Source organism: Dicentrarchus labrax, unplaced genomic scaffold (genome assembly GCF_905237075.1).
Source record: "Dicentrarchus labrax unplaced genomic scaffold, dlabrax2021, whole genome shotgun sequence".
NCBI lineage: Eukaryota > Metazoa > Chordata > Actinopteri > Moronidae > Dicentrarchus > Dicentrarchus labrax.
This window is the reverse complement of record NW_026136707.1, coordinates 16,076,150-16,191,841: the sequence shown is the minus strand read 5'-3', so window position 1 is coordinate 16,191,841 and position 115,692 is coordinate 16,076,150. Positions and strand designations below refer to the sequence as shown.

The 115,692-nt window shown below is 39.7% G+C and overlaps 5 protein-coding genes across 31 annotated transcripts in view; 2 read left to right on the top strand and 3 right to left on the bottom strand.

Annotated features, from left to right (window-relative positions):
- Positions 1 to 8,525: 8,525 nt before the first annotated feature.
- Positions 8,526 to 38,849, bottom strand: mtbp (MDM2 binding protein). Of its 2 annotated transcripts, none has more exons than XM_051407856.1 (23): positions 38,653 to 38,849; positions 38,197 to 38,280; positions 38,011 to 38,084; positions 36,925 to 37,058; positions 36,519 to 36,577; positions 35,435 to 35,579; positions 34,757 to 34,871; positions 30,670 to 30,786; positions 24,554 to 24,648; positions 24,165 to 24,231; positions 23,788 to 23,905; positions 23,128 to 23,307; positions 20,408 to 20,518; positions 17,814 to 17,978; positions 15,929 to 16,022; positions 15,687 to 15,845; positions 15,082 to 15,177; positions 14,630 to 14,893; positions 14,301 to 14,464; positions 13,151 to 13,263; positions 10,330 to 10,443; positions 9,251 to 9,316; positions 8,526 to 9,164 (listed from the first exon to the last, which is right to left on the bottom strand). In XM_051407856.1, exons 1-23 carry the CDS (start codon positions 38,717 to 38,719, stop codon positions 9,126 to 9,128), a joined length of 2,640 nt encoding a protein of 879 aa, XP_051263816.1. In that variant the 5' UTR covers positions 38,720 to 38,849; the 3' UTR covers positions 8,526 to 9,125. The 2 variants fall into 2 exon arrangements, with proteins under 2 accessions (XP_051263816.1, XP_051263815.1); XM_051407855.1 differs by having other exon boundaries at positions 20,408 to 20,521; positions 38,653 to 38,848.
- Positions 38,850 to 39,560: 711 nt separating this feature from the next.
- LOC127367750 (zinc finger protein ZFAT) lies at positions 39,561 to 51,594 on the bottom strand. 5 transcript variants are annotated; one of them, XM_051407854.1, is made up of 24 exons: positions 51,415 to 51,594; positions 50,005 to 50,168; positions 49,571 to 49,738; positions 48,882 to 49,010; positions 48,618 to 48,728; positions 48,361 to 48,480; positions 48,172 to 48,245; positions 47,627 to 47,712; positions 47,380 to 47,457; positions 46,895 to 47,043; positions 46,375 to 46,466; positions 45,937 to 46,085; positions 44,871 to 45,834; positions 44,574 to 44,700; positions 44,234 to 44,466; positions 44,039 to 44,120; positions 43,531 to 43,650; positions 42,350 to 42,523; positions 42,053 to 42,141; positions 41,547 to 41,685; positions 41,202 to 41,308; positions 40,303 to 40,390; positions 40,077 to 40,174; positions 39,561 to 39,998 (listed from the first exon to the last, which is right to left on the bottom strand). In XM_051407854.1, exons 3-24 carry the CDS (start codon positions 49,686 to 49,688, stop codon positions 39,798 to 39,800), a joined length of 3,528 nt encoding a protein of 1,175 aa, XP_051263814.1. In that variant the 5' UTR covers positions 49,689 to 49,738; positions 50,005 to 50,168; positions 51,415 to 51,594; the 3' UTR covers positions 39,561 to 39,797. The 5 variants fall into 5 exon arrangements, with proteins under 5 accessions (XP_051263814.1, XP_051263809.1, XP_051263810.1 ...); XM_051407849.1 differs by having other exon boundaries at positions 50,010 to 50,168; XM_051407850.1 differs by having other exon boundaries at positions 44,886 to 45,834; positions 50,010 to 50,168.
- Positions 51,595 to 58,965: 7,371 nt separating this feature from the next.
- On the bottom strand, positions 58,966 to 68,384 carry LOC127367764 (protein tyrosine phosphatase type IVA 3). 3 transcript variants are annotated; one of them, XM_051407890.1, is made up of 7 exons: positions 68,010 to 68,384; positions 64,309 to 64,809; positions 62,495 to 62,625; positions 62,262 to 62,354; positions 62,031 to 62,161; positions 61,649 to 61,723; positions 58,966 to 60,879 (listed from the first exon to the last, which is right to left on the bottom strand). In XM_051407890.1, the coding sequence occupies exons 3-7, from the start codon at positions 62,612 to 62,614 to the stop codon at positions 60,762 to 60,764; spliced, it is 537 nt and encodes a 178-aa protein (XP_051263850.1). In that variant the 5' UTR covers positions 62,615 to 62,625; positions 64,309 to 64,809; positions 68,010 to 68,384; the 3' UTR covers positions 58,966 to 60,761. The 3 variants fall into 3 exon arrangements, with proteins under 3 accessions (XP_051263850.1, XP_051263851.1, XP_051263852.1); XM_051407891.1 differs by lacking the exon at positions 68,010 to 68,384 and adding an exon at positions 67,503 to 67,650; XM_051407892.1 differs by lacking the exon at positions 68,010 to 68,384 and adding an exon at positions 67,087 to 67,107.
- Positions 68,385 to 78,313: 9,929 nt separating this feature from the next.
- Positions 78,314 to 82,382, top strand: LOC127367763 (protein NDRG1-like). Its single transcript, XM_051407888.1, has 12 exons — positions 78,314 to 78,563; positions 78,675 to 78,780; positions 78,992 to 79,112; positions 79,234 to 79,296; positions 79,397 to 79,457; positions 79,744 to 79,830; positions 80,111 to 80,167; positions 80,290 to 80,456; positions 80,839 to 80,938; positions 81,069 to 81,104; positions 81,207 to 81,258; positions 81,534 to 82,382. The coding sequence occupies exons 1-12, from the start codon at positions 78,513 to 78,515 to the stop codon at positions 81,764 to 81,766; spliced, it is 1,134 nt and encodes a 377-aa protein (XP_051263848.1). The 5' UTR covers positions 78,314 to 78,512; the 3' UTR covers positions 81,767 to 82,382.
- A 6,907-nt stretch (positions 82,383 to 89,289) lies between these two features.
- The window catches only part of LOC127367758 (focal adhesion kinase 1), a 58,920-nt gene continuing 32,517 nt past the window's right edge, over positions 89,290 to 115,692 (top strand). For 5 of the 20 annotated variants that reach the window (XM_051407870.1, XM_051407867.1, XM_051407868.1 and 2 more), the window contains exons 1-12: positions 102,068 to 102,809; positions 108,274 to 108,560; positions 108,668 to 108,834; positions 111,198 to 111,285; positions 111,585 to 111,664; positions 111,834 to 111,896; positions 112,006 to 112,060; positions 112,448 to 112,588; positions 113,103 to 113,180; positions 113,871 to 113,978; positions 114,676 to 114,793; positions 115,191 to 115,221. In XM_051407870.1, the coding sequence (XP_051263830.1) occupies positions 102,737 to 102,809; positions 108,274 to 108,560; positions 108,668 to 108,834; positions 111,198 to 111,285; positions 111,585 to 111,664; positions 111,834 to 111,896; positions 112,006 to 112,060; positions 112,448 to 112,588; positions 113,103 to 113,180; positions 113,871 to 113,978; positions 114,676 to 114,793; positions 115,191 to 115,221 (1,289 nt within the window). In that variant the 5' untranslated portion in view covers positions 102,068 to 102,736. Of the gene's footprint in view, positions 89,495 to 91,179; positions 91,303 to 97,680; positions 97,708 to 102,066; positions 102,810 to 108,273; positions 108,561 to 108,667; positions 108,835 to 111,197; positions 111,286 to 111,584; positions 111,665 to 111,833; positions 111,897 to 112,005; positions 112,061 to 112,447; positions 112,589 to 113,102; positions 113,181 to 113,870; positions 113,979 to 114,675; positions 114,794 to 115,190; positions 115,222 to 115,692 lie in introns of those variants that run through there. The other 15 variants (XM_051407876.1, XM_051407866.1, XM_051407871.1 and 12 more) reach the window with 8 other exon arrangements.

The window sequence follows — 115,692 nt, the reverse complement described above, 5'->3', positions numbered from 1 at the left end:
CCCCTAACACAAACTTGATTCCCCCTTGATGTAGTGTGTTATAGGAATAGTTCAACATTTTGGGAAATAAGCTTACATATCCCTTTCTGATGAAGTGTTAGATGCAAAGATTTCATACTTGTCCCTTAAATATGGAGAGAAAGCAAGTTTGGCTCTGTGTGTCGCAGCAGCAGCAGCCCGGCAACCAGCAGAGACTCCAGAGTGTTACTGCTGCCAGCCAAGAAATAGTCTGGCATCTAACTCCCGTAACAAATGGCAAATTGTCGCTTTTACACTTTCTGTCTTTGTACAGATTAAACGAACAAGACATAACATGTTAATCTATCAGTGAGCTTTAGAGGCGCTGATGGGAAGAGTTTGTTACCTTTGGACGGAGCCAGGCTAGCCGTTTCCCTGTTTCCAGTCTTGGTGCTGAACTAAGCTAACTGCTGGGGGTTACCATTTAACAGACACATATCAGTATTAATCTTTTCATCTTTCTCTAAGCAAATAAGTGTATTTCTCAAAATGTTTATTTAACCGTCCAACTTGACCCTACTGCTGACTTGTACTGACATTCTGCATTAAATGTAGGACATTTCTTTTAATTATTTGTATGACTGACATAGTGTTGACATGACACTTTACATTTTAATTAGCCAACTGTTTTCTCAGATCACAATATATTCTGTAAACTCAGCTTGGCATGTTCACTAAATAGGCTATTTTTATCTTAAAAAATGCCCTCTTCACAGTTTAGTGCTCTTAGGTTTATTCTTATTCAGGCTATGTTATACTAGTAAGACTAATATTAGTATGTGTATAAACAAATGTACTGAGGCATTTCAGATAAGTGTGAGCTGCCATTTAACTCTCCGTTTCTCAGGCTACTTTCCTATTATTTCACTTAGCTTATGTCAACTCAAGAGGTAGTTGCTTTCATTCATACACGTAAGAGAGTTAAGAGAATGGAACTTAATTTTACTGCAGAGGAGGAAGATGCCAAGAAGACGGAGGTTAGTCATTTGTAACAAGGGGATTTTTACAGAGATGAGGGGAAAAAAAGATCAGTACTTTTACTATTTTAACACGTCAGCAGGGTACTTTGCTGACAGCATATTTTTCTTTCGTGCTTTACTATGTTTAATTACCAGTCACATGCAGGAAACAGGTTGGACCGCAGTGTGTCTTAAGTCTTTGCCCCCTTTTCTTGGCAGTGCTCTTTTTAAAATGTTATACATATTTCTGTCAAAATGGGGTTTTCGTCAAACCTGCTGCACGAAGTGCAATCTGCAACAAACTCACTTAGGTGTTTACCAGGAGCTAAATAGATTATAGTATTTTTAAAAGTAGTAAAAATAACTAGGCCTTTGTCACCATGTGAGGCAGCCTTTCAAGATGTATGTATATCTGTTACTGTATATCTCCTTTGTTTAATCTGTACTGTGTGTATGAATATTAAACTACTTTTAAGCTAATTACCAAGAAAGTCCAACTGGACCTCATGTCTGGGAACCCTACGTCTGCAAGCCAATCAGAAGAGAGTAGGTCCCCATACATGAGATGCTTCACTTCCTTCCTAATGAAGGATTTAGCTGGCTGATATGGAATGCTGGGTTGGGACACTGAGACTGGACTTGGATTCATAAAACTTTACTGAAGAGTTCAGGCATCTGGTACATTGGCACAATGCAGGAGTGTGGGGACCGGGGAGCAAGTGTGTGTGTGTGTGTGTGTGTGTGTGTGTGTGGTCTAAAACAGATGATGATGAAGAAATACTACTGCATTAATCCCTTTGGGAAAATTTGGTTCAAGGAGAGTACTGTAAAACTAATTTCTAAAACATACAAGCACAAATTATTAATAAGGGAGTAAAGATACCTTTACATAATGGCTTTAAAATGCCACTTTCTGCTAGTTGTAAGAGTAACCAGTGTGGCTATTGATCATGCTGCGTGTCAAATGTGGTAGTTGATAACTGAGACACAACTGGTCTCTGATGTGTTAAGTGAGACTGGGTGAGAACATTCACAATGAATCTGTAAAACAACAGTGCACTATGTAGGTGCAGCAAGGTAAAGAAACTGGGTCACCTCCTCACTCTGTCCCTATTATTATCTGTTAATAGACAAGAAGAGGATAACCCTCTCTGCAACGCACAGACAGGGCGACACAGTGTCTAACACCATTTACAGGACAGATGGCGGCATGCTTGTGAGGTGATGTCGCTGCTGTGACCCTCCCACTTAACAAGCGCTGTACTTCAAGCTCTGTTACGCTCAAAAACAACCACCCGCACATATCCTATACACATATGTTGCCTCAAATCATGAAACTATGTACTCCCACTGACTATACCCAACCTACCCTTTCACTGTCTTTGACAGTGAGGAAGAGACCCTTGTGCCCCCCCCTTTTTTCTCCTTTTTTCTCTCCCCCCCGGAAAAAAAAAAAACCACCCCCGGGAACCTAAAAAAAAAAAGAAAGGGGGGGAGAGGGGAGGGGGGGGGGGCAGGGAGGGAGGAAAAAAAAAAAAAATAATAAAAAAAAAAAAAAACAACAACAAAAAAAAAAAAAAAAACCCCCCCCCCCCCCCCCCCAAAAAAAAAAAACACACACACACACACACACACACACACACACACACACACACACACACACACACACACTGGTAGAGTGTTCTTTGTGTTCTCCTCTGTCCTGTGAACATCCTGTGAAGCACAGGGATAGATTAATGTGTAAAAAATTTGCATGTGTTCTTTGCTTTGTTGCACATGTGAATGGATCCCACGGGTACAGCATGCTGTCATGCAAATAGTACCAGTGGGAGTTTGAAAAGGTGACATTCTGTTTAGTTTAAAGCCACTAGAATTTTAATTTTGTGTGGCCCCCGTGGACAAAAGTGGTAGTTTTTCCACCACCTTGTGACGTACAGGTCTTGATATGGCTAGTGCATGTGTTTGTTTTGGAAGCAAATGAAAGAAAGACACAACTTATTTTTCAAAGGACCAGTGTGTAGGATTTAGTGGCATCTAGCAGTAAAGCTGCAGATTGCAACTGCCTGAACACCACTCGTGTCTGTATTTGGTGTCTGTGTTTGGTTTGTCATTCTGGGCTACTGTAGAAACATGGTGGTTCAACATGGCAGACGGCGACCTGTGGCGTCTGGAGGTAAAAACTACTCATTCTAAGGTATAAAAACATAACGAACGATTCCTACATTCAGGCGATGATACAATAATAAAAACATACCTATGAATATTATATTCCATTTCTGCCATTAGATCCTCCTCAGTGTTACACACTGGACCTTTAAGACTATTTTTGTTTTTGACACAGCTGTTTTCAGGATGATAACTGTAATATGATGATTGGAGGATGAGATTTGGTTGCTTGGTAATAGTAATTATCGAGAAAGCAAAAGTTATCAACATTCCCCAGTAATAAGTAGCGTTGTAGCTTAAAACAGTGTAAGTAATGTCCACTGCAACATATAGCTCCTTTAAGGACTGTACACTGCCATTTACATGATAGGCTAAGGTGCATGCTAACAGCCGTAGGCATAGACACAATACCTGTCTAGGATGAAGAGGGCCAATTCAGGATTGGTTTTGAATCCTTTCAAATCCCACAATCTGTTGAATGACCAATCAAGGTTGACTTTTGTTTTTGCCTGTGCTCAATCACTGTCACTTTTAACTTTTTTTTGGTCAAATTGTTTCTTTTTCTTTTTGCTGATCCCGCCCCAGTATCCACCATAACTACAAAATATGACATCAAAAATAAAGAGAAAAAAGAAGAGAAAGAAAACTTTTTAAAAATCTCCTCTTGCTTCCTTCTATCGAGTACTCACTGCAAAACTCTGCCTGGGAAAATGTGAACATAGGCACTGTCTGTGTGCCGTACATCGTTCATCTGATGTGGACCCAGTGACAGGCATTAAGAATAACTGTATAGAAATAGCCAATGTTCTTTCTGATGGTCTTGTTTGCTTAATATGTCATATAACTGGTTAAAAACTACTTAGTAGTAACTTTTTGGAACATCATTTCATAACAAGATTATTTGATCAGAAGAGCAGGATTTTAAATAGACCTGTGTACTTGTAAGAGGATGCCTTCCTACTAGCAGGGACCAGGAGCATGCCTGGGGTTCATTTAAAATCCAGGTCATTCTCACATGTGAACTACTAAAATTTGTATAACATATGAAAAGTGGGAGGGAGGGAGGGAGGGAGGAAGAGATGACAAAAGACAAAACACCTCAGAGAGAGATGACACCTGATCTGACACAGAGAGAGAGCACATACACATGCAAGAGAAACGGGATGACAAGATTACAAAGCAAATCATTACACTCTTACTGTGACAATGACAGGATGCGCTGCAGTAATATGCTTCAAAAGGAGCTTTGGGTGATTTAACAGATGTAAATGGGGAAACCCAGAAGAAAGAGGCTTTATTATTTATGCAGAAGAAGATAATTATTACATTAAAGCTGCACTAATCAAAATCTTTATATTAACAATAGATCAAATGACTGTGTAAAATGCAGTGTTTGTAGTGATAAATGCACAGAGAATAATCTCCAATTCGGCAGTTCCCCTTTAGCTCTGCAGAGGGTTTCGGCATCACTCGGCTCATTGTTTTGGATTTGCAGCAATTGCAACTTCTATGTTTTGGATCCCCCTCAAAGCTCTCTTCAGTGTATTTTATAACTACAGCATTTTTGGTAACACGCATTACCTGTCTCAAACATACCAAAATTCCTCTCATAATGCCCTAAAACACTTCTTATACTGCAATTAGTAGAACTAACTAAATGAACTAACAATTACTAACTAACTTACACTTGCCTAAAACAACTGATCAAAGTTACTATAACTACAAAACACATTTTTGGAAATCCACTTGGTCACTTTCTTGCAGGGAGATTGATAGAGATCAATACCATTCTCATATCTCTCAGTCGAATATGAACACCCTCTGTCTGAGGTTAAGAGAAGGTAGTCATTTTTTACACTTAAACAAGCAAGATAATGTGTTGATAACTGAGGTCTGATGTGTCTACAGGCAGATTTTTGGACAAAGCGAGGCTTAAATTTAAATAAATAAAAAGGACCAGTGTTTAGGATTTAGTGGCATCCAGTGGTGAAGTTGCAGATTGCAACCATCTGAATACAGCTCAGCCATCCAAGGGTGTAGGAGATACTACGCTGGCCCCAAAGTCATGTCTGGTCACGGGCAGGCTGGTCCAGTATCATCTCTCAGAAGAAAGTTTTGGCACAGATGGTGTCTGGCTGTGCAGGCGGCAATCATGATTGTAATTTCAACTTAATGGCTCCTCGTTTTCATCAAGTCTTATAAAACGTTTGTTGATGGGTATTTTTGCATCACTGTTTTTGTCACCAAAATGAGCACTGTCACACACCGTTGCCCCCGTACAAAATCAGCCTCCTACCCATACTGACACACACACACACACTCGTGCACAGTTGCTCACTGTGGCTTCCTATAGTCTGTTCAGCACTAATTACTGTTCTATAAAATGTACAAACGCAGCAGTCTGTGGCAGCTCCTTTCTCTAGGGACTTGAGTTTCTTTTAACTTCCAGCTCATAACAGTTCAGTAAAGGTATAGGCTGGAGTATCAATCATCGCTCTCAAAGTGTTTCTTATACGTGAAACCAAACGTTAACATGGCTGCCTCAAGACTACAGCAGGTCCTTCTGATTATAATGTAGGAAGCGTCCGTGCCTGTCCAAGTCTCCTATTGCAACACTCTGAGCACTGATTGTTGCAAATTATACTCCATCAAACCACACATAAATATACAAGTTATATAAGTTGCAAGGAGGTAGCTACCATTGAGGACACCAAGGTCCTGTTACATTTCAGACAATTTGTAGGGTTTAATGACTGGATAATTGGAAATGGATTAATTTGTGATTCATGTTTTTGGTATATGCAGTGACCAACAAGAAAGGTTCCCTGGAAATTCTGGATTTTTTTAAAAGTAAAAATGAAGATAACACATGACCATGTTTGGAAAATATTAAATAAATCCCTGCTTTTAGCAAAACATTCCACAATCAGTGAATTTAAGGCATTGGCAGGTTTTAGAAAATGTTGAATCTCTTGTGCTAACACAAACCAGACTTCACTATACTTACGCCTAGGAAGGAATTTAAAGCTTTTGTTGGTTTGTGGTTGCACTGAAAGATGGATGGGTTCCCTGCAAGGCTTACACAACAAGCTAACTCCATACTGTACGAATTAGCTCTGATCTGAAGAAATACACTTAAACGCTGAATTAGGCTTTTACACCTGTTGTCATGAAGACAGATGTTCTGCTTTCCTCCCCACACACACAGATTAAATTGTTTCCCCTGGCAAACTGGCAACAAGGTGGTAAGTGGGCTGAAAATACTTCACACCTTGAGTTTTTCTAATAAAACTGTTATATTACATATTTTTCTCTCTTTCTACTTTAATTGTATAAATCTATTTCTCCCATCTTTCTTCTTCACTTTCATTTTCTCATCCCCCCCATTAGTCAGAAGACAAACCTCAAGTCCCTGGAGCAAGAACCTCCCACGGACATTAATAACATAACAACAAGCAGCAGCGACAACAGATGGCCAACTCATCTCATTGTTGCCGTGTTCATTTAATGGGCCCACAGAACATGTCTGTAAATCATTTAGGGTCTTGGGATTAAAACCAAGAAACAATATATACTACAACAACATAATACATCCTGTAATACTTGGTTGGGGATTTGTTCAAGAAATCCTTGAGCTCCAGTTTTGTGTTTTGTCATCATAAATGAGTAACAAAAATTTTTTTTGGTCTTATTTCTAGGAGACTAATGCTACATTGCCCTTATCACTTTATACCAAGGACTTGTGATAAGTGGTAACATTTGGTGCCTTCTCCTCTGCACAGCCACAAAGTATTCACCTTTTCTGGTTATTTTCTTCCAAGGATTTTGTGTGTGACGCAGATGCATGAGGCATAATGTAAACTGTATTATCTCTTCTGTTGGTCCCCTGTGACACAACCAGCACATGCGGATAATACACTTTCATTATCTGCACTCATCCTGACATTCAGTGGTGCTCCCACACACTGATGGATACACTCTCAGTCCATTCCCACAAAAACTTGCACACTATAAATGTCAGGTTGTGCATCTTAATTGCCCTTTAATGCCTACAAACAGTATTGCTGCTATGAAAAACACAGACACACTACATTTGGATTGCTAATGTTGATTTTCAGTTATCAGCTGACTAGACGGTAGCAGTAATGTTCAACATACTGTCACTTTTACTATATTTTTATATTTAGTTACATCACTTTAGTAGACTAACTGGTCAGTAGACTTTTACTGACATATGACAGCCACATGAAAGTGAGTATCTACTGTACATGTACAAGCCATTTCCCAATCTTTTCCAAGATGTTTCTTGAAAAATGTAATTTGAAAAAAACAGAAAGAGTGTCTGTCTGTCTGTCTCTCTCTCTCTCACCCCAACTGGTTGAGACAGACGACCACCCATCTAGAGCCGAAGGATCTGTCCTAGGTTTCTGCCTTTTAACAGGCAGTTTTTCCTTGCCCTTGTCGCCAAGTGCTTGCTCATGGTGGTACTGTTGGGTCTCTGTAAATAATGTTATAAGGAGTTCGGTCTAGACCTGCTCTATTTGAAAAGTGTCCTGAGATAACTTCTGTTATGAATTGGCGCTATACAAATAAAATTGAATTGAATTGAATTGTTCAATTGGTAAACTTGCATTTATGTATTTCAGATAAATTGCTGAATAACCGGACAGTCTTTCAGTCAGTGAATACTGTTCACATTAATTAATTAAATTAATTAAGAAATTACAGATCTGTAACATAGTGTTACATTAGACCACAAAGTACCAAAACACAAGTTATTGCTGCTCATTGAACAGTCCACCAGCTATCCTCACGTGTTTGGCTAAGCTGAAATTTGCTTCTCACGCATAGTAATATAGTGTAGTGGAGTTATCTTATTCATCCAGGTAATGTAATGCCAAGTCAGAATGAAATTACCCACTTCTGTGAAACTGAAGCTTTTTGTTAGGTTCAACTTCACACAAAAAAGTAGATTTTATGTTGTCTTGGCATGAGAGAGAATGTTTTTGCCAGAAACCTGTAGCCAACTCCACTTGGAAAGGACAACATGGTGCCAGTAGTGAAACGACTGGCTGCGAGTGTTGTATCTCATTCACAGGGATTCATAAGTCTTAGCAGCTCCTGATCAGTCTGTACTGACAACAAATGTGACAAATCTGACTGTCGGTGATAATCAGCGCTGCATAATGTGCTGCACTGCTCGTGGCTTTGTTGTCACTGTCTGAATAACATCGAGACAGGGCTGTTAGCCGTCAGCACTGATAATGTAATACATATTTCTTGAGACCACACACCCTGCTCACATACTCTCATTTTTTCTAAACACACACACACTTTCCCCTGGCCCAGGTGTTAATCAGGAAGGCACACAGTGCACAGAAGAAGATTCAAAAACACTTTATTGTGTTACAAGCAGTAAAATGTGAAACACAAAGATAAAATATGTATGTTCATAAGGCCATTAAATTCTTATAATATTCAACTTATTCTTAAACAGAATGAACAAGTGATAGGATTTAAAATCACGTTTGAAATCAGCTACAAAGAAAAGACAACTGCAATCTGAAGCCAACGTCAAAGCCCTTGTGGCCTCTCAGTGACTGCAGCCAGAGCAGAGGGAACTATGTCGATTTTGTCTCAGTTTCTTCCGTTGTTCTGTTTCAGGGCTCTGGAGCAGTGTGAGTATATCAGAATAAACACAAACTAAAAAAAAACCAAACATGATACATCTGAAAAAATGATATGTCGCTTTATGAACGCCTTAGTGAAAGAAACGATAAAATTAAATAAAGGATTACTTTCATTAAAACAGGCTCAATGTAACAATTTAAAACTAATCTTTTAGGCTTAAAAGGCAAACACTCCTATAAATGGAAGTGTGACAACATCCAGCTTAAAAAAAGGTAGATGCCTCTTTTACTGAGGGAAAAAAATCATAAATAAAAAGAAGACTTTTTTTCCACTTATTCTTCAAGACCATCTTTACTTCTTTGATGTCTTCTCCAACACCCAGGCAATCACCTACAATAACAAAAAATAATCTTTAGCAGGTTCAGGTTTGGGAGAACTAAACTAAGTGGAGAATCACTGGTGTTTGCTGGCGTTACCTGTTTGACATTGCTGCCGGCTGCCTTCTTCATCTCGTCATGGAGACCCCGAGATGTCTTCAGATCCTGGGATCACGCAAACAGAAGAGGAGGATCACTCACACTGACACTATATAAAAAGGTATACTCACGTGGGCTTTACATCATAAAACCAAACAGCTGAACACATTGTCACATTGAAGAGAGGATTTAGGTAGAACAGAGTAAGATGGTGTAGTCAAGCAGCAGATTAAGCATTACCAGAAAACAGTGGTGGAAAGCAACCAAGAACATTAATCAAGTACTGCACGCAAGTATAAGTTTGAGATACTTTATTTACTTTATTCTGCTACTTGATCCTTCTTCACTATGGAAGAATAAAAAAAACTGCTCTGTTTTCCTGAATCAACGACTTCTCATAATCCTATAACCGTCTCTAGCATGTTCCAGTGGACCCATAGGACTCTCAACCCTCTAACCCTGACCCAATGGCCCTAACACTGGGTCTCCAGCCATGACACAGGCTCTAGCGAGCTGCAGCGGGCCCATGAATGGAGAACCAGAGGCAGGTAGGGAGGGAGGTCGGGGTGGTTCGTGCCCATGGCCGACTCCATGTTCTAGGCTGTCCAGCTGGAGGCCGGTTCTAGGATTTGGGTTAGGGTCAGGGAAGCTGAAAGGTGTCCCCGGGCATGGAGAGCGGAGAGGCATCTCGTTAATTCAGAAAAACAGAGCCAAATTGGTTTTATTATATTGTTTTTCAGAGTACTTTTACATTGTTGTACTGCTACTTTTACTTAACTAAAGGACGTGAGTACTTCTTTCACCGCTGCTGGCAAGTTAGGCCGTTTTTCCTCAATGTTTATATTTCATCAAACAAAAACACCTGATTACAATTTACAAGGCGAGATATTGGCAAAAACTGCATAACAGACAAATGGTCTTTTCAAATTGTTCCTATTATTGTGCTAATTTGTTGCAACTATTAACAAAACACAACATATGGTCAAAAATTGCAGTACAAGGCCTGGATGCATAGAAGCATAGAAAATAAATAAAGAGAGGACAGTGCTGACTGTGTGCGGGCAGAGAAAAAGACTAACCTTGAGATAGAATTTTGAGATATCAAACAGCCTTTTGCTGCAGGCCTCAGAGCACTCATGCTCGGCAGTGATCCCGTGCTGTTTGAGTGTTTTAGCTACTACATCCAGCAGCATCTGAGGACACAAAAGACACACAAACAATTCCATGTTAGCACAATTGTGAAAACCTTAAATATAGTTTTGTTTACTCCCCAAGCACCTGACACTAACGTGGTTCAGAGAGACTAATTTTAGCACGGCTCTCTTTTTAAAAAGGAAGGGATGTCAAAGTGTCTTGACTTTGGGGGACGTCCTCGCACAGAACAGCACGCCTCTACGTTTGCAGTGTGAACTTGCAATGTACAAACATACAAATATTTTACTGGTAGCGTCGACGGGGACAAGACATTCCTGAAATAAATAGATCTGCCTTTAATCTTGTCACAGCAACTGTGCTGAAGAAACACCATAAATTATTTTGAGGAATCATCTGTGCCACTCAGTCTCATGAGGAGTAGAAAGGCAGCTTTTAATCTCTGTCCCGAATAAACTGCTATCATTATTTCTGAATAGGACCAACTGTTCTTTCTTATACTTGGGTTTGGATGATAAGCCTGTTTGCATAGTAATCACAAATCAGAACAAGTCAAGGTCGGCATGCAGATTGTGAGCTGTACGTGGGACAGAGGGAAACGGCGTGTAGGTGTGGGAGTAGGTGTGTGTGCATGTATCCACGTATGTTTCTGTCATTGTGCACACTGTACCAATACGCCAAGGAGAGAGCGAATAGTGTGCGTGTGTGTCTGTAGAGGCAGGCAGCGGGCGATCTGATAATGGTATATAGTTGTTAAAGTGATTCTGCCATGACATTGTCATGCAGCCCACACGTTCACAGCGATCACATGCAAAACGTAAAAACATTTATCTCTGCTGGAACTGTCGCACAACTCTCATCTGTAATAGAAAGACTGCAAATGTGTTTTGTTGTGTGTCTGTCTGCCACTGTTAAAGTCATTGCTAAACAGGTGAATATTACAGGAACTGGCACCGGCCATTCTCCTCTACGGGTTTTGATAACATTTCACTCACCAAAGTAGCTGAGATCTTGTTTAGCCGTCGCAAAATCACTAAAAATGTGCTTAAAGTATGTCATAATGAGTGTGCCAGTACAACAGTTTTACTATATTACTGTGGTGAAATAATTTAAACTACTGCCATTATAGTTGTTTTCAGATGGCACTGGGAACACAACACAATGCTCTTGCCTTCATTAGCAGTTTTATTTTGTTAGTCACAAGGGTTTGCCTTTTTACCCATCAAACAGGGGCAGAGTGACCACAGCAGGCCAGCAAACCAGGCTCCTTATCCGTTTAGCTCTAGATACTGAGGCAATGCTAACATTAGTTTGGTGACCTACTGGAGCACTGATGGGTTCAGAAACGGAACAATCAGCAAGGACTCAGCCCTCACATGTTGGGCGCAAGCTCCACAGAAATGTAACGTGAAGTGGGTGGGCGCATGCATTTTACATGAATAACAAAGAGGAAACCTGCTGCGTCAAGAACATGCACTTTATGTTCTTTCTCTGGTTGTTTATGCTGTGTAAGTGTATCTAATGTGGAGTCCAACAGATTTGCAGTATATCACTCAATTTACAGTTTATTAGGTATGAAATCCAAGGCAAACTGTGTGAGTTTCTTTCACTATATTCCAGCTCTAATTGTGGTTTTTGAGGAAAGATGATGATGATGATGATAATATATTTACAATGATGAAAAAGCATGGCAATGACCTATTACCATTCCTAATCATAACAGACAGAAGGGCCAGAGCTATTAAAATAAAACCAAAGTTGTAATAAGCCATAGTTTTCCTATGATTCCTACTGATACTGTGTGTTCTTCATTCTTCTTGTGAACTTGTGTGAAACGAGCTTGACCTTGACAGATGAGCACTTGCCTCCAACGTTTATTTTTTATTATTTAGTTAGAGCGGAGCAGAAGTAAACAAGCGCTGTGCTTACAAACACCTTGCTGAGATGAGAGAAAATGCTGTTTTAAGGTCCGAAGAGGCAGCCGGTAGGATGCTGAACTTTAAAATAATTTGAGAGACTGTTTCCTTGGCAAAGATCACTGCTGCCACCAGTTTGGGTTAGCACTAGCTTTATGCCACGCGGCAAATTTAAGTGTTTAGTGTGGGGAATGGTGATAGAAAGTGATTGCTTATACTTTTGGTCACAAACATGGTGAAATAATAAATGATAAAACTATGAATGGTAGTTAATTGCGTAAGCTTTTACCTACACTGTTATGAGGGTTGTTTAAAAGGACTACATAATTCAACATCAATTTAAATAAATAAATGCTTCATGTTAAAATACAACAACATACAAACATTACCTGATGTTTAGCCGAGAGTTATGATACCAGTGATAGCTTTATTTATAATTAATTCACAAATGTGTATATTTTTCTGTTGCTTATTTGCAATAATTTTGAATAGCATTTATGCATATATATTTTTATTTTTCTGTTTTCTTTTTCTATTCAAAAGGTTTTTCACCATGATTAAATAAACTAATGGAACTATTTAACTGAACTATCAAAATAAAAGGAGAAAAAAGCTGTTTGGTCCTTGAGTGGAATCCATTTAAAAACTTTTGGGTAGGTGCATCAATCTCTTTCAAGAGGGGAAGCTGCACGTATTCTTGAAGCATAACTTGACGATAACAATTACATAAGGTTTTCATCCCTTCCAAAATAAGACACACACACACACACACACACACACACAGACACACACAGACACACACAGACACACACAGACACACACAAATACTCACCCTGTTGTGTTTCTGTGAGCGTGACTCTTTGGCTGTTTTGTCCTCTGTTTGTTCATGATGTGTCTTCTGCTGTTGAGGTTTAGGTTTGTCAGCAGAGGGAAGAGTCACCAAACCTGGGTAGTAATATGGAGAAAGGAACAATAAGACATTGCCACCATGGCAGAACAAATCCTTAGCATGTCCGAATAGAATGAGAATTAAAAGAAGTTTAAAAAAAACAAAAACATGGTCTTTTACTTAGGCTCTCCTGTAAATAGTCACTAGAGCCAGAATTCATTTATTTGTTACATTTCAAATGGTATTGAAGGGCGGTAAAATTGTGACATTTTCCAAAAGAGATACTGAAAATATACGGAAATAAGGAGAACATAATTTGCAAATCCTTTCTAATATGAGATGATCTGTAAGTGATAACTGGATAGCATAATTGGTAGCTTTTTGATGCTATAATCTCATTTCAGAAGAATACATTTATTTAATATTAAAATAGAAAGTATACTATAAAAATACAGTTTATTATTATATTTGATGATTTTAATTGGTTATGGATATAAATGTTGAGGAAAAGTTTGCGGATCAATTGTGTTCGTAGCGTCTCGTCAGGCCTTCTTGTTCTCACTACATACACAAAGGTTAAGTCATGAATTCATGGACACAGAAAGACTGGTCCTGTGCCCTTGTTGTCAAATTGAGTTCTTCTATTTAGTCTATCTTACTTACTTAGTGTATACTCGCCTGAAAATAAGAATTGAAAGGACAAACCAAACACTGGTGCTAGTTAGTTGGTTGGTTACAATCGGCAACTTCAGTGCTAGATGCCACTAAATCCTACACAATGGTCCTTTAAGGAAAAGGATTTTAAAAATTTTTTTATTTCATTCTGCACAATTCCACATCAACACTACTTTATGTCTATACGACTGTTGGTTATGCATATTTGCTGCTCTGTGTGTAATTTGATTTAGTTTTACTAGTAGCACACCTATGATGAGTTTGGCCCCAAACAATTAATCTGATAAATGTACTAAACTTTCTAAGAAATGGTGTGCACATTTGCCTGTTCTAGCACCTGTGCGCTTAACTAGAACAAACTGAGAGTGACGTTTCTATCAGGATCACCAGTCCCCATTTAAGAGTGTTTTTATTGTACCTGAGGATGTCCGTCTTGCTGCTGAAGAAGAAGCAGGACTATTGGACGAGGAGGTGGATTGGGATCTGCTCGGCTGTTGTCGTAGAGACCTAATGGCAGGGTGTGTCCCACTGCTGCCACTGCTCTGAGAACAGAGGGAGTCACTGCTCTCTGACTTCACCAGCCTGGATGATTCAGACAAACACACAAACATGATAAACATTACTAACACTTAACCACTTGACCTTCCACATACCCCACCTACAACCCCAACATCCACCCATCAATGTATCCATCCATTCATATACTTTCTTGTTGCTGACCGGGAGCAACGCACACCATCATCATACCTCTTGCGAGGATGACCTCCAATGACGTCTGTGTCCCACGGCCTGCGCTTGAGCCTTGCTACATCAGCGTTCTGCAGAGTCTCCCCGTCAGGCACACTTCCTGATTCTGACATTACTGCAGGAGAGGGGGCGGGGCTGAGGGCGAAGGGGAGAGCACAGGGCTCCTTCGAGCAGGTGGTTTGGGTCTCGTAGCGAATCAGACGGGACTGGAGTTTTACAAAGGCCTGGTCCCGGTCCAAAGACCGTAAATTGTCCAGGCAGAACCTTGATGAACAAATAAAACAGATTAAAAATTAAAAACTGTAATAAAAATAAATAAAGAATGAATTAACTGATGTGTCTGGTTACTGCCAGAGCTTTTACTGAGCATAATACATTTTCAACAGCTGCCTGCACTGTATTATAGCAGCTACTGTAGCTGAATAGATGCTGTATACTTTATAGAAACTTACTCTATGCCATGGTAATGTGAGGCTGATGCTTTGTTGAAGGGCATCTGGCTGACTCTCCTGGGAGAGAGGTCTGGTGACAACTGAAACACATTATTACTGAATAGAAAGAGAACGAGACGAACGAGAGAGGAGGGGTGGGGGAAAGAGAGTGACAAAGAGAGGGAGGAGAAACAAGTAAACAGTTTGTCAAAGAAAATATATCTGTCTCTTCATTAAACCACAAACACAAATTTCACTAATTAAAACACACACACAGTTTGGCCTGACAGAATTATTAGAGCTAACTGATGACTGCTCTGCTCCAGAATAACATTTAGTTCAATCCAACTCCATATTTTTTTCTAGAAAGGTTGTAAGCTCTCTGTAGCAGGCTAATGATCATAATCAAATCCACATTATGGCCTCATTAACTGTCCTTCAGAATAATCCTACACCAACACAGATACCGTTGACATACGTGTATGTGTATGCCCTGTGTGAAGGCCTAGTTACAGTATATGCACACATAAGGTTCAGTAAGTGCTCACTTTGGCCAACAAGTGATATCTAAAGTTTCATATTAAAGTAAGACTCAGCATGGAGCGAGAAAACATGACTGAACCTACCCTCTATTGATAGCCAGTGGTTGTAGCTCCCCAACAGGCAGGCCATCAGATGTGAAGTATTTTAGAAGTTCTTTGGCATCCAATAAAGCAGTGGAGCCTTTTTGACTGTCTTTAGGACCCAGGAGACTGTCACTGGAGCCTGCACCTAACAGACCAAATCTAAAGACACACATAATTACATTAATCAAGTACAGTATATTAAGAACTCAAAGTTTTCATGTGTCTATTTAAATCTCATTTACCTCCTCTTCTGTCGCCTCCTCTGCAGGTTCTCTAAGTTGTGGAGGACGCTCCTCTCGGGCCAGTCAGATTGCAGGTTGGAAACGGTCTGAAAACCTACAACAACAACAACAAGGCTTAGCTGGTCAGAGTTGTCGTTCCCTCTGATTAAAGGAAAGCTTTGTCAGGAGTCATCCGCAAGGTGGCATTATATTACAGAACAGTGGAGAAACTGCCCGGTACGTGGCGTAGGTATAGGCACAATATACCGTATGATGGATTGCAAGAGTTATCACTACATTCACTTGAGCCATGTCAACACACTGAACTCTTGGCAGACAAAACATCCCCACTGGACAGAAAGATTGTATGTTAGATCAAGAAGGACAAAAATGTGACTAAGCTATATACAGCAGGTTCCCCAATGATATGAGGGTGTTTCATGCACAGCAATGGCCTGAGGTTGTTAAGTGTGTTATACGAAGAGACCGCCAGCGGTTTGACAGCCCACACAGAGTCATTTACACCTTCAGGCGATGCAAATACAAAAATGCAAAAGACATTCCTAATGGACTGCAGGAGTAGTTTATTGCTGTAAACGACATTCCATATTCCAGAGCAGAGAGTGGGCAAGGGCAACGGGAAAAAATAACTTGATTAGCACTTTAGAATGTATGTTTTTACATGTTTACACCGATCATCACCTCTGCTTTTGAAGCTTACTGGCTCAGTTCTTCTGTAATTCAAGCATATGCTTTATGTGAGGTCCTGGAGAGCTAAACACATGTAAATGGTGTAGAACATGAAATCGGGAGGATACACACAAAGGCATTATGTCATTATGGTTTTAGATTAGTGCTACTTTTGATGATAGTGGTGTTGGTCTATTCCAGTCTATACATTAGAATTAGACAATAAACATTATGACAGACAATGTTGTGCAGACACTGTCACAACATTAAATAATGTCACGGCATATGTGACAGGAAAACTGCTCAACATGCAGGTCTATTAGCCCCACGGCTACATTTTTTTTAAAACCAGCGCCATCCTCACTATGCACATTGAGCTCTAGCTGCAGGCTGGGACTTGTTTTATTGCTTGCGATTTATTTGCGCGTTATTAGCTGGCATCATTTCCTAAAACTGTCATCCTGTGAATGTGCGTGAAGTGAATACTCATTCACTGCTGTGTAACAATTCACAGGCAAACTGTGTGTTGGTAAATGGATGAACAGACGTCAGTGTTCTTGTGAGATTTTTGTTGTACTATTCATTCTGGGTATATCTTTAGATTTGCTGAATAATCTAAGACAAATTAACATGATAATTTGATTACAATGAGCATTACATATGCATAACTATTATTAGGTCCCCAGTATCATATACTCAGGGATCTTGGGATCTGGAAATTCTGATGACAACAATGTTTCCCACTTGGGGTACATCCCAAGTCTCTTATTTGACATTTCCTTGCTCCACGGTCGAACTAGAAGCTGTTCTGGTCCACCATCTTGCAGTTCATCCCAAAGAGGTTATTTTTTGCTCCAAGGAGCTATGAGCGAGGATACATGAGAGCAGCCTTCATGGAAGTCCGACAAACCCCCTTTATTGGATATCAGTTATTGGATTGGACTCGACACCGCTCAATATCATCATATTTCATACTACAGTCAGAGACAGTAGGAGAGTCTCTGTCAGTTTATCTTCATTTCATTTTAATTCCTGAGTCGGGTTTGATATGAGTTACTTAATTTAAATTTTCCCTGAAACATTTAGCCTAATAATATAACAATTTCCAATGCTCAAAAGGCACCAAAAGCAATGACTCATTCCCACTGTGTATGTATCTACTGTAGCTTTCAACAGATGTGAAAATACTGTTGTCTTGTTTTTTGTCTGTTCTTACCTGAGTTATTGGCGGCCATGCTCTCCTTCTCGCCTATCAGACAGGTAGCAGTAGAGGGCAGAGTGGAGTCAATCATCTTCAGGTATTGCTCCCTGGCCAGATTTAGAATGACCTTCAGGTCATTGACAGGTATTGAAGTTGAAGCTGATGCTTCTTCTTTCTGTCCTGGACACACAAACAGAAACAGAGGTTAGTTTTCATTTTGGGAACATTTCAAATTTTGTTTTTGGCTTAGTTGGTAAAGCTGGTGGATGATTTGGCTTCTTATTCCTTTATTAGTTTTATTTTAAAGCAACACCAGGTAATTAGTAGTCCCAAATAACTGCAATGCATATGGCTGGGCAATAAACCAACCAAAACACCCTGAAACTCTCACAGAGTAATTTGATTAATTTTATTCTATTTATTGTTGGTATAATAACACTAACTCACTCACTACTCTACACCTGACTGCTTAAGTTTAAATTTGCTGCTTCTTGTGTTTAGAGAAAATTTCTCACTAGTGACTACTACAAACTCAAAAATTCTATGTGAGGAAACAGGGAGAATCTCTTGCAATAAATTAGGGCAGACGTGGGTCTTCTCTAGTGTAGCTACAGTGGGTGACCCAGCTTTAAAGAAGCAGTTCACATAAAAATCTTATGCAGGCTTAGCTTTTTCAGTGGAACAGCAAACGCTCTTAAACTCTCCAGACATTTTGAAGAGATGAAGAAGGGGTAAAGAGGGGCAAGTGAAATGATAAAAGGATATTTTTATAGTATTGGTTTATTAAGACACAAAAGTCCATGATTGTGCTTAAATGTATTTGATGTATCTGTCAAACTGCACTGCTTTGTGAATTTTACTTGATATGCAAAATTCTTGAGAAATGTTAACATTTGTCAAAAATAATGACATGGGTGTGATGGGATAATTAAAACAAGTTTCACATTGCATTAGAAATGGTTGAGAGTTAGATATCCAGTGAAATTGAAAATGAGAAAAATTATAAATGAAGTCGTTGGCACGCGCATGCATCGGCTTGCATACTTATCACACGGACTGATTACAACCTATAAGACAACAGATAGACCCGTAGTGCACGCACACACACATTTCACATAATCAAAACTTCCAACAGTAGTTCTAACTTTCGCAACTTATAAGGACATGCCTTTTCCCACTTTAATGCCAAGTCAGAATATATTGCGTTGAATTTCATTAAGACCTGCGGTCTGTCAGGACTCTTCATTCTGCTCACGGCCTTTTCAAAGAACAGCCCTATTGCTTTTCCTCAAGTCTTTTGAATTTCACTCCACTTCCTTTAATCTGGCTCCACTCCACTGGTGTTTCACTATCTTTGCCTGCCAAGGGGACATTATGCGTGTCTGTAAAATAATGATATTTCAACAGAGTCTTCCTATGCACTAGTCTGCGCTGAGGGCTGGAGAGAGCCGAGAGTTCAAACTGACGACAGTTCAGGAAGCTCCGAGTGGCCCAGACAGTTGATACGTCTCTCGTGTCCATTTGGCTTTGTCTCCGGTATGAATACATATGTTGAAGACTGACATATGATCTCAATTGAATTTAGATTAGTCAACACCGGGGACTTTTTCTTCTGGCAGTTGAATGAATAAAGTGGACACTGATGGTTTGGCTTTACTGGTTTTGAAGAAAGTATTTTTTAATTACTACATTATCACATACAAATAATGTTTTACATTATAAAGGTTGTAAAAGCTGCAACTAAAGACCATTTCCAATATTGATTAATCTGATTAACTGATTGTTTTTGTCTATAAAATGTGGGAAAATAGGGAAAAATGCTCATTGCAATATATTCAAATGTATCCGGTCAAAAAGACAAAACCAAAGAATATTCAATTATAATAATAAACTATCAAAATAGTTTGGGTTTTTTTGCAGATTGACTGAACAGTTGAATACTAATCCTTCCAGCCCTAATTTGTTAAAGTATTTTAGTTTTTATTACATGTTTTTGAAGAGATGCAAACAAATGAAGCAAATGATATGATGTGTTCTCCCATTCATGACATTGCAAATGATACAGTGTGTGATTTAATATCAGGCCAGAGTGGTAGTGTCAGTGTGGATAACATGAAGATGATGAGATGGTGAAAAGGACTAATTCAAGATGGGTATGAGACAGCAGCCATCTTAAGGGTCAGACAAGGGTTAGCAACATGAGGCCAACACATCCTTGGCATGAGTGCAGGGTCAACTATGTTTATGTGTGCATGTTCCTTTCTAGAAGTCAACATGAAATCATCATCAAATCCCTTCTCTCCTCTACGTCTCTGTGAGAGATGGCTTATTAATCCTGCTTTGGGGAATAACATTTTGATTGACATATATTAGTGAGCTCAATGTGCTGTTCTGAGGGCTCGCCCTGGATTTCATGCATTAGCATACAAGCAATTAGTAAAAGCACAATGGTAGCACTAAACCACAGCAGAAATGGTGCTGAAATCTGTTTGAATACAACAGTGTGCAATCATTTTATACAGACATCTATATAATGCTCAACACTTACTTTTTGTATAAAGTCTGAGATGTGTTTTCCATTTGCGGAGCTCTTTATATGTAATACTTACTGAGGTATTCTTTAAGTAACAGTATCTGGACCTGGGTCACCTTCCTCTCTCTCTTCAGCAAGCTGTCTCCTTGGAGACAGGGCAGGGAGTAGAGGATGTTGCCTACAGCGCCTCCTGGTCAAAGGAGTGAATGAAAAAAAAAGAGAGCCTGATTAGATCATTTGCAAACATCAATTGTGTTTTGCTTGGAGTGGAACTCATAGAACATTTGGATATTCCTCTGGTGGGATCAGGGCTACTTAAACGATTTTACACAAAAAAGTTAATTAAAAAACTAATGATCTGGGGACTGTCTTTCCTTAGACCCTCCCTGCCTGTTGAGTGGCATTATGAGGGTTGAAGAGTCCAGTGTTTTTGGAACTTGACCTATAATAACAGAAATGTCAGAATTCCTCTGCAGCTTTTAAAAGTTTTAAAATGTTTATTTTTGGATTCATTGCTTTAACATGGTCAACAAAACTGAAGAATCTATGACCTTCTCAACTTTTCCTCCTACAAATACTGTTATCTAAAATGTATTCCATGGATTAGAATACCGTTTCCCACACTGGGGGTCAGAATGCCTCTAAGGGGTCAAAAGATAAACCTCAGGGGTCATAAGATGATTGACAGGACAGGAAAAATAGACAAAATAATTTAATTTTTATGACTTTTCTCACCTCTTTGCTTGTAACTTGTAAAGAAATTGATACTTTTACCTGTTCAAGTTACCAAAAAATTTGAGAGAGAGGAAAAAATATAATTTTGGGGTGGATTTACTCACAACTCTCTGACATTATGCAACACATTACAAGAGGTGACAAGTCAGCAATGCATCATATGATAAAATAATTGTAAACCACTCAATTAGTATACAATAACAAAAAGATAAACCTGAGATCGCTGCTCCAATATTTTGCAGTAAACAAATGCTTGATGACTGAAATGTGTGATCCCTTTGCTAGGAAGAGAGACTAGAGACCCACAAAGAAGCCTTATGTTAGTACAAGACACAAAGGTGTACGGAGTATTTCGTTGTTTTGTTCAGGTGCAATAACCCTCAGGTGTGCATTTTAAGCCTTTTTTATGAAAACTGTGCTGTGCTCATGCTGTGTCATTGCAGCGGTTAGGGCACCTTTTACAGTCCTGCTCTGCATTTAATAGTATTTCCTAAATGTCTGCAGAAGGTTGCATAAAATGTTAACAACAGCAGTAACTCTCAGGAGGAAACACCACAGGTCTCTTGAATGTCATATAAAGCCCAAGAACAATGAAGGACTTTTATCAGGAAAGGAGCTTTAGGTTCAGGGAACAAAAAAATACAACAGTGTAAGATTCACATGTATGTCCTAGTCTAGTCAGCCCTAACCAGCCAGTTCGTATCTCATCTGCCTATACATTCACTCCATTCCTCCTTATCACCTTTCCTGCTTCCTTCCCTCTTTGCCAATACATCTGTCCCTTCAGTAGCCTTTCTCACTCCCTTCTTCTTTTATTGTTTTTATTTCTGTGACAAAATGTGAGGAAATCTTTAACAGAATATCCACAACTTCCCAGTGCTGTAAGTGAGGAGGGGGGAAGTGAGGAGAAACGATGAAGGAGGAGGCAGCAAAACAGAGACACGCAGCCCCGTTTTTGTAATACAGGTTAGCCTGATGAAGGATGACAACCCCTCAAATTCTGTCAATGAAACCAGAAGGGCTTCTACTTTAATCAAGCTGAGAAGCCGCTTTAAGAAATATGGGGCACTTGAAGGGCTTCTCTTTACAATATGGCAGAAAATAAATTAGTGTTCTTTAAACTTGATAACAAGTTTTCGAATTTGCTCTTCCCGAGGGGGCACTGAGGGAGAGACAGGAGGCAAAGGTACTGTATTAGGTGAAACGGTCAGGTGTTATTGTAGTAATTGTTTTTTCTTTTTTTTAGTTTGGACCACTGATTTGGCCCGCTCACCAACATGGTCAGCAGCTGGAGCTGTAGCAGTGGCTGTGACAGACAGCACATGGAGGCATTTAAGGCAGTTTAAAACCCTTAGCATCAAAATTTTAACTTTTTGAGTTTGACAACTCAGTTAAATTTCAAAACACTTTCAGAGGATATCATTATCAATTCAATTAAATTCCTTTGTTTTTTTGACATGAGTGTAACAAAGACAATATTGCCAAAGCAATAAGTAAAAAAAGAAGAAAAATTAAGAAGAAAAAAATCATAAAATCAAGTAAATATCAGAAAACAAAAACCTTTCCCCCCTGTGTGTGTGTGTGTGTGCATGCATGTATGTTTGACAGAGATTGTGGAGGTGTGTGTTAAAGTTGTTAGTTGATGTATGTGCTTGTGTGTTGATGTTCTTCTTGGTGTGTGTGATATACTAGCAAAAATCGGCATTGCAAATAAACGTCTATAAATCACTTAAATTAAGTAGAAAAAAAATATGCTCTTTAAAACTCCAGAACTTGCCTGAACATCACCACGGTTTAAGTTTTTTAAGTTTTCATCAGTATCAAAGCAATCCCGTGATAGTTAGAGTACATCCATGGATACCCATTGCAAACAGTAACTACTAATAGCTAATTCTACTAATGTTTAATGAAGCAAGATGCTGCAATTCAGGGGTTTAAACAAATTAAGTCACACACACACACACACACACACACACACACACACACACACACACACACACACACACACACACACACACACACACACACACACACCTCTAAAAACATGACAACATAATATACCTGATGATGACAGAGACTTCTCTCTCAGCAACCCAGAGACGGTTGCCATGGCAGCTGCTCCATTGATTTGACTGTCTGAGTGCAACATCCTGACCCTGCATGCTCCACACCCAACGTCCTCTGAGCCCTGGACCAACAGGAAGTAATGAGCACTCTCACCTTTCACCTCTACATCAGGCACTACAGGGTACAGACAGAGAGAGAGAGAGAGATTACATCTGTAGTTAATCCACAACGCAAGAGAAATATAAATAAAACTTGTCTTATTTTAATATCTGCTGCACTCAAAGTATTGTTTTTTATTGCACTTTTTTTTTTTTTGCTGCTGCAATAAAAAATTATATTTGCATTTTAGATTATTTTCAAATTAGATTATTTCTACTTCTTATATCAAACATAAAAACCATTGGTCAAGTCCATTGTATATCTAATCCCTGCTGTTCTATCTTGTCTCTTTAATATTTTTTCAGATTCTTGCTCTGGTGTTTTCCAAATTGATTCAGTCTTACTTCTGAGTCTGCTTCCCTAGTGGAGGGCTTTATTATCTTTATCAGTGTAGTCCTAGTCACCAATTTATTTCCCAACAGGAGGTGCTACAGCTCCTCTCTGTAACAGTCATCCATTTAATGAGTTAATGAAAAGTACTTGAACAAGTTTTACCGGAGAAGGACTTTGGTCTCCTGGTTATAGACTCTCTCCAGCGCTGGGAGCTGAGTTGGCTGGCTGCAGGCTGGGTGATGGGGGTGATTATACAGGAGAGGCTGAACAATGCTCCAACCTTCAGACAGAAAACAGTGGATACAAATAAACATACAGTGCAAACAACAACCCCTTAGCCCCATGAATCACACAAAAGCTGAATCTTATATGTATCTTCTACTGTACGTCCTATTCACATTTGACTGGAGACTAAAGTAGTTAATGAATTTCCTCCTCAAGCAAAAATCGAAGTAAATTAACTTACTTATGTACCTTCTTTCTATGGCAGACCTATTCCAATATTTGTACATATAAGAGCACAACTTAGGTGCCAATACCTTTCCACGCAGTGATCTCAGCTGGTCCAACAGAAGTTTAGCTTTCATTGATTTCATAGACAGGTTTCTGTTTGTTGGTGGTGAAGGAACAATGAAATGTTGAGGAGTAGATTTTTTTTCGAGACAGGAAAATTCTCAGGGGGCTGCAGTAAAAACAGTAGAAGCTGCATTATATATCCTGTATTTAATCAACTAATCTCAACCATATTAAAAACTAATGGATGGAGCAATTTGCATCTAGATAATACATGTTTTCAATATACTGAAGTTACAAAATACAGTCTAGCTGTTTGAGACAAGTGGGTCCATTTCAGTGTAGATGAAGGCAGACAGACATGATGTTACTTTGGTTCCCCAGAAACAAACACACTCTTTATAAATGAGGATACAGTTCAAACTGGGTTCCAGACATCAGAAACTTGGGCAGGCCTGATAGATCAACCAGTTGAACCAAATCTAAAACTGGTGCGTAGTAATGGAAGACCTGCAAACACAGAACAGAGGGTGGAGGAGAGATAGAAAAAAATATGAATGAATGAAATAAGGAGAGAAACAAAAGAAGTAGAAAAAAAACAACAACAGAGTTGTCAACGTCATTATAAAAATCAGATAAGTTGATCATGGGGAGTTTTCATTATTGGGACAATTGTCAATCAAAATTTTCTGATTTATTTTAAATTGTCATTGGGGAATAGGATCATTCCAGTCATTTCAAAATCCTAAGCCTCTCACTATGGCTGAAGGCTCAGTTTGCCCATTGTATCCCCCACAAAAACAGTTAAACTAGATGGATTCCAAACTAAAGAACAGGGAAATGCTGAGCCTATCTGTGATGCACTAAAAATATTTGTTCCTGAGAAAAATGTAAGGTAAAGTCATTCCACTATGTTTTTTCCCAGGATAATTGTTACATGAAATCTCATATTGTCCCATGCCTAGAGAGCAGCATCTAGAAAAAGTGGTCCATCAGTCTGAAGGTTAAGATGCAACTGAAGTGTCCTTGAGCAAGATACCCAACCCTAATGTTACATAACTGAGCCTGAAATGTGATCTTCCTTGGTCCTAAATCTGGATCTGAACTTCCAATGGCAAGTAGTACGTTAAACAGAAAAAACTTGAACCAGGAATAGTTTGGCAGATTTTCTTCCATTAATGACAATCGAAATTGCTGATTAACTTTCTGTTAAAACACTTCAACACAAACCACCTAAACACACAGAATATCTCTTGTTTTCTGTCAGAAACCAATCAGGTACTTAACACACTGTAGCTCACATAAAAAAAAAAGGCTTCCACTTCAACAGTCTGCAGTTGTCCTACTTCTCTAATGAGCTCATTATGTTGTGAGAAAATCAATAATATATTAATCATTTGTCACATGTAAAAACAGGTCATTTGCATATACGGACAATTACAAGAATACCAAGGAAAGCCGGAAATCTCAATCTCATAATTTATTGATCTGGAGCGAAGATTGTGCCGACCTATTTCTGATAGACTCTTATAGATTAAGAGTAGATGAAGATTTTAATGATCCCTGATTAAACTCCCAGTTTCACTAGCAAGTTGGGAAAGTTTCTACCTCCACTGTCCAAACGAATGAAGAGACTGATTAATGTGGTGACCCAAACAGATCATTAAGACCTCCAATATTTAACTGTCCTCATTACTTGAAATGGGTTTAAAATTGCATGTGCCTGTGATTAAAATATTTTTTTAATGTTTAAACGTGACTCTGGGTGATTCATTTGTCAACATGTGCTGGAAATACTGCAAAACTGACTTTCTCCTGATTGCTGTAGTATGTTTTGTTCTTCCTTTGCAAGAGAAATACATATTGTCCTTATTAATTTCTTGTCTATAAATTGCTGTAATCTTGTCCCAAGGCTGTAAATAGCTGTGCAGTTCTGAACAGTAAGACCTGTTCATTAGCAGTTCATTGTTGTGTTACATTGTATAACAGTCATCCAGATATAACTTGCTGCTGTGAAGGCACTTCAATGATCAACACTCGCTCTGTTTTCACAAATGCAACAGCAATCTTACATTTATATTTCTATACTTAGATACACGTCAATAACATTGTTACGCTGTAATGTCAGTCATCACGTCATTAGAATTACTTACACATTCAATGTTTATTTGTAAAAAGGCAGAGGTAAGGGTGAAACATAATGTCTTTTGTGTTGCCTCAACACATTAGGCATCAACAAGTAGGTGTTGAGAGGTTGCTGAGAGAAATAGGAGGATGTTTCCAGCGGTGACAGACTGATGCATGACTTTAACTGCAGGTTTAAGTGCTTAGGAGAGGGGGGAAGTGTTTGAAGGCAGATTTTGTGGCCAGAATACCCAAAAGAAAGTGCAATGTGAAGCTGTTTCCCTTCCTTGACAAACAGGGTTGAGGCGCTTTTTAAAAAGGACACTCCAAGAGACTAAATGTCAACATTTAAATATGCTGTAGGGCAGCTGGATCTGTGCAGGAAGGAGAACATTTACTATTAATAAAAAAGTTTTTTCTGCCCACAGCAAAATTAAGTTAAGTTAAATAGGTGACTGTGACTTGAGTCAAAGGATTTTCCTCCATATCGTATGCTTTGAAAATGCGTACAATAGATGTACAAATAGCTTTTTAGGAGAATTTTGGAAAATTGCTGTCTATTTTTCCCTTTCACTTCTTCAATTGCCCTTTAAAGAAACAGCCTTATAACTGGTAGCATCATTGTACAATAAAGACCTGTACTCCTAAAAAGGAATTACCCAGTCTGTCAGTACATCTGGTTGTATTAGACCATTGTGGGTCTAATTGCTGAAAATCAATAAGTTGCTGTGTGTGTGTGTGTGTAACTGTGTTATGGCAATACTGCCTTATCACTGCATCAATGGGATAAAGTACCATGATATGACAAGTATTAGCATGCACTACATTAGCTATAAAGACAGAATATAATCACAATATTTTGCCTATAAACTTCATTGGACTTCCTCAAAATGTACTATATTATGATTCACATTGATATCACAACATAAAACTAAATATACCATGGTTGAACATTTTATCCTTGAAGTTGACAATGTTATCACAAGTATGCGATATAAGCTCACCTATACTTATTACTTGCCTGCAGATTATTTCTAATGTGCAGTAGATCTCACACCGAACACACACAGTTCAGTGTGCATGTGTGTGTGTGTGTGTGTGTGTGTGTGTGTGTGTGTTAGTAATTACACAACAGTTACTCCTGACAGTGAGGAGGCCTAATAGTTTTTGTCTGAAAACAGTTTAGATTGTGTGTATGTGTCTGTGAGTGCAAGTCATTTTGCAGTCAGTTATCACAGCAGTGTGGAGATGTGATAGTTTTGTTGTCCTCAGAGTTTTGTTTTTTTGAATTGTGTGCCAAGACAATCACTGCCATCTGCTTCTCTGTACAGACACACACACACACACACGCACACAGACACACACACAGACAGTCTCACACTCAGATGTAAATGAGTATGAGTAGCATTCCAAAATACACACACCTTAACTATGGTGCTCTGCTGTGTTAACTGAATAATGAGCACACACACAACAACACAAACACATATTATCTGCTGCCAGACACAAACTCACAAAAGAAAACACTACTTAAAATGAACACAATACACATATTAAACAATATAAAACAGACACTGTATCACTACTCTCACCTGAAGAGATTATTTTCAGTATTTCTTTAATGTGCAGACATGACAGAGACATGCTTTCAACGTTGTCTTTAATGTTAATGTTATTGATGCCAATTATGGCTCTCTATGCATGTGTATGTGTGCTATAGATCCTACATCAGGCCCCAACTTCCTGGGCACAGCTCTTGTGCAGTTCCATTGTTATAGATATTCATCTACATAATAAAACTCATTACAGAACTGTACTATACCAACTGTTACAAAAGACCTAGTCTCATATGGAGTACTATTTATATAGATGCACAGTTTTTTGTCTTTTAGACATGTGAAGACTTCAAACTGGGACTGTTATTCATTCTTTTCTTAGACTAAATGATTCATTAAATTAATCAAGAAAACAATTTGCAATTTTATTATAAAATGAACTGATACATTAGTTGCATGGTTAAGATTGAAATCTGTTTAAAAAGACATAACTGGGTGGTCTTTATTAAGACCAACATATTTGAATGACTCTTGTAGTAACAAGCCACACTATTTAAGAGTTCTGAAATCAGCGGGTTAAATTGAAATTAAGTTCTAAAACAATTTTATTATAAACACAGACTGAAATTTGTCCTAAAATGTATATAAACTCTGGGCAATGATGGATGGACAAAAGATGAGCACAAAACTATGAAGTAACAACAGATTTCCCTCAATGAAACCCTTGGGCATTGGCCCTTAGTAATTAGATGATAAATCTATATTTGAATACTGATTTCTGGCTGCGAGGTCATCACAGGTTCAAGAGGTCAGCACTCATTTGCCAGATAAAATACATTTGATTTATCTGGCTGATGGTCCTTCTGACTAATGGGTCCTTAATGTCATTAAAGGGCAACCAGGAAGTGACCTTTTAGAATTCAACTCTTTCTAGCCACCAGAAGTCATGTACTGTGTGTAGGGCTGTGCAATATGACAATATATATTGTGTGACAGTGGAAAAATGTTGTTTTTATATTTTGCTCTATCGTTTTTCTGGTTGTGTCACAAATGACTCTCTTCTGGAGTTCTTCTGCTCAGCTTAATTTCTCTCCTCCCCATACATACACCAACAACTCAGCACCGCTCTGCACACACACCAGCTTGCCCCACCTCTTTCTGTTTCACTTTCTGTGTCTCTCCAGCAGTATGTTTAATAAAGTCACTAAAAAACACAACTTGCGTTTAAGTTGATTTCACAACAGCAGGTGAGCCTCCTGTGGAGGAGGCTTGTTGTTAATGAGCCTGTAGAAATGATCCAAAAGTAAAACCAACATGGTACCAAATGCCATACAAGGTCCATGCTTGTAAAATATTCACCATCCCCACGTACCAGATAACACTTTTCTCTCTCTCTCTCTGTGTTTCTCTGCAAAATACTTCAATTGGTCGATGGACGTTAAAATACCTGGGCACACACGTAAAGTCCTATTTGCGAGTCAATGAGAAATTAATATTGAATATTTTCTTACATACTTAATTGAAAATTTGCACAAAGGTTTTAAGTAAAAGGAGAAAAATAGTCAAATATAAGCAAGTACCTTTTATTTATCGAGTAAATCATTCAAAAAGTAACAAGAAATAGGCCTTTTTAATGTGGTCATTTTATATAAATTAAAATGTATTCATCGAATTTACAGAAAATCTGTTATATTGTTACATATATTGTTATCTGGATATGAAATGACCTATATCAGTATACGAGATTTTGGTCATATCACACACCCCTAACTGTGTGTTCATTCAACTCTTTAGGAAGGAGGTACTATGTGTGTTAAACAGGAGTTAAAGGAACAGATCTCCCCTAAATAAAAAATTCAGTCATTATCTACTCAACATAGTGTCAATCAAAAGCTCCCCTAAAGTTTGGAGGAACATGGACGTACAGACATAATTTCATCATAGTCTTTTTTCAAGCTGCTAAAATGTAAAAACATACATTTCTCTAAACAAGGTTTCCCACAGCGCTCTGGCAGAAGACTCTGCTTGCTACTGTGGGGCAACTGCTGGCATGTTGGAGAACAAATCTTTGTCAGAGACGAAAGAAAAAAAGAAAAGCCTTTGAAAACAAAATGCAATTGTCTGGAGATAAAAAACCAATAAATGTAGCTGGTGTAGGTGTTTAGTTAAATGAGACGTATCTATGACATAGCCTGGTCCCAGACCTCTGAATCACTGCCAGTCTTCAGTTTGTGTAGTGATTCAAACAGGTCTGTTGTTGTGCCCGCTGGTTGCTGTTGGACATTCAACCAATTAAAGCTTTGTATGAGGGAGAAAGAGTGTGGACAGCTTCTTCCTACATACTATAGATCCCTAATAAGCTACACGCATGAAAAAGTGTGGATGAGATGGAAGCAGCTATAAGGGTTGCTGTAAGTGAACGTACAAAAATAATAACCATATTTCTATGATCTTTGTGAAAAACGATAAAATAATAAAAAGGTACCCTGTGGAGTTTTCTTGAAAACAAACGTTTACATTTAATGTCTCTAAACAAGCACTTCTGTGTTGACTATAAATGATGTTGGTGAGACATATACGTCACTCGCTACTGAGCACACACTGAACTCAGTGCTTTTTTTCTTTAAGCATGTAGTCTGCAATGAAAAACAAATAACATTTCAATGGCTGAATGAATAGGGGAAAGGGGAACAAAATGCCAATTTAGTTTCATTATCAAACTAGACTTCCCACACTTGAGCTGTAGAAGATTATCACATTCTCATTTCAATGTGAAAGGTTAACAAGACAAATTAAGATTGGAAGATTGGAAATTAAAGATGCGAGAGGTAGTGAAGAACTCAGGACTCACCTCAGACTGTAGTTTGTGGTCTGTAGTCACGTAGGGAGCGCGCAAAAGACTGGACCCTGTCTTCTGTTGCACTGGACAGCGCAGAGAAAAGCCATCGAAACGGAGCTCCGACACATACTGAGGCAAACACACACACACACATACACACAGGAGAGAAGAGGTCACATAGTAGAAAGTGATTTTATTCTTTTGATTTAAGATCCAGTGTGTAATATTTAGGAGGCTCTATTGGCAGACATTGAATATAATATTCATGGGTATATTTTCATTAGTGTAAAATCCCCTTAATGAATCGTTATGTTTTTTTTATCCTAGAATGGGCTGCCTTTATCTACAGACGTCGTCTTCCAGCTCCAAACACTGGCTCTTAATAGGGGCGTTTGTGTTTTTCGCAGCCACGGTAGTTTTTCCTTTGCACTTGGAAGAGGAGGTTGAAGCAGGGGAGTTGCAATGTCACTAAAACCTACACACTGGGCCTTTAAATTACACATAATCTCTCGAAATCAGGACAACTGTAGTTGGAAATTAGATGTACTATACAGGACAGAGATACACATACTGTTTGTCCTCACAGATTGCTATGATGTATCAGTATATCATGCAGTGTTTGCTCTCAAACTTAGTCACAGAAATAGTCATAGCTTGCTTTGTCACATGGCTTTATAGTTAATGGTACACGCGCATATGCTCACACATATTAGTTGTTATGCTATGTATAACACGGCTGTAAAGTGGTGGCGGTTGTTCTCAGACAGACTTTTGTTCCTTTGGGAATTCTCCTTTGTTCCACCGCTCTCCAACTGTGAAGCTTTTACTGACTGACTGCCGGAGCCCACTCACTTCTGAAGGCAGCAACTTAGAAAAGGTCAGTTTATTGAAGGAGAAGCTGCATGCTTGCCTCAGCATACTCAGAGCTCAGTAGACAGAGCAGAGCAGAGATGACTGGAGAAAATATTTGTCAAGCATGACATAGTTGAACAGTTGATTGGGATAATTTCAGATTATAGAGTGACTGATACTAGATCTTTGAAGTGGATACTAATATAAATGTTTGAGAGTTTTGAAAATAAGATTGTATTTGTTTAACACACAACAATTCATATTCTCAGGTGATTATACAGTAATGAAAACATAACTATGAATATTATATACAAAACTTAAAAAAAACATTCTGCACTTTCAAATCATTAATTCATTTTTTCATTATTTCTAAATCAACAATGGATCAAAGGATTATGTATAATGTGAAAGGAGGTTGCTCGTAGTGATGAACCCACAGAAAATTAGCATCTTTCAGCTCAAGGATTATTTTTAATGCCTTTTACTTAAAATGTTTGTTACACCGCTCACAAATGACAAAAAAAAACATAAATGAATGCAGCTTTAAACTTATTTCACAGAAACACATGTATTAAAACACACAAACAACTTTCAACCAAGAAGAAAAACGCTTTGGTACATGTTAAATAGCTGTCATAGAGTTTGGATATAGTTATAATGGAAAGTAATGTTAACAGCACACGTAGAGAGTCAGAAATGTTCAACCTAAGCTAGATCACACTGAAAACTGTACGTGGACTACTACAGAATTACATAAGGTGTTGTTAGCCTCTTTTTCTCCTCTAGAAAATATAAAATGTCAGCAACATAATGAAATGTTGCTTCAACTTATCAATGCTGTTAGGTGACTATTTCTTATCTCCAATTTTCCATGTTCCAATGTTTTTACTTCAGTAGAAGGAATGCATGCTAGATCAGAACATTTGCAATCTCTAAAGTCTTAAATCTTTTAAAACATTTTTGGTTACATTAAAGATTAGAAGCAAAAAACAAGGCTGTGTAGTTCTTACAATACGCCCTAATTTCTTTGAAAAACACATTATTTAATATAAGATGTATTTTTGAGCCATTTCAAGATACCTCAGTTGTATATTTTCAGACACAAGCTGAAAATGTCAACTGAAAATCTCAGCCAGATAAAAAAAAAACACCAAAAGTATGAGACATAAAGGGAAACTCTGCAGAAAAACAGATTGCTGACTCTCCCCAGAGGAACGTGGAAGAATAGCACAAAATTGGCAAATTCTGTCCAGAGACAGAAAACTACTGCACCTGCCAGAGTTTCCGCTTAATATGAAAGAAGTACAAGTGGGCATGAGGTAATCTCCAGAGTAGCAACAAAAAATGCTGTCAACTCACCTCAGCCTATTCACTTCGACAGTAAAAGGCAGTGTGTGAAGCTACTTGGAAATAGTAGTACAGTACACTACATGCTCAAAGGACAATATCTTATTGTTTACCATCTTGATAGAAACAATGGGAATTAGCATGCTGACATAATAGCCTCCACACTTCTGGGAAGACTGCTTACAAGTTTTTGGAGCCTGGCTGCGGGGAATAATTCCCCTCAAGGCATACCAGTTCATGCCAAAGTTGTTAAAGGTTAAGGTCAGGGTTCGCAGGCCAGTCCAATTCTTCCTCAACAAACTTGTTTTTAACCTACTTTATCAGATGTTTATTTTTATCTTGACCGAATGCCCGTGTTTGTTAACGTTCCTCTCCAGGCAAAAATGACTGGAGAGTTTGTGCAGAGTTTTGTTTTCACATTCATCAGCTTAAATCTATGTAGGCGTGATGTGGAAACTTGAAGCCTGCAGTGCACATACAATGAGAATGGACTTTTAGGTGAAGTAGAAAACATCTTGTGTCTGACACGTTTGCACATTGATAGATTTTGGATATTTGAACAATGTGAAAAACCCATTCATCAGACAGAAAATTATATTTTATTTTTATATGTCTGAACTCATGTCTGGATAGGATCTTTTAAAATGGTCTTACCCTCTCCCCCACCCTTCCAACATACAGAATGTAGATAAAGGTGTTTGCCTGGTAATTCATAAGAAGTAAAGGACCTTGCACCTGCACCTCAATAACACCAGCGCTGTCCTTCAAACAGAAACGGCTTAGAGGCGTTTTCTTTGTCCTTTTCCGAAGCCCACGCCAATAATCAATTGCAGCCGACTCCTCAGGGATCGAGGTCGAGTCAGAGCGGGGCTCGGCTCGGGTTGGCTCTGCCAGGGCAATGCCAGCAAGGCAGAGCTATTTCCCATGACCCCTCAGTGACTTCCAGTAATACCTCTAGATTCATTCAGCAGCAGAGAAAGACGTATCCCCCATGGAGTAAAAAAAATCACTCAATTTAAAATATGTGAAAATGTCCCTTATAGCCTTGTGTGCACTGCATGAGAAATTCCATATGAAAGGGATAAAGAAAGAAAAATTGGGGCATGAATCAGGTCTCTGAACCATGATTAGCCCCGGTACAGAAGGTTCTTAAGGAAACACTGTTTTCTGTGCTGTCTCTCACTGGGGCCAGCTAGCTGTGCGCTCCAGACTACAGAGAACAGTGCTCACAGTAAAAAGCTCTGGGCAAGCAAGCAGGTAAGTTCAAAAAGACACAGCTTTTTCTCATGCCCTCTACAGTACTTATCCAGAATACACACAGACCCGATAAGACTTTCTCTCAACAGCCAGTACTCACACAGATCAATCATACCTCACACACATCAATGGCATCTACACTTCTTTGAGTGTGTACAGATTGATAAAAGTCTTTGCATATGACTTACAGATAAATCTCTACTTTCTTCTTTTTGGTGCACAAAAGGGCCGTCACCCACATCCCGTACACATTTGTCTAAATATCTTAACCTTCTTGTTATTGACAAACAGCTTTGTCATACTGCAGAGGCATGCACATATGGCACACACTCACAGACACACAACCTTCTTCGAAATCCTTACTCTTCCTCACGCTAATAAGTCGAGCTATTCGGCCCCCCAGAGTCCTGTGTCGCCAACACCCTCTCCTCTGTGTTTGTAACCATTACACAGCCTTTTTCAACAAAACCTAATACTGCTGAGCTGTTCTCCTGCTGTACTTTTTATAGGTTCAAGTTAGTTAATGTTTTCCCCTTCCTCTATCTCTCTACACTTAATAAAGACAAACTAAAATAAATCATGTAAAAAGAACTTTATTTGAATGTTTCCTCCCCACACTCACTCCAATTTCTGAGGTCCTTACCTTCTTCTCTCTGATAACCAGGCCGCCTCTCCACACTTCTTTATGGTCGATACAGTTGTCTAGGTCAGTAGGCTCCACCAGACAGGCACTCAGGTAGGACGCTGCTTTCTGCCACCTGGGCAGGGGGAAAAAATGGATCACTCAATGACCAGCACAGGGGAACTTTTATTCCTGATTCCTGTAAATTAGGAATAAAAAGTCCTGATTCATATTAAATATCTTATTTAGGTATGTACATCAGCAATATATTACTGATTATTTAATGGAGTTATTTTCCTCTTAACTAAAAGGAGTGCTTCTGTAGAAATGTTGCTCAGACTATTCATCCATCACTTTAAGCCAACACCTGCTCATACTTACTCTTCTAACTCCCCCTAGTGGAGCATTTTAAAAACAAATTCACACAGCGGTGCTGCATGTCCTGGATTTTGAACCATCTTTGCAATATATCATCAGCCTTTCATGTTTGGCATATCACAGTTAACAAATAATACTGTGTGTGTGTGTGTGTGTGTGTATTGGCATATGTACATTGTGACAGAAAACCAAGTAAATGTACAGGTACCATTAACACAGTTCTCGTGTTGGTGTGTATGCATATTAGATTTGTTTCATAATCATTTCCTTTGTGCAACTCATTACCTAGATGTAAAGCATGTGTATTTTTTGTCTCCTCACCCAGTTGTGTGCTGTGTGACGACAGTGATCTTAGCAGCATGCCAGCAGGACAAGTGTTTGAGGGCTCCCAGGAGAGGGAGCAGGTCTTTAATAGGAGGGGACTGTTCCGCAGAGCCCAACACCAGAACATCCAACAAGGCTTTACCTGATGGGGAGAAATGGGACAAACCATAGAGGAATTCATTAGACACTGTCTTTCCTCTTCTTCTTTTTTTAACATGCATATCTCTGTAGGATTTCATGAGGGTCAATGAACTGTGCTGGTTTCTCCCCTGACACCATCTTTTTAACAAGTAGGCAGAATTGCTTGTTTGCAAATTCTAAATATCGAGATCTGTGGAAGAAAAGTTGGAAGCCAGTGGTGACTCCAGCTCCTTAGGGCAGCAAACGATGGAGTGTGACTGTTCCTGAACTCCTGTGGTGGTGGTGGTGCGCTACGAAATGCTCTTTACGAAAGTGAAATATCACTTCAGGAGGGAGACTTGCTAAGTAGTAGTTAGAGCAGAAGTATCCCTCCCAGTGGTGAGTGCATATTTATGAAGTACAGTAGGCCACCTTTTATACAAGGCTGCTGCAGGCAGATTTTCAAAACCTAATTGCTTGAAATTGGACTGGATCCTTGTCACACAGCTGAGGAGTTTGGCTTCAGTAAAGAGGTTTAAAACTCTTGTTACTGGAAGATACTAGCGAATACAAAACTTTTCCTTCAGATATTGTTTAGTGCAGTATACTAACTTCTTGCTCTGTTGCCCTATCACACAACTAGATGATTGTTGTTTTCCTCGTTAAAGCAAAACGGTGGAAACCAGCGAGCTGTGCTGTAACAGATAATCATAACACCCTAAATGATCTCACAAGTAGTGTGTGGAAGCATTTTGGATTAAATACTACAGATAGAATAAATGTTTGAATCTGAATACATTTCATGTTAGTTCTACTTTATTCTAACTAGATATTTTGAAAAACTGGCAGCCCTACTGAGCAAACAGTTAACACCTTTACAAACGAAAACTACAAAATGACAAGACGACTGACTTTATACTGAATATAAAGAAAGTGAGCACTATGTGTTGGCCGACTGTACCTGGAGGTGGCAGCTTGTCTGACAGTAGATGCAGTCCTTCTGCAGCTTCCTCTAAAAGCCTGTTCAATAAAGACATTCAGATTAGTTAAACCAGACTTGGAGGACCATACTGTAACACTTGAGATACATAAATAACTATTTCTTAATGTAATCTTTGTAACCATTTTTTTTCCCTTTCTACCTGTTCATTAGCAAATTATCTCCTGGTTCGACTGTCTAAATAATGTAAGATAAAATATAGAATTGTTTCCTTAAATTAACTCATTAGAGATGTAAATTCAGTACAATCAACGTCAAGTTTAATATGTTCAAATAATATCAACTCACATACTCATATACACATATCAGGAACATTCAAAAACATTCATACTTATTTTAAGAGCATAAAACATCATCTGTCGCTCACTCTGTCAGTGCTGGCTGGTCACCATCCTGATTACTCAAAGAACTGAGACATGACTCCACAGCAGTGGACTTCTCCTCCTCACTGTCTGTTTTCTGATGGCACGTCCCAAGCTCTTCCCAGTCTGAGCTGCAAAACTACAAAACAGGAAATATAGATTTAAGTAGAAAATGACCTAATTCCAGTCCTTTTTCTTTATCACTGTATAAACAGTTAAAATGGTTAAAAACCCTAAAACCATTGCTCCTTAAATGTAATATCCCCTTCTTAGTTGGAGTGGATTAAATAGGAAAAAACAGAACAATAGTGCAGTAGGTTTTATATCATGGTGACACCCTGTATTGATACTTGATTTGTCACTGTTTGAGGACAAAGATTAATAAACAATACTGCTTTTGAGTGTTAAAATTAAAGTACTGAAGATACTAACCCAACACCAGGGACATGCACAGACATTTTTGGGTGTAGGAGCTCAAATAATAAATAAAAAAAGGGGGTCACTCACCAACCTATAATCCTCTATTCCTCTATCCCCCCCCCCATGTTGCCACACCACCATTCATAATGACACTATGGAGCAGCCAATTGAATAACAACAATAATAATAATACAATTAGCATCGGCTAAGCAGGCAATTGTTGAGTCTGGGGCAAAAGGGCAGGTGGTCAATCTGTGCACATGCCAGCCCAACACCACAGCAGCAGCAACGAAAGCAACGGTAACAGAATGTATGTACACAGCATTTTATCTCTTTCTATAAACTTGATAGGGTGAGTAAAAGGCCAGCACTTCTCCACATTCACCTTCTGTTCTACCTTTCCAGAAGCCACTTTAGGATTGTATCCTACCAAAAAGGTTGTGTTGCGGTTGGTTACCCTACCATATTCTAAAAGTCTTGCAGTGAGGAGATTCATAAGGTTTATCTACATATAATCCTCAACTTTTCATGACATGAGTTCTCCAAATGATCAGGTACAGGTACCAAACATTGAAGCTTGAACAGCATTTTCTGATCTATGGACAGAGGCATATAACATAACATAAACCATATCTATGGCTAAACTGTCTTAACTCGTCCAAATGTCTCACCTGCGTTACTCCTTGGCACGCCTGAAGAGCAAAGTACCACCTCTGAACTGATGGGCTGCCACTGAGAGAGCAAGCTGGGAAAACATGCAGAGGGAAAGAGGTGAGGAAAATAGTGAAATAATGACTGCTTGTATTTTATTAGGGTAAAGATACGCCCATAGTGGCAAAGCTGTAAACTGTATGTACCTGGAAACACAGAGATCCCTCTCACTGATTCCTGAGTTGAGATGTCCACAAGTCTGTCATGTATCTGCTTCACTGGCTCCAAACCTGTGAACAATAACAGCAGCTGTCATATAAATAGCTCCTCCTGTGTTAGCATGGATTAGCTCATCATCAGATTAGATACTGAACTATCAGGGGAAAGCACAGTATACTGCTTTAAACGTTTAACAAATCAAACACCGTGTTTTAATGTTACTGTAACTTCGGTTAGTTAACTAAATTGTTTTACGAGCCGACTATATGTGACTTTAAACAAACTTATCTGAACAAAGGTTAACAATGTAACTAAATGTTGCTGCTACATAAGACAAACCTTACAGATAAAGAGATATATAGCGTCAACCTATACGTGAATGTGAATAATATAGCTTTTTAAACTACTAGCTAATGTTAGCAGAATAAATAGCCACAACTTACATTTATAATCCTCCGCCAGGTTGTCATCAGTTTGACAAAAGGATATAACCAACACGTACCGGTCCATGTTGTGTAAACATCAATAAACTCACGGTTATTGTTTGTTTGGAGTTAAATATCGGTCAACTGTTTCAACAACAATCTTTCGCGCACTGTCAAATTTCCCACCAGTTCATCTTCTTCTGTATTCTGTATAATGAGTCGGCTGCAGACCTCAAAGCCCGCCACCGCCACCGCCACCTGCTGGACTGAGACTGAACTACCACATAGATCTGATACTGCTGCTCAAATATCAGTCTGCCTCTGATTGCAATTGCACGGTGATACAAACATCAAAATCAATGCCTTTATATAATTTTATTGACTCTACGTCAGGATGTGTCTCTATTTTCCCTCCCATACAATACACAACTGAATCATGTTTTATCTACCATAGGGGAATCCAAGAGGGCACTTTTGCATTTTATATATTGCTGGATGTTTATCAGTCTACCCTGAGAAGACTTCTTCTTCTCTTTTCCAGACTTTTGCAGTGTCTATAAAGTGTATGTTCATATTGTATCAACTATGTTGTGTGCCATACAGCACATTGTGATGTCTGTTTCCAAGCTACAGACAAACCACCATATTGAGATCTCAGTGCAAGGTTGCCCCCTGAAGAGCCATGTCTTTTCCTCGTTAATTTTGATAAAAATGTTCACCACTTTCTACTAAAGAACTAAATTTACTTGCAGAAAAATCTTCTGAGATACTTTGGTGTTGCATTATCACATTATATTGTCACATATGTCAAAAGTAGTCATAATGTATCATTTGAAAACTGTATGAAACTTTGGATAACAAAAAAGTTGGAGTTTCATGACAAAACATACTGAGCAAGAACTGAACTCAAATCAATAACTTTGAGATTAATTTTTTAGAAAATTCCAGCACTTCATTGCATCAAGCAGTGCAGGACAGGGGTTTTATTTAAATATACTTTGTAAGTACAAAAATCACATAATCACACAACCAAATATTGCACTCTGTTCTCATAATTACTACATGACTGAAAAAATAAACGTGATTAAGGAAATTCTTCATGATCAAAGAGAAACATTCACTAACTCCTGTTTTTTGTCCTATGTTGAAATGATTACTGATTACTAGTTGATTTCTACAGTGTGTTCCTGGACGTAGACGATATAGTGGTGAGTGTTTTCTCCCTGAGTGAGGACTGTCAGAGCTTCCAGGCCGTGTGCATCCTCAACCACCATCACCTGGTCACCAGTTAGACCCCCCTCTGCGTCCACCACCATCAGCTGGTTGCTGCAGTTACCGACTTCCTGCTCATCAGCCACCTGCAGCTTCAGCCACAAATTCAACGTCAATATTTTGTTGCAACCACTCATGATTTCCTGAATAAGTGACGTGATGTTGATTACCTGTTGTACGACGGTAACCGTGCCTGGAGCCATGGCGACCATGGAGGTGACAGCGTCATGAGTCTCTGAACTGAATTCAGTGATCTGCTGGATATTAACTGAACACAAAAGACATACCTTTATTGTAATGTGTTTCGTAGTACACATGCTACAGCATACAAATAGCAAACATAAGTTGGAATGGCCATGAGCAGCAATTCCCCCAATTATCTGTCGCTGTTGTTACCGTTGTCCTGCAGGGCTGTTACAGGTGCTTCTGTCAGCTGCTCCACATCCTCCACAGGAACATATTGGGCCTCTACTGCCTCCCCCACCTGGATATTTATACATAATTCAGATATTTTATTGTCCTAAAAATACTGGTTTTGAAAAATAAAAATGATTGATACTTTTAATTGATATTTTTTTCAGTTTTTAAGTTCCTAAATCAGAAATATATGTTTTAATGAAAAGAGACTGGGACAGAAACATGACAAATAATAATTTATAGCCATGCTCTGTGTGCTTTGAGCTTAATTCTAATGTTTGCATGCTGACACGCTCACTACGATAATGCACATTCACACACTGAAGGTGCAGCATCAGCAGCAATTTGGGGTTCAGTGTCTTGCTCAAGGACACTTGAACCCCCAAACTTCTGATAAGTGGACACTCTACCTCCTGAGCCACAGCCACCTTTAAGCATGCCATCATTTGCTAATTAGCACTAAACAGAAAGTACAGCTGAGGCTGATGGGAATGTCCTTAGTTTTGGTCATAAATAAAGTCAAGATCCGGACAAAATGAAATTGCAGGGTGTCACCGAAGTGATACAATTCCTCCTCTCGGGACCATGAATATCTTTACCAAATTTTGTGCCAATCCATCTACCAAATGAAATATTTCATGGAATAAGTGAAAACTTTGACGCGATGGTGGTGCTACAGGGGAAAGTCAGGGGATCACCAAAGTCATCTTAATTTATCCTCTGGGGACAAAGAAATATCTCTACACAATTTCATGGCAATCCATCCAGTACTCTGACAGACCGACACTGCTGTCCCTACAGCCAGATTGTTAGCATGGCTAAAAATAACCCCCAATGTTTCTCACTGTATCTAGTCTGTGTATGTGTATACGGTTTACCTCCCAGGTGCCTTCCACCACTTTCAGGCTGTGTTTGCTCTTCAGGTGGCGGTTCAGCTCCCACTTGGTCCCATAAACAAACTCACACTCAGGACACTTCATACCACCTAAACACAGACACACACAAAAGCTGTCAGGTTATCCTGTACACACCTTTTGTTCTGTACAAACTCCACATGTCTAATTTTGACAGTAACTTCAATAAAACATGTGATTAATGGGAGTCACTTTATACAAACTGAGCACTGTATGTATCATACTGCTATTACAGAAATGTCAAGTACAGTAACTTAAAAGAACATGACAGGTCTGGACGTGGCAGTACGAGAGCAGCAGAGAACAGACCTTGCAGTTTCAGAGCATCAGGGTTAGGCAGGCCATGTCCGGCATTCTGATATTTCTGATCTGGGTGTTTCATGTTGTAGTGTCGCTTCAGTGGACCAGCAATGTTACAGGAGTAGTGGCAGTGGGCACAGCGAAATGGCTACAAAGATAAACAAACACACACATACAAGTCAATGCAAATTGAATCTTTGTAAGACAAGACTGCATTTGAAACATTGATTGATTTTTCTAGAAAACCTGTCAATCATTTTATCACAAAATTGACAACGATAATGGTTGTCTTTATGGTTTTGGTCGAGAAAGGGGTAATACAAAAGCAAATGGGAGTGATAGTTGTCTAGATGTTAATATCCGGAACAATGCACACAGTAAGCCATCCATCATGCATAGACAATATGGAAAAATAAAATACTACAGAGTAAAATAATTACAGAATAACTTTTAATATTCCCAAACATTTATTAGGCAATTTCTTCCTCAAACGGAGGCTTTGTGTGTATTCTGACCTTAAACTCAGCGTGTTGCTCCATGTGTCTGAGCAAGGAAGGTTTAGACACCGAGGTAAAGGCACACTCGGAACACTGAAAACGTTTTCCTGAACAAACACAATATAACAGGTCTTTATCATGGCATTGCACATTTCTCTCAGCACTCTTGTGACATATAGTACGTAATATGATACAATGTCATAATATGGAGAGCAATAAATATACAAATAATGTAAATAACCAGCAAATTAGTCACAACACTGGCATTAAAAGAAACATAATCAGTGACAGAGCAGAAGAGCAGAGTGTACGAACCTTCATTGGTGTGGCTCAGTCTGTGGCTTTTCAGCGTAACCTTAGATTTGAACTTTTTACCACACAGATCGCAGAGGTGACGTCTCTCTGTGTTGTGTCGGTTCATATGAGTCTTCAGGTTACTCCTGCTGCGGCCAGCATAGTCACACACACTGCAGACGTATGGCTTCAAACCTGCACACATGGACACGCAAACACATGCAAACACACACTTAAAAAGATCACCAGCAACAGCTGAAAAAAGTTAGAGTAAGAGATATAAAAGTGCGAAGAAATAAGATGGTATTTGATGAGAAGTTGCTCATTTGTCACCTCAGTATCATGCACTCTGTTGAATGCAGGTACTTGAGGTAGTATTGCCCAAAATAAGAAAACAAACCTATTGATAATTAAACATTTAGTTTAGAATTTATCTTTAGTATAATGAAATTATAACAAAAATGCAGTAAAATAACTATAATTAAGAAGGTTTTGAGTCCACTACCTTGTGAGTGATATGTACCTACGTGGGCTTTTTAGTTGTATGGGTGCAACCAGCAGTGAACTGGACTGAAAATATTAAGTGACAAGGTGGACAAGTAGTAGAAAGCACCAAGTAAACAGCCAGATAAACCTGCTGGAAAATACAGTAAGTCCAATGCAATGCAATGGATTGCAGGGTGTTTTGGTAAACTGGCTGCATTCACGGAGACCTTCATCAACACCTGTACTGGATTCATGTCTGCCAGCTACCTCAGCCTCAGGACAGATGTAACTTCAAGATAAACAGCTTATCAAGGTAAGCAAATGCTAATGCAGGGACCGAGGAAGGGGAGTAGAACTAGCAATCCATTTCCTCAAAAAAAAAAAACATCTGCCAATCTTCATTGCCAGATTTTACATTTTTTTCATCTTTGAGACGATGCCAGCAGCACAAACACTGATGATTTTGTTTGTTTGAGTTCTCATCATTTCTCAAGTAACTTGACCAACTGGCCAATTTCCTACAGTGTGTTTTCAGTCTATTCCATCTTCCTGGAGGGCAGCCAGGAGGAGGAGAGACAGATGGAAGCTCAGATCACACAGTAATCAAGCAGTAAAACACTGTGAATGGACACTGACGGGCCCAGATGTGTTTCCACACACTCAAGTGTTGTGCGTACGTGTTTGTCTGTGTTAAAGATATATCAGGAATTTCACACCTTGGTGGGCCCAGATGTGCCGCTGAAAGTCACTGCTGTTCTTAAGGAAGTAGGAGTCGCAGTAGGGGCACTTCTCTGCACGCTGCACCATCAGTCCTTTACCATGCTGAGGTAGTGCGTCTGTCCAGCACATACATGCAAATACACAAAATGAAATTGCAACCTTGTAAATTTACAAGAAGAAAACCATAAGAATGCTTTCAAAACAAAAACAATTGAATCTTTAGTCCAACATTTATAAATAAAAAGTTGCCTGGACATAATATAATATACATATATAATATACAACATTGCCTTCTACAGTATATGATCACAATGAGACGCCTAAAATCATAAATAGAGGAGGTCATACTGTAAAATTAGGTACTACTGAGCAAAGGTTTCAGCCCAGAGTGAGATGCTCACACTGATTTAAAGGACCGGTTTGTATTTGTGTTTAGAGAGCAAACATGAACAGGTTGTGTGTGTGTTTTGTCTGTGTGTGTAGATATATGTGTGTGTTCTTTACCAGGGTGGGATGTTTTGATGTGGTGTTTCAGTCTGTGCTCTGGATAGCTGTGCTGGCAGACAGGACAAGTCACACTCTTCCCCTGCAAACAACAGCAAGACACAGACATAAAGACATCTGACAGACCTCACCAAGAGAAATCAAGAGTCAGTGTTTTGAAGGAGTTACTGTTCCAGTAGACTGAAGGCTGGTTACCTGTTCTTGATGCGTCCTCAAATGGGCTTGAAGCTTGTATTTGTCTGGTGTTGTGTATTTACAGTCAGTATTCGAACAAGACAGCAGCAAGCCGCTGTGCTTCTGGATCTGGTGCCGCTTTAAAGAGCTTTTGGTGATGGACGAGTAGCTACACTTTGAACAGTAATGCGAGTGCTCCTTGGTGTGTGTGCGTACGTGGACGTTATAGTGGACTTTGTACCAGAACAGTTTACCTGTGCAGCAGAAAAAAAAAAATTTAACACTTAAGCCAGATAGAGGAAAAGGCTAAGTAATAAATAATAATATGTACTATAAAGTCAGGGGGGTTTCATCATCTTACCACAGTATTGACATTCCAGGTCTCCATAAATTTTCCTGAGCCGTTGGAAAGACTCCATATTAAATCGAGTCTTCGGAAGAGATGACAACACCTGCTGGAATGCACTCTGATGGAAAACCTCCGACACCTATCAGCAGAAAAACGAAGAACAAGTCAGTTACTTAGTCACAGTCTTTATTAAATGCAGTCATTGCTTATCAGCTTCCTTTCTATATATAAATTAACTGCCAAACTTATCAATTATGAAAATAATTGTTAGTTGCAGCACTAGCTGACATTATTGTCCTTCTCTAGTACCTGTAATAAATTTACCCTCTCTGAAGGTGGAGTTTGTCCATCTTCCCCTGGAGGTGCTGATGACAAATTTGTGTGTACACTTAAATCACACAAGTTCGTATTTCCCGATGGCAAAGATGTGCGTGTGTTTTTGTTCTCATCAGCCAGGTGTGTGTTTTGTTGCGTCCCGTCAACCAGGACAGGGGGTTGAATGCTCTGTAGTGATATAACAGTCTGTGTATTGTCTTCAGCTGCAGGGGTGCATGAGTCCAGTGTGTTGTCCTGTGACTTTTCCCGAGTTGTAACTTCATCCCGTCTGTCAGTGGGAGTTGTGGTCTCCACAGAAATCGCTTGATGGAGCTCTGCTTGGGAACCTTGCTTTGCACCTCCATTTTCTAATTCTCCTTCTTTCCCTCCCTCTCCTACTATCACTTGCACTTCTTCACCCTGTGATGTAGCTCGTTCTCCCTCCCTCTCTTGCTCCCTATTTTCATTCGCTGCTACTTCCAGCTGCTCCCCTTCCCCTCCTACACCATTTCTTCCACCCTCCTCTCTCGTCCTCTCATTTTCACCCTCCTGCTCTATCCTGCGCGCTTCCTTCATCCTTTCCTCCATATCTTCCCCCTCCTCATCCCCCCACATGCCTCCTCCAGGCTGCACCAGGTAGTAGCTGTTGTTGATACAGTCAGTGAAGCCCTGCTCCTGGTCCAGCTCAGCGTGAGACTCTTTCAGGTGACTCTTCAGTCTCTGAGAGCTGACAAACTTCCCGTCACACACGCAGCACACGTATAGGAAGAGGTGCTTCCTGATGTGAGCAGCGAGGGCAGCCATCTTGGTTGTAGCATGGTCACAGAGGAGACAGGCGAAGGGGCGCTGGGGTCCGTGGACCAACAGGTGGCGCTCCCGCTCGAGGAGGTTTTTAAAGCGTCGGTTGCAGGTGGGACAGTGGTAGAGGAGCTGCCTGAGGCCCTGACGAGTCTTTAACCTGGGCGAGATAAGCAGATCGGAAGAGCAGGTGTGTTGGATGGTTGTTAGAGTTAAACAGGTAAATAGTAAAGTAAAATAATGTAGAAAATGTGGTTCAAACCTGAGTTGTTGGTAAGTCTGGTGGACAGCAGGGTCTTTCAGGTTGTGTCGTTTCTCCATGTGTTTCAGCAAGTTCTTCACATCTGAGTATTTTTTCTCACAGAAGCTGCAGTGCTGCTTCACCTTTAAATGGACTCGCTCTATGTGGACCTACGTGACCAGAAACACAGAATTACACAGTTACTGTTAAATTGATCCAATCTATCTGGATGTGAAAACCTGAATCCAAACTCCCTCTCAAGGTGGACCATATACAGCTACAACCCAAACACAGAATCACTTGCATTAAAATACATCCATTGACCGTCACAATGAGAGTTATCTGAAAGGCCTGTGGACTGCTGTATTGCTTTATGAAGATCAGTCATAACATAAATGAAAAAAACAACCTGACACTGATAAAAGCAGTTCAATAACAGTAATAAATAAATAAGAACACCTTGAGGTGTCCTGGGCTGAGGCAGTTGAAAGGACAGTGCTGACAGCTGAACTTCTCTCCTGTGTGCTTCCTCAGGTGAACGTTTAGGTTGGCTTTGAAGGAAAAGTCAAGGAGGTAAGTAGGTTAGTAAGATCATATTAGTCATTAGCAGTAATTGCAAAAAGGTACTTAATAGTATATTTAAAGTAGCAGTTAAGACAAAAGATCTTTTCAGCCCCCTACCACCCATGAACCTAAAGCAACACATTGAAACTGCACAAAGTTTTACAAATAAAAACTCCCATCAAACTACCATCAGAGTAATTTGAAACATGTTGTAATTACATAATAAAATCCTACAAATAGGAGTATGTGGTAGTTAAGAAGCATACCATAAAGCATAAACTGGAAATCTTTATACCCATTTCCTTCTCCCCGTGTGTCCTGTCAGCACCTTAAACCTTATATCCTACTAATTGTAACTTTAACAATTTGATTCAGTCTCACAGTTTCTCATGTGTGACGTTGAGCCTGGGTTTACCTTTGATCGATGATGCGTATTCACAGTGTGGACACTGGAACGGTTTCTCCTGGGTGTGTGTTCTTAGGTGGGCGACCAGTGAGTGTCTGAATTTAAAGATCTTATTACAGAACTCACAGGCAAAGATCTTCAACTGGCTCTGAAGTAAACTGGGAGACAGACAGAGACAATATTACATTTACCAGTGGACCAATATCATTGCAGTTGCTATTGTGGCAGTGATGACTGTTGTTAAAGTTGCTAATATAATATGAACTACAAACTTTGACTTGCTCTAGGGTGCTCACATAACAACATTACCAATAAGCCAATAAACAAAATCATTTCTGAGTCCTCAAAAAACAAAGCCAAACATCTCTTTTAGAACCAGATTAGAACCAGATTTATTTACAGGAGCATTCAGCTATACTTTACCTCCAAAGCTATGACTGCTATAAAATAAAATCAATGCTAATACAGTTAATAAAACAATATTCATACAGTACTTGGTAGCATCTTGCTTTATAGAATATTCTTGGAAGCCTCTGTTGGCTGCTGCTGTTGTTGTGGAGATCAGGTCAGAACTAGGGGTAGAAAGCAAAGAGAGCAGACTGCTGAAAGCACAAACTAGCAGGTCCTTTACAACATTTTTTATGCATGCATTGTCAGATTTTCTATATCAAGCTTTCTGACAATTCGTTAATATGACCATCAATTGTTTTAATTTCTAAGAATCATAGGAGATGATATTACCTTGGCTCCTGATCCATCTTAGGGTTACCTTCGCAGGCTGTGGCGTCACTTGCAAGGTCTTTTGACTGACTCTGGAAGACTGCAGACTGCAAAAGAAATTTGGTTGAAATGCCAAAATCTTATAACAATGTATATTTAAAAAATAAATGTTTTTTATCTTGGTTTTGAGTTGATGAGTAAATAATACAGTGGTCTGTGGGACCATGGCACAGCCGGCTGTTGACAGTTCTAATAAAGATTAACCCTAACCCTTTGGTAGAAAGTAGTTTTTATATAAACCACTCACAAAAAGGTCTTTGAACTAGTGTTAACAGTGTTTATGAGAAAGAGATGTTGCTGATAAATGTAATTTTACACTTTTGTAAGCGTCGCAAATAAAATTATATACACCATTATTATATTGGGTCGGAGGAATATATCTAAAAAATATGGCAAAAGCTGTCTGCTAGACTGGATGCTAGTAGAGGAAAGTGGTCAAATATATCTGCATATATAACATTTCGGTGAATCTGCCTTTTAATGTTCCTGTTTATTCTTCTGCTTACCTGAAGTTGAGTTTGGATGGCTGCAGACTCTGTTTCTGCTGAATTGTCTTCTACTGGAACAATTTTAGAAACACCTGTTGAATTAAAGGTAACACAGCTTACTTATAAATATGTTTTCTACAGCAAGCAAGTCAGTTGTTAGCCTAAATGTAAAAACTAGCACAAAAACAAGCTCCCTTTAAGACTAACCTGGAAGTGTTTTATCTTCTGTCAGAACAACACTGATGACAGACTTTTTGTTTCCTGTGGCTAGTCCTTCTTTGGAGATGCGGCTTCGGTTGGTTCTCTGGGTTCTTGAGCTGCCAACGTCTACGAGTAGAGAACAAGAAAAAGTTATAAAACTAAACTTAAAGCCTACTTCAAAAAATCCAGGAATGCTCTGATGCTGTAGAGTAACACTGATGAGAATTCATTTGAAGAAACCATGTCCTGATGTTTAAACTTACCCTTTTCTCTCGCAAACCCTGGTCTTGTGGAGTTTTGCTGCTTCTGATTTGGATCTGTTCCCTCAGAATCCAAACTCCCCGAACCCTCAACTCCTGCTCCATCAGAATCACGTGATTAAATATACACCTTAAAATAAATTATATTCTATGTGTAGTTAACAGAAAGGTATCTATAATTATGATTAGGATAATTCCCAACATGCTCCCTCAGGTCACCACAACTTTGAATGCCTCTTTGGTTTTTTGGTTCGTTTCACTCCTCACCATTCTCCTCTTCGTCCTCCTCCTGTTCCTCTTGTCTTAGGCAGATGTGTTTGAGGATCTGTCGTCTGTTTCTGAACGTGCGATGACAGTCTCGACATTCCAGCCCCAACATCTCATCATGGCTTTCTCCTGGAAGAAGGAAACAAAAAAGAGTCAGACTGCAGAATGAAGGAAACACTATTTGTATAGAATATTAAACAATAATCACTAAGAAAAACTAATTTACTTTTTAAAAAATAACACTCTAAGCTTAAAGGTTCAGTGTGTAGGATTTAGTGGCATCTAGTGATGCAGTTGCAGATCGCAACTCCCTTGCTCCACCCCTCCCTTCCAAGCGCAAAAGAGAGACTATGGTGGCCGCAGAATGTGAACACCCCTAACTACAGCAAGTGTTTGGTTGGTACATTCCGGGCTACTGTAGAAATATGGCAGTTCAACATGTTGCCTCCATGGAAGGCAACCCACAGTGTCTGTAGATGTAAAAGGCTAATTTTCAGGCAACAAAACCGAACAATTCCTACATTCAAGTAATTATACATTACTGATTACATAGTTATGCATATTATTTTCTAGTTCTGGCAATCAATTCTCCTAAATGTTACACACTGGACTTTTAAATGTCTACATAGCAATTCAGGAACCGTTAAGAAAAATTATATTAATAATTTTTGGTGTCATTGGTAAGCTACCTTCTATTGTGCTACATTGTGTATCTCCCTCCTCCATATTCCCTTCTTCTTCTCTTTGAACATTATCCTTCGGAGAATGGGCGGAGCCAGCCTTGCCCTCTGTCAAATTGGTGCGCATCTTCTTCGTAGAGCCTTTCGGACGGCCTCGTTTTCGCTTCACCGGGCTCTCTGTGGGCCAACACGACAGCAGAACAGATAAGAACACTGAGGGTTTTTCTATATTTTTATTTAGTGAATAAATACCCCTAAGAGATCAAAATCAACAATATAAGCGTATCCTGCAAACAATTCTTTTTCAGCCAAAACTTGAAATTCTGTAGCTTTTGCCTTGTGAACCCAAAATACAATGAAAAACCGATTGAAAAAAGCATTTTAATCATCTTGTAAACAATGAAATCCCAATGCCAATACATTCCCAAATGAGACAAGCTAACCTGACCTGCCAGTGTCTCCACAGGCTCTCCTACAAGGGGCTGCAGTGCAATGATGATGTCATCAGGAGGATCCTGCTGGGGGTGCAGCTGGGAGCAATGGGCCAGCAGCTGAGAGCGACTGGGAGAGAAGAGGTTGCACAGCCGACACATAAACACAGAACCGGCTGGAGAAACGGGGAGAAGAACGGTGGCAGGTCAGGAGGCAGAGAGAGGGAAACAAACAGAGTCATTTAAAAGAAAGATTGAGAGAGGTAAATGTCTTTTGCCTGCTTCAACACCCTATTTCCTCATCCTGACAGCCCAACCCTTCATCCATCTGCAGCATCATTATGGAAACCGGTCTTTATTTAGCATGACAGGACTTATTTAACCTAAGGTGCCAAACAGACAAACAATGAAATCTGCTTCAATAGTGTCACGACAATACAATCTTAGTGAAGTGTGAAGAAAGTGGCTGCAAACAAAGGAAGACAATGACAATTTTGCTGAAAGTGTTACCTACAACATATTGGATTATGTCATTTTCAGTCAATTTTGAAAATCATTTTTGTCCTTTTTCTTTGTAAACGCACCAGTAATTAAAAGTAGGGGGGGTACGGTCAATGGAAGTGAAGGACTGTGCAACATTTTGCTGCTTGTATGCTGTTAAATGATGATGGAAGGTGACATACAGTATGTTTGCTGGGTTATTGATAATAAAAGATTCCCTAAAACTCTCAAGTTTCAACCAGTAATTTGGTTTCTATTGTTTCACAATCCACCTAGAACAGAAGAAGGCCCATTACATTACAGTCATCACAGTTCAGGCTCATTAAAATATAATAGTAGCCTAATAGTATTATTCACCACTGCTCCTATTAGCCAGCAGTCTTGTTCACACCCATTCTCTTGATAGATAACACAGAAAGGCATTTAACAGTGAAGCTGGTTGGATACTTTATCAAAACCTTTTGTGGATGTAATTTATATGGATGACTGATTAATAACACAGGATACAATTTCAGTCCATCCACATTTATCTTATGGGGAAGAGCCAATGAAAATATGAGCTGCTCTTCATTTTGAGTGATTGTTGGTGCATTTCCTTTTTAGAGGAAGCTAATAATCTGTCTTTGTGCACATTATTTGATGCCATTATTCATCACTGAGCCAAGTCGAGCCAAGTCAAGCCTACAGACACAACCTACAAACGGTACTTGTTCCTTTATTGCAAAACAAAAAGTCTGTCTACAGCGTGGATACCGTTTTTAAAAACTCACTGAAAGTCAGTGCTGGCACACGTTTTCAACTAACCTAAACACGTTTGTTTTGTTTGTTTGTTTGTTTGTTTTGATTTGGCCCAAACTCAAACTAACTAAACATGAAGACCCGACAAACATATTCGAGTTGAAGCTAGCCAAAAATTCTTACCTGCTTTTTGTCCGTCCATGTCATCCATATAAACAACAAAAGAATACTAATTTATCGATGGGTTTGAGGCGTCATATCACTAAATATAATCCCTGAAATTTGGATTTAGAGATTAGTTTTACAGTACATACGCAGAACTTTCTGTCGAATCTGCCACACAAGTCTGTCCAACCAGCGGAAGTGGACAGGAACCAGTGATGCTCTAGCGGGCAGAGTAGCGCCCCCTGTGGCTGGAGGACTGTATTGCGGCTGATAAGGGAACTACAGCTTACTTCTTTCAGTTTTTCTCAAGGAAACACATTTTGGTCAAGGATTTGTTTCACTTACATCTTTAATTTGTTGTTCATTGTGTCAACAGGCCTCAGCACTGTTAATGTAGACTTTAAGTCGCCTACAAAGTTGAGTGAATATAAGAAATGCGGTGTGTCTCATGGAGTAATACTTGTTCTGATGTAACAGTTACGCTGTGGTGCAACAAATACAGGCTTTGTGAAACACATTTTTTTATTTAAAATGTAAAAATATCATAAAAAATGACTGTTGACAGGAGAACAGCTACATTTTGCTACAGAATGATTTCTGTTACTAAATCAACATTTATTTGACTGATTTGGAACATATAATACTTTAATAAAAATAGAGGTAGTCTAAAGAATAAACCAGACAGAGGTTTATGTTGAAGATTTCAGACAGAATAGTTCCTACTATAATTTACCTTGAGTGCCATCAAAACATTCCTTGTACAAACAAATTTGAGATAGCTTGAGTTTGAGTTTTTTTTCCTGTTTTCAGGCTAACTAATCACATTTCTTTCACATTTGCAAAAAGCTGAGATTGTTTAGGTGGGAAAGTATCCTTCATATCATCTGTTCATACCATATGCTTTCTGATTGAAGGAGTTGGTGTTATATGCCACAGTGAATTATTTATCAGCAAGCTCATATACTGTTACGCCCCTGTCTAGGGGGAAGGAGCGCCACATAAATGTGTGAAGACAAATGAACCAATAATCCTACCCCGATTCCCAAACGAACAACTAACACAGTGTTAACAATCAAGTGATGTGATTTATTTACAAACAGGTGGAACAAAGTGCAACAAAGACTAAACAACAAACTTCAGGGTGAACCAAGGCCAAAACAACAAACAAAACAGGACTAACTTCCTTAAACAAAAATCCTTACTAATCCCTATGCAATATAAATAAAATACAGTTACTAAACCTAACTCCCTATCCTAATGAAAAACAGGAGAAAATTAGTACAAAGAAAATGGCAGCTCACCCTTACGATACTCACTGAACACAATCATACAAAAACACTATCTACTAAGATCGTAACAATTCACGCTATCGCAGAAACACACACTCTACAACCGAGGACAGAAGGATGCTGCTGCTGAAGGTTCTGTCGAAGAGCTTCGGTGTGGTGCGGCGTTTTGAATCCCCGGCGGATGTTGCGGCTCCCTGGGAGAACCAACCAGCAGGCGACACTCCACCAGCCGAGCCCACGGCATGGACCAGTCAGCGCTGACCTACGGGTTGCCGTCAAAGATCTTACAATCGACAGGCTGCACACTCCTGCAGAGGAACAGGGACAAAAACACCAACACACACCACAGACGAACCCAATACCATGACATAATACTAATAATACGGCCAGGGCCGTAACACCCCCCTTCCTAAAAATCAACATTTCCCCTAAAATTTTTGACCCTTAAGGTTAGGAAGGGACACGGGAGAGGGCATCCGCCAACACATTTTCTGTGCCTTTCTTGTGGCGAATCTCCAAATTAAAGTCCTGCACGAGCAGTGACCATCTCATGAGTCTCTGGTTGGAGTTTTGCATTTGGGACAGAAACACAAGAGGATTGTGGTCAGTGTATACAACAACAGGAAGCGAGCTTGACCCGATATATACCTCAAAATGCTGCAGTGCAAGTAGCAGGGAAAGAGCTTCCTTCTCAATGGTGCTGTATTTAGTTTGGTGCTTACTGAATTTTTTCGAGAAGTAGCAAGTCGGGTGATCAATACCTTGCTCATCCTCCTGCAACAATACCGCACCAGCTCCGCGGTCACTGGCATCCACCTCCAGCTTGAAGGGACGCGCGAAGTCAGGAGCTGCAAGGACAGGTGTGCTGCAGAGGAGAGCTTTAGCAGACTCGAAGGCATGTTGACATTCTAGTGACCAGACAAATGGTTTAGTGACACTCGTCAAACTAGTGAGGGGAGCAACGACGTCTGCAAAATTTCTGCAGAATCCACGATAGTAGCCAGCCATTCCTAAGAAACGGCGAAGCTCACGTCTGGTTTGGGGCGCGGTGAAATCTAGGATGGCCTGGATTTTTGCAGTTAGTGGGCGCACCTGGCCTTGGCCCACCTGTTTTCCTAGGTAAGTCACAGTGGCTTTACCGAAGTCACATTTTGCCAGGTTCAAAGTGAGGGAGGCTTTCTTTAACCTCTCGAAAATGATGCTCAGGGTTTTGATGTGTGCCGTCCAAGTGTTTGAGTATGCCACAATGTCATCGAGGTAAACTTCACAGTTTTGTACACCAACCAGGACTATGTGCATGAGACGTTGGAATGTGGCAGGTGCGTTTCGGAGACCAAATGGCATAACGGTATACTGCAGGAAATGGTCGGGCGTAACGAAAGCGGAGATTTCAGAGGCACGCGGAGTTAAAGGGACTTGCCAATAGCCCTTTAATAGATCCAATTTGGTTACAAATTGTGCCGAACCCACCCTGTCCACACAATCCTCCATTCGAGGCAGAGGATAGGAGTCAGCTTTGGTAACCCCATTTACTTTGCGAAAATCTGTGCAGAAACGTGGCGTCTTATCAGCCTTCGGCACGAGAAGACACGGAGAACTCCACGCACTGGTGCTCGGGACAGCCAAGCCGTTTTCCAGCAGGTAGTTGACCTCCTGCTGAAAAAGTGCACGTTTTGTTGGGTTAACGCGGTAAGCGTGTTGCTTAATTGGAGAATGGTCACCTACATCAATCTCATGGGAGAGAACAGTGGTGCGGGACGGAGTGTCTGAGAACAGAGGGAGATTATTGCCAATCAGCTGACGGATATCTTTCTGAGCAGAATCATCCAGGTGATTTAAATGTGACTTTAATTCTCTCAGAGACGCTGAGTTTTCGAGGCGAGAACAGAGCTCAACAGGATTAAAGTACAAACCATCGCTCGCCGGACAATACTGAGAGGGAGGTACCGGCGTAACGGTGGACACAGCGGACGGCGCAACAGAAAACACAACGGAGGGTGAAGGGACATCGCGACCGAAATATGGCTTCAGCATATTAATGTGGCACACACGGGACTTTCTCCTCCGATCAGGAGTACCAACAACGTAGTCAGTTTCACTTAATTTCTTTTCCACAACATACGGACCACAGAACTTTGCCTGGAGGGCAGGACCAGAGATTGGGAGCAGTGTTAAAACTTTTTCACCAACTTGGAAATTTCTCTGGACGGATTTCTGGTCGAATTTCTTTTTCATTTTTTTCTGGGAGGCAGCAAGAGCGCTGCGCGCGGTCTCACCGGCTGAGTGCAGACGTTCTCTGAAAGAGCTCACATAATCTAACACATTTTTACCCGGACTAGTAGTGGCCGACAGGTATCTCTCTCTCAGCAACCGCAGAGGACCGCGCACGGTGTGACCAAACACCAGCTCTGCAGGACTGAAACCTGTGGATTCCTGCACACTTTCTCGTGCAGCTAGGAGAAGCAGTGGTAAACCCTCATCCCACTCTTTTCCTGTTTCGAGACAGAACTTGCGCATCATGGATTTTAACGTCTGGTGGAAACGTTCGAGTGCGCCTTGTGACTGAGGATGGTATGCACTGGACTTTTGGTGTTTAATGGACAGCGACGCTATGACCTGAGCGAACACTTTGGACATGAAGTTGGAACCTTGGTCGGTCTGAATGGATTTTGGCAAGCCGAAAGTGGAGAAAAAGTTTACGAAGGCTTTAACTATAGCTTTGGCCTGGAGTGTGCGTAGCGGAATTGCTTCTGGGTAGCGTGTGGCGGCGCACATCAAGGTCAAAATGTACTGATGTCCGGATTTTGTTTTGGGAAGCGGCCCCACACAATCCAGGATTATGTGTTCGAATGGTTCTCCTATAACCGGAATTGGTTGCAGCGGAGCAGGGGGAATAACCTGATTCGGTTTACCACTAACCTGACAAGTGTGGCATGAACGGCAGTATTTTGTCACATCGGCTTTCAAACCTGGCCAAAAGAAGTACCGCAGGATGCGATGGTAAGTCTTTTTTATTCCTAAATGGCCAGCAATGTTATCATGGGCTAGATTCAATACCTGAGGGCGAAATTTCTGTGGGACTACCACTTGTTGAAAAGAATTCCAACCTAGGTCATCAGTTGAGGGAGGGTGCCAATTGCGCATTAATACACCGTCATTAAGGCTGTACACACTGAGAGTCTCGGCACGTGAGTCGGCAGCAGATAGACACGTAGCCAGAGTTGGGTCAGTCTGTTGTGCACGGATGAACTCTCCCCTGTCAACCTCGAAACACAAGTTAGCTTCAACAGGTAACAAGTTATCAAACACACTCTTTTCACATTTTTCGGCACGGGGGTCTGATTGTTCAGTACCATATTCAGAGCACATGAATGAATCAGACAAATCCACCACATCACCAAGTTTACGCTTTTGTGCGCGCGTAACAGCGCAGGCCGGAAACACAGAGGACGAGTTAACAGCAGCAGGAACAGAAACACACGAGTCGGCAACGGGATTTTCAATCACTTCGGGGGTCGGAAACACTTTTTTCCCTGCCAGATCATTTCCGAGAATCATGGCAACCCCCTGCACTGGCAAACGAGTGCGCAGTCCAAAACTCATAGGGCCTGAGATGAGCGGTGAACGCAAGAAAACTGTGTGCAACGGTGCTCTTACAGTACTCATTTTCACCCCCAACACAAGTGCATCAGAACCACAGAATGAAGCAGAGGAAAAAGGCAGCACTTTTTGCAAGATGAGAGACTGATTAGCTCCCGTATCACGCAAAATTGTGATCGGTACCTGATCTTCCTCCTTCCCTGTCAGAGAGACTGAACCTTGTAAAATGAAAGGTCTGTAACGCTCATCTACCTCCTCTTTCTCTGGTTCATTACTGACAGGAGACGGAGTGGGAACAGACTGAAAAAGTCCAACACTTTTTGGTCTTGTTTCACTTTGATTATTTTCTTTACGCTGGAGCGCAGGGCAGCTGGCTATCAGGTGTCCTGCCTCGTGGCAGTAAAAACATTCACGTTCAGAAGACGTAGGATTAGGTCTATGTGGATTTTTTGGTAAGATTTTATCTTTATTTCCAGGGTTTGCGATCGCAGTGTGCTCGCGGCGCCCTGCCGGAAAAACAACACGGTGCGTTAAAACAAACTCATCGGCGAGCACCGCAGCTTTGGACACAGAATCTGATTTCTGTTCATTTAAGTAGATGACGATTTTCTCTGGGAGACATGTTTTAAACTCTTCTAGCAAAAATAGTTCGCGGAGTTGAACAAAATTTGTGACTGTACTCGCAGTGCACCATTTATCAAAGAGAACAGTTTTCTCCCTGGCAAACTCCACATATGTTTGGTTTGGCGATTTTTCACATGTGCGAAATTTTTGGCGATATGCCTCAGGAACCAACTCATAAGCACGCAACACAGTAGCTTTCACAATTTCATAATCCAGACTTTCGTTAATAGATAAACTTGCACACACCTCCTGGGCCTTGCCCACCAGTTTGCACTGCACCAGCAAACTCCACACATCTCTGGGCCATCTCAATGTCGCAGCGATGCGCTCAAAAGCATTAAAAAAGGAATCTACTTCACTTTCCCTAAATTGTGGTACTAAGGCAATATGCCTGCTTACATCAAATTGCTCAGAGGCAGCGGTGGGAAGACGCATACTTACAGGAGTGGACGTAGTCGGAGACTGACGATCCAGCTCCAGAGCCCTTATGCGGAGGTGCATAATCTCTACCTCTTTGGACTTGGTTTCGAGTTCCACCTCTTTCATGCGGAGGGCCAACTTCAGATCCTCCGTATCTACTCCAGCCTGTAGTAGAGCTACCAGATCCATGCTATATGCCTGGGTGACAACCGGAGCCTCCGCCCCCGCACTCACCTGGCCGCCGAAGGTTTGTGTGGCTGTGGCAGCCTCCGCTCCCACTTCCTCCTCTAAAACCTCCGGTGCATGAACCCCCTCTGGCTTTGTCTGCGTAACTATGCCACCTTCCACCAGCTGTTCTGATAACCTGTGTTTAATCTCTGCCTTGCGTGCGTTCAAAGGAACAGAGATGCCAAAAAATTTAGCAATTAATCCTAATTGTGCTTTTGTGCATCGATCTAATTTTTCTAAAGTGGGATTTTGTGCAAAGTCATCTATTTGAAAATCCATTTTCCCTCCACACACAAGAAGAATCACCAAGCAAACATCAGATAGAAAAAAAAAAATATATATATATATATTTTTTTTTTTTTTTTCTCTCACCAACAAGCACAAGACAACAAAATAATTAATGAAGGACGGACGAGCCCCCCAATTTATGTTACGCCCCTGTCTAGGGGGAAGGAGCGCCACATAAATGTGTGAAGACAAATGAACCAATAATCCTACCCCGATTCCCAAACGAACAACTAACACAGTGTTAATAATCAAGTGATGTGATTTATTTACAAACAGGTGGAACAAAGTGCAACAAAGACTAAACAACAAACTTCAGGGTGAACCAAGGCCAAAACAACAAACAAAACAGGACTAACTTCCTTAAACAAAAATCCTTACTAATCCCTATGCAATATAAATAAAATACAGTTACTAAACCTAACTCCCTATCCTAATGAAAAACAGGAGAAAATTAGTACAAAGAAAATGGCAGCTCACCCTTACGATACTCACTGAACACAATCATACAAAAACACTATCTACTAAGATCGTAACAATTCACGCTATCGCAGAAACACACACTCTACAACCGAGGACAGAAGGATGCTGCTGCTGAAGGTTCTGTCGAAGAGCTTCGGTGTGGTGCGGCGTTTTGAATCCCCGGCGGATGTTGCGGCTCCCTGGGAGAACCAACCAGCAGGCGACACTCCACCAGCCGAGCCCACGGCATGGACCAGTCAGCGCTGACCTACGGGTTGCCGTCAAAGATCTTACAATCGACAGGCTGCACACTCCTGCAGAGGAACAGGGACAAAAACACCAACACACACCACAGACGAACCCAATACCATGACATAATACTAATAATACGGCCAGGGCCGTAACAATACTGACTTTACTTATACTTATAAATCAATCAATTATTATAGACCTAATAAAGCGATACACTGATCATTCATTTGGTTTTCTTAATGGCATATTAATGTCTGGTTAAACCCTGTCTCAGTAAAAGGGTTTTATGTGTTGGGTTTTGTCTACACTAGGCCCTATGTGTTTGTGATTTTATGTTTTATAATTTACAGCAGGAAAAAAAATGGACCCATATAGATGGTGCAGAACTGACAGAGAAATTGATGAACAATTATTAAGATAGGGACAATGACAAAACCTTTATTAAACAATGCAAGAATTTACAGACAGACATTTACAGCATTTGTTTTTTACATTACAAAAAAAAAGTGTCGGCTCAGGGCAGTCCCAAATAGCTAAAGACTACCAAACACATGCACTCAAACAAACACACGCACACACTTGAACAAGTAAACTGTAGCCAATTTGTTAAAAAAGGAAAAGCTCTCATGTAAAGATGGTAGATCCTCTTTCCTCTCTTCTCCATCTCTGCTGCTTCTGTACTTCAATTTTACACCCTCTGCTCTCATCACTTTCTCACAAATTGTTGTTCAGGACATCACGTTTTTCATAACACAGATGAGAAGACTATCACAAGCAGTCTGCTAATCCATAAAAAGTGCATGCTCTATCATCAGCAAAAATATCAATTTTGAATGAAAAATGAATGAAGTGTCAGAAGCAGTTGGTTACATGCATCTTTGAGGAATAACACAAATGAATGAGTAAACTACACCCCACAAGAAAATATGTATAAGATAATCTAATCTAAAAGATGTGATGATGAATAGCAATATTTGTGCTAGGATTTGACATGTTACTCCATTTATTCATATATCATTGGATGATAAGATGAAAAGTTACAGGAAAATAAAAAAATATATTTGTAATACCTGCAGTTATTAAATTTTCTTTGCACATGTGTGTAGTCAGTGAATAGGAGGAGTGGTTCACCCTGACTTCTAGGAGAATAAAAGTAAGAAATGTAATATTTACAACTAGTTTACATTTTAGAATGTGTAATATATTATTACTATAGAATTATTAACCTTTCCTTTTTTTATAATACATATTAAACCTGGCTTGAAATCTGTTACCAAAGATGTTTCCTTCTGTGGGTGTCAGTAAACAGAGCATAATATGCTGTAATGCACACACTGATATGTAAACACTTGAGCACAATGAAGTAATATTAAAACATGGACATTGACAAAAACCAAATGAAGGCGTTATTTTTACCAAAATGCTTCATCTAGCATTTTAGAAACTCATTTTAATGCTGATTGTAGACAAATGGTAGAAATGCTGGGATGGAAATGAGCCCTTATCTCCTGTTACACTGACAGCAGACCCCAACAGGAATAATGTAAAATAGAGGATCAACATAAAGTATTGATGCTAATTTACAGTAAAAATACTGAGCTCTTAAGATGTTATTCCTGTGTTTCAGTGTTTCAGTTTTACTCTACCAACATTGTTTAAAAAGTGTTGACATAACACAAACACAAAAATACTGTGTGTAATTTTACACTGTGATTATGGTGAAATTTCAAGATATTGAACATAAATGACAAAATAATGGAAATCCAATGCTATTGAAGGCCAATACATTATGTATAATATATCAGTCCTACAAGTTACATGCATGTGATTGAAGCTTCAACACGTTATCTCTAAGCCAACTTTAGTACCAATAAAGTACATTCTAAATATTATTTTCTCTCCTTCAGCTATTTTTGCCATCTTTCACTGTAAACTATATTATGAAGCAAACATGCCAATAAAATCATCTTTAAAAGACAATAAATCATTACAAACAAGGGAACAAAGATGGGCTCCAATACAATTTCCTTGAAAACATTCAAAAATTCCCAGGGTACACTTGGACTAATGAAGCCCGTATATTTTAGTTTTTGTGACAGTGACACAAGGCTCGTATGGTTGGATTCCTGAGAGCATTTGTTGAGGGGTACAAGATGTGTGTGTGTGTGTGTGTGTGTGTGTGTGTCTGTGCGCGTGTGTGTGTGTTCACATAGTGCAACACTTGTTCTTGTGTGCGTGAGAGTCTTTGAATCGGAGTCTCTGCTTGGATCGATATTTCTCCAGGTAAGTGAGCTGTTTACTATTGATGGCTCCACGACGCTTCCTGAAACACACACAAAGACAAACAATGTATGGTGGAAATCAACAGTTCATATATATATATATATATAGTGTACATGTGTATTTATGCTTTTATTTATTCATCATTTCATGTTTGTGTTTTTGTGCAAATGTGTATGTGTTGGCTACCTGTTGTCAACCAAATTGCCCCTTGGGGACAATAAAGTCATTTCAATTCAATTCAATTCAATTCAAGTGACACAAATATCTTTCTTGATCACTGGATTGTGTTTAAAACGGTTAAGTGGTTAATCTCTTGGATATAATTAAAAAGATCCCAAGCATTTTGTTTATTTAGCACCATGAAGTTAGTTTGCCTGTGCTCTTTAATTGGCAACTGGATACATGTAACAGAATATCAGCGTGAGTTGCGTCACCACATTGTCTTCTTTGATACCACCACTGGATGGCCCCAAAGAAAGAAAATCTCAATTTCTACAAAGAGTGGGTTTAAATAGTAACATATTAGCCATCCTTCACACTCTATACTGTGTTTTGTATTCCCAAATTCCTGCTGCTTTATCAGGAGTAGAAATGGGTGTAAAAATGTACTCCTAAGCCTAAGCATTTTACATATTACACAAAGCTTTCTTGTGTATATATCATTAAAAAAGGGCATTGTAATTCAGCTGTCACAGCTGTTTATAAGGTTATTGTTATGCATTATAAAGACACCTAACTTCTAAAGTGCTCTCCCACCATGATATGTGATACTTCTGCATTATGAGGATGCAGTACATAAATTAACTTACTGTCTGATGAGTTGAATAGCATCTTCATACTTCATCCCGCTCTCTATCAGTGCCAGAGCAACCAGCACAGGAGCCCTGTGTGCATGAATAGACACACAAACACACAAAGAGTATGTTTGTTGATGTCTGAGTAAAAATAACAACAGAGCTGACTAGAATGTGTAAGTGTAGAAATATCAATGCCACAAAAACTACATCAAAAGGTATCCGCGGCATTAGTTTTATACCAGTAGCATGAAACCAGTGGAACTTATTCCATTTATTTCATTACTTTCTGTCTTTCTCTACATGTTAATGAACCCCTGCTGTGTGTATATATGTATGTGTGTGCCTGTGTCTCCCTCTCTAGCATTTAGTTCAGACTGATCGGTGTGTCTCTCACCTCCCAAGTCCAGCCACACAGTGAACAGCCACACAGCATCCTGGATCCTCCTGAAACTTCTTCTTCAGCAGACTCAACCAATCATCAACCAGTTTACTGGGGGGTGGGGCTCCATCATCAAATGGCCAATCCTGAACAAAAAGCAGAACAGCTACAGCACTTCTGACACTCAAGTTCAGTGTTAATGTTTTGTGTTTATGTTTGTTTGTGGGGAGTTTAGTGTGTGCTCACCACCACATTAATGCCATCCTTCTCCAATGGTGTTTTATCGTAGGTGATATCACAGACTCGAACAACTGTGGTGGCACCGTAGTGCTTCAGGTCCTGAAAGTAACATGATAGGAGATGATTTTCACAACTAAGCCAAAATACAAGTAGATCAATTCAGTTAAAATGTCTTTTAGCTGCTTCAGTTTATTCATAGTGTGAATGCATGTGTGTCCGTCAACACACACGTTTCTCACCTCTATGAAGGAGCTGAGTGTGCCGTCTGTTGGGTTGTGAGTGATCAGGAATCTCATGTTCTTGTGGCACAGTTCCACTGGAGCTGGACGGTTCATGGCTGCCAGTGTGACCTTTGACATCCCAGGATGACCTTTATGTGTGAGCGGTTAGTTGTTAGCCATAAGTTCAATGTCAGGGAGAAATGTACTGTACATTTTCTCATGAAACAAAAACAATTACACCACATGAAGTTGGGGAAGAGTTTTAACTAGTTACCTTATTTGCAGATCGCATGCAACTTTCCAGATTTGGCTCAACCTTGGTCCATTAAGTATCACTATCATTAACTATACTTTATATATACTTTGCACCAATTGGCCTTTTTCACGACTGACATTCTGATTATGTACGACAGTACGGAAAAGCACAGGTGTGAATAATAAAATGAATGATGGGTGAATACCATTTAGTTTAGCTGCTTTAGTTTCAAGGTCTGGCATGCTGGCTGTCACACGGTCATGACTTACTGGGACACTAGAACAGATCAGAGCCATCGTTAATGTTATAAGTAACACTTGTGCTTTTCCTGCTCCGACAAGTCAAAATATCTGCTGTGTGAGAAGGCATATTCAGCCCAACCTGCCAACACACCACAAGCATTACCTCAACTTTTTTGTAATGTTTACAAATGCAACCAAACCTGTTACAGTCTTCTCAAAACTCACCTCAAGGTCACATACTTACAGTCCCCCTTATGTAAATCTCACACAATAAAGAGCAAAAGCAAACAAGTCTAGGTGTGGGACAACAGTGTTCAAAGAGTTAGGTTAACAGACCCTAAACCCCCTCAGCTGTTTTCACTTATTAGCTTGATTAGACCTCATCTCAAAAGTCTGTTGTGGGCAGGTACAGACTGTACTTATTTGGCATTTCCTTCACTTCACAACTCTCTAACACCTCTATGTATTTGTACATTGAGTATCGACCTCACATAATTCCCATCATAACAACATAAAACAAGTTATATATATCACTAATCTTGGACTGTTGTGAATAGAACTGTAAGGGTGCATTTTATAATTAAAATGCATGAATGCTTCACGTAATGCAATATTTCTGTGTAGTCTACTGTATGAAAAACAAAAACCAACATGGTAAAATTATCACTGTCAGTGGAACACTAGAGTACCTCATGTTGACTTGCATTGCTCTTGCTCACATTTCAAATAAGATAACAGGGACGTGAGTGTATTTTAGGATGGAATTTTAATTTCAATAATCTTAATTTACGAATGCCTGACATTCCCCAAAGCATACACAGCCACTATTTTAGTTAGAGTACTGATAAGAACTATTTGGGTGCCATCAGAGTCTTCACATGCTACTAAACAACTTTTCACAGCCAATACTGCTTATTCATATCAGTATAGCATAGAGTGCAGGTGTTTTGCAGCAGCAGGGTTACACTTCCCAAGAACAGAAGATAAACATATCTGGCCACTCCTCTTCCCAGTAGCATAGCCACTGGCTGTATTACAAATACTGTTTTCTGTTTTGTTGATGTGAGCAGAGTGCTCAATGTGCTTTTGTCACTGCATTATTGTCATATTTTAAAGAAGTAAATAGCCCTCAAAATGGGGGAAGATTATTTCTTCTTATGGGACATAAACACCAGGCCATATGCAAGGCCTGGGACATAAAAACATTCTTGTAAATAAATCTCACCCTGGAAAGGCAAGTCAAAAGTAGAGGTCAGGAGTATGCAGTAAAGTGCAGGAGTTAAAAAGTGTTGGTGCATCATTATATATTTAGTGAAGATGTGTTGACCCCTCACCTTTAGCTCCAGCTGCAGCAGTTAGCTGCTGTGACTTCAACCTATATCAGGTCTATAGGTGACTCTGGACTTCCTCTCCCTTGTGGAACTTCCTATTGGGAGACTGTTTATAGCCGTTTAAGGTATTTTCCCAAATGTGAGGTCCTGTTGTCTTGTATTACCCCATCAGTTGACTGTATCCTATAGTCGAGGAGGCCACAGAGTGTCAGCTCTCTCTCTCTCTCTGTTCGTCTCTTTGTTTTTATCTCTCTCTTTGCCCAGTCCTTTTCTCTCTTTGTCTCTCAGTAGCTCTCTCTTTCCTTCTCTCTCCGGTTAGCTTTCAGTGTCGAGGCTCCACTTATTACCCCATGAGCTGGCTGGTTCAGAGGGCGAAGGCCAGTAGTCTTTCAGGTTTCAGGGCCGCAGGACTGCATGGTGCAGCTTCATCCCAGACAGGGTCTAAATGTGTTGGGCGTGGCAGTAGTCACCACTCCGCCGCACAAACTCCATCAACCAGCAATTCTAAAGTACAAAACATAGAAATTATATTAACTCTTTAAAGAATGTCATGAAAACAGAAAAACACAAAATATTAATAATTTAGCATTTGTTCCATTGTTCCAAACACTGTATCTGTAAAAGCAGCTCATATGACAAAATATACTAATGACAGCCTTCTTCAGTAATATGGAGGCCAGCAGGATGGCAGCTGACTGGCTGATGTGCATAGATAAACACACACACACACATTAAGATATGCATATGTTTATATTTTAACAGATTTTCTATTAAACACAATTAAAGCATTTGCTTCATGTATGAAATACAAAAAAAATCTAAAAAGCCATACATATAGCCTATCAATAATAAATCTGAGTGAACTTTTGGAAATTGTTCTTACGCATATTCTCAAAACCACTAATATCTGCAAGCAAGTTTTTGGTATACATATGTATACATATCCATGTACATACACACAGAGTAATCTACCAACTTAGCAACTGAACGATGTACAAAAGTGTTCCTACTTGCATGAAGTGGACTAGAAAGCTGGGAAACAGATGACAGATGCAGCATGGACTAGAAAATCTAATACATTATGTGGCTCACAAAATATGGACAATTTTATTAGATTAGCCTGCACAATATCAACAAAATTGAATTTGCTCTGAAAGGAAAAAAAGAGACAAAGTCTGAAAATTAGTGGTCTATTTAATGTACTCTAGGAGGATTCTTAAGTGCATAAGAGAATTTGAGGGCAGTTCCAGGCTTCGGGACAACAGACCACATATTGGAGTACAAACTGTAAAACTAAATAAAAAAGAAGGTTAGCTCACTCGCTGCTTCTAGAGCAGGTCCCCCTAGAGTAGGGCTGGAATGATTTATCCATTTGGCAATTTAACTGACACATATTGGTCTTGGAATAAAAGTGGTTGCTCGCCAGTATGTGTCATTGACTTTGACATGTTTCATAATCCAAAAATGTGTTCTTGATCAGATACTTTCAGTATGTCTATGAGGTGTTTAAATGCTATTTACTTTGTGATTGACAAGGATATACTTGAAATTATGGCCTATTTATGTAGCCAAGATAATATTGTGTCATGAATTTGTGTTTAACAGCTCTGATGTAAAAGACATTGGGCTGAACACCTGCTATACAATATGTTTTATTCGTTCAGTGTATTTGTTCGGTCCAAGTATCTTAGTGAAAGGACCAACACTGCTTCGAAATTAAAATGCAGTTTCTTCAAAAGTCAACAAGTTTAATACTCTACTTAATAGGGCAGCAACAATTTAAAAAAGGCATTACAAAAACATTCTTTGTAAACCTATTAAAATCTTACATAGTTACACAGAAACAACTGGGAAGTGTTTTACCAAGAACAGGAATTAAAAAACAAATGCCGATTATCTCTGTGGCTGGTAAGCCGCTCCACTCTCCTTTTCTCAGTAAACACGTTGGCAGCTAACCAATCTTGTTACAATGTCAGGTTCTGATATCCTGGAAAGCATCTGTCTGAAAATGCTAATCAGCAATGTTTCTCTATCATGTTGGACAACAGGCACAGGTAGTGAGGGAAATATAAAGGAAGGTGGTCGCAGATGTAACCCTCCTCTCACTGACATGCCAAAACATTCAGACAAACAACAAGGGAAAGTCCACAGGCACTCTGGGTAATCTATGGTCACCTCTTCACATCAGCTTTGACAACACACACATAATCACATGCCGACTTACTCACTAACTCTTCCAGAAGAGTGTAGTCTATTCCAGGTTGTTGACTATCTATAATTAGGAATTTATCCTGTGTTAACGCTAATCACGTTAGAGGTCAGTAGAGGTCTGTTATTTTCCAGCTAATTGATTCAAAGTGTAAAAAGAAAAGTGAGATTTTAGAGATAGGTCCTTTCTGATTTTACAGCCTTATATAACACAAGCAAAAGAAAATTAAAAGTGAGACAAACAGGATAAATTATTATTATTATTATATAGATTATTGTATCACACAGAGCAACATGACCGAAGGCACTGTCACAGACAAGAAGACAAAGCATGGAATTCACTGAAACTGAGAAACAAACAGGCATTAAAAAAGCTCTAAAGCATCTAAACATAAAACACATTTAAATACTAACTCTTAAGTGATGCAGTCACTGAAGGCCCTTTTAGGCATTTAACTGACATCTAAACTTCATATAAAAACAACATATGAAAGCATGAAGGAGCATGATGGGAAATGGCTAGACGGCAGCAGTAATTCCAATTAAAACTGTAAAGCCGATCTTCCCTGTTACCTTAGACCGCAGTTTGGTTTGTAAAAACAGGTGCGTCCCCAGTTGGTTCTCTGGCTGCCTGGCTCTTTCCCTGTCACAGGCTGGGTCAGGACCCAAAGAAGTTAAAAATGGATCTCAATATTATTTAGAGCTGTGTTAGGTTGCCAAACTTTTCTACAGTACCAGCAACGTAAGGCTTAAAACACAAGTAAGCATCTAGGTTAGTAGTAAAGACAACAACAAGGCAGGTTAGTACCGTAGTGACCGTAGTATAAATCCTGTTACAGCAAGGCAGCAGAGATGAATGCTGCCTTCCAGTTAACAACTATAGAGGAGGCTTTCTGTAGGTCACAAGTCACTCTGAAAAAGAACAAGTGCTAAATTCCCTAAATTGGAGTTGTTTTTGAAAGCATAACGTATAAAGCCTTCCTTCTTACCTCAGTGGACTTGGCTGGGAACTGGAAAATCCACAAACCACTGACTGGCAGTTACACCAAAGTCCTGCAGAAGCTGCAGCAGCAGCCCTGCAATAGTTTGAGTGCTGACAGACAACCAGCTGACTGCCTGTTATAGTAAACCCCTGTAGACACTGAACACCCTGCAGCTGTATTTATAGCTGTATCTATACTAGCAGCTGATTCTATGACACATCAATTTTTTGTGGAAAAACAGTCTCAGTGTTGGTGCACCCATCTCCCTGCTCTCAGCCTGTTCCACTGAAGATCTGTGATTTCCTTGATTACTATCTCTAATACCGTGGAAATGGATTTCTATGGAAATTCTCCATAATATCTACATTATCTGTCATAATAACTGAATGATCTCAAAAGTTATAAAACTTGTTGTAGCAGGGGATCACAGTGGCTGGTTGACAGTGTCAGGAACCTTTCCCAAATACTATTTAATAACAGCGACAAAAAATACTGTTGAGTGTTTGTCCTTACCTGCTATTAAATGTCATCTCCAGCCAGACTAAACATGAGTTCTTCTTTCTCACAGCAAAGTCCGCCTGCTTTTAGTCTTTTTCTGCCACTAGAAGCTGAACTGTCTGGTAGTCAAGCAGCAGTAAAATGAAATGCAACAACCTGTAGCTCTGCCCCACTATAACACTGAACTCTCCACCTCTCTCCTGTCCCCCCTGGCCTCTCAGTAACCGCTGCAGTGTACTGTACGTGCCAGACTGGAGCTGTACCTCGCTTGTAGCGGTGTGGTGTGCTGGGCTGAGGATCTGCTGTGAGCTGGTCTAATCAGGCTGAGCAGCCATCTGACCCTGACAGCCCTGTCACCGCCAGAACACTCTACAGTTAATGCTCTTAGAGAGAGAGAGGAGAAGAGCCTCGCTCCCTCCTCCTCCTCCTCTTCATCCACTCCACTCCTTTTTCCCTGCCCTCTTCCAGGGTGAAGAAGAGGTGCTGTTTCCCCCCTCATGTTCTCTCCTCACTCTTCCTATAGGCCGATGATTGCAAGGTTCAGTCAAGGAAGCTTTTTAGTCTCAGTTATAGTCAATGCACAGGAACAAAATAAACGCAGATCAGTGTTTTCAGTTCATTCTGCTTTAAAATAGAACATAACGGATTAGTGACATTGCAGGTCTAATGAGTTTTTATGCCATGACACGTCTGTCTGGACCCTCTCTTGTTTTCCTTTCCTCCCTCTCTCCCCCCTTCCCCTCCTGGAACCAACTAAAAATAGACGGTCCTTTGAGCCACCAGACAGGTTGGACAAGTCAAACCTTTGAGTCCCAGTTCATGGAATTGACTTTCTTCTTAACTGACAATAGTCCCAAGATTGCTGTTGTTGTTGTTGTTGTTGTTGTTGTTTTGCACAGCCAAACTACTGTGTAAAGCCACTGTATAGTTGCCACAGTGCATTAGCCAATGTGTTTGTCCAAAAATCAAAAGGGGGGAGAATTGTGGAAACATTTTTATGAACTAAGAACCAAGAAATCCAGCTAGCTTGTCTGCTTTATCCATTTTGTTTACAAGGTTATTGTAAGGATATGTGTGTCTGGAGAGAGTCACAAGGCACAGACTTTTTAAAGCAGAACAAGCTGGGGTCTCACCTCACTATCAATCACTTTGAGTGGACTGTCCACCCACACACAGAGCTTTAAAAAACACCCTTACTAGCTAAAATTAGCCAATGCGCTACTTGGACGGTTTCCAGTTTCTTGCATTAAAATGTGAATGTTCATGACTGCTGAAAAAAAGTGGAGATGTGTTTTTTGCATGCATTATTGTGACAAATATTCTGCAGCTGTATCATGGTCCAGTGCTATCCCACTTCTGATCTTCATTGTGGAGGCCTTTTGCCTTTTTCTTCTGAATAATAGGTGTCAATATAGCCACAACTGGTGAGCAGCAGGTTGCAAACACAAAGTGACATTTAGAAAGACCTTCAGAAAGAGGAAGAACAGGATGGAAAAGCTTTCTTTTACTTTTTTAGACTTTTCTTTGCCTTTATGTCCTTTAATGAAAACTTTGGTGGCAAACAACATCTAAACATAGAATAGAAGTGAATACTGCTCGCTCACATTCTGTACAGTAGGCCTACATGTATTTTACAACTTAAAGCACAGGTGTCATCAGGGTGTAAACAGAGCACAGAGAGAGACTGGAACATGGGGGAGAGATAAGGGAATGGCATGCAGGAAAAGGTTTGAGGGGGACATTAAGGTATGTGTCTGAGACCACAAAGTCATTTTTTTTCTCAATGTATATTTATTGTCTCAACAATTAAGACTATTAACAGTACCTGAGTTATAGAATCAGATTTATTGCGACTGACTGACTGGTTTATATTGTTTTAGTTAGTTTTAGTTCTAAATACAATCGAGAATGTCTATGAGAATTACTGTAATGTGGTAGAAAGCTTGAATATTCACCATGACACAGACATATTGTCACATATTTTAATGTTGATTTTTTGTTGTAATGTGTTGTAATGTTGTAATTTTAAAGTTTGATCACAGATTTGGCCAATCAAACCTTTATTATTCTTCCAGTCTCCGTTTTTTTCACATATCTGGAGTCTTTTGACCTTTCTTTACTGATCTTTTTTTAACTCAGTTTTAGTAGGGGTTAATTGATATGATGTATTGGATTGCTGAACACATGTTATGGTGAAGAGCGCGCTGCAAAAAGAGCTCTAGGACATACTTGTGATTTTTGTGTGTTGTTTTTGTTGTGTGTGTTTTATGTTAAGTGAGCTGCGTCAACTTCCAAATTGGTCCGAATGTTTTGTATTGAAATGTATTTCATTCAGTCACTTTTGAACCTTTAAATAAACCATACAATAATATACAGATGGGACATCCTACTATTGTCTACTTGCTGTAATTGTTCCCCATATGCACATATTCTTCCTCTCCAGACTTCCTCTATCCGATCCTCCTCAGGAACAGTCCGCTCCAGTTTGACCATCTGTTTTGATGCTACAAACAGCAGTGCACTGGCCTAAACATGGTTGCTGCAATGGTTTCTGGAAATGTGAGCTGCCACCTTGTAGGTCAACCCTCAGCTGGCAGTCTTGTGCTTTTTGAGAGGCCTAAAGGACACTTTGGGCGCCGGTTGTAGCCAGATGAAAGCAATGGGCTGACCTGCAAAGACTTCAGCACTGAATCTTTCCACCACAAGGAAATGTCAAGGAAGTGTTTGAGCCTTATTTTTATAGATAATAACATGCTGATGGTGATGATCATGGTAATTATGAATCATTATGCCCAGGCTCAGATGCCTGAGTTGGACTAAAGCAGGAACTATGAATAGAGATAATTTATGACCGTGTTTTAATATCAAACCTTTCAGTCTAACAACTACGTCTCTTCATCTTGAGTCAAGCCAAACAGATTCTTAATACTTACCTTGTCTAAGTTTGTGCATGCATGTGTAGGTATTTGTTGTATTTGTATTTTTTTAATAAAATTTTGTGTTAATTGCTGATAAAAGTAGAATCTTCACTGTCAAGATTGCTGATAGCGTGCAGCCCATCATGCAAAAATTTAGGTTCTACAATTATGGATTAATATTAGTGATACAAAAAGTCAACAATGTGCATAAATAAATAGATTCAACACTACGAGCTCTGTTGTTTTGCACATGTTTGTTAGTTAATCATTCCTTATATATTAAGTTTTATTTACCTGTTGTTGTTTAACTAGATCCTTCTTGGTAAGCTATTTCTGGCTTTATGTAATGATTGGTGCTATTTAAACCTCCTATCGCCTTTATAGAAGAGCTCTAATCTGGCTCAGTAGCCTCTTGTCTCACTCTGTTGTATTTGTGTCTGATGAATACAAACTTAGTCTCCCGTACAAAAAAAGCCTGACCTACAGTGATATAACCAGAATATATAACTAGTTACCAGTTCCTCAACCTATTTCATGGTGTTACAGGTAACTGCAGCTGCTTCTACTACTGCTACTTCTACAGTGACTTCTACTATAGCCACAGTAATGATTACAAAGCTACTGACAATACACACTACTCTGCACACTCATAAATGAGGTTAATCGTTCATAAATCCACCTCCTGACTACTGTCGTCTATGAATTTGGTTCTGTATTAATCACTCCAGATGAATGGAGCTTTAACATTTAGACTAATTTCCCATGTTGATATATACAATTACACAGTGTGTCCCCTCCCCAGGACTAGTTTGTAATTCTGTCCCCGAGGCTACACTACTCATGAAGGAGTGTGAATACTATGTAATTTCCAGAGCAATAAGAAGAAACTGGATATGAAAAGGAAGTATAGTTTCTCCCAACAGTTCTATATTTTATACTCTCTGCTGCCATTTCATGTTTCACACACAATGAGAGAGTGTTAATAACATCTAATTAGCCCCCAATGTCTGATTTCATGGTCGTGATGTAGCAGCAGGTGCATCACTATGCTGGAAAACTGAGCCTGTCATTGGCCTGGAGTGGATGGTGAAGCAGCACTCTGTGTTGGATCAAATGATATTTCAGAAGCTCTCTGTTTTAAGGCATGCATATATTTTGAAATACTTGAATGATGAAGTGTGTCAGTGTTACCTACATATCAGTTTCCAGCTCACTGCAATACACTTTGTTGCATTTGAAGTGGAGGGTTCTTTGATGTGTTGAAAAATGGTACAATGTAAAACAGTGCAAACATAACTGTATTATTTATTGCAGTGAGTCCCAAATTAAAAACAAATCCAAAGGGTCGCAAGAAGATTATCAAGAAAAAAACATTTATCCTGCATACATTTACATTTATAGATATATCAAAGGCTAATTGGATAGTTTTACCTTTTTATGCATCTAAATTGAAATGAAACAAGGATCTGATTGATCTGGGTATAACCTATAAACACATGGAGCTATAGAGAAAAATTCTACCGCAAAACAGTGTAATTAAATCTCTTTTACAGCCAGGTCATGGCAATACCACTGCATACTGTATCCTTATAGCTGGTCATACTATACAAGGAATTATGGAAAGGGCCTTTTCGCACATAAACACGCACACACCCTCAGAAACATGCGTAAAGGAGAACTCACACAAATGCACGTATACATATTCACAGAACGAGGTTCAGAAACAAATCTGACACATACATACTAACACACACACACACACACACACATACAAATAACAACAAATACACACACACACACACACACACACACACACACACACAAACACACACACACATTACACACAGTCAAGCATGTGGCAAGCGGCAGCAGCTGCTGCGTGTATAATTAGAATGTTTTGAAAGCTGAGAGTCAGACGGCAGGACTTTCACCTGCAGCCTGACAAGTTTCCATGACAACCAGCCATCAGCATGACAATACAACTTTATTATGTCAAGTACATTATATATGTATATGCCAACTCTGTGCCATTAAGTAAAGAAAGTAAAAGAATGAAGAGAGAAAGTACAGAAAGGCAGCCTGTTCTTAGTGAATGAGATTCTTTCTCACCCACAACACAGAATGTCCATAACATGTGCAGCAGGTTATACAGGAGGTAACAGTATCAATACTTGTAACTCAATGATCACTCCACCACATGCTGAGATATCTGGCTTTCAAAGCTTTCCATCTCACCGTCCATCCCGTCTGTTTTGGAACAGACACACCCACACATGGGATTTCAAGACAAAAAAAAAGCTCCAAATGATTTCCTTAAATATCCTGCTGAATACATTTAATGCAGAATTCTATTTCATATTCAAGCTATGGGAAAGTACAAAGCAAAATATGAATTAAACTCAGATTATATTTGCCAAATAATCTGCTTAGTTTAGTATGTTGTAACAGTTTGTGTGCAGAAATAAAAAGCATCAACAAACACAAACATTCTATTATTAAGCAACAGGAATTTCAAGAACAAGTTCTGTGAAGTGAAAAACAAAGCAGTGACATCCTGACTCTCTTCATGCTGCCAGTTGACGGTCTGCATTCAGAAAGTTGACATGAAACTCCATCTAGTGGACTCTTGATGCTACAAGCTTGGGTTGCGCTGGAATAGGATTATCTTGTCCAAATTAAACAAAAGGTTTGTCTTGGATTTATTTAGTGGTTGGAAGCAGCAGGACAGACAGAAAATGTATATAGCAACTGTTTAGATGAATTGCAGCTTCAAAAGATAAATTGTAAATATGGTAAATAATAGACCTAGATTTGTAAAAATACTTTCAGCACCAATTTGACCGACCAATCCTGCCTGTACTTTGCATAAATAATGGTAATGTCATATTTGATACAGCAGAGGTTTATGGGTGATATCTGATGTAGGCTTAATCATCCTATGTGACAACAACAATGGAAGATGTAGGTTTTGCATTTACGTGAAATCAGGCAATATGACAAAGTCACAATAGGTCTTTTTCAAGCTTCAAAAGCACAGGTCAGTTTCACTTCAGTTTCAGGGTCCTGGTACAGTACTGTGAATGTTGACTCACTGTCACATTGTCACGACTTACTGGGACACTTGAATAGAACTGAGCCACTGCTAATGTCATTAGTGACACCTGTGCTTTTGGTACTGTGACAAGCTTTCTGACTTTATTCCTTAAGCCTTTTCCACATCATTCATAGGCTCACATGACTCAAATTTGTAACATTTTTCATTTTTTAAATCAAATTACCATCTTGCAGTAGCCCTAAATTCTTAATTTTAAAACAATCTTTAACAGAGCTTAACTCTGTTCCCATTTGAGTAAGGTCAGTGTGCATGGTTAAATTCAATTCAATTCAATTCAATTTTATTTGTATAGTGGCAATTCATAACAGAAGTTATCTCAGGACACTTTTCAAATGGAGCCGGTCTAGACCGAACTCCTTATTAACATTATTTACAGAGACCCAACAGTACCACAATGAGCAAGCACTTGGCGATGGGGGCAAGGAAAAACTGCCTTTTTAAAAGGCAGAAACCTAGGACAGACCCTTCAGCTCTAGGTTGGTGGTCGTCTGCCTCGACCAGTTGGGATGAGAGAGAGAGAGAGAGAGAGAGAGAGAGAGAGAGAGAGAGAGAGAGACAGACAGACAGAGGTGCACAGCAACAACAGTAGCAACAACTACACCAATAGTAGTGACTGATGATTATGAACATGAAGAAGATGATGGCGACATCAACAACGATGGGGGACAATGAGCAGCGACCACAGCAACAATAGTAACAATAATAGTAATAATAATAACAACAACAATATCAGCAATATTAGCAATGGCAGTCAAGCAGGACCATGGCAGGAGGCTCCACCAGGATCCATGAAAACCTGCGAGACGAGAAAGTACAAGAACTCCAGGGAAGAAGTGAAGTTAGTAACATGCATTAATGGGACATGAATGAGTGCAGAAAGAGAGAGGATGAGAGGAGCTCAGTGCATCATGGGAAATCCCCCCGATAGTCTAGGCCTATAGCAGCATAACTAAGGGATGGTTCAGGACTCACTTGAGCCAACCCTAACTATAAGCTTTATCAAAGAGTAATGTCTTAAGCCTACTCTTGAATATTGAGAGGGTGTCTGCCTCCCGAACCACAACTGGAAGCTGGTTCCACGGGAGAGGAGCTTGGTAACTGAAGGCTCTGGCTCCTGTTCTACTTTTAGAGACTGTAGGAACCACAAGTAGCCCAGCATTCAGAGAACGTAGTGTTCTAGAGGGGTAATAGGGTACTTGAGGTCTTTAAGATATGAAGGGGCCTGACCATGAAGAGCTTTGTAGTTGAGGAGGAGGATTTTAAATTCTATTCTAAATTTTACAGGGAGCCAGTGCAGAGAAGCTAGTACAGGAGAGATGTGATCTCTTTTCCTAGTTCCTGTCAGTACTCGTGCTGCAGCGTTCTGAATTAATTGGAGCGTCTTAATGGACTCATTGGGGCAACCTGATAATAAGGAATTGCAGTAATCCAGCCTAGAAGTAAGAAATGCATGCATTCATTTTTCTGCATCTGTCTGTGATAGGATGTGTCTAATTTTTAAATGACATGTCCTGATCAAAGATAACTCCAAGATTCCTGACAGTGGTGCTAGAGGCTAAGGTAATGCCATCTAGAGTAACTATATCTTTAGACAGTGAGTCAGTGGGCCAAGTACAAGAATTTCGTTTTTTTCCTGAGTTTAACATCAGAAAATTGCAGCTCATCCAGGACTTTATGTCCTTAAGACATGTTTGTAATTTAGATAATTGATTAATTTTATCGGGCTTGATCGATAGATATAACTGTGTATCATGTGCATTGCAAAAAAAGTGAATGGAGTGATTCCTAATAATGTTGCCAAAGGGAAGCATATATAAAGTGAATAGTATTGGTCCAAGTACAGAACCTTGTGGAACTCCATGATTAACTGAAGTATTTATGGAAGATTCATCGTTAACGTGTACAAACTGAGAACGATCTGATAAGTATGACCTAAACCAGCTTAGTGCGGTTCCTTTAATGCCAATTTGATGCTCAAGTCTCTGTAAAAGAATATTATGGTCAATGGTGTCAAATGCAGCACTAAGATCTAATAGTACAAGCACAGAGACAAGTCCATTGTTGGAAGCAATCAAAAGGTCATTATTAACTTTAAGCAGAGCTAATGAGCTTAAATGTCTCTTGTATAGTTCAATCTGTTAGTTTCATGTACAACTGATTTTAATTTGGGTGGCAGCGCGTCTTTAGTTAAACAGCAAGTGTGATCTTAAGTGAATTGGCAGAAATTCCAGCTGCAGACATACCCGACACGGGTTGAAAAATTTAAAAGTATTTGTTTGAGTAAATTCACTCTACTTTTTAAACACATGGTAGAACAAAATATGAGCAAGAAATAGTCACGTTGCTGTTGTTGGCATTGTCAGATCTCTTTGTACAATAGGGGACACATCCATCACATAACACATGTCCTAAAATAGGCCAGTGGTCAGTGGTGAAATAGGCTAGCAGGTCAAAGCTTAGTCAGGGTTAGTATGATGCTAAAATGGCTTCAGACTGACGTGAGGCTGTGTAAGACCCATCTGCTGCGCTCTGCTCTTCAGCCTCCACTAAATGGATTAAACCTGCTGCACACACAGGTCTCATCTAGCTGTGTGTGTGTGTGTGTGTGTGTGTGTGTGTGTGTGTGTGTGTGTGTGTGTGTGTGTGTGTGTGTGTGTGCTTGGCAGTGGTGGCATTACATCTTATATAAAGGTGGTCACGGCCCAGTCTGCTGTGTTTCCGCTCAGCCAGCTGCACCTGTCTGCAGTGTAATCTACCTGTCTATAATTATACTATATCAATATATTGCATGCTTTAATCTATCAACCTATAGGGAATGTCATGTTATTGTATATGTACTGTAAGTCTACTGCATGCTTTTAGTTCACAATGTTAATGATTCAGTGTTTTCCTTGGGCTACATGATTGAGCAGAGAGCTCTCATTCATTCACCCATTTTGATTTTCTGCACTTACTCCATAAACCTTCAACCTTCTGCCTTCATGAGGGAAACACCATTTAATTTAAGAGCAATTAAATTACCCTGGACAAAGCAATTTGTAGGTGTGTCTACTCTTCCTCACCTACTTTTAAAAGCATTACAGTATTGAAATACATCTGTAATAGATGAAGTAATAAATATTTAAAAAACACTTAACATCTGGCTTTTCACACCTGGTAATTCAAAACAAATAGCTGCAAGTCAAGACTTCAGTTTTTTTTACAAAGAAGGGATTGCCACTAAAGTGTATTACAGTGCAACTAGTCTATCCTTCATCAATTGCTTTGTATCTGAAAATATGTTTATTCTTCATCATATAGCTTTTGAAGAATTGCCTTACTCTGCCCATTAAAGTGATAATTTTTCTCATTATTGTTTTTATTATTTAAAACCATGAAACATAAAAATACAAAACTATTCACGAATAAGTTTTTAGTTATCAGGTATTATGGCATTTAATGCTATACTCTGACAATTATTACCTTTGAAGAATCTCATCTGTTTTCATTTCATAGACTAGTTGGGAAGTTGTAAAATGTATCTGTACTGGTATTACCTTTCTGAAGCACTGGTCCATCTTTAAAAAGTTTTTTTTTTTTTATATACCTTTTTAAATATATATGAGTATATTTTATATATATGCTGTATACGAGCTAAATGGTATAGAGACAGTTCGGAGTGGCAATCCAAATTAAGTCAATGTACTGTACTAAGTTAATGCAAGAGGGTCAAGGTTACTGAATGTTGTGCAGTGAGGAACAGATGGCACACTGAGATTAGACAGCTGACCTGGTCATGGCTTGGCTCAAGGTGTTGTGATTCTCTTGACACATCACAGCAAAATAATAACAAGCTTTTTGTCTGTGTTTTCAATGTAGTTCCCACCTATCTTGCTTATTACAGATCAAAGTTATGATTGGTTTCAATACATTTCAGTTAAGACATAATGAGACATAAGAATACACAATTCAAAGTGGATTTTAAGAAAGAAGTTGAAAGAAGTGACTTGAAACAAATGTAATAATGATAATTCAAGTAATCCAGAAGGGAATGATGGAATTATCCGCAATTACAGCCAGTTATTTTGCATATTTTAAGTATCTTAAGATGCATGGAAACTTCAGAGTAAAGTTGGGCTTTTGCCATGTACTGATTAGTTTCCTGTAGATATCCAGTGGTGTCTCTGTGGGAATGCAGCAGCCTGAGGTCAGATTAAAACAGGAAGCCAGTTGGCCACGTGTGGGCCAGGTTGGAGTTAGAGCTTAGAGACAGATCAATGTTGGAGGATATATAAACCAGTTCAAACAAGAAGTCTGTCACACACAAGTTGCTGTTGCTCTCAGGTCGTTTCTTACTTCAGGAACTGTCCAGGAATACAAACTCATTTGCTCGGGAAATCAAGAGGAAGTTAAGAGTCGAAGATCTACACACCGAACGGGACGTCTGCTCTCCATCTACTGCACATCTCCTTTATCTCTGTTGTGGTCTATTCTGCATCAGCAGCCATGGTTCTGGAGGAGAACGAGGGCGACTCAGTCTTTGAGCCCCAAATCACTGTGAGTAGAAAATTCAGCTAAAATGTTATTTTTTTTTAAATCATTTCAATCATCATGTTTGAATCAATCAATCAGCAATGTATTGATCTTCTGAATGTGTGTTTGTTTTAGGAGGAGCATGTAGAGACTCCGTATGGGAATGTCCACTGCATCATGTCAGGAACTGCAAAGGCAAACCGCCCAGTCATCCTGACATTTCATGATGTTGGACTGAACCGTAAGTACCAACTCTTATGCAACTGGGTAAAAAATGTAAACATAAATAAAATACTATATGCATAATAAAAAGGATAAATTGTATATTAACATTAATCTCCAATTTATGTACATTTTAATCCAAACTTCTTGTAAATACTTTCTAAATTCTGTCTATTCCCATGACTTCACTTCAATGGAACTGATTAATTTTTTGTCTTTTCTTCTTATAGACAAGTCCTGTTTTGAATCTCTGTTCAACCACGAGGACATGCAGGAAATCGTCAGACATTTGCCTATTTGTCACGTTGAAGCACCAGGACAACACGAGGCAGCCAAAACTCTACCTTCTGCGTCAGTACACTGTCTTCTTCAGTCTCTTTTTCTACAGTGGTCTGACTTTCATTTTGTCTCATTTTTATAAATGAGTGGAGCCCACAGCTGCTCATGGTTATGTTAACTTTTGACCCCTCAGATACGCCTACCCTTCCATGGACCAACTCTCTGAAGCTCTGCCCGCTGTCCTCAAACACTTTGGGTAAGACAGAGTTAATATGATGCTTCACACGTTTACTCACACAGCATATTAGGATTCATCTCTGTTTTGACCTTCTTCTCCTTGACTGTGTGCTTTGCAGGCTGCGGAGTGTGATTGGACTGGGAGTTGGAGCAGGTGCCTACATCCTGGCTAAATTTGCTGTGAGTTCAAATCTCTTCTCTAAATCCCATTTGAACTTAAGACAGAGAGAGAACATAATTTGACACCTATTTTCCAAAATAAAAAATAAAAAAATAAGTCTTTTTGGCACATATTTTCACTTGGTTGTAGTTCACATATAAGAACTGCCTAAAAGCATGTTAAGAAGTGTAGATTAGTTGTTGAAGTCATATCACTAACCACTCTTCTGTGTGTGTGTGTGTGTGTGTGTGTGTGTGTGTGTGTGTGTGTGTGTGTGTGTGTGTGTGTGTGTGTGTGTGTGTGTAGCTGAATCACCCTGACATGGTGGATGGATTGGTTTTGATCAACATCAACCCCAGCGCTGAAGGACTAATGGATAGTGTTGCAAACAAGGTCAGCAGTGTTTGTGTTGTGTGTGTGAGTGTGTGTGTGTGTGTGTGTTGACTACCCACCCTGTAGGCTGAAAAAGATCAACATCTAATATATTGTGTTCATTTCAATCTATACAACCACCTGTATTGACAGATATTGATATAGTAGCTGTCCCACTACTAGAGTAGAGTTTGACCTTGTGATTGATACTCCATTTGACTATAATTTGAGACCTGTAAATAGATTATTGACAATCTGAATGTAGCTGAATGTAATTGTGTGTGTGTTTTGTGTGTTATAGCTCACTGAATGGACTCACACTCTCCCGGACACTGTCATCGCACACTTGTTTGGAAAGGTAAGCTAACAGGTTCAGTGATTCTCTTCAGTTATCATGACAACTAAAACATGGAAAACATGCATCTTAAAACATCCATTACATACAAGAATCTCTGTCTTACTTTTAAACTGATTTTTCAGGATGAGATTGAGAACAACCATGACCTCATAGCTACTTATCGTCACCACATCACAACAACGATGAACCAGTCCAACGTGAGTCAGTTCTTCCGCTCCTATAACAGCCGCAACGCTCTGGATGTGGAGAGGCCTATTCCTGGAGGGAACGTCAATGTCAGGACCCTCAAGTTAGTACAACCATTGACCTTTAAAGAGCTAGTGTGGCAGGGTCTTGAAAATGAATAATAGAATAGTGTTTGTCACAGTTTATAATGGTCATTGGTCACGGTAAAAAGTAGAAATTGTACTGTTCTGCCAAAGTTTAACGTAGTTGAACACAGTTGAACTTACTCCACACTATGAGGTGATGACATATAAGATCTATCTGAGTTAACACAATAATCCCCAATAATTGGAGCCTCTGACCTTAAGCTGCTCTCTTCTCAATCCAGGACCAATGTGTCCGCATCATTGCAGCATTGCATCATTGCTGCCAGCTTTGTAAATCCTATCCTTTGCATCTTACTTTATCCGCCTATTTCACCTGCCTGCCTGTCTATTGGTTTACAGGTGCTCCGCTTTGCTGGTTGTAGGAGATAATTCTCCAGCTGTGGAGGCCGTGGTCGACTGCAACTCTAAACTCAACCCTACCAAGACCACACTGCTCAAGGTAACTGACTAAACAATTAACTAAACAACCAAATAATGATTAAAATACACTTATTTCCATATAAGAATTGGTGTGATTCTAGTGTGACAGCCTGAAGCCTGCACCTGACCTTTGTACTGTGCTCTTCTAGATGGCAGACTGTGGAGGACTTCCTCAGGTGGATCAGGTAAGCTGTGAATTTATCAGCTGCTCTGCTGACAGTACTGCAGAATCTGCAGTCATTTGGTTGGAAATGTATCTAATGCTTTTCATCTATCTCTCTTCACAGCCAGCCAAAGTGATTGAAGCCTTAAAATATTTCATCCAGGGCATGGGATACTGTAAGTCTCTATTAGTATTTGCCTTAAATGTCTAAGTCTCTGCAGGTGCCACTCTTTTGTCATAGCAGATACTCACAATCACTACTCAGTTCTTTATTTCTAACAAACTACTGTTAAACATCACTTCTTGTAAATAAGAGGATTATTCTATTTCAACTTTTTTGTTTTTGTTAGTTAGTAGATTTACTGTGGGTTGAAATAAGAATTGTATGAATATAAATCACCATAAAATACTCAATTAATAAAAACCATTAAGGGCTCTCCTCTTTCTCCAGTGTCTAGCGCCGGCATGACCAGACTTCGGTCACGGACGGCCTCCAGCTCCAGCATCACGTCCATGGAGGGCTCCCGGAGCCGCTCTCACACCAACGAGTTGCAGCGTGACCGAACACACTCTCGCGGCGCTGAGGACAAGCGTGGGCGCTCACACACTGATACGTCCATGGATAGTATTTCTCACAGCAGTGTGACCCAGATCATCTCAAAGTCCACTGAAGTGACATGCTAGAGTGCACTCTGCATTAAATCCCAAGCACTTTATATCCAATCATACCTCATTATACTTACCCATAAAAGCCTCCCGCCTTTTTAACTTCATCTTTCCACCCTTCAGTCTGTCATGCCCTTTCATCTGCACTATCTCTAGCCGAAAGGTCACAGGTCATAGCTCCATGTGACTTATATATATATTCTTCTGTATTCTCTCTGACTCTACCTATTCCAGTAATTTAACCAACCCTCTCCACATCTCTTCCTTGTCAACAGCCTCCTCCTGTCTGTATCCTGCCCTGAAATGTTTCTACCTCTGTATCCTTCTTTGTATGTTTTTTTCCTCCCCCTCCATGTCCTTGTCTACTTTCCTTTTTTCTTTTCCTTCTCTCCCCTCTGACAGTGATGTTGTACCAGAGATTTTGTTGTGGGTTTCCTCATGCTCAGATATGTATCACCATATATGCTACATGAAGAAATCATGAAAGTTGAAACATGTACTTTGAGCTATCACGTGTTTGTATCAAACCCAGATGTGTATTCATGTATAGAGAATGTATTTGGATGTGAATGCTACATTGTGGGTATTATTTAACTTTCAAATCCCATTAAAGCTTTTCAAAATATTCAAAATATTCAACTTTCTTTGGAAATCTTTCAAACCGTGTCATCTTCAACATCTCATTCATACATTGACATAGAAACTCTATTTCATATCTTTCATACTTTTTACACAATTACAGATCAAAATTTGTGCAATTTTCAGTACTTCGGAGATTTTTGCATTGGTGTTTATGGAGGGGAGGGGGTGACATAACAGTTAGAGGAGCTGTTAAACATTTCTATTGAACTTGCTCTCATCCCTACAATTTCTACTCCACATAGCCTACATAATTTACACATCAAAATGCAGGAAAATGTGTCCCAGTCGCAACACGTAACTACACAACCAAACAGACATTTTGGCTCCAGAAGCCTCCAAGCTACAGGAGCAGCAGCCAACTGCAGCGCAGACTCCCATATTAACTGATTTCAGGAGGGAAGCAGAAACAGACATTTTTCTTACTGGCTCATGTGATCATATTTTTGCCACTACACACACAAATTTCATACGTGTGTTCAGCCATGTCTCCTATTTCTTAAAACATCGACACCAATGCAAATAAGAAACAGCTCACATTTATATGGTGCTTTTATGAACAAACAGAGGAGACAAGCACTCTGAAATATGATGAGACATTTAACCAATTATTCAATTAACACTGCGTTTGTTAAATCACAAAGTAGCACATACATAAAGGGGTGTAAAATATCCTCAAGCATTGATTAACCAATAATACAGGCGGTGGGGCAACGCCCAAATCAAATTCTGTTTAGGCCCCCATAAAGGCCTGGGCTCCCTGTTTGGGGCTCCGGACAATTGGAGAGTGGAAAACTGAACCAGTGGAGCATTGAGAGAAGAAGAAGCAGAAAAGCAACCAAGAGGAGAAACGTCTCTTAAGAGACCAATAACCACAAGAGAACACCTGCTGACTGGGCAGCTTCACCAAAGACAAATAAATGTGTTTCATTCATGAATGAACCTCCCTAAAAACTTTGAAAACTTCAAACTTAACATAACTTATTGAATTTAAAGCAGCAGAATATTTAAAGGCCTGTTTGAAAAACAGAGATTAGTTGACACTCGTGTTCTCGATGTAAACTTGTTATTAGTTAATTAACTGGTTTTAATGTATTAAAAGTAGCGGGAAATGTGTGGAATATATGAACAAGGGTGTAGTGATTTGGTTTGAAGGCATCAATTTTGTAGAAATTGGCCTAGAAATTTTTAGAAACAAGATGGCGACTGGACCATTTTTCCTAAAATGTATTAAAATCAATATTTTTGGTAACCATGGAGACGATGGAACTGTTGGAGATCTTTCTTGAAACCCATTATCAAATTGAAGTGTCTGACTGCTGTGTTTAATCATCATTGTCATTAAATGCTATGACTTGATATGTTCTTATTTATTTGTTTATTTAACACTGAGATATGTTTATTGTTCCAAGTGAATCACTTGTATTTCTGATTTTATTTTCTGTTCTGTATTTCATTTAATCTGAAAAGCTTGAAAAGTGCCTCTATAAATACAATTATTATTATGAGCTGACACATATCTGCGTTAAAAATCTTTTTCTTATCTGCTTCAAATGGTTGACATAGATTTTTAGTGTAACCCTCCTATCTTTGTCACATGGTTTGTATTATTACTGTTATTGTAATAATATATAATATGCTGCCATTCACATCATGTGGGGAATAGGTAAGTACAAGATTGTGGCTTTGAAGGAAAGTGAGCTACAGTAGTCCATTATATAAAGACACAGGAAGTCAGGTATGCTACTTTATGTACGATACACCTGTTTCACACCATACACCCTCACTCTTTTGTAGTTTCATTTTTCTTCTTTTTATTTGCTGGCATGAAGATGACTTTAGGAGAACAGGTATGGCAATCATTCTTAACTTCATCAAAAGAGTCTTGCAGGTGTTATTATAAGTGATTTGTTGATTCTTTATCTTACTCACAATGTTTTTACTCAGGTGGACTGGCAGAGGTATTCTCATAATTAGTAATAACATGAACAAAACTCTCATGCAAATCTTAATTTGTCTTATGTAATTATTCAAAGATGATTTATCTCTCTTACTTTAATGTTTTTTCCACAGGGGCAAGCGGCTATAGCAGATAACAGAGATAGTTCATGACAACATTACTATCACTTTAAATGAATATTTCATATTGTATTTTTATGTTCCTTTTATGTCCCCTCAGCTGCTAACACATGGTAACTGTTGGGGATCTTGGTGCAACACTGGGCCCCACAGATGCATCGTGCAGGCCCACCGGAGAGAGAAGACAACATAGAAGACTGAGACTCAACATTCCTGCAGTAAATTTCAAGACTTTCCATGATGACGAAGAAGAAATGCTCCCTCAAGACCAGATCAGACGAGAGATGGGAGATGGAGAGCACGGTATTTTAGTCAACAAAGTAAGTAAAGCATTTTATTAAGACTGAAAATGTAGCTGTAGTGATATAAAGTTGTTACATACCGTATGTTGATGATATTTGATAATATAATATAAAATATTCATGACTTGTTGTTTATGTCAGGGAGGACTCCTCTGCCTGCTCCTTGGGCACCTGAGAGTGGATGTCAACCAGCACCACAGCAGTCCACTGAACACACTCCTGCAATAAACCTGCCTACAGACCCCAGCCCCAGCCAAGAGGATGAAGGGTATCCTAAACTCACCTGTGCAGATGAAGCTGCCACTACGTGAAACTAAATGATGCTATAATACGGATCATGATATTAACTTTGTCTATACACTGTATATATGAGTGATTATTATTGTTTATAGGCACTATTTTATATCATTATTTTGCCCACAATTGTTTCCACATACTTTATGGCTGTGCAGCCTTCCTACATTCAGTATTGGTCCTTTTTTACAACTTGGTTTTGTGTTGAATTCAATAAATGGACTCTATGTAACATGAGCCACTGTTCTGTGAGATGCTTTACCCTCAGTGATGCTGGATTAACATTAACATTTTCTTAAATACTGAATCCATTGCCAGGTGTCACAATATTTCTTTTGGCTAAAATGATTCTAAACAGCTTCTCCACTAGGAGCCTGGATAACATTGTAAAACCCAGAACAGATCTTTCTTTCTCTGACATCCGTCCATGTTCCAGATTTGAGCAGCTCCTATTTTCCTTTCCCTATTTATTTATTTTTCTAACATGGCTAAAATTTGGGAGGGTCAGATTGAAATGTATGAAAAAGGGAACAACTGTTTTTATGCAACCTTTAAGAATCCAAGAAAACTTTAATCTGTTGTAAAAGTGCATCCATTTCAAATTCAGGCTGCAACAGCACAAAACAGGGGAAAGATCCCAGGCTGATTTGTTTTCTGAAATGTGCTGTTCATTCTAATAACATCTCACATTTTTTCCGTTATTATTTTGTTGTTACCTTTACTCCTTCAATACGCTCCCTACCTTCAGTTGCGGAAGCTACCTTGCAAGCATAGCTTTGCAAACGCAACCAATTACGTCACACTGGAAGAAGTTGAACTGTAGCAAAGCTAGGGAGAAATGTAGTTTGGTAAACTGAACTTATTTAGAAAAAGTAGTTCAAACTACTCAGTAAAGAAATTATAAAATTGACGCTGTACATACTTAAAAATATCATACAAAGAAATGACGTATTAGCACATTCAAATTAGAAATTTGGATTCAAAACATTAAAAACTAAACAATAGCCAAATACTTTTCAGAGGTGAGCTTCCTGGAAGACCTAAAGGCTTTTCACAAGGACAAAATTGCAAGGAATATTTTTTATATATTGATAAATTACTTCAAGTGATGTAATTTGAGTCTAAAGACTACAAGTTTGAAATTAAAAGAAAAAAAGGTGTGGAGTTAGAGGGAAGTGTGCTTTCTTTAATTATGTTCTGATGACATTATAGGCTGTAAAGTAAGTAAACATTTAATCAGGGACATTGTTCTGTGTTAAGACAAATCATAGTGTACCTCTCCAATCTTTCCAGTAGATGGAGCTCTATAACCTTTTCTCTTCCGCTGTGAATCAGCAGCCGTCATACACCACTGGGTCAGGTTATGTAGCCAAATAATATTCAAAGCACCCCTGCACTCAATCCAAACGACTTGTATTTACAGAATGTTTTGACAACTAAATTCAAATCACATAGAAATCCAAATCATGTACAGCATCTGCTCGGTTTTTAATATCACTTATCTAGAAAACCATTTTGGATCTTTTTAATAACTCTTAGCCTTGTCCTTTCCCAGAGGCCCGGATTAAAGAGCATTGTGTAATAGTTTGTTTTAAGTCCCACTTTTTTCCATCCCTAGCACTCTCATCCTACCATGAGAGATTCATTCATTTTTTGTTTGTTTGCTTATTGTGCTCCTGTTCATGCTATTTAACAATTTTTCATTGTTTAAAACACTTCCAATTTTTTGCTAAATGTGTGAAAATAACAGGTCATGGGAGAGTTAAACAAGAAATTTGCAAATAAAGGGGGGTGTTGGGCAAACATCCACAACAGAAATCATTCCAGTGGGGTTTTACTGCATACAGTACCGAGTATAAGGAGGCCTGTGAGCTGCATTTGTCTCAAGGTTGATTTACCCTTTCCTTTCTCTCTTATACTGTTTAATTACAAAGGACAGATTAATTTTACACAAAACATAATAGGTTTTTTGGCAATAGCTGCCGAGCTGTGACTGCCAAGTGTGCAAATATGGGGTGATGGCCCAGCGGATATACCCCACATAACAGATAACTATTACGTCATGTGTTTTAATCCATCTAAGTGTCACCCTCCCTCGCGGTACAATTTGCACAGTAAAAATAATCTTTGAATTGAGTGTGTGTATGGATATTAGCCGCATGCATGCATGAATGTACTGTATGTGTAGGTGGGGCTGTGTGTGTAGGCCCGTCAGTAGATGGATTGTTTTGGGCTTTGACTGTGAGACAGTGGAGACACACAGATCCAAGAGAGCGTAATGGCAGTCAGCATCAAAGTCACAATAATTTTGTTTGTGTGTGTATGTGCAAGTCTGGGTGCATCTTTATTTCAAAGCTTCATTTGTTTGGAAACCATTATGATACTGTGATGAATAATGTATGACAGAAATCTCTGAAGATTTAATTTAAACATGAGACATGAGCTGTAGCACGGCCATGGGTTCTTAATGTATCTTCTGTTTCCTATTAGTTCACTGTGCTTTGGTGCATTGGGCTGCATCGAAAAAACACTAAATCCTGCACATTTGCGTCTACTTCAGCATAAATTTGTAATTTGTCCTATGAAGGTGGATGTGAATGGCTGCCCTGCCAGAACAGTGATTACTAGTCCAAAGTGGGATGAGAGCAATTTAATTTCAGCTTCACTCAATAATGTATGGTAGTGTGAGATAAAGAAATTTTGTTCATAGACATTAGTGCCCCCCACTTTTACCTTCTTACCTACAGCAAAGCAGTTTTGATCATGACTCAACTCAGTTTACACAACTTTCAACTCCATCACCAGTGAGGCAAAAAACTTTATTGTAGACAAAAAAAGTCGTAGTTTGACAGCGGTGATGTCAATTTTACTTTCATACAGAGCAGTCTGTTGTGACATGCCCCCCCCCACACACACACACACTTCTTAAAAATCATATCACTGTATGCGTCAGTATATGTTTACAAATGTTAGTGACAAAAGCCCTGGGGTTGCCATCAATGTTCAAAAGGAGTGTATGTTTATTTGTTATGTTTATCTGTTATACCATGTGATACAGTCACATGTATATAGTGCTTAATATATATTTTCTGTCTGCTACTGTATGTTATTTTCTCAGTCCTGTGGGCTGGAAGGCACCTTGAAATTATTAAGGAGGATGTAAAGTGTAATTTTTGTGAAATTTCAGTTTTATTTTGCACCTGTCTGTCTGTCTGTCTGTCTGTCTGTCTCTCTCTCTCTCTCTCTCTCTCTCTCTCTCTTTCACCCCAACTGGTCGAGACAGACGACCACCCACCTAGAGCCCAAGGATCTGTCCTAGGTTTCTGCTTTTTAACAGGCAGTTTTCCCTTGCCCTTGTCGCCTAGTGCTTGCTAATGGTGGAACTGTTGGGTCTCTGTAAATAATGTTATAAGGAGTTCGGTCTAGACCTGCTCTATTTGGAAAGTGTCCTGAGATAACTTCTGTTATGAATTGGCGCTATACATATAAAATTGAATTGAATTGAATTGAATTGAATTTTGTATGCTATATATTGTTTAAATAGTTCTTTTACGACTTGTATTCTCTTTTGGTTCATAACTTTATAAGGAGTACAGTCTGCTCTTTTAGAAAAGTGTCCTGCGATAACTTTTGTTTGGCGCTAAACAAATAAAATGTAATTGAAAGAAATGAATTATTTTTATTGGACACATATATGTCCATGCTGTTTGGACAATTCTGTTTTTATGTCAGTTTATGGGTATTTATTTCTTTTGTTCAGTAATTTAGAATTGCTTTATTATGTTTATAATTTATTATTATTTCAGCATCATTTTATAAACAAATAAATTGAACGCTGACATTTATAGCTATTGGTCTGTTTGGCAATGATATTTTCCCATGTTGCACTACCTAACAATAAATATGCTATTCATATTTAAAGAAATACCTCCCAGTTTAACCACTATGAAGCCCCTAAACACAACTGTACAGTGTAAGGTGTGATTGGATAGCTTTGCCCTCCATGGCATCATGTTGTACCCATTCCTCGTATATGACAAGATAAATGGAGGATATTATAAAAATTGGGTTTTACATTAAATAAAATTATAATAAAATTTAAAAAAAACACTTGGGGACCCTTGCAGTAGTAGTGGACACGTAGGGCCCCTCTCCTCCTGTCAGTGAGCCCCGCCAGCTGCAGCCATGTTGGAAAAGCTCAGGCTCCAGCAGCAGCAGCAGCAGTGCTAACAGCTAGCGTCAGTGGACACCGACTACCGGGCACGGCGCTGTTGTGGACAAAAACAGACAGGGAGAGGGACTCATAACGGAGAGACAGAGCCACCAAGCCGGCTCGGATACCAGCGACTATACACACATAAAATTAAAAGTTACTGGCTGGAAAAGGTGGCCGGTTACGGAGAGTTGCGACCGGGCTCCACGTCTAAAGAGGGTAAGTATTGATCCATCTGTGTGGAGAGGTGGTGGAGGTGGAGGAGGAGGAGGAGGAGGGGGGGGAGCGGATTATATGGGAATAGCCCACCGTTAGCCGAGTTAGCTTAGCATTAAAGGGGGGTAACACACACAGACAATGGGGTTAACGCAAAGGCAATACGCTGGGGGTTGTTTTTTTTATGAGCTGCTATTAGGATTTATGGCAAAATATCGTGGGCTGAATGGTGTGAAATACTGGTCATTTTGACACTGCCAAGTCATTTGTATTCCTAACAGACAGACAGTGGTGCAGTGGCCGAAACCACCCCTCTCTGTTTCTCCTGTTAGGTGCAAAGGTTCAAGTCAAGGAGGATTTCTGTCATGTAGAGCAACGACGCCGTGGCGGAACATCTGTGTTTTGATGAATAACGAGTTGCTCAGACTGAGGCTTATTGTTGGAGGCAACGGGGGTTTTGAGACAAAAGGGGGGCAGTTCTTACTTAACCTGTGCGTCTCAAGTGTTTTGGGTTGCTCGCTGCCTTATGAAACCACAATACTTGAACACTTAACGCTGTGGCAGGCCGAGTGAAATGTGTTAATGTTTGATCCAGGTCTGGCTTTAGGACAACAAATCATTCCTAAGGCATGTTTTTTTAAAAAAAAAATTATTATTATTTAACAAATATTTTATGCGTAATGCCTAAAATGTGGAGAACTACACATCGCTCTCACCCCGGTGCCCAGCGACCATGTGGGTGAGATTAGTCGGTGTTTTCTTTTGAGGTTTCAGGGGTTTTGGGAGTCAAAAGATGCCCTTGTCATGTCTCCCACACATTTCTGTTTTCCTGCCTGTTTCCCATCTTGTTTCCTGCCTTTATGTGCCCCTGATCACATCCCTGTACACGCCCCTAAACAGCCACACTGGGAGGTCAGGGTCAGGACCCCTAAGATATTCTGATAGGATTGTGACCAAAAAACAGTGTTTAATATTAAATGACAAGGAGCTGTGAACGTGTTGTAGTCCTTTCAAATAGAAACCTGATGTGGCTGGTATCTGCTCACTTTCCAGTAAATAAACTCTTAATGATGGAGCATATACTTCTAGCGGTTCCTGGAAAGGGGATGTGGATTTTCTGTATGTGAATTATTAAGAAATTTCACTTGCATTTTCATGAAGTCGCTTCCCTTCCAGTTTGCAGTCAGATAAATAAAAACCTGACACATGCATATCAGTATTTTTTGGCCATCTGTCTTAACATGTGTGACTTAAATTTAAATGTCTGATTAAATGAAGAATATTTCTCACTTACATGGCATTTCTTAGTAGGAATTACAATTTTTATGCATTTGTTATTCATAAAAGAGATGAATAGGAGTGCTTATACTCTGTTTATCTTCTCCCTTCCTCCTCTCCCATTACTTCTACTAATCTGAAGCGGCAGAGATGGGGAAGGCAACATTGATGACGTTAGATCGATCTCTACACCTGCCTGTTTTCAGTCAGGAAACGGTAAAGATGAGGGACAGGGTGGTGGGTAAAATGGGAAGCAACGGGAGGAGTATTCGGAAGACGATTTTGTAAATGAGAGCTTAGGAGAAGGAGGCAGCTGTTTGGAAATGAAACTCAGCCCCCAGGTGTGTCAGTACGAAACAATCAGTGGGCGGGTGTTTTCCCTCTCCTTTAAGTGACAGCATACAGTACAACTAGGAAGTGGAGAGACAGAACAGGAACATATACAGCCGTCTGTGAATAAGCAGAGGTTTCAGTCCTCTGTCTACCGACTGCCAGCATGCAGTTCTGGGATTTCCTTGGCTGCACCAATGGAGGTATGAACGTGTGTAGTCATACTGATGGTTCGGGGGAAGGCGTGCTGCTGTGATTGGACTGGGTGTATGGGTACTCTGTGCTAGGCAGGTACTATAGAGAGGGTCTGGCAGGCTGAGGGCTGGAAAGGAATTCGTGCTGCTCACCGCTGTGCAAGCAGTTGCATGTGAAAACCTCACAGACAGGTAGAGTGTGGAGCACAGACAAAGACACCGAAGGCTCGGATACAGTGTCAGCCGGCTCTGTTTTTCTTTGATAAACCCGGTTGGTTGCTTCTGACAACACATTTGACAAATGAATAAATTGGCACAAATTAAGTGATTTGTTTGTATCTGGTTGCCCTGAATGTTTTGGGATTTTTGGGCTTGCCTCCGTGAGACATAAAGTGAATGTGTGCTGTGCTGTCCATATGCAGTATGCATTTATTTTACTTTACCTGCTGTTTTATATTTCTGTTGTAAGATTGGTGAACAGTTTTCAATTCCTACAAACCTGAAGATGGAATATAACAACCACTGCTATCGCTACACTTATTACTATAGCTCCAGCTGTTACTGTCAGTGCTATTCTTGCTGTGACCATCGCTACCACTGCAACTACAGTTCCCAAAAAGTGTTGTCACACTTCATAGGCACGGGCACCCATGACAATTAAAGACAAAAGATTAACAACTGTAATTTAACAACCTGCTTAGGAATCAGTTTAACTGTAGTTAAGACAGGCTTTGAATTCATCACCCTCACACACTTCTGCTATGTTTTTTGTGCCCTGACCAGCTATTCTTTAAAGTCATCCTGTGTATCTAAGCCTACATTCACAAAGGGTCTGTATTTTTAACCCTTGTCTGTGGCTCATGTATAGATTTTGTTCCCTTGTGCACAGAGAAAGTTAACTGCATGGAATCTGATTTTCTTGACTCTTTTGGGGCAGTCCTGTCTGGTCAGTTACCACAAAGAGTTAAACATCAGATTTCTGCTCCTGTATAAATGCAGCTAAACAGCCACAGGCCACAGCTATCAAGTGTCCCTTGTCTTGTCCACAAGGCTAAACGTAGGTGTGCAAGTGACAGCCGTGTATCCGGGTGGGGGTTGTTAGTGAACAAGTCAGAAAAACAAACATCTGGCAATTGAGGAAGTTTAAGAAAATGTTAAAAAGCAAATAGTGGACAGCTTTGTTTCGTTACAGTTTGTTATACTTAAGTTATCTTTCTAACAAGCCCACATATATGACCTTAGACCTGTAGAAATAAATGCATTGTGTGTGTCTGCATAGGTTAATATATAAAAACACATATAAGGATATAAAACTCTGTTTCGTAATGTTGGTTAAGTTGTGGTGTCTCATGTCTTGCCTTAGTTGTGGTTAGTTTGTTGTGCTACATTGAATTCCAGGACAGTTCTACCTCCAACACCCACCCTGAGCCCCGGGCCATGTTTTCTGCTATTGCATTATTAGCTATAGCGAAGATACCTGATGGGTTGTGTCATCTATTCCTACTTGCATATAGTTGCTGGATTCAGTTAATACCTTCGTGTCTAAGCCTTGCAATGCAGTTACATTTGCACTTCGGTAATTTAGCTGATGCTCCCATCCGTGAAATCTTCCTGGAATGATTAGCTGTCAGATTACAAATAGATAAAAAAAGTGTTATATCTTGAAATTATTTACAGCGGTTGAGTCCCTGTTTGTGTGGAACAGTACAGCGGCAGGTTATCTGTCAAGACCTGTAAAAGTATGATGGAAACATGTGCTCCTGTTGTGTCATCAGCAGTCCTCCCCTATTTGCATCCATAGCTTGCTGTTTTGTTTAACTTATTCCATGTGGTCAGCACTCAGGGTCAGATACTGTGACTGTGAAATAAATTGTCTTAGACTATGCCTCATCAGAATATAAATCTGCCGCCTAGGTTTACATGTTACAGCTAGATTTTTCTTCACAGCAGTGGGTTACACTAAACAAGTTTGTGCGACTTTTAGGCATGTCAATATGGGAAAAGAAATAATATCACAATAAATGGAACACCTGCTTCCAATATAGCACAGCATCTGTTTGGGTTTGGAAAATCATCAGGTTGTCCAGTTAATATTCATCACATTGGATTGCGATGTAGTGGGAAGTCAAACAGAGCATTTCAGTGATTCAGTCAAATTAGGACATCCTCATATTCAGTTTAAAATGATTAATAATTGATGAATATCAGTATTGTCCAGATCTTTCTCTCCATAATGTTTTAAAGAGTTCATATAAACACCTTTCTTTACCTTGCATTTTTTTCAGAAATGCATCTAAAAGTTGTGACTAGAGCAGCAGCCAGCGGAGTGAAGTAGCTGTCAAATATATATTTGCTGTACAGATAAACACAAGCTGCAGATTCATTTTTAAATCTGACTACTGTGTGACCACATATGAAGTTGTTTAAGTGTGTCTCACCTCAAGTGCTTTGAAAGTATGAACAGATACATTAATCCATGGCTGAACAGCTCTAACTGTAAAATGTTTTCTCTTTTCATATCACACACAAGTTTTCTTTGCATCTGAGAGAAGATAGGTTTTTTCAGAGTACCTTTACTGAGAGGAAATCATATAAAAACATACATCAAGATACCAAAAATTAGGGGTGTCAAATAAGAAAATGCTTTATTCTCAGTTCCTGAAAGAATTTAGAGATGTGAAGCTTCTGTGGGACCCCCGGAGAGGTGGTGGTTTGGATCAGTGTATTTGTGAACGTCTGAACGCTGACTTTGGTGCAGTGCTGACGTAGAGCCAGAGCTGCTCCATAAGTTGGTAAAATACCTGGATTTGAATTATTTGAATTTGAACAATGAGGATTGCCACTCGCCCGGGGCAAGTTAAATGCCCTTTTGGGTGAGTAAACCTAGCAGCTCCCTTACTTGAACAGAATGAAAGTTTTTCCTGGAGCTGGTGATGGAAGTAGCTAAGGAGTAAGCCCCCTCACTTCCTTCTCATCTCGGTTGAGAGTTCCTCATTACCGATCAGGCACTCGTGAGAAAAGGGTGGATGAAGACGTTCCAATTTTAGGGTGGCGTTAGAGGATGTGGATGAAACTCCAACTATGTATTGCAATGTTTTTAGAGTTTTAGAGCAAGATGGTCATCATTAAAGGCACGTCACATTTCCAAAAAAGCTGCTGTGGTACCATAACAAGACCCGGCACCATCTCAATTAGTATAGGGGAAGGTAAAAATTTACTTTGGGCAAGAAGATTTCTGGCACACTTGCCCGACTGGGAATGTAAAATAAACCATGCAGTGTATCTATAATTAGAAAATAATTGACAACAACGTGTGATAATGGGCTATTTGGCTGTTCATGAAAAGATGTGAGGGATGTTACAAACTTTCTAAAGGAGTTTTACTGTGTACTGCTGAGCCCTCTAAATTGACATGGATGCACTGGAAAAGTGTAGTAGGGTATTATGTCCAACAAATTGAGTGTGCAACTTCAATTGATTGTGTGCACACAAACAAATAAACCTACAGGATGGCTTCTTCTGGGTTATTTACTGTTGCTGGTAGGGCTGAACAATTAATTGCAAAATGGCCAAGTGCAAAATCCAAATCACAATATTTTTTCGATAAAGGTATAATGTGTGTCAAAACAGCATTATAATCTAGTGTAAAGTACTGTAGTGCTGCAGATCTTCCCTGGCCTACAAATCTTTTTCTCCAGATGTAATAAAGCATGTTTGTTTGTTACAGAACCCAGGAAATATCACATCATCACAATTTTCTTTCAGTGAAAATGAAATTAGTGATGCAAAAGATTATCATTTCCAGTAATCGTGAATCATATCGCAATTGCTCTTTCTGTCAAAATAATCACAATATGATGTTTTTACCGTATTGTGCAGCCCTAGTTGCTGGCCTATGAAGGTTATTAACAAAGGTGTTTCAACAGACAGCATATGAAAATGTTTCACTGACGTCAGCATGTGTAAGTGCTTCCCCTGCCAAACATAAAAAATACAGATATGAAAAAGGACGCTGATGTAAATACGATCATCCTGGGTCTTACTTCCCTATCTCTGCAGTACTCCCACTACTACAATAATGTTTTTATAGCTGCTACTTCCAATGACATCTACCTTATTAAAGCTATAGCTGCCACTGTGGTGACTTTATTCTACTCTCTGATGTCGCACTCAGTCCTGCACCACTCTCCTCTGTTGTCCTCTTCTTCTGACAGGCTCGTCAGTGCAGAGGAGCTGCAAAAGGCTGTTGTTGTTTTCTTGATGAGAATGGAGTTGTGCAATGCTCTTTAGCGTGGTGTCAGCTGTAGCGTAGCCTCTGTGGTTTACAGCCAGAGGCAATAGTTTTCTACTGAGTGGGAGCGAGAAAGCAAAAGGCTGAGAGCGCAAAGGGGGGAAATGTGATAGAGTAGGAGGTAGAAGCTCTGAGCAGTGTTTATGCAAGTGAAAAATGTTATAAGCAGTTCTAGTGATGGATGCTTCAGTACTGAACATTATTAATGGACGTGAAAGATTAAAATTGTGTTTAAAGCCAGATCATTTCTGTTGACCCTGAGAAATATCTCTGTCTAGAGTGTTGTTTAACCAGAAAAGTTAAAGTTGGACTAATAAAGATATATCGTAAATGTATAAAGGTAGCTGTATTTGGAAAATGTGTGGGCACTTTTCAAAGGAAATGGTTCTTCAGCATTATATTCAGAGGTATATTTTTAACAGCAAGAAAAATGTCAATACATGCTTAAGCCTTCTTTACTGAATGCACTGCTAGTCTTGGCTCGAAATTTTCTTGGGAGTATCAATGCCTTAAATGTTACGTTCACCAGTGAATTTTACACTCAGAGCGAGGGAGAGCGAGGATAATGCCAGGATCGGTGATGTGTTGCTTTTGTTAAAGTATCCTACTTGTAGCCAACGTTTTGGGCACATCTCTGCCAGGAACCAATTGGATTATGTGATTAGAGGAAATTATGTGAAGTGCAGAACACACACTGAGCAGCAGTGAATCGAGTGAAATGTCTGAATCAAGGTAATAACCAAAATGTTAGAAATCAATAACATAAGTTTGTTTGCACTGAAAGAGTAAAATAAGTAAACTCAAAGATATCAGTATCAGTGTGAAATGTAATACTTGATTTCAGAATATGCTGCTGAGGACATAAAGAAATGAGGAAGATACTCACACAGTGTCCCAGCTTCACACTAGCTGTATACAGTATGAACTATATACTAACTGTGTATTATTGTGGTATACTGTTTTTGCTGTTACACAAGGAATCAGCAGATACAGATTTTTTTTGTACTAACTCCATGAACAACGAGTTTTATACTATCAAAATCATACAACACATCTGTCAGTGCACACTTCACAAACACACAAAATATATAATAGTTGAATTTTAGTTGTCATGTTAACTAGTTATGTTAGTTTGTTTGTTTTTTTTCAGGTGTTTACAAAGCTGTTTTACCACCAACCAAAGTTTAGTTTGCATTACTTGTGCATGATGGCTCACTGGACCGGCTCTGCTAAATGGAGCAGAACCTTAATTAGTATCATAGGTAACACCTGTGTTTACCCTACTATTTCCTGCCAAAATGGCTGCTGTGAAATTGGCACATCGCTTCAGCTTAAAAAAAAAACTTTCTTCAGTTTTACTTGATCGTAGCTTTTCAAATTGCACTTTTGAAGTTTTCTCTGTTTTCTAGTCTTGCATACGACCTGTAATAAGAGCATCATTTGAACACTTAATGCTCATTACTAGTAGGTTGCACGAAATTGGGACCCAGCTTTTATCTTACATATAAAGTAAGACAAAGCCATGGCATCCTAAATGACATCACAGTCCTGCTTCGTGTCTGTTGCTTAGTAACAGATGTCAGCGTAGCCTCAGAGTGTTTTGTCATATTGCTCATTTTGGTGTCTTTTCTGCGTAAGAACGAAGTAAAGCGCGAGAGTGAAAAGATGGGACAGAGGCGTGGTGAGTTTATGGGACAGATTCGAAGGTCGAATGAGGCCAGTGGGTGAAGTTATTACAGCATGACAGAGCAGATATATTCTGCCAAGTCATGATTCTCGCTTTGCTCCGACTGTCTGGAATGTAGCTCATATTAAATCCTCCTGATTCATTAGAGCTGCTGCACAGTCACTGGTTGGTCAGTGCTGACATGTAACCAGCAGACGTGCTTAGTCTGATTAGAAATGGACTCCTCAAATAACCTAAGCCTTGTAATCAATTGTATTGGACAGTTGGACTTTCCAAGTGATGAGAGTCTTCTTTGATGTGTTGGTTAGTTGGAGAGCTAAAATGATTTGTTATTCAGTAAACAGACAACTGTGGACCATTTTGATAATTGGTTATCAAAGTAAACTCTCCCCCCCCTTTTCTGTTCCAGATATTTCCAGAATATCATACTATGCTGGTGAGTACGATTCTTTTATACGGACAAGTATTGTTAAACTACCTATCAACTAATGGTCGAAATGAAATTCTTATACTATTTTAAATGTAAATATATTTAACATCCACCACTAGATGATAACAAGTAGTTCTGTAAGTTTGTTTGTGCAATCTCTATGAACTCTTGTATAAAAAACTTGCATTATAAAGGTTTCCTTTGCATCCTGATCAAATACAGTTTTGCTTTTGGTCAGAATTTGGTGCCTGATGTAAAAGAAATTAAGATAAATAATGTCAACCACTTAATAATAGTGATAGTATCCTTTCATGATGATTAAGAGTTCTTTGGTCTCAGTACTCAGACTTAAAGAGGGCTGGTGTTGCCGTGTCATGGGATGGATCGAGGTAGAGCTTAAAATTTTGTACGTATAGATAAGACATTTTATGGCCCTTAGCTCCAGTCTCTCTCCATGGCTGTTGCTAGGTAACTGTTAATCCTATGTTTTCAAGGAGGATATTGTATATTTGGAGCTCAGAATTTGTCATTCCTGAAAAGGACAGATATATAATTTATATTTCTTGGCCTTAAGTTTGGCAAGTCTCCAGTGGGAGACGTGTTAGGTGTTGGTGTTGAGGTTAACTGAAACTTAAAATGAGATGATGCTTTTTAACTTTGCTAGAAAGTAATAGTAGTATGGCTCTCAGTGTACAGACTGGATAAACTGAACATCTGTGGCCAATAACAGCCCTGGGAATACTCTTATTCTCAAGACCGCTGATAAGAATCACAAGTTCATTTTTAGTGGAGAGCACACTGAACATAATATACAGCCTCTGTAACCCTATTGGGAGGAATGCAATAATTTAAATAGTGATAAGACTCACAACACAAAGAAAGACTGATCTGGAGTCATGGCATCAATGTGCCGGAGGCATTTAAGCCCCATATGTGGTTTAAAATATAGTAAATCAATGAAAAATAATCTCTCATAACTGATTAAAAAATCAGTTTCTTCAAAAGCTGAACTTATTTTGTCTTGATTTCATATTGCATATTTGTTTGTCATTGTCAGTGAGCTTAATAGTGATGCCTGATCATTGGTGTTCATGGTGCATTGGTGCCCATTTTATGACACTAACATGAACATGTTGATATGTTGTGCAGTTTTGTTGTTAAAATGGTTAGGGTTTTAGTGCCCCAAAACAACATAAGTGTTTGTTCAAGTGACAGAGCCCTCTACTGGTGGTAGTGCAGTGTTTCCTCTATGTTGATTTTGGAGCGGCGGCCCGCCGCTGTTACATTTCTGCCGCCACGGTATCAGAAATGGGGCAGACGCACAATGTAGTCACGGTTGCCTTTTAAACTATCCTGCCGACATAATGCACCCCCGTTGGCTGCCGCTCACATTGCAATTTAACAACAAGTAGAACTATTCAGAGGTTATTGGGGCTGTCCAGTTTAACTCCACATACTGTTGTGCTGATGTAGCTTATTGTCAAAACGTTTGCTTTCTTCCAAGTCGACTATTAAACTGACGGGCCTGCCCCCACTGCTAAAAGAAATCCTAGAGGAAACACTGTAGTGGCCCAGATATGACTGCAGCAGAGGAGGAAGTCAGGTGATGTTGTTATGGAGTGACAAAGTTCAAGTCAGGAAGAGGCAGGTTGTGGATGCATGAGTCAATAAAACACTGGACTGAAAAGAAAAGACTTTTAAACATGACCACGATTGTTCCCCAGCTGTATCATTGTAACCATGACAACGATGTGATGAAGTTCCCCAATCCTTAACCATGGCATTGTCACATCATAACACTGAACAGTGATTTGATGGATGAGGTTGTCCTGTTGATGGGGAGCCATCAGGTCAGAAAACGCAATATCTGCCATATGAAGGGCAGATACAGACATCATCATTACATGAGGCAAAATATAATAATATTGAATAATATTGAATGATAATGCACTACAGCACTTTGCGTCACAAAATAATCCCAATTGTTTCAGTATTCTCTAGCTGGAGGCTTAGCTAGAAAGTGTTCACGATCATCCTGTCCTTTGGCACATCCGAGGGATTGAATGTCAGACTGCTTTATTGCCAATGAAGAGCTGGCATGCTGCAGGAGCAGGTGAAATATGTTTGGAGAGGAGGCGAGACAACAGAAAGGGAGGAGACAGAGGGCAGTAGAGACCTGCTGAGGGCAGTAGAGAGAGAGATGGAGGGGCAGACAGACAAGGGGGGATAATGAAACAGAGGGAAAGTGGTGTTGTAAGGGGTCAAAGAGTGGAATGTATGTTTTTAGTGGCTAAGCTCTAATCCCGGTAAGACTTTGTGCGTGCGTGTGTGTGTGTGTTCATGTGAGAGCCTGTTTATTAAACTTGGAGTGTTGATTAAGAGTTTGGTCCTATTACCATATTTATAAGTACCGTCCAATCAGCTCGCCTATTTTCCACTGCATCAAGTCTCAATTACAATATTTCTATCTCTCTTCTTCATCCTGTCTCTCTCTTTCTCTGCGCGCGCGCACACACACACACACACACACACACACACACACACACACACACACACACACACACACACACACACACACACACACACACACACACACACACACACACACACAGAGCCATTCCCTCCCTCCCTGGTTCTGCCCGTTAGTGAGCAGAGCAGCTTTTTCGCAGCGTGGTCACAGCAGCATATACAGAAAAAACAGCAGAGGAGAAACACTTGGCACACATGCACACACTCACTTTGTGAGTATTTTTGCGCACACACTCCCTTTGCTTTGCTGACACTGAAACACATTCTCCCAGACACACACACACACACACACACACACACACACACACACATGCACGCATTCACCTACTTGGTTAGCCACATGCACTCTTGTATACGTACGCCCTCTCTCTGGCTTCCACGTATACTCTCTCACTCTACGTTCTCTTTGGTGCACTCATTACGACTGCTCAAGGATTGCGCTGGATATACAGTGTGTGTTTTGCTGCGGCATTGTGTGTGTGTGTGTCAGTTTGGGAATGATGTTGTGATCTAGTTGCTCTTACGCTGCTCCAGAAGAAAGCCTTCAGAAGCAAGACTGAACGACACACAGCTGACTGACTTCAAAAACTAATATACTGCATCAATTTTTGTTTTCTTTCAACCCACTCCTGCAACATCATTTTCTCTTCACAGTTCTCCTCTCATCCTGTCCTGCCTTGCTTCACGTCACATCTTTTTTGTTCTGGACTTTTTGCTCCACCTTTCCCTTCAGGTCTCTGTCACTTTATGTTTCTCTCTGACATCAGACACCTGCTTTGACCTGGTTAACTCCTGCAGGCTCAGAGCATTGTAGTGAAGCTTTGGAGGATGTGAGGCTCAGCTTCTCCCTGGGGTTTCTCCGCTTTCTCTCTTTCTCCCACTCTTCTTCTTTCCCTTTATCATTTTTCCTTTAATTATTTCTTTAGTTTTGGTTGGTTTTCTGTCCTTATTCTCATCTTTTAGTCTCTCCCTGTGTTGTCTTTCTTCTTCTGTCTTTATCCTTCGTTCCCTGTCTTGCTCTGCTTTTTCCCTCCTGCGTCGGTCACTCTCATCCACCTCTCCCTCACTTTGCTCCATTTTTCTATGTCTCTCTTTGCCCTACATTTTGGTCTCTTTTTTCATTGATGCCAGTTTCTCTTTTTTCCTTTCTCTCATCCTTCTTGCCATCTCCTTTGGACAACATTGTGGATTTACAGAACAAAACTACCACCTTTCTTGTAAAATGACACTTTGATGTAATTATATGGAGTCCTACTCTCCCAGCAAGGGATGTCGGTGTTATTTCGTAACCTGGATGTTTGACACACAGTGCTACACCTTGAGACTTTATAGCTGCAGGGAAGCCGTCATCTTTGAATTTCACATCAAGGATTGATTAATTGGATCAGCAGCCGAAGACCTGAATTTGATATTTTGTGAGGATTTATTGGACCGCAGGATGGCCTAATGGGTAGAGAAATAATCATCCAACCACAGAAGCCAGGGTTGAATGTCTGTTTTGGGAAGCCTCCACCCTGCTGAAGTGTCCTCGAGCTACTTACTGAATCCTCTCCACCCACAAGTGCTCCATCTCCCTGAAGTGAAGGAGCGAAAAATGAACTTCCTCACAGGGATCATTACATATCACATTGCACAGTGGTGAACATCTTTTGCTGGGTTAAAGGTCATCACGTGTCAGGTCATTGGGCGGATTGTAACTAAGACCTGGACCTACCAGGCAACTTCCTCAAATCCTGAAGTAATATGATGTTTCAGCAGGCTTAAGGAGAGTGACTCGCTGTCTCGTGATCTGAAGCTTGGATTACTGAACCAGTCAATTACTGAACCAGATACTGTACTTCCAGTTTTCATTGTCTTTCAGTTGTTGCAGAAGAAGGTCTTACATCCAGATTAACTTTGACTTGGACAGATTCTGCATGCTGTGCCACTGTGGATGTGAGAAGCTGAGTCAGACCTTTATCTTTGTGTTATTTAAAGGTGAAAACATTTGGAGCATCTCTATCAGCTGGACTTGGAGCCTGTTGATGGATGTTGAGTGCAGTGGCTGCTAGAGCATAGACAGTCACGGACTGATATTCTCTACCTCCTGTGGGGACACTTGCTGTGTCATCAGATTTTACAGTACAAAGGATATTTGACATCCCCTGTTTCCTCTTACTGGGCTTTTCTTTGCTTTTCTGGAGTTACTTACAACCCTGGGACACCAGCTTTGATAGTTTTTTTTTTTTTCAATTTGCGTTTCCTGTGGTTGAACAGTGGATACTATCACCCCTGTAACCAATGACAGCACAGCAGATCTCAATTTCTAACTGTTTTAGGGAGACTTTAGGATATCTCTATTTGCTTTTCCTTGGTTTATTTAAATTGATGTACCAGGAGTTTTTCACTGTTGTTTAAAGCCAGGTAAGGAGCAGGTCCTAGTCCTAGGCTCTATGCTTTTTTCAGGGCCCAGCAGTTTTGTCTGGGCCCTGTGGCCAGACCTTAAACAGCTCCCTCTTCAAAACAAATGGAGAGCAGCGGCTGCATCCCTCTCTGCTGGAGCAAGGGGGCCTGCATCTACGCACAGCACCCCCTACCAAGTATGTACTAATAAGTGTATCAATAGAAATACATCGTATACAAACTGAATGCAAGTGTGCAGCATGTAGTTGAATATGTTCTTGTTTACTCTTTGTATTTAATTAACATACAACGTGTTTTGGCAGGCTGGTTGGATTTCATTTACATGAGCTATGTTTTCTGCCTCATGAAGAGTGAAGTTGCTAAACTGATTTGTGTATTTCATCACCATGGGCTTTGGGAGAGGTTTTAAGTAACATTATCACAGTGGGTTACGATACACCTAAATTCCTGACTAAGAACTCATGACCAGCTTTAACGTCTCGAGCTCTTTGTAAACAGGAGAATGAAAAAAGCCGCCCGGAGTGCTGCATGACCAGCTGTCAGTCACAAGCCGCCCGGAGTGCTGCATGACCAGCTGTCAGTCACAGGAATAACCTTTGTTTTGATTTTCCCTGCAGGTCCATGTAGCAATGCAGAATGGCAGGTCAACAAATAAGTTACTTGTGTACTGCTTCATTTTAACAGCACTTGATTTGATTTAATAGGGCAGTGTGAATCAGAATCTTTTTTTTGCTTTGGTTCAAGCTTTTGTCTGAAAGTCCGACTGAACTACGGTTGTGAATTCTTATCAGTTCATTTGCCATTTGGTTTAATATGAGCTGTAATTAGGCTGGTGAATAAGTGTGTGGGGAGATGGTGGTTATAAGTTACCCTGGCAGCCCTGATGTCACTGGAACAGCACAGAACACACACACACTCTCTCTTAGTGCTGGTCCTTTGGGTTTTTTTATTTGGTTACACCCTAGAAAAACATTGTATGGCAACAACAGTATTGGTCTTATTAACAACAACAGTATTGGTCAGTCACATATTTATATTTATTGATATACGATCAATGTTTAGACTTTAAGCTTCTTCTCTGTCCCCTGGTATAGATAATGCGCATCCTTGGCAGAAGACGGAAGAGCGAGTGTAGTTTTGTGGGGAAGGGGGAGGGCAGAGGAAATTGTTTGAGGATGAGAGAAAGATGAGAGGGAGGAAGGAAGAGAGGTGGTTCAATAGGACAGGGGGATCAAATGGAGATGTGAAAGCAGGAACTAAAAGGTCTGTGAGCATGTGAGATGAACGACAGGAGGAGATGCGGGGGGTGGAGAAGGAAAGAGTTGCAGATGGGGGGGGGGATGGAGAAAGATCTGGCATGTTAGGAGAGTGGAAAGGAAAAGATGAAGGCTTTGGAAAGAAAGACATAAAGATGGGGATAACTGTGAAGAGTTGAGCAACTGATGAAAATAGGAAGAGAAATGGATGGTAAAAAAGAGAGAGGAACAGGCTCCCCCAGGATTGTGCTAACCCCAGTAACCCAGATACCAGTTAGCCGAGGAGATAAACCGTCCTCCTGCTGCTGCTACGGGACAGAGCTCAACTCCAGCCTACTGTGGTTTTAGCAGGCTGACTGTCAGTCACTGGAGCCCCACTGAGAGAGGGGGTGGTGGGCCTGGCAGCCGTATGCTCCCCTCCTGGCTCCCTTCATGGCCTAGTTGATTTGATTCCTCTCCTTTTCTCTACGTGAGTGTGTGAGGGCAAGCATGTGGGGATTTAGTGCAGTTATGTTGAGTAGAAACTGGTGCAGTGAGAAATGGGTTTCATTTGTACTGTGCTGTGTAGTGCACCTATTTTAAAACAGTAATTTATGTACTACGAGAGCCATATTTTGTAGTGCCCCAAATCAGATTTTGCAAACTATAGAGTCAGGCACTAAAATACAGCCTTTTGTAATATTACGGCTGTATATTAGTTGTTTGTTTTGATGGCATGATGCACACGAATGCAGTGCTGTTTAGCAAGTCCCAGGCGCAGATCTTTTCATGCTGGATAATATAAAAAATGTAAAAGTATTCTATGGCAGAAACCCTTCATCTGTACCACAAACTGATGCTTTAGTTTTAGATCCACCATTTTTTTTTAGTATTTAGTATTTAGGGGCTATTTTAACACTAACCTATTTTCATAAGCGCTACTGAAAAGCAGGTAAACATACTCCATTTCCCAGTTATGTGTGACGTAAGTGTATTTACAACATAAAGTAGCTGTATGCATACGCCACGGCAAATGCAGGTATGCGTACTTCTCTAATAGGATTTCGTCAAGCTGTATGTAGTATTTAGGTTAAGGTTACGTGTGTGTGATTTTGTGTCTGTGTATGCGGTGGTGCGTTACAGCATTTTAGTGCTTAATATCTAATCTGATTACTGAGTGAGTGAACAGCAGCAGATGGCTGACTGTGGTTTATGACTCTATAGCTCCATGGGGGCAACTGTTTCTATTTTAAAAAGGAGTCGCAGTCAAAATAATGTCCCCAATACATTTTTTAGTGTGCCCCTCTGAGACGAGGCATGAAGGCTGGATATAAACTAAGAGAATAGCTGTTACAACAACCGAAGGTGTGTTGTGCAGCTGTATCACAACTTGTATACATTTCCACAAAGTATGTTTTGATATAAATATATCATTAAGCCCCAAGTACCGCAAACACTGGTGTACTGCATTAAAACAAATATGCTGTGACATTTGTTTTTGAGGCAACATCATTATAGTATATGTTGTAATTTATAAGTTGCACTATTTACAAGAAACGGCAAAATATTCTTATGTCATTACTCCAACATCCACCAAACCCTGATTTCCACCAAACCCCTACATGGTCAATTTGTAGTATGGTCAGTCTTATGAAGTGGTTCATAGTTCAAACCTTCAACCCCTTTCAAAGGGATACATAGATAGGGTCGGTAGTTATTAGCAAGACAGCTGGTATTGTTATAATGAGATGATGGAGTGGAATTATAGCACCAGTACACTCTTTAGGGATTGTAACAAGCCACCTAATAATCCAGCAGTATTATAGCCACAGTGGTATCATTTTAATTGGATGATGATAGTAATACTGTAAGAGGGACATTTGTAATCTAATCTTCACTAATCTGTTGTACTAAAGCCTTAAAGGTCTGTTGAATGTGTGGCCATGCTTGTGACCATTATACACTTACCTCTATTCATCACATCTACAGTATGAGTTCACTTTTAATAACCTTGTAAAATACAAGGTATGATTCCAGGGCTTCTTGCCCTTAGACAGTGGAGTGTTTCAATAAAACGGCATTGAAAACATACATTACTATTTAAGTTTACATACTTGGATTACTAAAATGTTTCTTGGCCCTTTTACATGTGAGAAAAAATATATAATTTTAGACAGATATAGCAAGTATCTTCCTAAAATCTAGAAACCAAAGGAAAAAAATATGATTTACAAAAAAAACCCAATTTATTCACAAAGCACACACGTATCTCAACTAGAGATTAAGGATAATTGCAATAAAATAAGATATATTTATAAAACAAGAGAACAATAGTAACAAAAAGGTTAATTATACCATGAAATGTGTAATAATATGATATGAATGAGTGCGAGGCTTTCATGTCATAACACTGCAATAAAAACTACAGGAAACTAGTGCAATGCCTCTCCATATACACAGGATGTAATAATGTAGATAGGACTTGTGCACAAGAGTTTTACACACATACTATTGATACAGCAAGTTCTTAACAGAGAGTGCTGAGTCACGTTATCAGATACATAATGTCCTCCTTTACAAATCTGCAGTCATTGTGCGCACTCACACACACACACACACACACACACACACACACACACACACACACCCCGATATGTATTTCTCTTTGAAGAAGTCTTTGAAGAGGCAACTGTAGGTCAAGTTGTTAAAAGAGCTGAATCAACATTTCCTGGATCACTCCATATTTCTCTCTCTGTTTCTTTCTCCCTTTTTTATCAGTGTGAAGTGATCTGGCTCTGACCTAAACACAGAAAAATGCTGAATGTAGTGATGTTAGCAGTAGTGATTTTCTGCTTGCTATGGGCTCGTTCAGAACAGTAATGAAACAACCAGGGTTGACAGTAACAGTAACTGAAAACACAGTTCCTCAGCTGGATTTATTGTCTCCATGTTTAGTGCATTCAATAAGTCATCCAATAAAAACAACTAGATATTTGAGCCCTGAATAACCTGGTAGATGATGATAATGATGATGCGATTACCAAAAAAAAAAAGGTCTGTTTGTAGTTCCCCAATATTGGAAATGAACCATAAAATCAGTCAGTCAATCAGATTTGGTTTGCTTGCGTCTCTTTTGAGTTCAGCTGAAAACGGTTACTGTAGTGATGATGACTCAACAAAGCCTGCAGGGATAACCAGGAAGTGACAGCATGACACAGGAGACAGCAGAGTGTGTGTCTTGCATAAGGATAAGATGTATGAAGATGAACCTACGAAACAACCTTAAAGAGGATAAATGGGTGAAAGACAGAGACAAAATGGTGCTTGTGTTTGCTTGGCTCTGATAGATTACAAAAGTCTTCCTTTTAAGCACTGCAGTATGAATATTATTCCTGCTATAGCCTCATACTGTGATAATAGAGTAAATGTGAAGAAAGCTATAGTTATTTTTTTTTTTAGGAGTTAGAATGTAACAGTGAGTTTAATTTTTTAACTTGTTTTCTGAATTAGACATCTAACCTTACTGTAGGTTTTCTTGTAAGAACGCAGGATGAATTCTGTAAGAATTCCAGAGGGTCCACCAGATTGGAAACTGCAGCCTAGCAGCCATACGTCTGGTTGAGAATAGTAGAAATTTGCTTCACAGAGACTCTGGTATGGCTTGGACGTGTTGGCCACTTTCACTTTATTTGAAAGGTAGGACTCAATGACCAGTTTACCGACAGACTGGTTCACTGACTGTTCTTTGGGTGGCTTGCTGTTTAACCCAGTGCTTGACAAGACTGACTGCCTGGTTGATTTAGAAGTTGGCTGACAAGATTGACCACAGTGTTTCCCACTGGTTGGGAATTTATTTATTTAAATGCATCTGATTTATGTTGAGCTATGAGTCCATTAGGTCCTTCTAAAAAAAACCTTGTGTCACTGTTTTACTGGTGTGTATTGACTCTTTACTTACTGACTGAATAATTTACTGGTTGGTAGCCTTACTGAAACACATAACCCCTCTGCATCACTCGGACACGTGCTCAATGATTTGTACCGCTCTCTTTCTACAGTTATTTGTTGTCTCAGTTTTATTATCTCTTCTCCACTTGTATTTATTCTGCATGAGTTCTCTTTTATGTCTTTATGATTATTATTATTAATGTAACCTGTGTTTGTGTCAATGTATAAATGTATTAAGTGCAGTATGAATGACAGACTGGTGGTGACTGAGGTTATTTGAGTGGGTGTTTTTCTGTCTCAGCTATTCTTTCAGCAGTGTGTTGAAAAGGGTTGATGAAGCAGTTTTGTTTGCATAATCTCCTTTTCCATCGAGGGCAGAAGACACGTTGATTACAAATTACTAGTAACTATGGAGGCACATTTTGACCTCTGTCCTCTCTGTTTGTCTCTTTTTCAGAATATGACGCCCAGTTAGCCCCAGCAGGAGCATCTGAGTCAGGCATGGCGTCGTCTTCCTACTTGGAACCCAACCACAATCACGCCGCAGCTGGTGGTTGTGGGGTTAAATCCCGTTCTGGGATTCCCGGTGGTACTGGTGTTGGTACCAGCGGCTCTGCTGGAGGCCTTGAGCGGCCCCCAGGCTCCATGGACCGGGTTCTGAAGATCTTCCATTATTTTGAGACAAACAGTGAACCATGCACCTGGGCTAGTAATATCAGGCATGGAGATGCTACAGATGTCAGGGTGAGACGCACGCACATTTTCTTACCCTTTCTTTTTTTAGCCTGCTATCATCATCATTTCCCAGATTTTTACCTTTATTTTTTTCATCCTTTCACTTGTTTCAACAGGGTGTTATCCAGAAGATAGCAGAGATCCACAAACTGCGCTGTGTGTCCTCTCTGGGTCTCCGTCTGACCCATCTGCACTCTGATGCACTCCATTGGTTACACCCTGATTTGGGCGTGTCTCACGTCAGGGAGAAATATGAGAAACAACACCCCCAGGATGAGTGGAGGTAGAATTACAACCAGATTTAATGTTTTATACTCACTGTCTGCTCCCAGTCACCATGTCTTTCCTTGTTTCACTTTTTCCATAAGTGATACTAGAGAGTAATTTATATGTTTGCAGAGTGTGCTCAGATTAGTGAGCAGAGACCATCAGTACTCCCTTGTGGTCTAGGTAGCTGTAGGTTGATACGGGTTCTTTAAAGTGCCAATATCAAACAACAGGCCAAGTAACATAACATTACTTAAATCTCCCCAGAGGAGAACAAGAGGCTGATCTTTACAACAAACATGCCATAGTGGACTGAGCAGAAGCAGCACTTGCTACAAACCTACTAACCAAGAGTATTTTATTAAGCCTACTTTACAAGCTACAGCTACATAACATATGGTCCCAATGAAACCATTTTATACTGTCAATAAATCGCAGACCAAGACCTGTAACGTACTACATGTGAACTACTGTATACAAGCAGTAAAACATAAGCTATTACAACAAAGTATTTAACATTGAGTTGCTCCATTTACCACGGCCTCTGTGTTGATTTTCTTGAAATTTAAAAGTCATCATATAATATGCTTCCTCATTCATCCATAGCTCTCTATTGTGAATACAGAGGAAGTACCAGCCAAAATGAATAAAAGGTTTACAGTGGCCTTTATCTACCTGACTTCATTGTACAAGTACATAACTTGAGTGCAATAGTGCTTGCTAGTATTATTTTTTGCCCAATATAACTATAATTTTCTAGTCTTATTGTTCCCATTTATTAGATGCAGTAGCCTAATGCCATGAGAGATGATCTGCTCTGTCCAATGAAAGCATTTCTCTTATTTATCTGTCTTATTTGAAAGCAGCTCTGTCCATTTTCAGCCTACATTCAAACTGTGCTGGCACTTAGCCATCTGCAGTTGATATTGTTAACAGCTCTCCTTACAATTCAGTCCATTGTCCTGCAGTTGATGTGTTAGACCCAAAGTCATTAAAATTGAAATGAATTCAAAATGAACGAGTTGTCCACACTGTTATCACGGAGCAGCCCTGCCAGTTGTTGCAGCTCTGCCTCAGAGGGCGGTAGAGCTGCGAGCCCACAGGAGCTTCTGCTGCTGCCAAGCTATTGTTAGAACAGCAGAAGTAGCCCAGGGGATGGACTGACTCTATCTCACTCCTCTCTCGCTCCCTCGCGTGCTTTTTCTCATTCTGTCTCGTGCGCTCGCAGTCGTTCTTTTTCCCTTTGATCTTTCTCTCCATCCTTCTTTCTCTCATCTCTCACATCTGTTTTCTTTCTTATTCAGCTCTCTCTCTTTTCTCTCAAACACACATCATTTTCCCTCTTCTCACACTCTCTTTTTGGTTCATTCATTATAGAACGAGGATGTTTTATTCATTTTGTCTTCAACCTTGATTTCATTTGTTAACTAACTACGAGCCTGTAGCATCGCAATAGCTTGGAGCTCACTACTCTCCTGACCCATTTCTACACTACTGTAGTCACTGCAATATGTCAGTCATAAAGTAATATGTCACTATAAACAATGATGGGCCATCTGTGTACTTCTGTGACACAGTTAACTGGCAAGTGTAACAGCAGGAATCTCATTATGCTTTATTGTATTACAAGGTTATCACTCTCTCAGTAAAGTTCACTGTCAGCAAAATATGAAATCCTGTCTTACTGTGTCACCAGGCGGTCATATGGTGAGTAGAAAGGGCATCTTCCAACTTCAAGACTTTGCTTCAAGCCACCCTGCTGAGGTGACTTTAGACACAGATTCTGCTGCTCCATTGGTGCTATAATGTAGCTAACATGTAGTTCAACCTCTCTTTGAAGGTAGAGCAAGAGGAATACAGAAAATACTGCAATAAGCAAGCACAAGAAACTCAAAACGTGTGTGTAGTAGAGGTGTTATTTAAACCTTTTCATGAAATACAACATACAGCATATGTGTAAATATTTTTCCATTATCTTTAAAATAGATGTGGGATTATTTGAACTGTAAGTGATTTTGAAATTCCCAAGCCTTGAATTGTTGAATTTTTTGTGACATTGTAATATTTGACGTTTTGAATTATTAATTATATAAATGAGGCTCCAAGTTGTATACACCAAAACCATATTCTTTAATTACAAACTGTCTATTTGTGAATATTGAGATGGCCTTTCATTCTCTAGTATGTCTCAAATTGGGCCAGAGTGAGGCCTTTAAAATGTATTGAGGTCTGTGTGTGCGTCAGTTGTATGTATGAGTAAGCAACCTCCTTCTGTCCTCAGACAGACACTGAATCTGGATTCTACAGGTTATTTCATTCTGTGTGTGGGTGTGTGCACTGATGGTGGTTATTCAGCCGAATTGTCTCTGTCATTCTCAGGTATGAGTTGCGGATGCGGTACCTACCTAAAGGTTACCTCAGCCATTTTTCTGAAGACAAACCCTCTCTTAACTACCTCTACCACCAGGTGAGGCAACACAGCAAGACCACACAATAAGGAGACAGAAAGGAGCCCTCCTTGTGAAATAACGTAATTTTATTTAATGTAATGTTTTAAATGATATCTATGATTTCATTGAACCTATTCTGTCATACATTGTCTGCTCTGTCACTTCATCCCTGTTGTTTTTAAGTCCAATAAGGTAGACATGCCTTAACAGATCATTAAAACGATACCTAACTGACCTAATTTAATGCTTTTAACGTTAACGCTTTAACTTACTTTAATGCTCTAACTAACTGTGCTGCTACACTGTATTTCCCCAGGTCAAGAGTGACTACATGCAACATATCGCTGATCAGGTGGATCAAGATGTTGCTTTGAAACTGGGCTGTTTGGAAATTAGGTGAGAAATGCACACACATTAGTTCTTATACCACCATGATTATTATGTTTGCCTCAAACAGGTTCTTGTCCATAAGTCATTGCTTATACAGAGAAGATAAAAAATCTATTGATGAACATTTAATACTGTGTCTACAAACTGTATCTTCTTCTGTCTGTGAATCATACAGGAGGTTCTTCAGAGAGATGCCAGGAAACGCCCTGGATAAGAAATCCAATTATGAACTACTAGAGTAAGATTGATTTTATTTGTATCATATTCCCTCTCATTTAGATGTGAAGTATCTTACCAAATACATTTCAACTATTCATAGATCAATGTTGTAATGCTGTTGTTTTTAGGAAAGACGTTGGTCTGAGAAGGTTCTTCCCCAAAAGTCTGCTGGACTCCCTTAAGGTGAGGCTAAACCTCTGTTTATGTAGAAACAAAATCAGAGACTTTCATCTTCGTGACTAACTGGCCAGGGTCTCCCATTTAAGTTCCATTACCAGATAACAGAAGTGACAGTGGCAGAAATGTCTTTGGTATACCTAGTACCGCTTAGTCGGCTAGATGAGCTAATGGCTGTTTGACTGAGTGACGGGCAAGGAGACCAACTTGATGACTGAGTGGATGTCTAGCTGAATGTCTGATAATCTGATTGTCTGGAATTAAGTTAAACCTCCTGTTGTCACTCCCAGTGTGCCTTGTCAGTCGTCTCTTGTACGTTTCTTGGCTCTGAACCAGCTTTTTCTACTTAACCATTGGAAATGTTGTTTCTCCCTCTTCCCAACTCTCTATCAGGCCAAGACTCTTCGTAAGCAGATCCAGCAGACCTTTAAGCAGTTTGCTAACCTCAACGACGAGCAGAGCATCCATAAGTTCTTTGAGATACTCTCTCCCATCTACCGCTTTGACAAAGAGTGCTTCAAATGTGCTTTGGGGGTAGGGAAACACTCAATTCATAAAGACAAAAAAGTCTATTCTTTCTATTTTCCATACCAGAAAAATCATACTGAGTCAGAATCTGGGAGGTTGAGCCTATTTAGCATGCTCAGGATAGGAAACATGTAGAGAGGTTTGTCATTGTCATTGATTTAAATGGCCTGCCAAACATAAATGGTGAGGTTTAACAGTTGCAGTTATTGCATTTGTTCCACAGTCCTGCTTAGTATCAGATCAGCATCTATGTGAATAATGCAAACCTCCCTCTGTCCAAGAGGACATTTTAATATTGAAAGCAGTGAAAACAGACATTAGAATTGTTTTATGCTATTAATATTACATTTCTGCCAGTACTATGTTTAGTTAATAAAGCAGATGATATGATGAAATATGACGTCTATTTTAATGCTTTCTCTCTCTCTCTCTCTCTCTCTCTCTCTCTCTCTCTCTCTCTCTCTCTCTCTCTCTCTCTCTCTCTCCCTATCTCTATCTCTCTCTCTCTCTCTCTCTCTAGTCTAGTTGGGTAATATCAGTAGAGTTAGCTATCGGACCGGAGGAAGGAATCAGCTACCTCACAGATAAGGGCTCAACGGTGAGTGTGCACATCTTACAAGGTCAGTCTTCATTGTGAGTCGTGTCAATAATTATCAAGTTCAATATTTCTGAATTTAAGAAGGCTGTCAAGAGTACTGCAAGCTTTTAATTGGAAGAACAGAGTGACAGTACACCATGCTGCCCTCTACTGGTTTGCCTCTCTAGTAGACAGATTTTCTTTCTTCTCTGTAGCCCTTGTTGCAATGACTCTTGAAATGCTTTGGCCAGGTAGATTTAGTTACAAAACAGATAATATAAGTTAGAAAAGGCTGTATGTGTGAACACCAGGTGATGTGATTAGGAAAACTCCACAGCTGCTTGCTGCAGTGACAACTCAATATATATGTTAAAAAAGCTAAATTGAGTTATTAAATTTCATCTTAATGAGGACAAACTGCCTGTCAAAATGTCAACAATTAATTTAGTACCATACGTTGATTTTAAATCACAGCTTGTCCTCTTTGGCCTTCATAAATACATTACAATTTATTCTTGTTGTTCTGGTGCTCACTGTTAAAGGTCTGTGATTACTGTGGTTGATATTGTTTGTATCTAACAATAGAAAAACATGACTAGCTGATGACGAGTGACATGACTAATTATCTACAGTTCTTTGAAAAGATTTGCGCTGAGCCGAGTAAAGGGCACCAACATAAACATGTTTGTGTGTCTTTCTTTGTTTCTGCAGCCTACACACTTAGCTAACTTTAACCAGGTTCAGTCCATCCAGTACTCTGCTTTGGAAGAAAAGGACAGGAAAGGCATGCTGCAGCTTAACGTAGCAGGAGCTCCAGAGGTGAGAGAAAACACACACAACACACACACACACACACACACACACACACACACACACACACACTCCTTGCATACTGTTCCCTCAGCTTGGGGTGGCTTTTGTGCCTCTGTTGTATTTGAATTTCCCCTCAAAACATAAATAACTTTTAAACCATTGATTCACATGGAGTTGAGGCATTTTCAAGCTGCAACCCACTGCCTATATCTTCATCGAAAACAATGCTTTACAAATAATATCAGGCGAGATATATATTTTTTATTCTTTCATCCAGTTGTTATGCAGAATTGTAAATGTTCTACATGTGTAACAAGCATGAAATAACTTCTGCTTGTTAGACATTGCATTTTAAGTTGTAGTAACACTGCATTCTGCAGGAAAAAACAGGAAGTGATGTAGGTGAAAGAGGGAAACAGCACATGGGAGGGTAATGGCATGTGTTGTCATCTGCACTCGAGTGTCAGTATGAGTATGTTTGTCAAAAGTGGGTGTGTGTTCGCAGCAGGCCTTACAAGAGGAAAAGCATGTGTGCATCAGTGCTGGAGTACTCTGTGTGTGTGTGTGTGTGTGTGTGTGTGTGTGGATATGAGCAGTGGTAGGAGACGTTATCCCTAATAAAGCTCTCATTGTGTCACTGTGAAGCAGCGCTCTGTCCCACTATTACACTCATCCTTGTGTGTGTGTGTGTGTGTGTGTGTAGCCCCTCACTGTCACCACGGCAGCGCTGACTACAGCAGAAAACATGGCTGACTTGATTGACGGCTACTGTCGGCTCGTCTCCTCAGCTACTCGCTCCTTCATTGTCAGAGTCCACAAAGGTAGGACGAACAACTACTCTTACATTTATTTTGTGAAATTTTGATATTTTGGGGTCTTTTGCAGCATTATGTGTACAGCTAAATGATGATTGTGATCATCTTTGCATTGTTTAGATGGTAAGAGTAAGTAGCAAGTAGTAGACGGTAAGTAGCAAAGAAAAACGTATACTATAAATAGTACTAAGTGTTAGAATTGCTGTCAGCCGTCTTTCAACCCGTAGTGAAGTCTGATGATGGCTGATGAGACTTTAAGCTTGTCACTTTGAATAACCACCCTGTGTTTAGCTAGTGTTCTCTAAAAATAACTATGGCTAGAAAGACATGGTTACAGGATGTAGCTCTAACATGAGGCCAGTCTCTTCTGTGTTTAATTCATGTGTTCATTTTGTCTCTGTAGAGGGGGACAGAGCTCTGCCTTCCATCCCCAAGTAAGTCACCAGACTCACTCTGTCTCATTAGTTGCTTCATCACATAAAAACAAGGTGTTGTAATTTTCCTGTGAGACATAAAAGAGGTATTGGCAAGTCCAATTTTTTTGCCTTTTACCAGTACAGCTTTGTTTGTTGTCTTAAGTAGTTTTTATTTAGTGATTTCACTCATTTTGTTTTGCACTTCAGAACTTGTTTTGAGGCAAATTTGAATGAGAATTTTTGCTGACACTAGCTACAGCTCGGCTTGTCTTAATCCTGCTGATAAAATTTGAAGTATTTGAAATGCCCATATAGTGAATATTATATTCTTAATAATATATAGATGTGCTTTTGTGTTCTTGATTTTATAATCTTTGGAAGTGGAAAGATACTCCATTTATCTGGTTTCCACGCTTATCTTCATAGCTGAGACTAGAAGCTCATTCATTATAAATTGGTTTAGCCTAATGTGAGTGAAAAATGATTCTC

What these genes read in the sequence shown, in the direction of transcription:
- mtbp (XM_051407855.1), bottom strand. Translation starts at nt 38,719, where the DNA reads ATGGACCGGTACGTGTTGGTTATATCCTTTTGTCAAACTGATGACAAC. An exon ending in ACCACAAACTACAGTCTGAG is followed by an intron (nt 24,649 to 30,669) that starts GTGAGTCCTGAG and finishes CTGTGTTTGCAG; the next exon opens with GTCTTCCATTACTACGCACC. An exon ending in GTTACTTAAAGAATACCTCA is followed by an intron (nt 17,979 to 20,407) that starts GTAAGTATTACA and finishes TTGTGTGTCCAG; the next exon opens with GACAGAAAGAAGAAGCATCA.
- LOC127367750 (XM_051407849.1), bottom strand. Translation starts at nt 51,442, where the DNA reads ATGGATGACATGGACGGACAAAAAGCAG. An exon ending in CCATCCAAACTCAACTTCAG is followed by an intron (nt 47,713 to 48,171) that starts GTAAGCAGAAGA and finishes TTTCTTTTGCAG; the next exon opens with TCTGCAGTCTTCCAGAGTCA. An exon ending in TGGTGGAAGGCACCTGGGAG is followed by an intron (nt 40,391 to 41,201) that starts GTAAACCGTATA and finishes ATAAATATCCAG; the next exon opens with GTGGGGGAGGCAGTAGAGGC.
- LOC127367764 (XM_051407890.1), bottom strand. Translation starts at nt 62,614, where the DNA reads ATGTCAAAGGTCACACTGGCAGCCATGAACCGTCCAGCTCCAGTGGAA. An exon ending in AGGATGGCATTAATGTGGTG is followed by an intron (nt 62,162 to 62,261) that starts GTGAGCACACAC and finishes CTTTTTGTTCAG; the next exon opens with GATTGGCCATTTGATGATGG. An exon ending in TGTGTGGCTGGACTTGGGAG is followed by an intron (nt 61,724 to 62,030) that starts GTGAGAGACACA and finishes TCATGCACACAG; the next exon opens with GGCTCCTGTGCTGGTTGCTC.
- LOC127367763 (XM_051407888.1), top strand. Translation starts at nt 78,513, where the DNA reads ATGGTTCTGGAGGAGAACGAGGGCGACTCAGTCTTTGAGCCCCAAATC. An exon ending in GTCAATGTCAGGACCCTCAA is followed by an intron (nt 80,457 to 80,838) that starts GTTAGTACAACC and finishes ATTGGTTTACAG; the next exon opens with GTGCTCCGCTTTGCTGGTTG. An exon ending in CCAAGACCACACTGCTCAAG is followed by an intron (nt 80,939 to 81,068) that starts GTAACTGACTAA and finishes GTGCTCTTCTAG; the next exon opens with ATGGCAGACTGTGGAGGACT.